Raw genomic sequence first — 101,375 nt, 5'->3', positions numbered from 1 at the left:
CACGAAGAAAAGAGGAGAACGTTTTCCCTCCAGGGCCTGGGATTGCTGGCAGAATTGCTGAGGAACACAGAGGATGGTACTGAGGACCAGAAATGGTGATGACTGAAAGACAGAAATCTAAGAGATGGGGGCTGGCGGGGGTAGAGATACATTTCAAACATGGATTAGTGGCAGGCTGCTGCTACACCAGATGTCCACAAATGTTCTGGTCAGAGCAGTACAAGCAGACACTAACAGATCTCGAGGTGTGTAAGTACACAAAGTGTCTTAGAGGATGAGACCAAGATGTTGGGGGAGGCTGGCTCCTTATAGGCAGCTTTGTGGTGGGGATCCCTCTCCAGGTCTCAGAAGCTGCTGACATTCCTTGGTTCACAGCCCTGCATCACATCACCTTTTCTTGCTTTCTGATATGTCCCTGTGTCCCTCTCATAGGGGGGTCATTGGGACTCCACTGGATCCATCGGATCACCCAGGATAGTCTCTCATCTGATGATTCTCACTTTGACCACATCTACAAAGCCTCTTTTGCCATATAAAGTAACTCAGGTTCCAGGGATTAGGACTTGGACATGGATGGTGGCATTCCTTGGCCTTAACACAGAAGTCATTTAAAAAACCATGAAAGAAGATGGAATTACTCTGGAGTCAGAATGCTGTCTGAAGTTAAGAGAAGAGAACATGTCTTGGACAGAGAGACTTAACAGGAAAGTTAGTCAAGACAAGGACGAAAACTTGTCACTACTTTGCCAATTAAGCTGTTGCAAACACAGTATCCAATGAGCTGGTGGGACAGAATCTAGACTGGTTAAGGAATAAGTGGAAAATAAACCAAGATGGTTACGTAAGGGCACTTGCCACGAGGCCTGATGACCTGAGTTAGATCCTGGAACCCACATGGCAGCAAAGAATGGATTCCCACAAGTCGTCCGATGATCTCCACACACACACATACACACACAAATAAATAAACGTATGAAAAGGAAACAGCTTTGAAAAGACTATAGACAAGTCTCATGTGTTGTACTTCTTCCTGGGACAGGCCTTACTGTGGAACTGCCTGGCCTCAGACTTGAGATCCTCTTCCCTCCTCCTGTTAGGATTGTACGGATGTCCACCACCACAGTGGACATGTGAAGTTTGCTAATAAAATTTCACAAATCCACCATGGTTTAAATCATACTGAAAAAAAAATCTGAAGAAACATTTTTAAAATGTGCGACTTCATCAAAGGAAATAATTAATGGAGGAAGATAAAGGCTACAGAAAGGGAAAATTCTTTGCTAGCCATACTTATGGAAGACAATATCTAGAATATACAAAGATAAAATTTAGGATACAAAAAGCTAAATAGGAACTCATAACAACCCAGTCAATAAATGGGCCAAAGAAATGAAATCTTCTCAAAAGATGAGGTACAAATGGCCCACAAAAGTTTCAAAAAGTGTTCAATCTATCAAAGAAATGCAAATGAAAACTACGTTGAGAAGACTATACTTTCAGGGATCATTTCCATAGTTCCTTGCCAGGGAAGTTTCTCTGACTGTGTAGAGGACCAAATTGCAACAAGGAGGTTGTGATGGCTATTCTAGGTTGTCACTTTAACATCTGGAAGACACTACAAGGCAGAAATGGAGGGCACACCTGTGAGAGATTCTTTTTGCTTGGGTGAATTCATTTCTAGTCTGGACCTTTTAAGTAGGAAGGCACACACCTTTGATCTGAATCCTGAGGTGGGAAGACACACACCTTTGATCTGGGCCACTCCTTCTGCTGGAAACCTATAGAAAGACATGGAAGAAGGAAACTTTTGCTCTTTGCCCATTTTCCCTCATCTTGCTAGCACATCCATTCCTTCACTGGCATTGGAGCCTTCTTTGGAATTCCAGCATGTACTGAAGACCAGCTGAGACATTAGGCTTGTGGACTGAGCAACCACTGGATTCTTGACTTTTCATTCACAGCCAGCCAATGTTGGATTAGCTGGACTGCAGCCTGTAAGTCATTCCAATAAATCCCCTTTAATAATATATTACATATTAATATATTGATATCTTAATAATTGTATATATGGAGGGAGGGTGGGAGGGAAGGAGAGAGAGAGAGATTCATTCTATAAGTTTTGTCACTCTAGAGAACCCTGACAAGTATAGAGGTGTACCTCATTGAGAGAAAGACCTCACTAGATAAAGACAGGCACAGCCCTGTCTGAAGTGTGAGAAATGTGGGAAGACACTGACCTCTGGGGCCACGCCGAGCATGAACCCAAGCCCGACTGTGACTATCCCTAGTCCTCAGGTATGTTCAGGCCCAACTGGGCCTGGTGGAGCTGAAAGCCACATGTTCAAGTAGTCTCAGGTTGTAGAAACCCTCCCTATTTGCTTAGGCACATGCTAGGCCTTGTAATCCTTCATGCCCTTAATAAACCTGAATCTTTGGGGGGGGGGAATAAACTACATTGAGATATCATCTTACCCCAGTCTGAGTAAAATCAGGATTCACACCTTTAGTTCTAGCACTCCTGAGGTAGAAGGCAAGGGGACTTCCATAAGTCTGAAGTACTATACAAGGCCAGTCAGCGCTACATAGTGAGACCATCTTAAAAAAAAATGCTGGCAGGGATGAAGAATGAGTACAAAAAGGAACTCTTATACACTGTGGTGGTAACGCCAACTATGGAAGTTAGTGTGGAGGTTCCTCAAAAAGTTTAAAGTAAAACTAAGTTTTAGATCTCTACAGTCAGGATGTGATTATAGCAAGATGTATATCCAGGGAAAACTCTCAGTTATGTCTTTAACATATGGAAATAAAGCAACTGTTTTGAAGATTAGACCTTAAGGGTTTTGGTAAATCTATAAGGGGATTTTCCACAGAAACAATGTCTTTGGTCCCCAGTAGCACCTTTTACATACACACCCCTGAATGTACTTAAGGATGGCACAGTTGTCAATGTCTGTGGTGTTGTGAAGTTCTTTAAGCCTCCATACCTAAGCAAGGGAACTGTAGGAACTACGAAGACCCTTCCAGTCATTTATAATGTTGGAGACATTGTTTGTTTCCGTGGGTTGAAGATCCAAGTATATAAAAACAAACTTCAGGCAATCAGCACCTATGGTTTTGCATCTTTGACGCTTGAGGGCGCCATAGGGTCTCCTGTCACACTGCGCACTTCAGGCACAAGCTTTAACTTCACTGCTCAGGACTACAGTATGGTAGAAGCCTTGCGGGCTTGGGCATCCACGCACCTTTCAGCATCTTCCACCTTACTGCAGCTTTCTGACGTCCAACCCATGCAGTACTGTGACCTGATCTGTCAGCTCCTGGGCAAAGCAGAAGTAGATGGAGCATCATTTCTTCTAAAGGTATGGGATGGCACCAGGACGAAGTTTCCCTCTTGGAGAGTCTGCATGCAAGACCTTGTTTTCGAAGGTGACTTAAGTCACATTCTGCGGCTACAGAATCTGGTGATAGACGTTGTAGTTTATGATAATCATGTCCAAATGGCAAAATCCCTGAAGATTGGAAGCTTCCTTAGAATCTATAGCCTCCATACCAAACTTCAACCAGTTAATTCAGAGTCCATCACTTCACTGATAAGGCTGGAGTTTCATCTTCATGGAGGGACCAGCTATGGTCGAGGGATCAGGGTCTTACCAGAAAGTAACCCTGATGTAGATCAGCTGAAAAGAGCTTTAGAATCTGTAGATTTGGCAGCCATTCAGCCCTCAGATAATACCTGTCAATCAGAAAATGAGGACAACTGTTTAACACCTTCAAGCTCTGAATCAGACTTGGTCTCACTGTACGAACTAGAAAGATGTCAGCAACTCTGTGCTACAACACTTATAGATCACCATTGTTTAGAGAAGACATCACTGTGTGCCATTTTGAAGCAAAGAGTTCCTCGACAATATCGAATCCTAGCAAAACTGAGATCATATGAACCCAAAAGACTTCTCCAGTCTGTTAAACTTCTTTGTCCTAAATGCCATTCATTGCAAGAAGTTCCATATGAGGAAAATGTGGATAAAATTTTGCAAGATGCTGCAACTAAAGCCCCAGAGAGCAAGCTGCAAGGTACATCGTTGTATGACTCGGAAGTCTGGACCACTGAAGGTCAAGGAGGACGGCAGGTCGCTGTCCATTTTGTGAAAAATGATGGCATTCTCCCTCTCTCAAATGAATGTCTGATTTTGATAGAAGGAGGTCGGCTTTGTGAAATCTCTAAATTGTCAAGCGTGTTTCACAGTGTCATCCCTGTGAGGTCTGGCCCTGAGGACCTGGAGCTCCTAGACCTTGCAGCACCATTCCTCATACGAGGAAAGATGTGTCACTATGGTTGTAAACAGTGTTCAAACTTGAAACCCATACAAAACCTAAGTACTATTTCTAATAAAAGAATATGGATTCCTTCCTCTGTGGCAGAAGTTCTAGGCATTGTTCCTCTGCAGTATGTGTTTGTTATGACTTTCACTTTTGATGATGGGACAGGAGTATTGGATGCTTACCTCAAGGATTCTGAGAAATTTTTCCAGATCCCAGCATCAGAAGTCCTCACTGATAACAACCTTCAGAGGAATCTGGAAAAGATCATGAATGTGATTTGTCCTCCAGGAATAAAAATTGATGCATACCCGTGGCTGGAGTGCCTCATCAAGTCCTACAGTGTCACAAGAGGAACGGAACAGCAAATATGTTACCAGATATTTGACACCATGGTTGCAGAAGACATCATCTAGTGCTGCTGTTCAGTGCAGTGTGTAGGGGATTTTACAGTCTTAGAAAAGGTTATGACTGTGATTCTCAGAACTCACTTTACTGATGTTAAATTAATTACCATTTTCACTATAATTTAAGTTCTTTTGTTCAGAAAGACATTTCTTGTGAATGTTAAAATACCTTTTTGCTCACCATGCCTAGGGTGACTGCTAGAATTACAAAATAAGGTCACACTTGGTGTGAAGGGACCAAATCTTCATTTCTTCTTTCAGTTCTTTGGGGGAGTTGTGTTGTTACTGGACATTTACCACCATGAGACACTTGATTCTATGCTCTCCACCCAACATCCCCTAATTAGTTTTCTTTTCCTGTCCTAAGTTTTATACCAGCAGCAGTTGATGTTAACGTGGGTGTAGATAAGGACACATTCTGTTCTTGAGTCTTTTGGCTTTCCTTGATAAAACAGTGTGGCTACTTGTCTTTCATCCTGTTCCATTTTACTTTATGTACAGAGGAATTGCTTAGCCAGTCCTGGGGAAGGAAGTCTTCCTGTACCTTCACACAGTTATCTGCTTAACTGAGTTTGACTTGAACAAGGGTTTGTCAGAGTGAGCTACAGTGTACTAAAGAGAATATTGTAGGAGGAGTGGCAGAATTGTTTTATTTGGTGCTTATGTTGCCCATTTTAGGATGAGTCTATCACTTTGAACCAGATGGTGTATTTGATTTCCACTTCTCTCTGTAAATATTAGTAGTTATTTCATCCCATATCAGTTAATGGGGTGATGAGGTTTAAGATTTTTCTGGCCGGGCAGTGGTGGCGCACGCCTTTAATCCCAGCACTCGGGAGGCAGAGCCAGGTGGATCTCTGTGAGTTCGAGGCCAGCCTGGGCTACCAAGTGAGTCCCAGGAAAGGTGCAAAGCTACACAGAGAAACCCTGTCTCGAAAAGCCAAAAAAAAAAAAAAAAAAAAAAAAAAAAAAAAAAAGATTTTTCTGCTTCAGCTGTATTATCTCTTTCAATAGCCTTATGTAAAAATGTTCCTACATTGCAATAGAATGGTATGCTTTTTAACTCAATGATGTTTATTGAATTTAAAATAAGTCGTCAGTCACTTTTGCACAAACATGTACATATGTGTATATATGCATTTGTGTATTTGCTAAAGACTGAGGAGTAACAAATCTGTGCAGCTTATAAAATAATAAATAAATAAATGTAAAAAAAAAAAAAAAAAAAAAAAAAAAAAAAAAGTTTAAAGTAGCTTCCAAATGACCGAGCTAACTGAAGGCCTCTAAGTCAATATATCACAGAGACACTTGCATATCAATGTTTATTGCAGCACTATTCATAGTAAGTTAGTCATCAAACCAACCTAGGTGTCTAACTACAGAGGAATGGATAGAGAAAATGTGGCATATACACATAATGGAATTTTTTTTAGCCACGGAGAACAATGTCATTTGCAAGAAAATGAATATAACTAGAGATATTCATATTAAGAGAATTAAGTCAGTCTAGGTAAATATCAGATGTTTCCCCTCATTTATAGGTTCTAGATTTTATATCAATACATAAAACCGTGTGTGTGTGTGTGTGTGTGTGTGTGTGTGTGTGTGTGTGTGTGTAAAACATCTGTCTAAGGAAATACAGGAACTAAAGGGAGAGGGAAGGAAAATATGGGAAGGTGATAGGGTACAGGGAGGTAATATACTCAATGTACCTTATATACTTGCATTAAAATAGCCTTATGAAACTCAGTATCATATAAAATGAACATAGATCAATTAAAATACAGTTTAAAAGCCATATATATTCTAAAATATGCAATCCAGTTAAGAGTCATAGACATTTTCATTATGTAGTTTTTATTTTAGATGAACATTATTGTAAAAAAAAAAAAGTTCACCTGGAATAAAATCCATTTTTTAAAAAAACACAGCATCAGAATCAGTACAGTTAATGAACTGGCTTCAACAGACCAACCACATGACAGGTCCATATTATCCACAGGAGCTTGCCACAGTAAGCCACTGGAGCAAAATAAAGTAAGCACACAAGTAGAAGTCTATGAAAACACTCCCTAGTTCCCATGGGGGCATGATTTGAATCAGACAGTTCATGGCATTTTGCATTAAGGGAGCAGCAGCAGCAGCTGCACACAGTCAAGACAAACCCATCTGTAAGGCCATTGGAATGAACAATCATAAGTTCACTTTTAAAAAAAGGTACAAAGATGAAATACGAAGTTTTGTTAGTTCCTGGCATATGGCACACATTTCAAGATACAAAGTTAAAATCTGGAAAATCCTTAAAACAAATGCTTGCTGGTTTTCATTTCTGTACTCAGTTGTTTAGTTTCTTTTTAATGAACATGACATTCATAAACTTTATGAATCTATCCTGACCTCCTTCTGATTCAAGGGATTTCAGACAGCCCTCTCTGCCACTGGGTGTGATGAGAAAGATAAAGGAAGGTCTTTTTGTTATACTTTATTTCTTAAGTCAAAAAAATTGAACTGAAGAAATTTTGAGATCAGTAAACCAACATAATGAAATGTGGTTTTAAAATTCTAGGCTTAGAATCTCATCTTTAAAGATTAAGATATATTTATAAAAGCATCTAAGTCATACTCCTGAAAAGAAATTCTGCTTAGTTTGTTATTTTACTGCTCACAGGAAGACACTTCATAAACCCTAACAGAGATTCTCAGCATTTGGAGCCTGTAAAATGCAGTAGTAATTTCTTACTCATAAACCTCGGAACAATCCATGTATATTGCACAACTAAGTTCATTAATGGACAGGGCAGTAACATTTTTTTGTATGTTACTGGATATTGACATTCATGCTTTATTTGAAACTAAGGTATCACATTTCTCTTTTCCAAGGATGCCTTCAGTTCAAAACAAGACAAAACAAAACATGCTGTCTAAATTTTGTTGAATGCTTAGAGGCTGGCTCACTGTTTTTCTACCAGGTATTAGAATATTATTAGTTAGCTAAATGAGGTATAATTAAAACAAAAAATGGTCCTTCAGAGTAAAGAGTATAGTCCTCAGGAAATTTATAACAAAGACTGCATAAGCTGTCCACATGAACAATAATTCAGGAAATTTATAACAAAGACTGCATAAGCTGTCCACATGAACATAAGAAGCCCTGCGGCACCTACTGACCAATGCGCTGGGAGATCGCTTCATTAGCATCTGAAGAAAAAGGCTAGAACAGGTTCCCAGTGAAACATTTGACAATCAACTGATTCACATGCTACTTAGTTACAGCACACTCCACTGTCTGGTACCCTCAGACTCTATTTGAAAATTCTGAGCTCAACTGTTGTCAAAAAATTAGTTCAATAATAATAAAGTGCAGCCACTGAATCACTAATACTGCTGCAAAAATCTCTATGTACCCTATCTGTAAGACCACAACAATGTTCACACACACACATTAAAAAAAAAATCTAGATTTCTTCAGTTTCAGCAGGGAACAGACAATTATCTGTCACTAAATTCATCTACAAATAGAAAAAAATAATGCACCATATGTACACTATTAAGCAAAGTAGACTATTTGTTGGGTTGTTTTTACCATGCAGAAAGTGAATTTCCTATGGTCTGAGCTCAAATTATATACAATTTAACAAAGCTAAATGTAAGAAAATAGCAAGAACAATTTATTTCTATATAACAGAGAATATACTCCCAGTTTGCTGCTACTTCAAAGAGCACTTTTAGACTCACCTAACATTTACAGGCTCATTCAAAGAGAAGTTCATGGAGACTAGTTATTAACCACAAAAGACACAAGAAGAGTGAAGAAATCAAAAGCATTAAAAAAAAAAAAAAAAAAAAAAAGCTGACCACAGAACATGTCAGTTTTGGTTTGCAGACAGCCCCTGAGATAGAAACCAAAGTGTTAAGACACCGAACAGTCAGAGGTAAATACTAAGAGAATTACATTCGTATATGGTGTCACAGCTCCTGCTTTTTGGAAAGTACTTTGTTACCATTGTAACTGCTTGGACTTTTTTCCCCCTAGAAAAGTAGTGATAAGATATTTCTAAGAAAATACCGTTTCTTTTCAAAAATGTATTTAATTTGAAGATGTCAGACTTACAATCAATTCTCACTGAAAGAACTACTTACACCTGGACAGTAATGTGTGACTTTAAGTCGACAGGTAAGGAAGGAAAAAGAAGAAAAGGCTTTAGTTTGTCAACAGTAAAGTCAGAGAATCCACCAAAAATAACTCTGGTACACTTGCAGCCACTGGAATGCTTTCGAGTTTTCCAACAGACGGGGAGGCCTGACCGGCCCAAGCATTGAAGCAGAACTCTCTGCGTAACCAGCTATCCGTGTCCATTTCCACTTCCGGTTCTCTGCGGACAGCACAAGACCGGGGAGTGATCGCTACCAGTTCATTTCCCCGTCACCTGTTTTGGTGCCCTCAGTGTTAAGACACTGAAGACTAGAACAACAGCAGTGACATTATGATCTGGATTTGGCACATAAGTTAACACTGAATACCTCCTACCCCCTCTAGTGTGGTGGTTTATCCACAAAAGAAACATCAGAACCAGCATTTGGTGAGAAAGGCAGCAAAGCTTTGGGCCGCCTCTGGCCTGGCTAGCCACCCCACTTCTCCAACTACAAACCTAAACACAAAGGGCTGGGTCCTACACATTCAGCAACGGCTGAAAAGCCCAAACCTGGATCATATGTGCTCTAATGAAAAGACAAGATTTCTGGAGGATGTGCTAGGTCTAATTGCTTTTTTATATTTTTTTAAACCCCAAATAGAACCAAAAGTCACTATTTTCAACATTACTAACAGCTATCTTACACCAACATGTTTAATTTCTCTCCATATAGGTATGTTTTCTACAAACTGAAATCTAAATCTAACCTTTGTTAACTTTCTCACTGACAGGGATTATGGTTAAGAAGTGGGTAATACAAACTAATGGGTAAAATTGAGAAAGAATATATTACATATTCTGGTGTGACAAGACCATAGCCGGATGTGAAAATAAAGCCCTAATGACCATTTCTCTCCCTCTGTGAAATCTCAGCTCATGAAGTTCACTGGTAGACACAGCAGTGATTGCAGATATTAGTGGTTTAGATAAGGAAATAATGACAAGAAGTCAGGCAGGGGGAAGGGCAGCAAATATGACCCTCAGAAGCAGCGAGACTGGAGTGCTTTCTTCTTGCTGTTTCCAGGGAGGAGGTAGTGGCAGCCAACCTAAAAAGGGATACAGCTACTCAGGGATGAGCCAAGCTGATAACCACCTGAAAAGATGAAGATGATGTGGTCTCTTTTACAAGTTTATCAGTAGAACACTGCAAGTCAAAGCCCTCTGATAAATGCTTATGACCATATGACCCAGGCCAACCATCCTTGAATTTTAGTACATCAACCTCTGTTTAATGTTCTGCTGTCTTTAAACATCCCCAGATATGTAAGTCTAGAACTTCCTGCCACTAAAGTGCTCAGTTAGGAGTCTAAGATTATGCTGGACCAGAGAAAGGCTGACACTCGTGTGCAAAGAAAGAAAGCAGCTTCCAGGACAGGCAGTAAAACAAGGAAAAACCAGTTAGGTCCCGCATGTGTCTCCACGTCATGCTTCCATGTCTGAAGAAAGGAGCCTGCTCTTTTGCTAGGCCACGAGGCTGGAATCCACTTGGCGTTCTGTGTTGAGAGGTCTAGAGTTCCGTGGTGCTCTCCGCAGCAGCCGGGTGAGGTGACTCTGAGGCTGGGTAACCTGTGCTTTCAGAGAGGCAGGGAAGGGCCCTCTAGGTATACTGCAGTCTCTCAGAAGTGAAGAGTTCATCAAAGCAACGAACAGCGGAAGAAACTGGTCTTCTTGGACCGGTTTTCGGTTATTTTCACTGGCCCGCCTGCTCCTGATGAATTGCTGTCATTCTGAAAAACAGGATATGAAATTGATTGCTAAGGAAACCAAGATTTCATGGTTTGACCCCAATTACCTCCAGAGTAAAAGCACACCACGTGGGGAATACACTCTGGTACACTCTCTCACCTGTGCTCACTGCCAAGTTCTATCAGAAGGAATTAGTTAGGTCTCAGCACTGTCTTCTTTGCCAGTGGTGGATTAAAAAGACAAAGTAGTCTTAGGCTGGCTAGACTAGCATTTTGTTTTAACCAGGTGTTAGGTAGGACGTACCTATATCTAGTTTAAGGCAATATCAGCCTGTAGTGTCAAGGATAATGATGGGAACAGGGCTAAGGCAGTAGACAATCAAGTTAGAGGTAAGAAGAGTTGGTAATAGAAGGCAGATAGTTTCACGAGGATCCACATTAAACTTTCGGGTGTCCTAAAGATTCATTACTGATGGTTCAAATGGAAGCCAACTTGAGAAACTCCAAGATCATCATTAGATAGATATAAATACGTATTATATGAAAATTGAACTAGATAATTTTATGAAAAAAAGCAATTTCTGCCATTATTATTTTCACTATTCTGATACAAAGTCAATTAACTACCACTTAAGAGCCAGAGGAAAGAGCTGAGACAGCTGTGATGCGGAAACAACCCTGAAGCAATAGAAGTTATAAGCCTGGTGCAATCATCTGAAAGCATCAGGAACAAATAAGTTTAATGTGAGCACATTATAATGCTGTCCAGCCTGTTGAGTGCCAAACTAAAAGGTATCATAAAAATAAAAACTATAAGTGATACAAACCATTTTTCTGTTGAGTTTTGTCATTATATCCCGTGCAAGTGTAAAAAATGCCTAAAGATAAAATAAACAAAGTTATTGTTAAATGTTGTATTTCAAAACAGAAATACAGAATTTTTATTATTTGTGAATATAACACTTCAGAGTTTCTAACTGAAAATAGTATAATTAAAATCCTAGCATGTACATGTTAATGGCTTTTTCAGTTACATCATATTGTCCAATGTTGTCACATTGTCATTCATTCATCAAATATTTTATGCGTGTAATATCTGCCACAAGTTCCTAATATGGCATACACAGTTCCTCAATACACTAAGAACAGGAGAGTTAGGCTCTGTTTAAACCACCCTATTCCTGAAAGGAAAGGTTTCAACCTCTGGCCCAGATGATGCTCGTCTTAGGATTACTATTGCTGTGATGAAACACCATGACCAAAGTAACTTGGGGAGGAGAAGGTTATTCAGATCATTAAGCTTCCACATCACAGTTCATCATCAAAGGAAGTCAGGACGGGAATTTAAGCACAGCAGGAACCTGGAGGCAGGAGCTGATACATAGGCCATGGAAGGTGCTGCTTACTGGCTTGCTCCTCATGGCTTGCTCAGCCTGCTTTCTTATAGAACCCAGAACCACCAACCCAGGGATGGCACCACCCACAATAGGCTCAGCCCTCCTCCACCAATCACTAAGAATTAAGAAAATGCCCTAGAGGTTTGCCTACAACCTAATCTTCTGGAGACATTTTCTTAACTGAGGTCCCTTCCTCTCAGATGACTTTAACTTGACATAAAACTATCCAGTATACACTAAAATCTGTGCAAGAAGTGATTTAAGTACAATTATGGATTAAACTATAGTTCTAAAAGTCCATCTTCACAAAAACCAATACTTTTCTTTCTGACCTCTTTCTTCTGAGGGCATACCTAAGTACACAGAATCTTCCATGCCTTAAAACTTCAAAACTACCAGTTCCTGAAACTCAATTAAACCCCGCCCCACACACACACACAGTGTGGAAATAAATTTAAAAGGAAGCTGAGATAACCCACTTCGCTCACTGGCTCTTTAAAAATAAGCCAGGTGGTAGTGGCACACACCTTTAATCCCAGCACTTGGGAGGCAGAGCCTGGCAGATCTCTGTGAGTTCAAGGTCAGCCTGGTCTACAAAGTGAGATCCAGGACAGGCACCAAAACTACACAGAAAAACCCTGTCTCAAAAAACAACAAAAAACAAAACAAAACAAAAAACAAACAACAACAAATCTGTCATCACTTTTACTTTGTTTCCACAGAGGTGGAATCCATTCTGTGGCCAAGATTAAGGGGTGCCCCTCAGGAGCTGGCATAAGAGCCACTACCCCACCCACCTCACTCCCTGTTGGTAGAAGGAATCTCTCATGGAAGAAGGGAGCTTGCTTTTCTTTTCTTTTTTTTTTGTTTCCTTTTTATCTATGCTTATGAAAATAAATCAGTGGCAATTTCCTGTTTTTCAACACTGAAAAATGAGTGCTGATTATTTTGAAGAAAGAAGTTCTGACAAGTATTCATTGACTACTAAGGCCATGTAAGTCTTGATATTTTAGCCACTGTGTAAGGAAGGAGTGAAGAAGCCAAGCTACTGAAGCTTAGTTGGAACTGTCAGAATCATTAAGCACAGGTACTAACTCTATTACACAGCAGGTAAAGAAACAGACTGAAATCTTTTTAGAGTATGGATTAGCCTATAGAAAAACATCTGCTGTAAATCAAACAGTGAAGGAGAAGATGAATAGGATTCTCACTTATACAACTTAAGTAAAACATAGCTCTCTGAAGGGATGAAGATAGGGTTCTTCTGTATCCCAGAATCTAATCAATATTTATATGTATAATTCAGCTATTATTTGGCTTAAAAGGGCTTATTGGGAAATGTTATCATTTTTACTATTTTCTAAAGAGAAAATGTTTTCTAGTTTCAAATAACGCTGAACTTTTGAATTATAACCTGTTTTTATGTTCAAAAAAAAAATAGAGTTGCTCTGGTCATAGTGTCTCTTCACAACAATAAAACCCTAAGAACCCCCCCCCAAAAAAAAATTAATAAAATAAAATGTTTTGTTAACTTAAGATTTTTCATGACAGTGAGATACATCTGCTCCTGGCAGTACCAATTTACATCAGAGAAGATGATGAGCAAAGAAGAAACTCCTTATGGAGCTTGCTTTCATTGTGGCAAGGTTAGGCACTGGGCAAAGAAACGTTTCTTGCCTTTGACTGCTGACAATGTGCTGTGCAGACTGGACATTCAGGACACACCGGAAAAAGACTGTTAAACTTTGCCAAAACAAGAAGAGACAGTCCTTCAAATCTCCTGCTTCACTGAAATGTTTGCTAGATATTCTGGACCTGTAGGCTGAAGATGGATGCCCCAATGTGGCAGAAGAACTTTGGGTGACTGTCCAGGCAGCCTAAAGTCTCTGTTGTTAGATAGTAATGCATCCTTCTGGGTCTTTGATGGAGTTGAAGACTAGATAGTTATAGCTGCAGTTTTCCTTAGTTGTGATAGAAAGTAAATTATGTGTAAAGCTTTGGAGTCACTAAGATAGATGGATGGTGGAATGCTTTCTCTGAATTTGCTAAATGTAAATGGACTGAATATTGTAAATTAATTCTTACTTGATAACTGTTTTGTTGTGTATAGTTTTACTATGTTAAAGTTAAAACCTTTCTTTTTATTTAGACAAAAAGAGGGAAATGTTGTAGAATATTATTTTAAGGTGTTTAGGTTGCATTTGTTTAACTCTGCGAAGCTGTGTTACTGTGCCTGTCTAAAACACCTGATAGTCTAATAAAGAACTGAACAGCCAAAAAAAAAAAGAAACAGATTATCGAGAGTTTTCTAGAGCAGGTTTTCTTCACAAAGGGTACAAATACTGGTTATATGTGTTAATTTTTTTAAATTGATCATAAAATTATCATTTCCATCTGCTCTTTGAAGACCTTAGATGACCTTTTTAAAAAATTTTTTATTATATTTTATTTGCTTATTGTGTTTGTGTGTAGGGGTATGGCAGTCGGAGGATATGGATCCCAGAGCTCAAACTTGGGTTCCCTGGCAAGCTCCTTCACCCTTGCCAGCCCCCAGATAATTTTCTTGTAACGGCTAACTTAATGGAAATGTATTAAGACTAATCTATAAAAACACTTTCTTCTATCTACTAAATGCCATAGCATTATGTGTCATGCTTAATCTACTTCAAATGCATACACAAGGGAGCCCGTTTAAGAGACAGCACTTTAACTCAAGTGACTCAGCTTGTCTGCTGCAGGCTAGCAGAGGTTGATGACAAATGAGCAGCGGACACTGAGTCTGTGATTGCTAACATCCCAAACAAACGGCTGCACTGAACTTAGAATGAACTTGTATCTCCTCTCTTCCGAGAATCTTAATTGAGCAATCTTAACATAACCATGTGGAGGCTGCATGCTAGAAATCCAGGGAGCAGAGTCTATGTAAAAGTCCAAGATGTAAAAGCTTTTACCAGGTTGAGCTGCTACCCAGTGAGTCACCGTACAGTTCTTACCTCTTCTACATTTGTACTGGATTTTGCACTTGTCTCCAAAAATTTAATCCCATAGTCAATTGCTAACTGAAAGACAAACAGGAAATCAAATTTAGTGAAAGTGGCAGATTGTACATTTTTCAAAGCCCCCAAGAATCTATGCCAGAACTCCTATGGTTTTCTATTTTGTTTTGTTTTTTTTGTACTGTGCTTTAAATTTTATAATTTAACTTAGTCTAAAAATGACACAGCTTCTACTTAAAATGTCATGTTAGAAATTTGTTCTGCTATACTTGGGGGTCTCTAATAAACACACAAGAAAAACTACTAGATGGAGTCTCAGCTTGCCACCTGCTTGGGGATTCATTTACTCCTTTACCTTGTCTCCAGGAGCACAATTCTCCAGGTGTAACTAGCCTGACTTTCCTTTCGGAATGAACTATTCTATTCCACAACAGAATGGCAAATTTGAACTCTTTTCACATTTCCATCTATTTTCAGGGTCCTAACCCATGTAACACTACTCAAATTAAGTGAAGGTTTCCAAGGGCAAGTTGGTACTCAGACTGAAAAACCAAGTGTGTTTGCACCTATCACTGGAGAAAGTCTCTAAGAACTGAGCAAATACCGTAAGTAAATGTGCACAAAAAGTAACCGTTTGCTCTACAGATGTAAGACAGACAGGCACCTGTAAATGTCACCTCCGTAGCTGGTCAGTTACAAGGAGCTTACCGCTCATGAGCTGAAGCTAACTTGTACTAAATGCTTAGGGAAAACAGTGAACTGGAAAGTGATTATGGTTGAAATTTCACTTACCCTAGTATATTTTTTTAGAAACTGAGTTATTATAACTTCAAAGCTGAGGTTTTCACACAAATCTGAAAGAGCCTAAACAAGAGCTGCTGGATCTTAAGAAAGGCCAGTCTGTATCTCCCAGCATTCTGTAGGGCTGAGTCATGACCGGATGGTATAAACGGGGTTGGATTTGAACACTAATTCCTACTATCCAAGTACAGACTACATCTCACTGTTGTTTGACAGCAAGTTCTTAAAGGACCAAAACAGACATCTTAACAATGTAAATCAATACCAAGAGAACGAAGGCTGGCTGGGAGCAGATCCCCCTGTTCCTCTGGGCTGGGAGCAGATCCCCTGTTCCTCTGGGTCAAGCTTACCTTCTCCCCTCTTTCCTTTGACACCTGTCTTCTGTCATTCATATCACACTTGTTCCCCAGGATCATCCTCTCGACATCGGAAGAGGCGTGCTGCAGGGGAACACAGTGCATTGTAAACATGGCCTGTGACAGACACAGAGCGCGGGGGGGAAAACCCCAACCTGTCAGAAACATGGCGGCTTGTTCAGCAACAAAAACATCTTCCATGCATCACAAGCCCAAGTCAGAGAACCGTTTAAAGGGAGAAGGGAGAATTACTTCAGCTTAGAGCCCTCACAGGGCCTGTGCAAACATTTCCCCCAAAAGGCTCACAGACTCATCCTCATAACTCATATACAACAGCTAAACCTTCAACTATTCCAGTCTGAAACAGAAAAAAATTTAAGTACTGAGTTACTGGAAAAAGTAACCTGGGTTCTGAACTATTTAAAAACATCAACTATGTGGGTTCATTTTAATGTGCTAAATTATTTCCTAGTCAGTTTCTTTCTGAAATGCCACAGAGATTTCAAAGAAAACTTAGTACCAACTATCCTGGAACTAACCCAAATTTCAAATATCTACAGAGGAAAAAATGTTAGAAAGGCAAAAAAAAGTTACAGAAATCTTAGCTGTGGCTCTGTCTTCAAGTCTCTATGGACACTGGCAGGTCACTCCTTCCTCTTCTGTTTCCTTAGGTAGACAATGGGGACCCAGATTAGGTTGTGTCTAAGCTCTGGCCTGAGTTTAAACATGAAAATGCTCCTCTGTCTACTATCTATACACAGCTGTTGTCCTGGCACCACTGGGGATCTAGCTTTTTTCCAGTGGGCAGGGTGGGCCTGTCCTGCCCATTCTGCTCCTCAGCAGCAGCCACCTCCAGGAGAAAGCAATAGCCTACCACATGTTCCTAGTAGGCTTCTGTCCAGCATTGGCACTCTCCTTCCATACATACCTCTTCAATGTTTCTTATCCAATTTTTAATATTGTCAAAGGACTTTTCATTGGTAATGTCATAGACCAGCATAATTCCCTATGGGAGGAAACAAAAAGCTTTATGTTATACTTCACACTTACAGCTCACAATGCAGGACATGCCTACCTGCCTCTCTCTTGTCTCTGTTGGTCTTTAAAGAGGGATTCATAATAAATTTGAAAAATACAGAGGCAAAAAAACTAATGAATTATGCTACTGTCTCACAGTCTAAATGAACTGTTAACATCGTCACTGTTAACTTTAATGAATTAGAGATTGTGGGAAATGTGAGCTGCTCTTTCTACCTGACCTCAGGTGATAATGATCGGCACCAACTGGAGCTTCAGGCCAGGCTAAGTAAGACAGGGCCAGTGAATGCTCAGAGGAAGAGGGACGCTTCCAGGGCACGCTTGCTTATTACAAACGGAGATGACTGTTCTTCTCACTCCTCTACTGAGACCAAGACCATACTGTTCTAAATTTGTTCTTTCAATACAGACTTACCTGTATTGAATACAGGCTTTCAGTATAGGCTCACAATGTTACCATTTGTCTTAACACTAATAACTCATATGAAAACGTAATGCATTTATTACATGGGTTAGCTAAAGCACTGTCATCATATTTTTCAAGATTCCCCTGCTAGGTAAAATCTAAAAGACTTACCTTCCAAATCATTCAAATAACACCTCTATCCTAAGTGCCCAGACCATTCTTCAGTACTGTGAATACTGTGTGAGCTGGTCACATATGCCCTTACATTCAGTACTGTGAGTACTATGGAAGCTGGTCATGTGTGCCCTTACATTCAGTACTGTGAGTACTATGGAAGCTGGTCATGTGTGCCCTGTAGCTGGAGTTTTCTCTAGTCCTGTCCAGCCCACTGCCATTCAGACCCAAATAAACACACAGACGCTTATATTAATTAAAATTGTTTGGCCTAATGGCTCAGGCTTCTTGCTAGCTAGATCTTACATCTTAAATTAACCCATGTCTATAAATCTATACCCTGCCATGTGGCTTGTGGCTTACCGGTATCTTTACATCTTGCTTCCTCTGTGTCTGGCTGGTGACTCCTGACTCAGCTTTCCTGTTCCCAGCATTCTCCTCTCTCTTTGTCCTACCTATGCTTCCTGCCTGGCTACTGGCCAATCAGCACTTTATTATTAACCAATCAGAGCAACACATTCACAGCATACCGAGTGATAACCACAGTGGTGCCATTACAGAAAAGAGACTGGAATAGGTTAAGCATGGAAGCAGGGAGACAGTAAAAGACCAGGACAACAGCTCCAGAAAAGGCTAACTGAGGAGAATCTAATAAGTTAACACATGAGGAGGTCAGGCTCTGAAAATATGGAGTCATGGGATCTCCAGGACCATTCTTCAGTACTGTGAGTACTAGGTACCATATGCACTTAAATATCAATCCATTCAACAATATGAAATGGGCTGGTAGTTCAGTGGTAGAGTGCTTGCCTTGCATGGGTAAGCACTTCAGGCTTGATGTCCAGCACTTAAGAGAGTAGATAGAGAGACAGAGATACTGATTCTGTGGCTGACCCTGACATGTTTGAAATCCTAACACTCAGAAGGCAGAGAAAACTTCAGACCTGCCTAGGCTACATAGTAAAACTTTATCTACAATATTCTCATACTCTCTCTCTCTCTCTCTCTCTCTCTCTCTCTCTCTCTCTCTCTCTCTCTCTCTCTCTCTCTCTCTCACACACACACACACACACACACCACTAAAAAACCCTTCCAATTCTCCAGAATAATAAGTACCTACTATGTGCCAAATACTCTACTTACACTAGGTACTCTGAGCAGTGGACAGGATAACCAAGGTCCCTTCTTCTCATGAATGGCTAACAAAGGAAACAGACCAATGCACAATGAACTAGAATTCTGACACTTGCTACAAAGAAGCATGGGAAGCTTTGAACTAAAACAACAGGAACATAATCTTATCTGGAGAAGTGGCTCAAGTGGCCAGGACAGTTTCTCTGAGAAAATGAGTAAAGTCAAGGCATGAAGCCTGAGTAGAGTTAAGTTGTTAACTTGACAAAAGGGCTGGGACTGATGAAGAAGCAAGCCCATGGTACCTGCCACATAGCCAAAAAAAAAAAAAAAAAAAAAAAAAGCAATAGCATTCTGTCATTGAAGGTCAAAGAAAGCTTAATAAGACGCACAGATCTATTGGGAGGAGGGACAGGATGTGTCCAAGAAGACAGACAAGGCAAGATGTCCTTTAGGGAACACTGTGTAGACACCAGCTGTTAGGTATCTCCTATAGTCACCATACATTCTTGTAAGCAAAATAGATTGTGAGTCCCTTCCAAGTCTTCTGCTCTCCCTGTACTATCACATGGTGAAGGGCAATAAAACCCCAGCAGCTGTGGAAACACCTGGTTCTTTCCCTCATAGCCAGTCCCTAGGTCCTGGAGATCCTATGATTCAGTATCTTCAGAGCCTGACTGCCTCCACTCATGTACTGATTCTTAGATTCTCCTCAGTCAGTCTTTCCTGGAACTTCAACCCAGTCTTCAGCTGTCTCCTGCTCTCACTCTGACCTCTTCTAGTCTTTTCTGAAAGGACACCCATGATCAACTCAATGCTCAGACATTCGCAGCACCCTCCAACTGTTCTCAGAATTAAGTTCCACAGCATGGCAGGCAAAGTCCTGCACAGGCTGGCTTCCAACTCTGTCAGTAAATATAAATGTAAGCAGAGACAAATCACATTAGACAAAAAAAGACAGAAAACAAAAAAATATTAAGAGTTTTTTCTCATGGAGGTAGGAGATTTGGGATGATTTCTTGGAATTCTTAAAGCTTTTTATACCACTTAGGTAGATCCACTTTTAACAGCAAGAGAAAAAGTATTGTATGTGTTTGTTTGTTTGAGACAGAGTCTCACTATGTATTCCTGGCTGACCTGGAACTTGCTATATAAACCAGGCTAGCCTTGAACTCATAGAGATCTGCCTGCCTCTACCTCTTGAGTGCTGGGAGAAAAGGCATGCAATTATTTAAATGATAAGCAATATTCTCCTCTACCCCACCCCTCCTTACCTCAAATGCACATTTCACTTCAGCTATACACTTTGTAAATGAGTTTAAAAAAAAAAAGTGAAAAAGTGCACTTTTAAAATGAAAAATTACTGAAGTTTTATGCTACATATAGTTCACCACAGTAAGAAAAAACAAACAACAATAATTACTGATGCAGAATATTTAGCTATCTACAGTTAAAATTAACCAAGTAACTACTATAGTGCTATTATCCTTTGAGCTAAATGATGAAGCAATATCATTCATGTGCCCTGTCTACCTCAAATGCCCCTTCCTTTGGTGAGCACAGAAATTGAACAGTGTGGTGCGAGGGGTAGAGGCTTTCAAGCTAGATGCTTCTAGCTTAGGTGCCATCATGTATTTAACAGGGAGACCCTGGGGGACAGTATTTTAGCTTTCTCAGTTGCCAACGTGAGATTCTTCTGAGGATCTCCTAGGATATTATTTGTAAACTACTTAACCCAGAATTCAGGACATAACTTGGCCTCAACAAACAGCAGATATTTATTACTAACTTACTTCTTTAATTTCAACAGCAAAAGTCATTACACTATTTCCTATGGTTGTATGGTAACTGATATTAATATGGACCTGCTAGAACTATAAATTATTAAGTATGCCAGGTAAACTTTATAGATCTAATATAGTCTACAATGAGCATTGTTGCAAGTTGCTGGTCTTTGAGAAGTAACAATGATGTAATGATATGGCCCTTCTTCCCCTTACAGCCTAATTGTCCAATCAAGGTTTACTGTAAAGCCTGTAAAGTTGCCGACATGTTTAAAACAAAACTAAGAAATCTACATAGTGGCAGACTCCAGAAGAATGTTGCGTGCCTGATCCAACCAACCAACGCTTGCCATGACTACCAACAGCCCTACAGCTCACAGGAACAAGCAGCCTGAGAGACCAAGACTTCAACAGAAGAGCATTTTCTGGAGAGTCTTCCACTGATTCACATTGTCAGCAAGTATTTACTGAGCATCTACTGTGTCAGGAACCAGCACCGTACACAGCAAAACAAAAGAGAAAAGTAAAGCAAGATACCTACCTTCACAATGAAAAGTCAGTATTAATCAGAATAGCAATGGTCTGTGATTATGTGAAGTAACAGGAAGAAAGATGAGGCAATAGAAACATGAGAAATCCAGACACACCTTGAGTCTAAAATAACTAACACATGCCACTGGCCTCTTTCTTCACATCATGTACTAGAGCTAAATATCCAAGTGAGACACTCACTCCACAAGGTAGTGTTCCTGCCTATTCTCAAGGGAAAGGGAACATAGAAATGGTGGGACCACCTGGCCCCAGAATGTGAAACACTGGCCAACACAAACACTAGTGTGTCTAAGATGCTTCTAATCAAGTTACCTGTGAACTATACCAAACCTTCCCTGTTAAAATGTTCTCTTTTATCTTCTCCAGAGAAACAAATACCAGCAAATGTAGCCCTGGCACACACAGGAAGTCTCTTCCCTCTGATTCCAATCTCAGCAAAATAAAAAAGCAGCAATAACTCTCTTTATGATAATAAAACTCCTTACAATCTTAAAGTATCTGTTCTGGCTAGGGTTTTTTTTTTATTTTTTTATTTTTTTGCCAATTTGACATATGCTAGAGTCATGTGAGATGAGGGAATCTCCATTGAGAAAATGCCTCCATAAGATCAGCCTATAGGGAAAGCATGTGGAGCATTTTCTTATTGATGATTGATGTGAGAAGGTTCAGCCCACTGAGGAGTACTGAGCTATATAAGAAAGCAAATTGAGCATGCCATGAGGAACAAGCCAGGAACCAGCACTTCTTCATGGCCTTAGCATCAGTTCCTGCCTTTAGGTTCCTGCCTGGAGTTCCTGCCCCAGCTTTCCTGGATGATAGGACTATAAGTTATAAGATGAAATAAACCCTTTCTTCCCAGTTGACTTGGGTCACAGTGTTTTATCCTAACAATAGAAACCCTAACTAAGACAGTAGCACAGAACCAAGTGTGGAGAACACATTAAATGGCTAGTGGGATGCTACAGCGTGAAAAGGACCCTCAAACTTGTGGTAGAGATGAGTTACTAATACTCAAATAATGGTGGACAAGGGGAAGTAGAGGAAGAAGGGATGACAGTACTGTAGTGGAAGGACCTGTGGATCCAGGGCATATCCTCCTGGATGCAAAGGAGAGCCATCACCTCTGCAGCTCTGTCACCTTCTGTCATTCCCAGGAGAATAGGAGTCTCAGTGCTGTACCTACAACCTATCAGGTGGGCTCCATGGACTTAAAGGTTTAACTTTCAAAGACTGTCTGAGCATATCATCAAAATTCAAGGCTCAAACTTGGGCTTGGCTTACGCCTTCTTAATTTATTTGGTTTCTGGTGCTAGAGAGTTAACATCAGGCATGTTAAACTCATGTTCTACCACTGAGCCACAGCCCCTAACTCAGGCCTAAAGCAAGTGATGAAGCTCTACCCTGGGCCTGACATCCCAGGTACAGCCCACACACCTCTGATTCCAAGTAGCTTATCCACCATTGATTTTCCGGCACCACACAGGACCAGCTCAGAGACAACAGACACTCTAAATGCATTAAATAGAGAGGCATGTGAGGGCAGAAAACAACCAGATGATGGAACTATGACAATAAGGACATGCCCGGGAGTAGCCAAGAAGGTCCTGGCAGCCAAGGTCCTCTAGAGCTATGAATCATTCAGCCACTTCCTAGCCAGGCAAGAAGCCATAAGCAAGGCCAGGTTGCAGGGGTTGAGAGAGACACAGGGTGATATGGCCATAGGGCTGAGAGACAAAAGAGTACAAGAAAGGAACACTTAGTCACAGGGTTTGTGGTTTGCTAAGACTGCCATCAAGTACTAACAAAAAGAAAAAAGATAACAAAAATGTATAAGTACTTCAGCAGAATGTAGAGGAGTTCTAGAATATCTAAGCTAATGGCTTGATTACTTATTATAAAGACTAACCACAAAATAAAGCTATTAAAAATCAAATACAATTTTTTTAAAACCCCTAAAATCTTGTTTTCGAATTTAAAAATTTGTTTTCCTTCACTTTGCTGTGTAGGGAGGCGAGGAAACTCTTAGTGAATTTGTGAGAGAACAGAGTCCGGACTGATAAGGACTCATGGGGATGAGCAAAGGTTACCCTGGGTCAGGCTCAGGAACCAGCAAAGCCTTCCTCTGCTCTATGTGTACATGCTGACAGTGTACAGGAAGCCTTCCTCTGCTCTATGTGTACATGCTGACAGTGTACAGGAAGCCTTCCTCTGCTCTATGTGTACATGCTGACAGTGTACAGGAAGCCTTCCTCTGCTCTATGTGTACATGCTGACAGTGTACAGGAAGCCTTCCTCTGCTCTATGTGTACATGCTGACAGTGTACAGGAAGCCTTCCTCTGCTCTATGTGTACATGCTGACAGTGTACAGGAAGCCTTCCTCTGCTCTATGTGTACATGCTGACAGTGTACAGGAAGCCTTCCTCTGCTCTATGTGTACATGCTGACAGTGTACAGGAAGCCTTCCTCTTCTCCATGTGTACATGCTGACAGTATACAGGAAGCCTTCCTCTGCTCTATGTGTACATGCTGACAGTGTACAGGAAGCCTTCCTCTGCTCTATGTGTACATGCTGACAGTGTACAGGAAGCCTTCCTCTGCTCTATGTGTACATGCTGACAGTGTACAGAAGCATCCATGGAGACTGCAGTTTCCTCCTTCAGATGTCTAATGCCTGAACTGCACCCCACTGAGACCTCCTATGGAGACAGACTGGCTCCTCTTCCTTTTCTGTACGTAATCAATGCTCTGAGATGTTGTGTGTACATGCTGCTCCATCAGAGTGAGCGCAGGCCACCCGATCCCAGCTCATCTGTGTTTGTGTCTGTGTCTGTTCTTTCCTCATTCCTTCGTTTGCTCCAGTCCAGACCAAGCTGGTCTTGCTGAATAAGGTGGTTCTAGACTCTAGCTTCGTAACTATACATAGGCATGAATACCCCTATTTATTTTCACCTGAAGGGTTAGAAACCCCAAAACTCACTCACCATGGCTCCTCTATAGTATGCTGTTGTAATTGTTCGAAATCTTTCCTGGCCCGCCGTGTCCCTAAAATTGGAAACACAGAAAGGAAAGAGTGACTTTAAGTTACCAGCAACACAGGCGAGCCCCAAGTTCTAGATCCTATCTGCGGGCTCTCAGTGCAGTGGAGGCGACAGCACACTGTGCCTGGAGAGGGGGACGCAGTGGTGTCCACAGGCACTGCTAGAACCCACAGTGACTTGGATGAAAAACCGGGACTTGCTGGTAAAAGCAGCAACAGGAAAATAAACAAACAGGTCCCACTGGAACTGGCGTGAGGGGGGCGACAGAATAGCTCTGGATTCTTGGCTCCCAGAGGCAGCGACGGCCCTTTCTCTGAGCACTACATGACTAAGGCACTGTGCTTTCTTGACTGCATGTGTGATTTTGTACAAAGCAAACTACTGAACCGGACTTACTACTGTGTACATTCTGCTCAGCAGAGCAGAACAAAACACGTCTCCTCCAGAACACCTTCAGAGCACAGCCTGCAGTTAATTCCACAGGAACCTGGAGTCCAACATCATTCTCCAAGTTCCCAAAGACTAAACATAAACATCTCAAAATTACATAATCTTTCACCTATTCTTTCTTTTGAGTTGATCACATACCACTAAAATATATATTACAGGATGGGAATGTAGCCTGCCAAGGTCTCAAATTCCATCTCTAGCAGCAAACCAGGGCTGTGTGAGCAGGAGCACAGACCACACCACACTACACACACACACACACACACACACACACACACACACACACACATACACACACACACACACACACACAAAAAAAAAAAAAAAAACCACACTCTTTCTCACTCTCCAAGAAATGTGGACATTTCTAATTAAATTTACAACCTAAATCCTACAAAAGAAGCCAAATTTTCTTAATATTTAAGGGAAAATCACTGTTTTTAAATTTGCCATTTATAGTCAGAATTAATTCACTTCCTGTGGTACTAAAATAAACTACATTATACAATTTAATTGCAAAGAAAAGAGAGAGGTATTTGTAGAAATATATTGAAAATCTAATACATACTAAACCCTACCAAGGAATGAAGGTTCAAAGGAAATAGTCAATTAAAGCAGTAAATACCTTAATATTTATATCTACTTTACAAAATACTTCCACACAGTGTTCACGTGATGCCCACTGCACCCAGCATGAGGTGGGGTGATGTTATCATCTTAATTCTGCAAGATAGGCTCAGGAGAGTTATGGTCCCGTTTCTGCCACTAAACAGCTCACAGCCTTGAATGAGACTCAAGTATTGCAAGTCTCAGTGGCTGAGCACCGGATGGGATGCACACCAAACATGTATCTTGGTATTCTCTTCCCCACCAGCACTAGGAAAGTGAGGAACTTATTCTGTGCTTAGCAAACAAGGAGAACACAGAAGCCAAGTGCCTTTGAGTGGATTAATCACATTTCCTTGACACAAATACACTACTAATTTGGAACTAGCATGCATGCTCACATGCACGCACACACACATACACACACACACACACACACACACACACACACACACACACAGAAAAAAATTTTAAGGGTGAATGTGTTTCTCCGAGATCTGTGATGGAACAAGGGGTGTATGCGTATGGAAGTAATAGGTGACAAACTTAACTGCTTATGAGTGGCATCGGCAGTACAGGGCAGACTGTGGGATTGTGCCCTCAAACTATGGTATCTGATGCTGTCTCTAGGTGGACAGTGCCAGAATTAAGTTAAAGAACACTCATGTGGTATCCTTTGGAGAACTGCTTGGGCAGGGGTGTAGAGGGGAACCCCATATACATTTGGTATCAAAAGTGTTTAAAATTTTTAATTTGTTTTTTAAATTCACAGTGGCCTGAAATAAGACAAGACATTACTTATATTCTTCCTTATTTCTCAGGCTCTACTTACTAAATTATAAAATATCAGGGCTATAGAGAACCTCTACTCATATCAAACCAACTTATTTACAGGTGAGAAGAAGCAGGGCCTGAGAAGGCACAATGGTTTGGAGAAGTTTCCCCCAACAACAACATCTAAAAGGCTTGGGGTGGTGATACTAGGAGGTGGTGACATCTTTGGGGAACAGGGCTTAGGGAAAAGTCCTTAGATCACCAGGAGCACTTTCCAGTGGACTGGAGGGCCCTGGACCTTCCTAGCCCACAAAGCAAGCAGTCTGCTCTGCCATGCATTCCCTGGCACTGCTATTCGACCTCATCAGAGACCCAAACCAATGCTCCCACAGTGGTTCCGCCTAACCTAGGACTAACTGGACCAAAGAACCAGTGGCTCAAGGTTTTTTTTTTTGGTTTGGTTTTTTTTTTTTTTTTTTTTGGTTTTTTGAGACTGGGTTGTGTAGTCCTGGCTGTCCTGAAACTCACTCTGTAGATCAGACTGGCCTCGAACTCAAGATCTCTGCCTGCCTCTGCCTCTTGAGTGTTGGGATTAAAGATGTGTGCCACCAGTGCCCTCCAAGTATTCTTAGGGATGGACAAAAAGCAAGAACTTTCCCTGAAGTCCTAAATTTAGAATACTGTGACTAGAAGTCCATGGTCTGGGACACTCGGCCATTTTATTGCATCTTGAGTCACAGCTGCAACTATACTGGAGAAGTAGTTTCTGCTTTTAAGAATTTGTTTCTTCTGTTATAGAGCTTTGGAAGAATGGGCTCTGGACCTCTTCTGGATCAGTTTCTGCTCCTCACCTCCCCACTCTGCCACAGAAGGATGTGCAGTGCTTACTCCCCTTGCTGTTTACAAAGGGAAGGTCTGAGGGTGTCTTTAACACCCCGATTGCCTTCATTTTTTTACTTACCATATCTGAAGTTTAATTTTCTTTCCATCGAGCTCTATCGTTCTGATTTTAAAATCAATTCCTGCCAGAAAACAAAGAAGGATATGCTAAGTTCCTCAAATTCAATCCAAGTCTTATTAGGGAGGGAACAAAGATTTCTATTGAAAAAAAAAAAAAAAAGTTCTCCAACGCACTGGAAAATGTGAGCGCACAGAGGGTGTGAATGGCATGTTTCCTCTGAATACAGGCTGGAGAAAGGAATGCTAATCACTCTGCAAAGCATTCCCACACATGTGAAATGCAGGATTACAGGCCTCATTATTTGGGCACAAATGGACCACATCCTGCAAAGTTATATAATTCAGAAGGACTGAGAACATAACATATTTTCTCCTTCCTGAAATACATATACACAGTGCTTTCAGTCTTCATGCCCAGACCTTTCCCTGCAGAAGGCCATGGAGCCTCTTTAAAACAATCGTCTTCCCCTCTCTTCATTTTAGTTAGAACCTGCAAACTTAAGGAAAAAAAATGAGACTCCGCCCAGCTGCCTGCAAGGGAGGGAAGGCTTATTCTATTTATACAATTAGCAGGGACTTCATATGCTTCTTAATAAATGTCCCGATGGTTACTGTCTGCAACTGAATAGCAGCATGGTTTTTAGCCCTGGCCACACTTCAGAATTCCAGAGAGAAAACACAAGGACAACAAAGAACTCCCTTGACTAGGCCTGCCTCCTCCAACATCTGACATGCATTTAACCAGTCATAAGCTGTTCTCCAAACTACCAGTGTAATATGAACCCGAGGCCAAAGCACACCAGGCCTGAAGGGTGACACAGGAAAGTCCTTTGGGACTCTGTCACTTCAGAAGTTCAACATCTCCTCCCCTATCCGCACCCCATGACAGCTCGAAACTTCACAACTTACTGAGGACTTATTCTACAAAGGAGCACAAAACCCTTGCCTTATCAGCATGCTTTAACATTTGTCAGGAATAAAGCTGCTTTTTTTTAAAAAAAAAAAAAATAGGGCCTCATTAGCTCAGGCTGGCCTCAAATCACTATGTAGCTGAGGATGACCCTGGATTGACCTTCCTGCTTCTCTACTTTCCAGGTGGTGGAATTGCCCACATGCACACCACTCCACCCCATACCACCAGCTTAGGAAGTGCTGGGTAATCTAGGGCTTTCAACAGGCTGGGTAAGCACTCTCCCAACTGAGCTACAGCTCCAACCCCAGGAATAAGGGCTCTGTGGGAATCAGAGACTAATATAATACAGCTGGACAGCATTCTGCTAATCCTCCTCATCTGGCCACTCAGCTGTGTTTAGTTTTTCCCATTCTTTCACCTTTTAACACACTGAACTCAGTCTCCCATACTCTTCAAGAACACATATAAACTGTGTGTCCTATAAATAGTCTTCAACAGTAACCGCGGCATTTGGAGCGTGGAGGGGTATCCTGCAGCCATGTATAATACCTCTTCATAGGGAGGTGGAAAGCACCCAAAAAGCCTGCTTCCCAGCTCCAGCTTTCAGTAATGCATATGCATAAACCAACTGGATCGCACCCTCTCCTCCGGGTGGTACTTTTCCATGGAGCCTTTGGAGCTTTCCACGTGTGGAAACAGACAAAAATGCCACCCAGGCTGATCTATCAAACTGGCCTCTTCATCGTTCTCCTCTCTCACTAAGGCCCTGGACTGTGAGCAAATACAATCTGATCCCAGTGTTCCCAGGTTACACGGCTCACATTTCTTCTACAGCGGTTGGCAGTGCAGGGGCAGCTGGTAATGTAAGCAAAACTTAGCACCGAAGCATGACTATCAGTGTCTGCCCTCCCTTGTTCCAGATGTAGACACTAGCTTTTATTGTGACCTGAGTTTTCAAAAGACCTCCAAATCCGGTGTAACAATGACCCTGTAGAGATCCTCTTTTGAACAGGCAAAGTAGCTAATGGGTAAGAGAACTTGTCAATCCAAGTTCAATGCTGGATCACACAGTGGAAGGAGAGAACTAATTCCTTCAAGTTGTCCTTTGACTTCCATCCATGGGAGTGGCAGGTTGTGTGGCCACCCTCCACAGCAGACACACACAAAACTCAAGTGCAAACAAATGACAACACAAACTTGCTTCTACCCTGTATCTCTTTTTGGCCTCCACATCAAGAACAAGCCTAACACCCAGTAGGCATTCAATAAACGTCTCTTGAAACTAACATTCAAAATTTTTAATTATTTCTAATTATGTGCATATATTTGTGTGGGTATATGTGTGTGTAGAGGCTGAGGGTGTTGAATCCCCTGGACTGGAGTTACAGGTGGTTGTGAGTCACCTAATATGGATACAGGGACTTGAACCTGGTGGCGCACGCCTTTAATCCCAGCATTCGGGAAGCAGAGGCAGATGGAGCTCTGTGAGTTTGAGGCCAGCCTGGTCTACAGAGTGAGTTCCAAGAGAGCCAGGGCCATGTAGAGCCTGTCTCAAAAACAAAACAAACAAACAAAAACCCCAACAGCCTGGGTCCTCTGGAAGAGTATGTGCACTAAACTGATGAGCCACCTCTCCAACCCAGAAATTAACATTAAAAAACTCAAGCCTTTCCAGATCAGAGAAATAAAGGCAGGAGAAGGGGCAAAGGGGACTAGAGGGTAAGAAGTGGGGCTTCAGATCTGCAAGTTCTGAAGAGTGCCTCACAGTCAGGAAGACAGTACCCACCACGGAGCTGTACACTTCAAAACGGGAAGGCAGTGGATTTGTGCAGCGTGTCTTACCACATGAACCCAAACCAAAGTTGGCTTGAGGAAGCCTCCATTCTCAAGTGCTCTAATAGATGGAAAAACACAGCCTAACTCGGCACTAAGCTAAGTCGGTGGTTTGCTTTGTAAGGAATAATGGTCTCAGGTAATCCCATCAGCCAAGCTTTAGCCAAACCAGGTTCAAAATAAGGCAAATGCCAAGTTCTAGTCAACGAGCTGTCTCTGCACCCCACTTCCTTTTCTGTAGCTGTTACCCAGCCATGTGGCAGGCAGTCCTAGAGTATCACTGGACCTGCCCTGTTCTAGGGGCCAACTGATTTATGAATCCTTCTGGGCTCATGAAATGTAGTTTGTTTAAACTTGCTTTTCTTTCTTTTCTCATTGTCATCATATGGGGGAGAAAGAACTCTAGTGTGCACCACAGCAGAGTGTGGAGGTCAGAGAACGACTTCCTTGTGAACAGTGGTATTTGGCATTGGTTCAGCTGTAGAGAACGGAGGATTAGCCAATCAGGACCTTTCACTAGCCATGGAGGGTATTAATATTACTGCTAGGAACTGAACTGGGAAGTGAAAGACCTAGACAGGAGGCCTAACGGCTCTGGACTGCTGTATCCTCAACTACCAAAAAACCAACCCAAACAAAGCTGGGGAGCAGGATGCTGGGGAGCTGGCCCACAGCTGGAGAGCTTGCACTGCTCTTGCAGGACTCTCGTTCAGTCCCCAGCACTCACGCTGGGTGGTTCAAAGCTGTCTGAAACTCCAGCTCTAGGGAATCTGACACCTGCTTCAAGACTGTGGCCACCTGTACTCATGTGTACACATACACACACACACACACACACACACACACACATCATTTTTGAAAAGAAATAAAAATATGGTTTGGTTTTGGTTTTTGGGGGGAGAGCTGGGAGGGAGGGAGGGCAGGTGACTCTGCTCAGTGGGTCAACTGCTTGTCTTGGGAGCATGAGGACTAACTTCCAGCCAGGCTGGGTGGCTTGGACTTGTGTCCCTAGTGCTGGGGGTGGAGACAGCCAGGCAGGTCCCTAGGCTCACTGCAGCCAGCCTAGCCTTACTTGATGAGTCCAGGCCAGTGAGACATCCTGTCTCCAAAAACTATATGGATGACACCTGATGAACAACATCCACACTTGACCTCTGGCCTCCACATTCAAGTGCACACACATGTGTATGCCCCCCAAACACACACACACACACACACACACACACACACACACACACACACACACACGAATGCATGTACTCATAATAGTTACAATATGAGAAATCTCTCCCTTAAAACTAAAGATATTTATAATTAATTTGACAATAATATCAATAGAAAAGTAGTGGATCAACATTCTCTTTAACATTTAAAGAAAAGATACGTTTCTGAGACTACTCCAGGGGTTAAAAGAATAACCAATAAAATTGGATCAGTTAGGATATTTTCAATGGAAGGTAACAGACTTCAAGTCAAGCTAGTTTAATGTAATCTGTTAACTCACACAGTAAGCCCAGAGGTGGCTGAGGTTCAGGGAAGGCTAGGTCTAGAGGTTCCAGCTCATTTCTCTGCACCTCCCTCAGCTCAGTCCTTCTGAGGATCAGGTTTATCCTCGGACTGTTGGCAGCTCCTGACAACAAAGCAAGAAGAAAACAGACCACTTCCTGTCCTCTCTTCCAACACACGCGCCTTCACGACTCATTTTCCTCTTCTCCTCCTTACATCTTCTCTCACTCTTCGCTTTTTTTTGAGCATTTGTATTCATGTGTGGAATGCGTTCACACACACACACACACACACACACACACACACACACACACGTGCGCGTGAGCGCGTGCTCTCATATGTGAAAAGATCAGATCCCCTGGCACAGTCCATGTATCTATTTCCTGGAGGTAGGGTGTGTCCCAGGGGGGTCTGAAAACAACTTGTGGGAATCTGGTCTCTCTGTCCACCGAGTGAGTCCCGAGGCTGAACTCAGGGTGAGAGGCTTTGCAGTGTTCGACCCATCTCACCCCTCACCATCTTCTCCCCCGCCCCCTTTTCTCTCTCTCTCTCTCTCTCTCTCTTTCTCTCTCTCTCTCTCTCTCTCATCAGAAGCTCAAAACACAGGGTGGGTTGGTTGGTGGGTTGGTTGGTTGGTTGGTTTTAAACATACGATTGAACTCGGGTCCTTCAGGTCCTTTGTGTTATGCTTGGAAACTCCCCAACTAAGCTCCCTGTCCAGCCCCTCATGTCTCACTTCTCAAGGGCTTGTCACTGGGATGTCATGTTCTGGTGGGCTAAGGCCAAATTTCTGCAGTAATCACTGCCCTGGGACTTACCAAGACCGAACTAATCTAAATTCATCCAAGATTCAGATCAAGGCCCATCCTTGAGTTTACTGACACTGAGTACTTCCCCAGTACACAGGGCTACTAGAGACAGCTCAGAGCAGAAAGCCTGCTTGGCATGAGTCATGTCTTTTTAGAATATTCAAATGTATCTCATTAATGAAATGTCATGTTTGTGTCTATGTGAAATGGGCAACCCATAGCCTGTGTCACCACCCCGTCAAGACCATGCCTCCGTTACTGTCAGCTGCTGCAGGTCTCTGAGGGTAACCTCACCTGGTGTTCAGTCACCGACCAGAAATCAAAAAGGCAAGATGGTGAGCAATCCTCCAAGAATCCGACACATCCTCTGCTAACTGTGATGGTCACAGCCAGGACCGTCCTGCAGCTCTCCTGGCTTGTTCCAATTCCCCAGTGACTAGAAGCTGAAAGGGGAGGAGCTGGCACAAAGCCAGCGCCAACAGTCACAGTGCAGGCCTCTGGGGGTGCTTGAACATACAGCCAGGCAAAATGCCCTTACACACAGATAAAATAAAAATCTTGTAAATAATAAAATTGAAGAGAACAATACATCTCTAAAAACAGCTTCCTGAAGCACTATATTTAGGGTCGAAAGCCTCTTCCCGTTTCAATAGACTTTTAAAGAGCATCAGGTTTTGGCAGCAAAAAATACAATAATTTGTGTTCAAAATGACAGCTCTGTGTCACCCTGACTCACGAGCACTCCATGACCCACCCACAGGCTACGTGAATGTGCCTCACTCAGCTGGCATCCACCTCAGGAGACCAGATTCCAGAGTTGAGTCTACAGTGCACAAATATACCCAACAGGATTTTTTTTTTTTTGATGGTTTTAAAAGACTTAGCTTCCCCATTGATATTTATCTATTCAAATAACACAGGAAACATTGTAAGAAAATATTCTCAAGGGATTCAAGGTCATTTTCATTTTGACAATTTTTTTCTGAATTGATTCTTTATGCTAAATGGCTGCTTACAACTGATCATGTTATTCACTATAAGGAGGCAGAAGAGGGTTGAGAGGACCACAGAATCACAGGCCTGGAAAGAATCTTGGACATTAACATCACAGGTTTGCTTTTATGGCTAAGAAAATGAACCCAGACAGATGTAGGAATTTAACCAGTCATAAAGACCAATACAAATGGTGGATTAAAAATTAAATTTTGTGTGCTCGCTTCTGCAGCACATACACTAAAATTGGAACGACACAAAGAAGATTAGCATGGCCCCTGAGCAAGAATGACATCCAAATTCGTGAAGCAGTCCATATTTTTTATCCATTTGGCACTTCATCTTGAAGTACTGCCTTCTAAAGGAATTATTAGAGATGCCAGGTAATGTAACAACAATGAGATTTATTTTTTAAAAAACATTTCTGGTGTGTGCGTGCATGTGTGTGTTTTGTGTGTGTGTGTGTGTGTGTGTGTGTGTGTGTGTGTGTGTGTGTGTGTGTGTGATGTGATTGTGTGCTTTCAGGCCATGACAGACATGTGGAGACTGGAAGACACTTTGTGGGCTCTACTTCTGTCCATCTTTATATGGTGATCAAGGCCAGGCTGCCGGCCTTGCACACCAGACACTTCCCCCAGCCGTCTCACTGATGCTCACGTAAGATTAGCTGACACATTACCCCAATAAACCACTGTTTTCTCCTCAGACTGCAGACCTACTGTCAGCTGACAGTGGAGGAAAACAAGAGAGGATGTCAGGAAAGCATTCTGTGTGGGTGGGGGACTGGATTAGATAAAGGAGTCCTGGCTCTCCATTCAATGAGAGAAGGAAGGAGACCCCCACTCCTTCCCTCATGGGGTAAGACAACAGGCCTCTGCTAGCATCTCTAAGAAGAAAGCATTTTCTGGGGATACCCACAGGACACAGGGCTTCAAGGCACTAGGGAGGTGTGACGTGCGTGGAGTGCATGCTCATTCACAGTACTGCTTATAATACAATTCTCAGAAACCAGGGAGGCAGCTGAAGCCAGCTGGAAAGATGAGTTTCACCAGAACTGGGGAGGAAACATGGAGCCTAGCCCAGCCCACAGTAGACAGACTTCACAGGGAAAGGAATCTGGGTGAACAAGAATGGGCCACCTTTCAACCGGCAAGTTAGAAATCATTTAACACTGAGAAGGAAGGAAGAGACTATTCCAAACTATGTTACACTGAAGTCAGACTAGTTGACAGATGAGCATAAACTAACCACCTCCCCCAGAGCAGAGAGGCTGCCCTGGATTAATGGCTGGGGAAAGGATGCCTGCCACTGGCTGAGTGTGGGAAGGACTGCTTTCCGGCTGGCCTTGAGAACTCTCCTGGGGAGTAGCAGGCCAGCCCTCCTGACCTTCAGCATGAGCTATGACTTGATGCATTCTGTGCTGTGGGTGCTAGAGTTCAGAACTACACTCAGTCCTCTCCAGTCTGGAGATTCCTGGAACACTTGGGGGGTAGAGGGGAGGGGGACCTGCTGCCTGAATCATTAAAATGGGGTGTGCAGATATGTGAGAGGTCTTCAACCTGACTTTCCCTACCTGTTCCTACTGAAGTTTAGGGTTTTGTTGTGGTTTAGGATCTGAGCTTTTGGCTGCAGGCTCTAGAACCATGGTGGGAAAGTACATTATCTGGATCACTCAGCCTTTCCATAAATGATAGCAAAGCACAAATTCAAGGCTAGGTTTACTAAAAGCACTGAACATTTTTCTACATGGATTGTCCATTCCCTTTGATGTATTTAAAAGGCAGAAATTTAACATCATGTTTTTCAAATTAAAAAGGGAAAGATTTACTTTGGTTTAAAAGCACACTTGAAAACAGCTGGAACCCCAGGCTGTCTGCATACGGGTTATGTGGTTTGTCTATTTACATTTCTGAGCTATTTCAGAAATAAGGGGAGGCTTCCCAAATATTGAAATCTACTTTAGAGACATCTACATAGACTCTCTTAATTTAAAATGTTGGTTATTTTTTATTTTTATTTTACATAAATGGGTACCCTCAGAGGCAGGTCAGATCCCCTGAAATTGTAGGTACAGATGGCTGTGAGCCATCATGAGTGCTGGGAATCACACCCAGGTCCTCCGGAATAGCAGCAAGTGCTCTTTACTGATGAACCGTCTCTCCAACCCCCTTGTTTTCGGTTTATGAGTCAAGAGTCTTGCTATTTGGCCTAGGCTGGCCTCAAACTCAGAATCTTCCAACCCAGCCTCCCAAGTGGTGGGGTTACAAAGATTTTTATTATTAGCAATTTAGACAAAGCACAGGCAGTTCATGCCAGCCACATTTGGCCTGTGCTTATGTGTACTTCCAAACATGGAGAATAATGGAATTTTAGAACTGGCTTCTAGGTGATTATTTAAAATCTAATTAGTGAGCTAGGAAAAAGTGAGCCACAGACTGAAGCTTTAAAATACTTTTTAAAAGGAAAAGGGAAAAACCTGGAGAAAAACGTATAAAAGTATATAAATGTATAAAAGAATTACAATAAAGAATGCTACTTAGATTTTAAACATTCTGTGAGTTTTCAATCTATTGTCACCATATAGTCAGAGCTACTTACTTTTGTATCCTTATATTAAAATTTACTCTTTGTCTTCCAGCTTGAAAATTTTAAAGTCTAATATTTAAGAGGCAAACATTTAGATAAGACTTTGGATGACCACTGAAAGCCAAGCATCTTTACATTGGCTCAGTTAAGTCCATCCAAAGAGTAGATTTTTAAAGGTGAACTAACTAACAAGTAGTCAGAAAACACAACTTATCATTTACAAAGACACCTGACATCATAAAAAATGCAGTAGAACTTTTCATATTTCTTCAGTTCTTCTACTCTATGAATAGGAAGTGGCAAACTAAGTCTCATTTGTGGTAGAAACTAACCATGACACAAATCACCACTTCCTGCTTGAAAAAGCTGCACAGTTTTGCACTGTTTTAGAATTTTCTACTTATAACTAAATTAAATTAATTCAACGTGGCCTTCTTCATACGACAGTTGTACCCATTTGATCTGATCAGACTAACAAATGACAAATCAGGAGCTAGTTCTACAAACTGGGGAAGAACCCTCAGGTTTTCTTTAGGCCACAAATGTATATGACAGAATAAAAACACGACGGTTAAGCACAGATGAATTTGTTTGGCAGTGCTGGGGAGAGAATCCCAAGCTTCGGAAATACTAAGTGAGTTCTGGCCCACTGAACCAGGTCCTGAACCCGCACGTGTACTTTTATTTAAGAACTTACGTGTATGTGCTTGTGTCTAAATTTCTGTGACAGCCCTGACTGTCCTGGGTTTTTTGGAGGACTATGGAAGACTAGAAAAGCAATTGAACCCTGTGAATGTGGTTAAGACGCCATCCCAGTTGGAGCTTTCTGACAGCAGAGCTGAAAGCCACGTAGGACCCTGGCTCAAGGTTTTCCCAGGAGAACAATGGTAGCAACAGGCCAGAGACAACTCTTGTGATAGATACTCTGGCTGCTTTCTGCCCCTGTCCTAAGAACCTGCCTGAGGCTAAAGTGAAGCGTTCTGTACTAACTTTGTTGGCAGAGGTGATTTCAAGACAGCCTAATACTGACTCCATCATGTGGTTATGAGTGGTCACTTATGCAGGTTTCCAACGAAAAAGAACAGACAGGGCAAAAAGAAATAAAAATGTACACTTTGAGGAGAAAAAGGACATCAGGAAATGTCATGTTGGAGCCAAGTCTTATGCTTAAAGGCACAAGAAGTTTAAAGAAAGTCCTGATGTTAAATGAAATAGAGAGTGGTGCATTCAAGGCAAGACCCCACTCCTAGTACCAACTTCCTTCTTAGTTAGTTTTCTACTGCTGTGAAGAACACCATGACCAAGGCAACTGAAGAGAAGAGTTAATTTGGAGCTCACAGTTTAGAATGTATGTAATCATCATGGAGGCGAGCACGGCAGCAGGCAGGCATGACCCTAGAGCAGTAGCTCAGAGCTTAATCCTGATCCCCAAGCACAAGGCAGAGAGAGCTAACTGGAAATGGCATGGGTTTTTGAAACCTTGTACCAGCACACACACATGCACCTCACACACATGCATACGCTCACAAGTACTTATACACACACAGGACATGTGTCTCAAGTGTTAGTCTAGAAGTGACAGTGAGTCTGACTTTTATCAAGAGGGGAGTTCAAGATTCTCTGTGAGCAGATGTTTTGTCTTCAATCAAACCTCTGTTTACAAAGAGATTTGTGAACTACTCTTTCTAGCTCCAAGATTTCCATTTTCTTCCCATCATTAATTCATGATCACTTCAAGAACCAAACTGCTGGAAAACGAAAGCAGCTGTATCTCCCCTGCTCCAACCACGGTTGCCAAGAAAGCCATCTCTGCAGCAGGAAAAGCCCTGTAGTGTGAGTCACCAGGCTCTCTAAGCCTGGAACTGCCTTGTCTGCGCTTCAACAATCCAGTCAGGCCTTTCCACTTAGAGGGAAGGGAAAACTGCAGTCACTGAAGAAAAATGATCTCAAAACAAACAGCAAATCCCTCACTTTACACATTACTGCAATGGGGGAAAAACAGATGCCAATCACTGGAGTTAATTCTGGGAAAAATGACAACTGCATTCCAATGATGTTGGGAAAAAACATGCATCAAGACATGGGGTGAATCTCTTGGATCTGCACAAGTACTGAACATTATCATACTATCCATTCATTTACAAGTAAGAAGCTGAAAAGACTAGAGGCCAGGGGTGGTGGTGCACGCCTTTAATCCCAGCGCTCAGGAGGCAGAGGTGGATCTCTGTGAGTTCAAGGCCAGTCTGGTTTACACAGCAAGTTCCAGGACAGCCAGAACTACATAGTCAGACCCGGTCTTGAAAAAACGAGAGAGAGAGAGAGAGAGAGAGAGAGAGAGAGAGAGAGAGAGAGAGAGAAGACTAGACATAACAGAATTAAATCACAATATGACAGTGCAAAAACTGAAAACAAAGGATAGCCTGGTTCTCTCCCAGACTTAGTTCTTTAAACAGGAACTATAAAAAAAGAATGTTATTCATGACATAGGGCTGAAATAACCTTAGAAATAATTTGATCATTTTCTAGGAAAATTCTGAGTCATTTTATTTAGAAGAATTTTAGGCTATATAGTGTAAAATGAAAAAACTTAGAAATTCACCTCACCCAGTTAATACCAATCAACAAATCTGGAGTGAGGAGCAGGGGAGGAAGGCCTGTACCAAATAGAGGCTGGAGAGGAATCTAAAGGCACACTCCTCCTGCAAGCCCATGTGGCTTCCTCCCAGCTACCTTCTCTGCAGAAACACGCAGTACCTAGAGGCTATGAAATCAACCCAAGAGAAAACCCAGCGCTCTGAATCTAGTGGGCAAAGCCTTTTCTTCATCAAACCAATGCCAAAGCTGCAGAAGTATAATAAAGTCAATCACTGCAGCTCGGACAACAGGTGGAAAATTAGAACAAGCCACGGATAACAAGTAATGTTAAAACAAAAAGGTGGGGTATATGACAGTAAATAAGACAAAATCACCAGAAATAACACAGTAGAACACTATTTTTCTAATAAAAATGGAAAACTACTAATTACATCATTCTGATTTGTAAGCACACTCCCCTGTGATACAATCATTTAAAGCTCAGAGCAGTGAATGTCATGTTTGGAATCTGAACTGTCCCTCCCAAGTTCATGTTCTGAACACTCAGTCTTGGGCCTGTGGGTGGAAGGCTCAAGGCTGTGGCTCCTTTAGAAGGTGGGACCCAGCTACTGGAAGCAGTTCACTAGGAAGGTCAAACTCACTTGGAATCCATGGTTGGCCACAACATGAGACATAGGAGGCTCAGGAAAGCAGCCACGACAGACTGAAATCCTCTGAAACTGTGAGCCCAAGTCAATCTTTTAAGCTATCAAGGATCTGCTCACAACCACGAAAAAGTAATCAATACACTTTATAACCTCCATATCCCCAATGATGCCTGTCTATGTATGGAGTCAGTTCCCACCTTAAGATGGTTAACAGTTTTTACGACTTTATAGGTGCTAAAGGAGTCTGTAAAATTTCTTCCCTGGTTTAGACTATAAAGCAAAAAAAAAAAAAAAAAAAAAAAAAAAAAGAAGAAGAAGAAAAAAGAAGGAGAAGAAGGAGGAGGAGAAGGAGGAGGAGGAGGAGGAGGAGGAGGAGGAGGAGGAGGAGGAGGAGAAGAAGAAGAAGAAGAAGAAGAAGAAGAAGAAGAAGAAGAAGAAGAAGAAGAAGAAGAAAGGAAAAAAAGTTTTTAATCAAGCAATTGGCTTGATAAATCTAAGATCTTTCATCTACGTTCCAGACCCAGAGATCCAATCTGGTCTGGCCAGTGATGGAAATGAACACACATGTTTTCTTTAGTCTCTTTTGTTCACCCAGCTAACTGCCTCCTTAAGCTTTAAGAACACAAAGAATGAGGAACAACTATATTTAAGGTATAAAATGTGGGAGGTGTCACCACATGCTACAGCAGATTTCGAGTTTAATCCGTATTTTCTTATTCCTCTGCTGCAAGATTCCAGTATTCAAACGAGAGAGAGCGGGAAAGGAGGAGAAATCCTGCAACACGTTCATGAGAGACGTTTTACAAACTCGGTCTGACACCATGATGTTCAGAGAATCGTTCAGTACCACACTTTATAAATGTTCCTAAGAGCCGGGCGGTGGTGGCGCACGCCTTTAATCCCAGCACTTGGGAGGCAGAGGCAGGCGGATCTCTGTGAGTTCGAGGCCAGCCTGGGCTACCAAGTGAGTTCCAGGAAAAGCGCAAAGCTACACAGAGAAACCCTGTCTCGAAAAAACCAAAAAAAAAAAAAACAAAAAAAAAAATAAAAAAATAAAAAAAATAAATGTTCCTAAGAGACCAAAGATATATTTCAAATTATTTTTCTGCTTTTAAAAAATAAAACCGAATTTAAAGTAGGAGATTGAGATCAAGGCCCTTCTACCCCTCCGGTAGCTAAGAAGGGGCCACCCACACTATCTGTCAATGGGGCAAAGGGCAGAGGAAGTGTGGAACACTGACACAATGCAATTTTTCTTGCAGAAAGAAGGAAGTTACGCTGTTGGCAGGAAGATGGGGGCAGCTGGCAATAATCACAGTAGGTCAATGAAGGCAGTCTCAGAAAGATAGTCAGCCTACACGCTTTTGTGGCTCCTAGACTTTAGAGATCATAAAATCATATGTGTATATATGACATGAAAGCAGAAGTAAAGCTATTGAGGGGGGCAGTGGGGGCTGATAGGAGAGAGGGGAAGACATGAGGACAACAGAGGAAGCTCAACATACATTTTGTACGAAAACTTTAATATATATATGTATATATATAATAAAATTATTTAAATGCACAGGTATTTCCACTGACTCATCCCCAGTCTTGGGTAGGAAAATTATTCAACTTATGTTCCCTTTTCTCATTCTTTCAAAACTGACAGTTCTTTCTAGATCTTGGAAATGTATGTTAACCCAGTGTCCATTGGCACCAGCTTTCCTCAGGCCCACATTTCAATTTACAAAATATATGCTTTTTAGACATGTGTCATCCCCAGGCAATTAGCTGCCCCAACTGACAGGCATGTGAAATACAAAAGACTCATTTGGAGATCTCTAACCTGAGATTTGGGCACAGAAAGAAACGGCCTTAATTCTTACAATAGCTGGAGGTGAACAACTTTCTTGAAAATGGCTTTGTGTGTCTGTCCCACCCTACCCATACTCCTCCTTGTCACAGCAACCACTGAGGACTTTGTGCTTTATTCACCATGGAACAAGGCTTTGAAGCTGTTAAAAGTGATCTTTGGCAAGGAGGTGGTGGCGCATGACTTTAATCCCAGCACTCAGGAGGCAGAGCCAGGCAGATCTCTGTGAGTTCGAGGCCAGCCTGGTCTACAGATCGAGATCCAGGACCAGCACCAAAACCACACAGAGAAACCCTGTCTTGAGAAAGCAAGAAAAAAAAAAAAAAAAACAGTGATCTTTGAACATCATCAAAATTACATAGAAACTTCTCTAAGTATTTGTTATAACATTACAAAAGTAGCAAAATTTAAAATGTATTATGTAGAAAATGTATGTTTTCTACAGTCATGTAGAAAACAGGAGCTATGCAAAGTAACATGCACTGCAGTCGAGTAGTTGACATTAGGACAGTGTGTCTACATGGGAGGATTTTCAAAATCAGGAAGTTGAAATGGGTGCTTACTCTTACATTATTCTTGCATTAAGTAATCTTGAGGAAAATATACTGTAACTAAAACAGCACTCAGTATGACTATTCTTCAAATTCTGGACAAGAGCAGCTCTAGGTGGCTGCCCCTGCAAAGATTTCAACATCAAATATGTTGTTTATATGGGGGAATAAAGAGGCATACCAAACAACTAGCTCACTCGCTCCGTGTGGTGAGAAGATTGCAATATGAGGAGTCGTTAGTTCTTTATTTGTTAGTACTTTTGTTGTTATCTAGATTCCTTGGGGAAGTGAGTTGGCCAGAAGCATAGCTAATAAAAGAGAACTGGGAAAGAAATAGAATGAATCATGCCAGTTTCGCTGTCAGAAGTTACTCTAACACTGAGAAGTAACAAGGTAGTAGCTATTCCGGGAAGTATGCCAGCTGGGGGAGCGACAATCTCTACCTACCAAATTGCCCAAATTTGTCCCCTGCTCCCTAATCCTGTACTTCCAGTTATCTGATGCCACCTGCAAGTGTGTGTGTGTGTGTGTGTGTGTGTGTGTGTGTGTACACAAAAGAAAAAGATAAACACCAACTCTGATTACGTTCTGTGTTTTGTGACATCTGTGCAAACAGGCATCCTCTGTAGATGTCATTTGTCCATTGTGTCCCTATCTCTAGTTAGCTCAGATAATTCCGAGTTTGTCATACTATAATTTATCCAATTAATCTAATCAGCTATGAAACAGAAGAGGGCAACAGTGCAATCTTTGATAAAGTGACTTCACTGGGTTTTAAAAGCTGTTCAGTTGAGGATCATAGTTAACTTCCACACAAAGGGCAAAAGTAACTTCGGTGAATACTCTGTCTTATTTTGAGATGGGGACAAGGAGTTGAGGTTGGACGGTCTTAAACTCAAATTCACGATCCTCATACCTCAGTCTCCTGAGTGTTGGAATTACAGTCATTTGCAACCACGCCTGACTTACTTTGTATATTTTTAGCTCATCTTTCTATTCATAAGATCCCACATAACAATGGGATGTTAAACCTAAAAACAAAACAAAACCAAAAACAGGCACATATATTATTTTAAAATAAATTCTCAGGTACAGAGGATGGAGAGTTCTAAGTTTTTACATGTCTGGGAAGAAACCCAGAATGACTTCATATATACAACAGTTAAGGCTTTTGTTTGTTTGTTTGTTTCAAAGCAAAAAAAGAAAACATCATTTGAAAATGTTTCCACTGTAATCTAAAAGTTGATTTACAATGTTAAGCTCATTTTCCTAGTTTGTGACAGATCCAAACTGTTTTGGTGGTATTGTAACACAAAGTTACTAACACAGAAAACAAAAACCGAACTATGCGCTCATGACCATTTCACAGATGTCCTCAGGCAAGCCTGGGGCAGAATCTCCATCTCTAGTGGCCACAGTTTCTTTCCATGCTCCCAGTTTGGCCCAGTGCAGTCACTAGGTCGGGCACTGCACACGACAGTGATGCAAAGAGTTGAGAAACACAGCACAATGACTGAGGTTTTAGCCCCAAACGGTCTGCAAGGACAATGAGAACATGAAGGAAAATGCTGCTGGCCACGGGGAAATGGGAGCGATCACTACCATAGGACAGCAGTGCCTTGTAGGAATTTATGATGTGACAGAAGAGGGGGGAAGGGGGGCACGACAGCACGACACAGGACTACATTCTGAAAAGCTGATATTTAATCTACTTTGGATAAGTAATATACATTTCCTGGCCTCCAGGCTAAAGGCTGAAATGGGTGTTTGGAAGCTGAGTAGTGGCAGGCTTGGCCCTTTTCAGAGTTTGCAGCCTCGGTGGGAAAGAGTCGCAGTCCAGTTTCAGCACACAGAACAGGAAATGCACCGAGGCTGCTTCATAGGATGGCTTTGCTGATGCAAATATAAAAGCCACACTTTTGTGACTAATGAAAAGACAAATGTCAGTATATTATTTTACACAGCCTGAGGCACCTCCAGAGCCCGATGCTGAACCAGGCCCACTCAAAGAAGAAGAGTGGTGGGTTCTGAGGACCTCCAGGGAGAGCACCAGAATGTCAGCATGTGCAGAGCCTGCTCCACACTTGAGTCTCTTCAGAAGCAGGAACTAACACAGATGAACCCAAGACATCTAACTGCCTGCTTTAATGTTGTTTCTACCAGTTAGTGAATGATTATTTCCCCAGAGGTGTCACCTGCCTATCGCAAATGGAAAATATAACAAGGGAAAAGCTTTTCTTCTTATTTATAAGCAAATTTGACTTAAAATTTAAGACAATGTAGTATTCATTATACTATCCCCTTCATGTCACATCTCAGCAGCCCAGCAAATCAACTACATTCTGGGTGAAGTTTGAAATTCTCACTAAATCCTAAGGGTTTTGATGACTAGCTGAAATTGAAAATTATCAGACATAATTATATACAATGATAATATCAGCCAAGCATGATGGGACATGTTTGTAATCCCTAGCATCCAGAAGGCTGAAGCCAGAGAACAGTGAGTTCGAGGCCAGTCTGGTCTACAGAGCGAGATCCAGGACAGGCACCAAAACTACAGAGAAACCCTATCTCAGGAAAAAAAAAATTGAAAAGAAGAAAAAGAAAGATGTAGCATTAAAAACAAAACAAAAAACAACAACAAAACCTATTGGTTTGATTTACAGTAGGATGGCCTATAGAGAATATTGAACTCCTGACTCCAAACTCCCTCATCTGATAAGCACAGTGACATAAAAGATGTTTCTACATTTATTGTGTGCTCTCAAGGGCCATCCTTTTCCCTGTTTCAGCAATAAAGAACCTGAGGCTCCAAGAGGTTAAGTAGCCTGACTAAGATGCCATAGTAGTAGTACAGCCTTTACCCATGATGAATACATTCCAAGTCCAGTAGATGCCTGAAAACTCTGACAGTACCAAACCCTATCTACAGACGGTCCCTGACCATCAATAGTGTTAGAGAAATGTGTACCCAGTAGAAGTGGTATTTTGAATTTTGATCTTTTCCTGTCTTGTATTCAGAATGATGCCCACCCCCCTTTTGATTCCTGGCAGCAGCAGCACTGGGTAACAAGATGCACCTCCCTGTCAGTTAAGCTGCTGTGAGAATGAACAGCTAACACTCCCAGTACACTATGTTGCTGATGGTTTTAGATAGAGACACGCAATAAACTATAGGAGACAGTCAGCTCTTACTATGATGTAGGTGTTCAGCTGGAACCTCCAGCTCACTCCTGCTGGATCCAGAAAGCCCCATTCCTGTCTCTCCAAGTCCCGCCCTCTCAGAGAGTCTCCAACAGAGAAAAGGCAGCAAAAAGCCCAGTGCCGCATTCCTGGCGGCTACAGCAGCTCCTCCTCCCCTGAAGCTGCCAGTAGCCCAAGACCCCACCTAAAGCGGTCAGCCTTTGACCATACTTGGGCACAAACCCATCTTGTGAAGGACACACTATCACCCCTCACCTACAGGTGTGTGTATAAGCTCCCTGATTTAGTTCGGCCACCTGACTTCTCTGGCTTCGATCTCTGGGGCTGGAGGACTCACCCGGGGGTTGCTTTGTTCAAATATACCTATTCTTTTACTTTTTCAATTTGGCTTCATCTGGCTTACAATGTTGGGGGGGATCTATTATCGAGATACAGAAAACCTATAAACAGGCATGTGTGTCATCTGATATGCCCACATTTTAAACAGGCTAGGCCATGGGACTCTTGAGAAGCTTGTACTTACTCTTGGGCATACACTGTCCTTTTCCTAAGCACCTCTGTCTCACCTGTCTGTTGCTTAAATCTCTACTAAAATGGTTTCTTAATAAACTTCAACTCTGCTTCATTAAACAAAACTATGGGCTGAGCTAAACCATGATGTTTGCTGGGTCAGCTGATATTAAAAACCATTTTTAACTTGTAACAAGCTTATCAGGATGGAATGCTACAAGTCCAGAAGTATCTCTTTTTTTCCAATACATAAACATGAAAAGTTTCACTTATGAATTGGGCATAGTAAAATATTAATTAATAAAAGAAAATAATTATACTGTAATAAAAGTAATTTAAGTCAGGCAATGGTGGTGCATGCCTTTAATTCCAGTACTCAGGAAGCAGAGGCAGGAGGATCTCTATGAGTTCAAGGCCAGCCTAGTCTGCAGAGCAAGTTCCAGGACAGCCAAGACTACATAAAGAAATCCTGTCTCAACTGTTTATTTCTATAATTTTTCACATACCATTTTTGAGCAATGGTTAATTGCCATGTTAAAACTGTGGGTAGGTGACACTGGGGTAAATAAAGGCACGGTAATGGGGGACTGGTGACTTTAAAAAGTGGAGCTGAGGTTTCAACTCATACCTGCCAAGCTCCACACCTGAGCTCCCTTCCTTGCACAAAGGATGAGAATTCTGTCTCAAGTTACACTGCCGGAATTCCCTCTCAGACTCCATCCTGGATGTACTAATTCAAATCATAAAGAATTTGGAAAGAAACAGTTGACCCTAGCTCTAGGTCACTTCTAGGTCACAAAAGCAAAATGGGTCAACTCTCGGTTGGCCTGAATACGCTGTATTACTAGAGTAGCTTAGTATGGCCAATTTAATCTTTAAAAATCTTATTTCTAGGGCTGGTGAGATGGCTCCATGGGTAAAGACACCTGATGCCAAGCCTAACAACCTGAGTTCAATTCTAGGACCTAATAGTGGAAAGAGAACCAATTTCCCCAGTTGTCCTCTGATCTCTGTCTACCTGCTGTGCATGTATGTACATGTATATCTGCACATACACACAGACATACACAATTGATTGGCAGATGTATTTTGAAACATAGTTCTAGAAGAACCAAAAATGACCTGATCATCCTTTTTTTTTTTTTTTTTTTTTTTTGTGTGTGTGTGTGTGTGTGTGTGTGTGTGTGTGTGTGTGTGTGTCAATATTGAGGCTCTAACTGAGCTAAATCCATAGCCTGACCATGGCATCCTTTGAACTGGAAAGGATTCTATCAATAAAGATCTACTTGCAGTTAAGAGTGAATCTCTCCCTTATAGCAAGATTCAAATGAAAGGTTGGGAAGTGGGCAGAGGCAATTTTCTGCTCATATGATTGAAGTACTTCATGCAAGCCTACTGGGATTGTGGCATACTGCCTGCAGGGGAAAAGCCTGATTCTGCAGTGAGGCTGGAAAGAACCAGAAATTGGGTATTAGCTGTGGTCAAATTGTTCTTGGCATTTAGACCTATCTCTTAAATATATGTAAATATCTTCTAAAATGAGATGGATGCTTGGTATAATTTTGTATAACTGCTGTATCTTCCAATTCTGAGTTTATAATGAGAAAGTAACTATACTACAAATAACAAATGTCCACAAGAATTAAAAATAACAGCCTGCAACCTGGTTCTGTGACATCACTTTTGTGCCACCTGAATAAACTGATAGTTTACAATGCATATCTTTGTTTTGATCATCACAGACGACCTGCAGATGGAGGAAGAGATAATGGAAATTTATTTCCACACAGAGACACTGAGGCCAAAACCACTGTGTAAAAAGTGACAGAGCTAGGATTCTAACCTGGGTCCAGGGACTCCAAACCAAGTACTGTCCCCATTCTATCACGCTGCTTCATTAGGAGACATCTGAGTGGGAGAATAGGAACAGCTGTTTTTACACTTGTTTCTGAGGCTGGGGAAAAAAGATGGCAGGCAAAAGAAAATTTTCTTCTTTAAATAATTGTCTCTTGGTCAGGGTCTAACAAATCATTTCAAGAATTCATAATAGAAGGAATTTATTATATACTAACAAGGCATCAGCATGCAGACTTTATTTTAAAATAGGCCTGTTTATTTTATGGTGCTAGCAATGGAACCCAGATCTTTGCAAATGCTAGACAAATGCTCCCCACTGAGCTCCTCAGCCCACAGCAGAAAGAATTTATGAGATGGAATTGGTTATACAAGCCATGATGTTGGTGAGAGCCAAACTGGTAGAAGGGTTAGCATTAACAGGGAGCACACAACCCCTAGGCCAGAGACAGAGGAAGAGATGGTGTTATTGGAGCTGAAGGCCTGGGGTCTCTTAAAGGAACATGGAAGTAAGGTGGATCTGTCCAGTGGGAAGCAGGACCACAGAAACCATCTCTGCAGAAGAAGCCACCTCAGGGAAAAAGGAAGAAAAACTCTCTGGCTTCTCTTTCTTTTTACATAACCTCTCACCCAGTCTCTATGCAACTGAGTCCTGTCTGAGGCCAGCTGCCCAGGAGCCTGGACACCAGAGGAGGGACTAAGAGATCTAAGGAGGAACATGGACTACAGTCAACTGGCCGCTATCACAATCAGATGCGTGGTCCTGTGTAAGCCACTGAGGTTTTGGGTTATTAAGCCCCAGCAGAAGTTAACAGAAACAGATCTCCACAATAATGAATAGGTAAAATAAATAAACGGAGAAAAATGAAATAGAGACTCGAAAGTAAAATAGTGACAACAATTACCTCCCATAATTTCTTTGAGGAAAACATTTCCACTATTCCCCTGTGAGTCAAAGATGAAGAACGAGTACACAGACTGCCCTTCACCCGTGGCCTGGTGCAAAGGACAGGCACAGGCAACTGACTAAGAAGCGGTGGGATTCCAGCTAGAAGTGAAAGGCAGGCCAGGTCATGACTGTCGAAGCTTTACCATCTACTGGGCAGTTCGGGACAGGCTGACCCAATGACCTGAGAGTGTCATATGCTGTCAAGTCAGGAACCAAGCCTTCTAAAAAGGAAGTCTGTCCCTGAGTCAGCACTGTGGGCAAGCAGTACTAATATAGCTCGTGGGCAGCCAATGACATGGCTGGTGACTCCAAGCTCTTTGGTTATACCACTTCTATCCAAACACAGTACAGTCCTGTTAGTAACTTACACTTCCTTCCCCCAACGTAGAGAGAAGCACGGCTGGATATGAGCAGCCTTTTTAGCTCATGTAATTACCCACCTTAAAATATAAAGCCGCACCCAACGTACCCAATCCTATTTTTCACAATTCCTTAGGACAACCACCTCCGAAGTGCCTCCTTTATCATTTGTGTGGTATTCCCTGACTCTAAGGGGTAGGACTCCACTGTGTGAGGTAGTATTCATCCTGCCTGAATCCTGACAGTGCCTCAATCCTCAGCAACTCCACCATGCCACTCTCTAATCTAGGTCCCCACAGGATCTAGACCGGGTACGGTTAGACTGCACCCGCTCACTCTGTTGTTGTTCTGCATGGTAAAGTTTTACCTTCCCAACTGGACTTGAGCAGCAGACCCAGCGCTGTGAGTAGCTGGGTGAGATGGCTCCTGATAGCTGCTTGAATGAGTGAAAGGAGAGCCTTTAAAAGTGAGAGCCTAATCTTTTACTTTCAGCTCTTCATTTGCAGTCTCAGTTCTGTTTGCCAAGTGAGTACCAGGCACTCAGTAAATACTTACGGACATTGATTAATTACTTTGGAATACAGTCAGGCTCACACGGCTCTAAACTGATCCTACTGGGATGCATCTTAATGTTGCTCTGAACTCAAGTTAGGTATTTGGACAGCTTTAGTGTATAAACATACAAAAGTGAACAGGCCCAAAAGCCATTTGAGACATTTAAATTATTAGAAAATGTACAAATGAGAGTACAATAATTAGCAGACATAAAATAGACGTCTTCGTTCAATGGAGAGGAGACAGCAGCGAGGTCCTGAACCAAACGAAGGGAGTGAAGAGTCCCTACCATTCCCGTTCTCACCTCTTAAATCGTCTTCGTCGTTTAAATAGGCTTGGGGCTTTTGGTTTTTTAATTCCACATACAACAAAACAAATACCCACAGTGAGATAAACCCCAACTGTGCAATTATATTAGGTAGATTAATACACAAGCATTACCACCAGCAAAGTAACAAGAACTGACGATTTCCTGTTGGCTGGGAAAGTATCACTTTTCTCAGAAGCCACCTTTTCTGACAACTTGGAAAACAGTCACGGAACTGCAGGCTGCAGAAGTCTGTGTGCTGTGTGGGAATGCCTGCCACTGCTCCAGCCACCAGAAGGGCTTCCGGGGTCCGCGGAGAAAGACCAAAAAGCAGGAAGCCCAAACCAAGAGAGACAATAGGCTTATTACCCAAGAGACCTTAACAAAACCACAGCCAGTCAAGCCAGCAGCCAAAGCTCTGTCAATAGAGCCTTGACAGTGAAAAGAGCCAGTTTCTTTCATAGAAAACGGGATCTGTCCAGTCAAATGCAGCCTCTGTAGGAAAGACTTGTTTTAAAGATGACCTGAATCTTTAGGGGCAAATCAAAGGACAGTAATGACCCACGGGGTAGAAATACTTATGCCATTCTCTCTCTCTCTCTCTCTCTCTCTCTCTCTCTCTCTCTCTCTCTCTCTCTCTCTCTCTCTCTCTCTCACACACACACACACACACACTCTCTCTCTCTCTCTCTCTCTCTCTCTCTCTCTCTCTCTCTCTCACACACACACACAGAGACAGAGAGAGAGAGACAGAGAGAGAGACAGAGAGAGAGCAAAGTTTGATAAGATTGTACCTGACTTATACTTTTTTCCCACACTGTCTTACTATGTAGCCTTGGTTGACTTAAAACTCCTTATGTAGACCAAGCTGGCTTCAGACCTGAAGCACCTTCCTATCTCTGTCTCCTGAGTGCTGGACTCAAAGCGTGAGCCATCATGCCTGGCTGACCTTGTACATGAAGTGGACTCTCTGTATTCTATTCTTACATTCTGGACTATTTTTTCCCTTCTATTAAAAAACAAAAAGTTGTTATGGACACACTAAATTGACTTCATGACCCAATAATTATAATTCACACCAAAAAAAAAAAAATTTGGCTTATAGAACATTCTGGAAGTTAGCCAAAGGTCACATACTCTTTCTTTTGTTGTTTAAAATCTATTGCTGGTAAGGAAAGGCCACTCTTGGATGGAGGGAGGGAGAGTGAAACAGTAACTTCAAGACCTTAAGTGTGGTTGAAACTGCAGTGTATTACACTAAGAGGACAATCATTTAGCGCTTTCTCTGTGATTTGTAGGGAAAGGAGCACAAATAGGACTGGGAGATCAGACATAAGGAGAATTCCAACAGGAGAAATACTGCTCCGGCAGGTGCCCGCCCAAGTTCTCCACCTCCACCTGAGATGCTCTCAACTGCCCGCTTTACTAGCGGAGTAAGAACTATCACAAGCCGGGTGGTAGTGGCGCACGCCTTTAATCCCAGCACTGGGGAGGCAGAGCCAGGCGGATTCTGTGAGTTCGAGGCCAGCCTGGGCTACGGAGTGAGTTCCAGGACAGGCTCCAAAGCTACACAGAGAAACCCTGTCTGGGAAAAACAAAAAACAAAAAACAAAAAAAACTATCACAAATTTGCCAGAACTTGGTAACTGACCTTGCTGTAAATGAACGGAATGGAAACACATTCTTTACATGAAGGAGCAATTTCCTGCAAAACCACAGGCTCCCGTTAAATCAGTTTAGAATGGTTAGAGCACATATTGTACAAAGAATAGAGAGAGTCTCAGGTTAGATGACCCTGCATAATGGAATCAAATAATATCCCTTGACTGTCTCCTGAGACTTCCCCACCTCATCAGATAAAGATGTTGACAGCCATAGCACAGGCTATCATAATTAACAGTCACTAGGGCTTGCTGGGGGAAAAGTCTAAACAGTCTTATCCAGCTGTGAACACTAAGCTACAATAATAACTGTCCTGGCAAGATATGCCCATTGGTACAGTAGTGGTATGGATGTTATGAGGTAACCAGCCTATTTCTGATTGAATTTAAGGCCTACTCCACAGGAGAGAACTTATGCCTGGTACTGTAAATCTGACCAAGAACCCATGGGTATCTATAGGTCCTAAAAGAGAAACTTCTATTATTTTGCTAATAATATAGTCTAGTATCCAACTGCCTTCTAAGTGCTTATCTTTATATCCATATGTCTCAGAGTTTCTATGCTGTGATGAACACCATGCCCAAAAAGTAGTTGGGGAGGAAAGAGTTTATTTGGCTTATACTCCCACATTGTAGTCCATCACTGAAAGAAGCCAAGACAGGAACTCAGAAAGGGCAGGAACCTGGAGGCAGGACCTGATGCAGAGGCAATGGAGGGGAGCTGTTTACTGGTTTGCTCATCATGGCTTATTCAACCTGCTTTCTTATAGAACCCAGGACTACCAGCCCAAGGATGGCACTACCCACAATGGGCAGGGTCCTCCCCGCAGTGATCACTAATTAAGAAAATGCCCTACAGCGGGATCTTATGAGACATTTTCCCAATTGAGGCTCCTCTTCGCCAGTGACTCTAGCTTGTGTCCACTGAAATAAAACTACACCATGCAACCTTCATCAGAGAAGCTTCTTTTTGCAGTGGACAGTGGTTAATACACAGACGCCTGATCAGTTCAGAGAGTAAGTGGCTCTGGAGTACTTAGCCCTAAACGAGACCTCTGTACCATACCCACTTTCCCAAGGCGCAGCCAGAGGAGGCACACAGATTTTAGAGTCAGAGGTTGGGAACAAATGCTAAGAAAGTGTCCTGTGACGTGACAGGGCCATTGCACTCAAACTCACAGTAGTTATGGCTGCCTGCACAAACCAAGGCACTCAACAATTCAGCTTGGATAGGAAAGGGCCCACCCCTTAGCTGAGCAGCTCCTGGAAACTGATGGCTGCTGGGGAGAGGGAGAGACAGTTTTCCTCAGGGGTAAATCCTCTGGCAGGCTGCCCATGCGCTAGTGAACCCATGTGCAAATAAGTAGCACTAATTTGACTCTGTGGTTTATAAAAAACAAATTAAAGAAAAGGTCATGAAGTTGAGAAAAGAACAGGATGAGAAGGGAGGATGAGATGAGATGGAGGAGAGGAGGGGCAGAGATATGATCAAAATATACTATATTTGTATATGAAATTCTCAAAGAAAAATTGTAAATGTATAAAAATCACTAGTACTTCTTCGTAGCTCCAAGTGCCAGGTAGTCAATGTATTAAACACTTAATCAACTTACCGTTTCTCAAACCAACCAACCAACTAACCAACCTGCACCAGGGATGTTATCTACATTTTAGACAGAGAAAAGGAGGATTCACACAAGTACCTTTCTTAAAATCATAAACTAAAAGTGAGAGGGCTGGCCGGCTCAACGAACTCAACTATGTCAATTTGAATTCTCATGTCTATTTTGACAGCAGTCATTACCATGTGAGCTCTCAACTGTCTATCTAGAGTAGCGGTTCTCAACCTCTGGGTCATGGCCCCTTTGGGGGTCAAAGGACCCTTTCACATGGGATCGAATATCAAATCTCTTGCATATCAGATATTTACATTATGATTCATAACAGTAGCAAAATTACAGTTATGAAGTAGCAACAAAAGTAATTTTATGGTTGGGGGTCACCACAACATGAGGAACTGTACTAAAGTGTTGAAGCATTAGGAAGGTTGAGAACCACTGATCTAGAGAAAAGAACGTTGGCATTAAGATGAATTTCAAAATGAGTTTGCTTTTGACATGAATGTTGGCTATTGATACAAAGATGCACAAATATAATAATATAACCCTCCCTCTTCTGAAGAAGAAAAAACTTGTCTATCAGATTTTACTTTACATTACTTTTCAATTAAAAAAAGCTGAAGTAAAGGAAATTACATTAGTGTAATCAATAACTTAATCATCCACTGGAGAAAACAGTTACTCACACAAGGAGCACTTTCATGATGAAAGCCTTCTCCAGCTTTTGGGGTTCACACAGAGGTATCCAAAACCACTAGGCCTTTCTTCTCCCCCTTGCTTTTGAACAACCACACATGACTCTCCAAACCTGGCTAAGGATCTAGACTTGTTAGGCTCAGTGCTACCATACAACGTACTCAGATGCGGGCTCCTGGGTGATCTAAAAGCACCATACAATCCACAGGAAACTAAACGTTATCTTAAACCCCCCAAACAGCTTTAGAATAAATAGCAGGGAAGATTAGAAAGTTCCAGAGGAAACTGGATGTGGTGATGAGTACCCATAATCCCAGCACTAGCAAGTCACAAGAGGACTGGGAGTTTGGGGCTAGCCTGGGCTATGTACCAAAACTGTGGGAAGGAAGGGAGAAAGGAAGGGAAGGAGAAAAAGAGAGGGAAAGAAACAAATTTCTGACGGAAAACCCCTATACCCTATTCAGTTGTTCTGAACATAAAGAACCTGTTTTGTTACAACTTTGGCATAGCAGGAAAAGAATCATCCAGAACTACCTCACTCTCATCGTGCTGAGCCCTCCGATCAGGCCCACTCCTACCATCTCTTCGCCAGTCTCCTGGCAGCACATCTGTGTTCCTCTACCCGACTAATTATATGTACTCTCCTTGATGAGGTGTCTGAGTATTCCTTCTTTAAATGAAAGAAGCTACTGTGAACATAGATAATAGAAAATCAGGCCCAGTGACACCAAGAGAAACACAGATGTAATCAACCCTCGTAGAACCAGTCAGAGCCCTACTTCCATGGGAAAACATGCTCCACCGAGGCAGCAGTCAGGCCAACTGCTCTGATGCCATCTTTTGGCTAAAGAAGGATGCGGATGCATAACTGAGAAGTCAAAACTTTCAGTCAGGAATCAGTATTTAGAACCACACTGAAACATTTATATGTACATTCAAGAAGGGAAAAGCCAGAACAGATAACATACATGAGAAATCACAGAGAAGAAAAACACATGGTGTTGCCTTTTGTATGGACTCTTGGGTAATACAAATCTCTAAGAGTAAGTATAATATGGTTCCTTTTTCCTCTGCATCTTCTCACCAGTTTTAAGTAAAAATGCAGGGTTATGAAAACAAGACCACTGTTAACTAGAGACAGTTCTTAATATATCCGAAACTCAAACAGTTTGGTGAAGAATTCCAAGACCACTTCTAGAACACCTTAATCAACAGAAACAAAGTACAAAAATCTATTTTAAAATAAAATCTGTACATCAGTGAATTAGATTTCCCATTAAGCGTATCTCACAATGAGGCTCCATGTGAGCTTAACTCTGAGAGTGGAAGAGGGTGGGCATGGGCTCTAGGAGTCACCACAAGTGATGTCTTCAACAGCTAGATTCCCAGGGTCACAGCTGGTGAGCTGGGGTAAATAGGTAACTGGTCTCATAGCAACAGCAGGTATCTCTTTGTCCGGCATGGGGAAGGTCATCGGAATGATTATGTCCTCCTGGACCTAATGATAATGTGACAGGAGGCATGAGGACAGAAGAGCTCTATGTATGCTGTTCAACTTTGAAGATCTACTTAACAAACAAGAGAAATAAAAAGAAATACCATACTCATAATCCATAGAAAATACCTTTCCTTGTTTCTTTGGGATCAGAGTAGGATGACATGCAATTTTTAAGTTAGAAGGGGAAAGTAAGAAACACGAACTCTCAAAAGCAGAAACTCACATCTCAAAGTTACATAAGAGAAATAGAACACCTAAGACTGGAGGCAGGAGAACCGCCCTGGCCACGCCCCTGGCCACGCCCCTGGCCACGCCCACCACCAGAAGCAGAGGCTTTGCAGGACCTGGCACTTCGCACACCCATCTTCAAGGAAGCTCTGCTGTGAGATTCTTTTCCAGCTGAAATCAAGCTCTCATAACTGCATGATACTCTGCCTTCAGGAACTGCTACAATTTACAAGTTGATCTCAAGAACAAGGCCATTTCTGTTTTGTTCTTGAGAACAGACAGGAGAAACAGAATAAAACAAAAATGTAGACAATTACTTGAGAAACAGAATTTACTCACTTTAAGTTCCAACACAATATAAATAAACAGTTGGAGAGACCTATGGATGAATTCTCCATGGCTAGAAAAAAGACTAGTTCTGTGTGCATGTGCATATGTATATCTATCTGTCTGTGTTCTCCATACTATAAGTTAAACTTACAACTTCCCTTTTATTATTTTTACAAACACACACTAACTCGTCTATAGCTATAAATAGCCTACTAGATTTATAAAAGGCACACATTCCAGTTTATAGAGATATGGACTCGATTTGAACAAGAAAGTCTTCAGGCAGCACAGTGGACTGTCTGAGCATTCAGCCCTATACAGAGAACTGTGGTGTATCGAGCAGCAGCCAACTGACCTAAAGCATATTATGGCAGGACCTTCCCGAGTCATCACCCAGTGTCCCACGTGTCTGGGTAATGAAAAGGGGCCTAGGAGACATACACACTTCCAAGAACTTATTTGAAGGAAGAAGTAAGAATCATGTAGTACAATCTCAGGTACTACCTGAGAAGTACATAAATGAAAATGAATCTAGGTACAGGCTAGAAATAGCCAGTTTGGAAGAAGAATAGGGTTTGGGAGGGAGCTCAGTAGACAAAGTGTGTCAGTGTGAAGACCGGAGTTGAGGACCCCAAATCCACAGAAAAGCCAGATGTACTTGGTAGTGTGCATCCCAGCATGCCTCCACCCCAGCATGCCTCCACAAGATGGACAGGGAAGGCAGGAGTCCCCAGAAGCCTGTGGGCCAGCTAGCCTGACATTCAGCATGAACAAGAGACCATGCCTCAACAACTAACCCCCATGCATGTGCCTATGTTCACATACGCAAACACTCGTGTACACATGAACATGCATATACACACATCATATACACACATTTTCAAAAAAGGGAAACTGTCAGGACCTAGAGAACCCCTTTTCACTCCAAAGAGGAGGGAGGAAAGAAAAAAGGAGTAAAGGAAAAGATAAAAGAAAGGAGGGAATAAGGGACAGAGAAAGGAAGGGAGGGGTGGCCTAAGACACTAGCACACGCTTTAGGTTTCTGCCAAAGTCTTATACAAACCTCAGTGTTCACTGATAATCGCATGTGCTTTTACTTATATTCTGGAACTGTGCGAGCAAGCCAGGCAAAACCACATCATGGCTCTCACTTGGACGTTATCATCCCCTCCCCAGGGAATGTATAAGCACAGGCATCGGTGGAGGATTGTATGTGGACTGCCTTCCACAACTAGGTTTAGTTGTCGCAGTGTCTTTCTACTCAGACATCAATCGTGAATCAGTCCTCTGGGACTGTTTAGTGAAAAGGAAAACATCTGGGGAAGTCCAGAAGCTACCCTCCCCCGACCATATATGGAAATTGTAGAATTCCCTTGCCCCCCCCCCATATTTTTCTACAGTAAATCTCAGAGGTGGCGTTTCCTTTCCTTTGTCTCGTTATAAAAACCACTGAGTATCCTACAACACTCTATGAGGATTCTGTTATTTTTTCCTTGAGTCAAAAGTGGCATTAGCTCATCACCACTATCTTTTCTGATTCTCAATCAGAATCCCCCTACTCTAGCTGAAAGATAACATTTTTCTAATACAAAAATAAAATAATTTATTTTAAATTCACTCAAAATTGGGTTGAACTAGCTGGGCCTGGTGATAAATGCCTTTAATCCCAGTACTCAGGAGAGAGGCAGGCGGATCTCTGTGAGTTCAAGGCCAGCCAGGTCTACAAGGAGAGTTCCAGGACAGCCAGGGCTACACGGAGAAACCCTATAAAAAAAAAAAAAAAAAAAGCAGGGGAAGGGGGAGTCAAACTAGAAAAAAATACGAGTCACAGCTAAACATGAACTGAAACAGAAAATGTACTGGCAAAGCCCTCCTTTGACGACTCAATCTTACAACCCAATCTTCAAACCTTAAACACCTAACCAAGGGCAGCCGGGGTGCCCACTGTTACTATTTGTTTTCTGCTGTGGATGGTTTAGCATGCATTGCTAGCTACACACCAAGGACACTGCTACACTAACCCATCGAAGTGACTGTCAACACACTGGGCAGGAAGGGCACTTCTGAAGGAGGCAGAATGATCAACCAGGAGCTTTTAGATGGCCAGTCGGTATGGCACTATCAAGGAAAATGTGATGCAAGGGGAAAAAAAGACCCACCAAAACTATCTATGGACTTCACGGAGGTTCATTTTGAACTCTAGACATACACTCTTACTTTCAACATTTTTACATTTAGAAGGAGGTGTTTGGTAAATATAGTACCAAGAAGCTTTGTGAGGACAATTTCAAACAATTTCAAACTACGGCTCTCGCTAAAGTCCTGCTTCAGCATTCTTTCCTGTCCAAATGTCCAGGTCAAAGACACAGCAGGTTAAATAAGCCTGTCATTCAGAGGTCTGCTGAGTGTGCATCCCGGGGTGGGACACAGCTCTAACCTCGCTACCTCTCCCAGACACATCAAGAGAAGAATATACCCAACCCGCTGCGGCCACAGGGCATCTCTGTGATGTCTCCCTTTGTGATCTGCAGAGGACAGTCTACCATTTGTTCTCTTGTCACACGAAGAAACATTAGGTAGGCCAGAGAAGCCAAAGGAGAGCGTCCCACAAAGCACTCGCTTAAGCTAACAGAAAGCAGGCTGAGCCTTCTGTTTGATTCGGGCTTTGGCAGCAAAGACACATATCTCAAACTAACCATGGAATCCTCTCCTTGCCTCTTTTTCTGCTCTTATCTTTCAATATCAAAAAGGCCGTGGTGGGACACATGTATGGTGGTACCTAGTGGCAGAAGAGGTCGGTCACCTGTGGTCGAGCTGAGCACTGGCTCTTCAAAGCTATCAGGAGGTAGCTTTGAACTCCCACACAGGAGAGTGAGCATGCTGCTTGAAAACACTGGGGATGGGAGGGTAAGCCTTCATTCTCTCCAATCTCTCATCTTTTATTTGCCTGTCACTCAACACAAACCAGCCCACAGCTTAGTAAAGGAAGGCCAAACACTGGTCCACTGGTCACTGTCCACAGGTGCAGCCACCACCTGAGCCATCCACGCTTCCTGCCCACACCCGACCCTCTCAGGAGACTAGACAGAGGAGGCGGTGACATGATGATCTCCTGACTCCCTTCAGTGTCTTCCGTGACAGAAATCCTGACGTTGTTTTCCCCAAATCTAAAGTAGTCTCTCAGGGCTAGAGTCTTAGCTCAATGCTGTTTAGCATATACCCCCACCTACTCACTCCCAAAATCCACAGGCCTACAATCCCAGCATTTGGGAGGTAAAGACAGGAAAATCAGAAGTTCAAAGACAGCCTGGGCCACATGAGATCTTGTCTCAAAACACAAGGCCTGGGGATGTGGCTGAGTGGTAGAACACTTACCTATCAGGTGTGAGGCCCTGGATTTGATCCCCAGCACTGAGAAAAAAACATAATCTCGGTCTCAAAAAAAAAAGTCTCTGCAGAAGGCATTTGGACATCAAATGTTGCCTTGAGAATAGGCCTAACTGTATCACTGCCCACCTCATATCCAGGTTGGTTTTTACACAATTCAAATCAGTAACAAAGGATTTCCGCATGCCAAGCATGATGGTGCACACATATCACTTCAACACTGGAGGCTGAGGCAGGAGGATCAAAAGTTTCAAGTTAGCCTATAAACCATGGTAGACCATGTTTTTTTAAAAACGGAAAGGTCCAGGGATGGAGCTCAATAACAGAATGTTTGTCTAGCATGTGTAAGACCTGGGGTTCCCCAGTGGTGCAAACAAACATCTTGAGGAGGGAGGATTAAGCAGGAAGAAAAAAATGAATTCAAGAATACAAGCAACAGGCCTGTGAATATTGCACACATGTGCGCATGAGCGCATGCAGGGTAACAGGTCTGTGAAGAGTACATACAAAGTCTTTCTTACAAGCATAGAAACGCCCCATCTAGATCAGGCCAAAGCTAAGAGTACTGACAGCGCTAGGAAAGGCTGCAGGCCGAGAAAGTGTAGCCTCTCGCTTGAGAAAGATTTCAGGGCCTCTTCTGTAAGCTACACTCAAAAACAGCTTCAGCAAAAGTTTCACAGAAGTCTGCCAGATGAAATAAGTAATTTCTCAGTTAAACCACCCAAACCACAGTAACCCTGAACCTAGGACTATTCATCTTCAAAAGGTAAGTGGAGACTCACTCCTGACATGTTTCAGTAAGCAACTGTAATTCAGAATCATTAGAAAACTACTCCAAGGTAGCTAGAGATAGGCCTTTAGTGGTAGAGTGCTCACCTAGCATACATGGAACCCTGGGTTTCAATCCCAGCACTACAAACTTCCCCTTTCCACGAAGATGAGAAGTTCACTTCATCAAGTTATTTCCCCAGAGTTTCTCTGAAATCTCAGTTGAATGGCATTTTTTGAGCACCAATGACATAATCAAGTACAGTAGTTGGTAATACCAAGAACCTAAAGATAAACCAAATTTCTGTCCCAAAGACATTTCCCACAAGAATGGGGAGCTGGGGCGGAGAAAAGGAAGGCAGGTCTCCTTGTAACACAGAAAGAACACGGTGTGCACTACATGCTACAGTGTTCAAATTCCACTGAGGAAGGAGAAAACATCCTCAGGATGGCGAGGGACGGGGAGGGTGGAGAGGGGAATGGAGACTCTGAAACTGTCATGATGAATATGACATAAAAAGAGCATCATGAAAGACAAGATCTTAACTGGCAGAAATAGTGTATTCAGCATAGCCATCATTGAAAACTGCATGAAATTACGCAAACATTAAAAATAGGGAGTCCTTATCTAGCATGTTTGGCCTTGGATTCAATACCCAATACCATATATGTGCGTGTGTATATAGACATATACACATATATACATATATATGTATATATATATATATATATGTCATATGAGCTACCAACCTCAGTATGTCAACACTGCCATATTACTGCAGTATTTTAAAGTGAGATAAAAATATATTTATTTATCTTGTATAACGTATTTAGAAGTATATACACTGTACAATGACTAAACCTAGCTAAGTAACATTTGTTGCCTCATATAGTTTCGATTTTTGGGGTAAGATATGAAATTAACCTACACGTCCATGAAAGAATGAACGGATAAAGGAAATTTGATAAATATATGCCTGTGCGTGTACATGTGTGTGAAAGACTTCTACCTTTGGCCCAACACAAGTGAACAGGGCATGGATGGGTGGGAACTAAACAAGGATGGGGCGGGATACTGACAGAAGGATACAAACTTTCAGTTAGACAGCAGGAGCAAGTCCAAGAGACCTTCTCTGCAACATGGTAACTACAGTTAATAATATCCTGGAGTCTGACAAATCCCCTAAGTTACAAAGTCTTCTTATCACAAAAGGTGTAACTGTGTGAGGAAACACCTACGAATTAGCTGGATTTAGTAACTGCACAACTTCAAAAGAGCATGTTGTACACAGTAAAGACATAGTTTTTCTCTCTCTCATTCTATCAGTTAAAAAATAAAAATGAGAAATTTTTCATGGAGCTACCTCCTTATGAGTATAACTTTTAAATTATTTAATTAACAAGACCCTCCTCCTCCCCCAAAAAAGTGGTTCTGGAAAGAATGAAGAAATTGAAAGCAGGTCAGCCTAGTCTACCTAGTGAGTTCAGGACAATGGCTATACAGAGACCCTGTCTCAAAAACAAAAACAAAAATGAGGAGGGCAGAAGAGAGAAAGAAAGGGAGAGACACAGAGACAGAGAGAGACAGAGAAAGCTAGCAACTTTTGCTTAGAAAAAAAATAAGTGATCTGTCTCTGTGAGTTCGAGGCCAGCTTTAGTCTACAGAGCGAGATCCAGGACAGGCACCAAAAGTACACAGAGAAATCCTGTCTTGAAAAAAAAGAAAGAAAAGAAAAGAAAAAATATTAAGTGTTCTGGAACTGGTCTCCTCTCTCAAATAAAACAGCAAGAATGCCATTGGAATATTTTTCTTGATTGTTTAGTTTTCAAATGACAAGCAGATAAATAATGACCATGTATTATCATCATCATTTTGTAAGTAAAGAAGCATTTTTAATTCTAAAAACTTGAAAATGGCATTCCTGTCTTAGTTACTTTTCTATTGCTGTGACAAAATATCATGACCATGGCAAATTATAAAATAAATCATTTGATTGGGCTTATGGTTTCAGAAGTGTTCGTGATGGGGTATCAAAGGCATGGTGGCAGGAACAGTTGAGAGCTCACATCTTGATCAGCATGTAGAAGGCATGAGAATGGAGTGGACTTTTAAAACCTAGCCCTCAAAGCCCACTCCTAGTGACATACCTCCTCTAACAAGGCCCCACCTCCTAATCCTTCCCAAACATTTCCACCAGTTGAGGACCAAATATTCAAACATATGAGCCCATGAGAGCCAGTTTCATCCAAACCACTACAGAGCCACCTGTCAGGTGAAAGGGGGCTACAGTCCCACCCATCAAGGACCCTGGGATATAGGACTCCTCTTAAAAACAGGAGGTACAGCTAACACCACACTATGGGGAGTTCACAAGGACAGACCAAGGATGATGTGTCTAATCAAGCAAAGTAGAAAATGTGATTTTTTTAAAATAAGGAATTGCCAGGAAGTGGTGGTACATGCCTTTAGTACCAGCACTCGGGAGACAGATCTCTGTGAGTTCGAGGCCAGCCTGGGCTACAGAGTAAGTTCCAGGAAAGGTGCCAAAGCTACACAAAGAAACCCTGTCTCGAAGGAAAAAAAAAAGGGGGGGGGGATAAATGGCCAATGAGAGCTATGTTCTAAAGTTAACAAGCTTAGTGTTGGACAGAACTAGGGACAGGCAGATGTTGCCCAAGTGAAACTGAAAGTGCTCAGGCCACTTAAAAGGACACTGTAGTGTCTAGATGAGTGCTGCTGAAGGCCTAAACCAGGGCAGGTAGCAGACTAGAGAGAGACAAAGATGATGTCCAGGTTCTGAGTCCGTTACAGAAAAGAACAAACGGCGGTGCTGTTAGATGGGTAACAGTCACTAACGGGCAGCGAGTTCCTTACATCAGAGGCTGAACAAAGAGGAACTTGGAAGAGGACAGGAATACAAGGTGGAAAGCTGGGGAATCACAAGTAATGAGGAAAAGGCGCCTCAACCACAAGGGACTTTTTAATTTGTTATATTTTATTTATTCATTTGCATGTGTATGCACACACATAGGCCACAGCACATGAGAGTTGGTTCTTTCCTTCCACCATGGGTGTCCTAGAGATCAAACTCAGGTCATGAGGCTTGGCAGTAAGTGCTTTTACCTGCCGAACTATCTTGCCACCCCAATAAAGGGTTTCGGAACATTTACAACCTGCCAAGCCCTGGACCGACTGTTAAAGATCCAACAAAGAATCCTGCACTCATTCAGTTGGCAAGCTCGCAGGAGGGACAGGCATTAACGCAAGAATCATACACATGAGCATGATTACAAATTGTATTAAAGTGTGTCTAATTTCCAAAAGAGAAAAATCGCTTGGAAAACAGCTTTAATTACACAGCAAAATGAAACCACCAATGGCAACAGAAGGCGCAGTTAGGAGAGGGGAAGCCTGCTGGAGCTGACAATTCTGGAAGCTGATGGGGTGGGCAATAAAGGGTGCCAAGCACTGATGAGATGCCTCAGGGCACAAGTACTGAGCAAGCCACTGGCTGTGACAGGCCATAATGGCCTGAGTTCTGAAGAAAATGGCACCGGACTTAATGAATGGAGTGAGGTGACAAGAAGTCTTTCAGAAGATAAACAATGAAGGAATGAAGATGATTTCAGTGGGGTTGAAAGCAGAGCCAAACGAACCAGATGAGACAGAAGAAGGAGAGTGGGGAGGTCTTGTACCAAGAACAAGAGTCAGCAAAGGCTCTTGAGAGAGAGAAGTGAAGGAGCCAGGGAAGGGGAAAGCAGTGGTAAGGATGCCGAAGCTGTGCTTGATGTCGCTGGACAGTCCCTCAACAAACATCTCCTGGAGACTTTCTAAACCCTGGGAATGGCATGTGTGTAGGGTCACCAGTGCAGTCAGCAGACATTTACTACTTCACTGCACATCAACACTCTGAGTAAAAAAACAAAAACAGGTTGATTGTATCTAGAGAATGGCTCTAAGCAATAATGTGATAATTACATAGCCTTTGAAGTATATGTATTGCCACGAAGGAGAAGCACTACTACTAAACCCAAGAGCCATACCTGGGAAGGCAATTATACACAGTGCTGACGCATTTAGTCCAGTGCTGTGGGATGGTCTTTTCTGTACACTGTGAAGATGTGTGGCTACCATTGGTTAATAAAGAAGCTGCTATGGCCTATGGCAAGGCAGAATAGAACCAGGTGGGGAATCCAAGCAGAGAGACAAGGAGAAGAAGGCAGAGTCAGAGGAGGCACTGAGCGCTGCCAGGGGAGCAAGATGTAATGGAACACAGGTAACAGCACGAAGCCACGTGGCAATGCATAGATTAATAGAAATGAGTTGAATTAAGTTGTAAGAGCTAGGTGATGATAAGTCTGAGCCATAGGCCAAACAGTTTGTAATTAATATAAGCCTCTGTGTGTTTACTTGGACCGAGTGGCTGCGGGACACAGGAAAACTTCCGGCTATAGTCCAGGAAGAGATCTGTGTGCCTGAGCACCAGATAAAAGGTTCTGAAGATGCAGGTCATGGTTCCTGTCCTCCTAAGAGCTGCTGTTCTCACCCTTTGAGGCACATTTATTTCACTGTTCAGTACTGAGCAATAGTCAAACCCACCATCACAAACCTTCACTTTGTTCAAAAGCAAAACTCTGACCATCTGAACATTTTCCTGCACATGAATCTGAGCAGTGTGTGCATGTGCAGAGGCCAGAGGTAGACATCTGGTGTCTTTCTCAATTGCTCTCCATTTTACTTACAAAAGCAGAGTCTCTCATCGAACCCAGCCTATCCAGCTTGCTCTGAAGATCCCTGGCTCCGCCTCCAGAGCAGGGGTTATAGGCAGGTATCCACAGCCCTTCAGCTTTTAAGTGAGTGCTGGGAACCTGAAATCTGGTCCCACAGCAGCACTGAGTCATCTCTCCAGCCCAAACATCTTAACAAACACTTTTCTAGATGCATCACAATTCTGGGAAATGAACGGAAACCAAGAGGTCCGTGGCATGTTTTTGCTTTTAGTGCTTTTGAACCCCAAAAATGAACTCTTAAAACCAACGCAGTCTTTGAAATTGTAAGTCAAATGTAATACAAATTTGAGTATAACCCTTTCAACTATAGTCAAAATTAAATCTATCCTCTTAAATTGTCCCTAAGCTCCTCATGACCCCATCCCTACCACCTATTATCTGTCTGTCTGTCTGTCTGTCTGTCCACCTACCCACCCACCCATCCATCCTCCCATCATCATCCAGCCCAGCTGGCCTGGAACTCACTATGTAATTGAGGCTGGCCTACAACTTAAGATCCTCCTGCCTCAGCCTCCTGAGTACCAAGATTATAGGTCACTGGGATTAAAGTCGAGTATACCATTTCAAGCTATCTTTTTTTTAATGTTCTTCTTAACTCTTTGAGAATTTCACATAATGTATTTTTAACATATCTGTGCTCTTCCCCAACTCCTCCCATATCCTGCCCTACCAGCTATCTTTAATGCTTAAAAACATTTTTAAGTTCTCATCTCAGCTTCTTGGTCCAAAACAAGTTCTATATAAAAATGAAAACAATTATGGCTTTATGCCTGCCCTATACATATAATCATCATCTACTAAATACCCTAAGAGAGAAAACATTCAGGGGGAATCATACTTTATGCTTATGCTGACACATTTATTTCCCTAATTTTCCTAATAAGACAGCTTAATGATTACAAAGAAATTAATAGCATGTATTGATGCTATAAAAGCATGATTAATGACTTTTTTAAAATTAAAGTATTATCATCTTGATTATTAGATAAAGAAAAAAACCTATTAACTAGCTTTCAAATTGGATAATTTACTCCATTAAAATCAGCTACACTGTTTCCAGATTTAATGTATTGTTCAAATTCATGTATGCAAACAAATTCATTACAATTTGGGAGATTTCACTCTGAAACTCACTGCACTTAAAATCCAGAGCCCTAACAGAGGCCATGGAGCTAGAATATTTAAACTGAAATATTGGTCCCTTCTGGACAGAGTATTCCACACTGTTTTTTTGTTTGTGTTTTCAGCCCATTCACACTCCACTGGGAGCACACAGTAGCTGGAAGCCTGAGAAATTGTACCTTACACTGACATGTTGTACAGAGGCCAGGGCTACTCTTGGGTCTCCTTATGCCAGGTGAGGTGGGGACCAATCACCTTCAGTCTACAGAGGAGTCTAGACAATATTTCTAATAATAGCTTTGTAAAAAATATACATAGTCCTACACTTTCTAGACTAATTTTCTAGAACACTGATGTATACCCCATTAAAATAAGCAAAATCTTCCTGTCCATATTTTTATAGAATCCATCTTAATAGGTGCCTCTTAAGTTCCTTGATAAGTCAAAAAGACCTCAGCATTTACTGAGCCTCCTACTGTGTGTCAGGCCATGAAAAGCACTTTCCTGGATTATGTCATGAGAGGGTCTCTGCTGAGAAGAGGAGATGGAGACCAAGCAGGTTGAAGAACTTGGAGAAGACACACAGTAGGGGAAAAAAGCAGAGTTATACAGTTTATCTTATGCTGCACTGCCTCCTTTAAAGATAGCAACTTTAAAAACAATCTGCTGGGGCAGCTTTAAAGACATATCAAATATAAAAACTCCAGGGCCAGATGGCCTGAATTTAAATCCGCCTGGGTTCTACCAGTTCTCAGCCTACGTGACCTGAAAAGTTACTCAACTAATGTGCTTCAATTATGTCATTTGGAAAGTGGGGACAATAACAGAACACAAAGAAGATGCTGTAATAATTCAATAGGTCAACCCATAAAAAAATGTTCATGTCCAAAATAGCACTTGATATACAGTAAGCACTTTATAAATGTTACTTCCTGTGAAAATCAAATGCTATTCAATTAAGTCCCCAGGGATTTCCAAGGTTCTTTTGGCTGTCTGTCTAGACTTACACATGGTCAACTGGAACTGACTTGATTTACACAGTTCCCACATAAATCTGTGTGTGTGTGTGTGTGTGTGTGTGTGTGTGTGTGTGTGTGTGAGAGAGAGAGAGAGAGAGAGAGAGAGAGAGAGACTAGCTTTAAAGCTATGCTACACACAATAATCATCTTTTTCTCAAAACAAAAGTCCTAACAAGAAGTTAACTGCTTCCTTTATTAATTAAGAAAATGTTAAAATAATTTACCATAGGATCTCAAACAGGAAGTGTTAAAATCAGAAGCTGAACTTGGGGGTTTCCAGGTCAAAAGCCCAAGTTCTTTTACATAAACTTTGGGTTTTTCTGTCTACTCTCCCACTTTGTCATTGGTTATAACTTGGATCAGAGCTCTGAAAAAGACTCTAGACTCTTCTAGCACAAGATCCCCTTCTGCACAGGAAGAAACAAACACCCAGAAGGTTCGCTGGCTTGCCTGAAGCTTTGTAATGACTGTCTTTCCCACAGTACAATAATGCCGCTGTACACTCTCAGACATCACAGGAGCCAACCTGCACCAACATGCACCATATAAACTGAGAGTGTGGTGGCTGAGCGTGCCCAGGTGCAAGTTCATGCGACAGAGTAAATGGGCTTGTCACATCAAGTATAGCTGCTCACGCTCTTCTTTGTCCCGGCTAACAGTGGTGTGCTGGAGGCTCAAAGTTAGCAAACAAGCCAGATGTAGGTCTACTTTACAATACCACTAAGGAAAACTTTGCCAAACAGGGTTCTTGAAACAAAGCCAGAGTTAGACAGAATTTCGCCCTCAAAAAAGGACAGGCTAACAGGAAGATAAACCTGACTTGAAGAAGGAAGGAAGCTCACAATTAAGGTAGCTGTTCCTAGCAAATTACAGCCTATATAAGGCCAAGCCCACATAAATAAAACAAGCCAACGGAGAGACAACGCAGAGATTTCTGATATAATTAGTTCCCTTTTCACCAGAGTAGGGTTCATAATTAAACCCTGGCCCCTCCTGCCCCCATTCTGCTATGCACATATTTGATTGCCTCCTAAAGGATTAGGTTAGTGGCTAAGAGACGTCTTGAAACCACAAGTCCACTGATTTCCCAAGCCAACAGGCAACATACGCACATCTGCATTAGCTGCTGCTGGGACCTGTTAAAAGGGGATTGTTCGTGTTCCTGCTCAGCACACTTAAGGTTTTGTGGGTTCATTACACAGTTCTTCCAGACCACTGAAAGGAGCTGTTCCTAGGCCTAAATGCTCAGACATGGAAACTCATAGAAAATTCCAGCAGCCACTTTAAGAGATTCAGCTTGCCATGGACAAAGGGCCCAGAACTGGTGTGAGCCTCAGCTTTGGGCTCCATTACCTACTTACAGGACTGACAGTCATTCTCCTCCAAGAGCCGTGCATTCCTCACCTAGGACATGGCAATCATCATCGCTTCACATCTTCTGGGGCAACGCTGAGGGTTATATACAGGAACAGGAGTGGAAACACTCTGCCAATAGTAAAGTCCACGTGGGGGAAGACGTACCTGGGATTGCTAACCCTAACTGGCTTCTCTGGGTGACACCCTTCTATGGCTCCCTGCTGCCCTCAGGCTCAGGCCCAAACTCTTGACTAACGAGGCTAAAAAGTTTCTCCCATTCTGCTCTAGCACCCTGTACCTTTACCTCTGGTCACATCCTCTCCCACCGGCTCCGGTGCCGGAGTTCCTCCAGGAAGCTTTGCTGGCCATGCAGGCAGTAGCCCCTTGCCCAGAAAGTCATCCCTCCTTCCTCTCTCCCATTCCACTAACTCACCCCTCCTTCGGACTCTGATGAGTCTGCGTGCGATTTTCTCCTGTAAGCTCTTCTCAACCTCTCTCTGGTGCGTTCATAACACCATTTATATACCCTGCTGCAGCCTTTCCTATTGGTCTTTCCTATTAAAATGACCTGGATACTCTTCATATTTTCCATTCTCAAAGTTTTTCAGACCCAAACCAAAAGTGACTGTGGCTGGCAAGATGGCTCACAGTAAAGTGTTTGCCATGCAAGTACCTGAGTTTGACCCCCAGAGTCCACATAAAAACCTGGGCATCATGGCATGTGTTTATAATCCCAGAACTGGGCAGGCAGGGGCAGAGGCAGAGACAGGAAGATCCCTGGTCCTTGCTGGCTAGCCAGCTTAGCTGAATCAGCAAGTCTCAGGTTTAATGAGAGACTCTGTCTCAAAATCAAGGTTGAGGGGCTGGGGATTTAGCTCAGTGGTAGAGGCAAGTGCAAGGCCCTGGGTTTGGTCCTCAGCTCTGGGGGTGGGAAAAAAATCAAGGTTGACAGCAACTGATGAACAACTGAGGCTGACCCCTGGCCTCTACATATGAGCACACTCACATGCACACCCACAAATGTGGATGATGGAACAAATAGAGAGAAAATGCTGCACTTGACCCAAGTAGCTGACTAGCTACTAAATTCGCTACACAACTTCATAAGCAATGAGACCTAGTTCAACCCTAACCCAAGCTGCTCCTTTTTAAAACCCAAAAGTAAACAGAAAATCATATGTCCTGGAGTCCAGACCTCTGACTTTAACCCCTTCTTTTTTCTTCTACAAAATGGTTAACCACATCCAAACTGCATGCTAAACCATTAGTTTCTGTTTAAAGTAAAAGAACTGAAGGCAGATGAGGTGTGAGAGAAAGAGCCACGAAATCAGAAAGTCCATGCTCATGACAGGCTTAAAAACGCCACACAATCTCTTCAGAGCTAGAAACCTTTAGCCACCCTACAAGAGCAACACGAGGCTCCTGCTCCTTCCTTCTGCCTTCTGACGTGTCGAACACTAGTGCCCACTGGTGAGAAGAAAGCACAATCATTAGCTGCAGGATGCAAAGGGAAGTTTATTTTTTCTCTGATTTAATATACTAGCAAAATGCTGCTGCCAGGGGGACTCTGAAGACAGGGAAGCTAGCAATCTTTACTGCTAAGGAAGCGGCCAGCCTAAGGTCCTTGAGAGGAGTTTGTGCAATAACGGATGGAGGACTGAATTTATAAGCAATCAACAAATAACAGTACAGTCAGTCATCACTCTTTCCTCGTGTGTGTGTGTGTGTGTGTGTGTGTGTGTGTGTGTGTGTGTGATTAAGGGGATGAGTATTTTATGATATCTCTTCCAGACAAACATAAGAAAAAAGCTAACAAGTCGATTTGGAAGCAGTGGAGGGGCGAGAGAGCTGGCTCAGTGGTTAAGATCATTTCTGCTCTTGCAGAGGACCTAGTTTCAATTCCCAGCAAGTTCCCAGCTTCCAATTCCAGCTCCAGGGGATCTGACTCTCTCTGACCTCCTCAGGCATCTGAACTCATGTGTGCATATAAAACTCACACAGGCACACATAAACAAAAAATAAATTAATCTTTAAGAAGCTCACCCTGTACGTGATCATCATTTTGGGGGATTGCCCTTCCATTTTACACTTGGCAAAATGCCTATAACTGGAAGGAAGCATGTAGCCACTGTATTGCACAATATTACAGGCTGTATTTACAGTAACTAAGACCATTTAAACAAATAAAACAAACAAACAAAAAAGTGCTAAATTAAAGGAGAGCAAAACCTAAATTTACAATGTAATGGTATTTATCAAGGCTGAAGACTGAGACACCAAGACGGTATATTGATGGTAATATACATACAGGTTTTATATTTTAATTTACAGTGGAATTTTATATATAGGAAATTAGTTAATTTGAAATTTTCCATAAAATTTTCATACTGTGGGACTAGAATATTTTAAAACTCCAGGTGGTGGTGGTGCACTCCTTTAATCCCAGCACTCGGGAGGCAGAGCCAGGCAGATCTCTGTGAGTTCGAGGCCAGCCTGGTCTACAGAGCGAGATCCAGGACAGGAACCAAAACTACACAGAGAAACTCTGTCTCAAAAAAAAAAACATAAAACAAAACAACAAAAAAAAACAATGTAAGTAAACAAAATAGGAAATGCACCAACTTAAATATTCTGGGTAACAGCCTCATTCCCATGTCATTGCTCAGTGCTGCTGGAACTGAGACAAACACTGTTTTTCTACCATCCAGCTCTAAACAATATGGAAGGGTAATAGCAAGCAAAGGTCACTACTGATTCTCAGCTGCTAGGCCGGAGTTTCCAAGTCCTCACCCAGTGGTTAACTTCGGCTGCCAACAGCAAGCAAGACACCGAAGAAGGAACCACAGAGACTAGTAGAAGGGCACAGAGAATGGTCTTCAGTCTTTTCCTCTTCCAAGCCACGCCCTTCTCCCCAAGCACAGTAGGAGTGGGGTGCTAACAATGGTCAGTGAAATGAGAAAGTAACCCACATCACTTCAAAAATGGAACGAAGAACTCTCAACAAAGAGGTGTTTTCTAGCTGTATCAAAGATTTTATCAGGGTACTTTAGAAGAGAAAAAGGTAGACTTCCTTGTTGAAAACCATACAAAGCAACCCACCCCCATCCAGATTCATAAACAACAAACAAGCAGGGTACAGCTGGCCACTGGTATCTCACAATGCAAACTTTTCACCTTTCTAATGGTCTTTATGTAGCTACATGTGTTTAGGGAGATAATGAATATTTCGTAACACCTAGTCCAGATAAGCATTGCATCATGTCATAGAAAATAAATGTATAATTCAGCTTTGAATTAGTTTACCCTATATTTCAAAACAGAACTTGATCAATCTCTAAGATTGTCCTTCGACTTTATACATCAGGAAAAATATCTGTGATTTATTAAAATAAGTACTGCCTAGTTCTTCAACAAAACAGCAAAATGAAATATGATGTGAGAAGCCCTGCCAGTCCAAACTCCAGCAGCCAGAAGCTTTGGAACTTTACATAGTACCTAACCTCTCTGTGGTTGGTTTTTATCAGGATGAGGTGGGAGTCCACACCTAACTCTGCTTCTGCAAAGTACCTGGAAATTGTGCCATGCTGCCACAAGCTGCCAAATGCCACTGTGGTCTATGTCAGTAACCACACACCTAAATTTGATGAACATGATACCATGAAGAGCGTTAGCATTTACTCTGGGAGCCAAGAAATAAAATTCTGGACTGAGGAGGGAAAGAGCTCCCTGGGAAACATCCAAAGGTTCAGCAACAGGTAAATACCAAAGTGCCTAATTAAGCCGGGCTAGGCCCTACAGGTAAGGCAGCGAGAAGGCAGCTTGCGAGCTACTGAGAAAGCTTCCCAAAGGAGACTCTGAGCAACCAAGCATCAAAAAACACATAATCAGTTCTTTCTCAAAGAAGCCATTCCTTTCAGGTTCTTATTCGTTCAATTGAAAATTTAAAAAAAAATCCCCTAACTTCAAAATTGAGCATAGAAACCATTTGTAACTCCAATTCCAAAGATGTGACACCCTCTACAGGTACCTGTAATCACACGTGAATATATACTCAAACAAACACACAAATAAGAAAAATAAATAAATCTTTTAAAAGAAAAAGGGCACAACATTCCATACAACAAATCTAATAATTACTGTCTAATGTTTGTTAGTACTGAAATTTAGTCATAACATGTCGCACGGCCAACAGCTCCTTGGTCATGTTAGAAGATAGCATATGTGTAGGAAGGTGCCACCCTTACTTCCCCATGACAGACAGATGTTAGGACTCCATCATCATCCTCTGTCTTGCTGGGCTCAGCCAGGACCTCAGCTCTCCACAGAACACAGCATTCCAGCAAGCCAGAGCAATCCACCACCATCAGTGGCATTTCCCTCCCAGCGCTGTGTGCTCCTCACTCTGTTCTGCTGAAGCCTCCCAGCCCAGCTGCGTACCCCTCAACACACTATGCCAAAGGACTGCACTGAGTCTTTAAAGAAAGTTACCTCATGAAAATTTCACCTCAAGAAATGCCACAAAATGGCAATTTCACTGACACCATAAAATAGTAATTTCTTTCCTTTAAGAACGACAGAAAATATAACTGCACACATTAGTTTTCCTCTAGATATAGGCTATCCCAGTGTATATAATCGGTCCTTTATAAGCACATACAAAAATCAATGTTTTAAAATAGAATTTGGTTGTACTTGGCCCAAGAGCCCAGCCCATTCCTAATCCACTCACTACCCTGTGACTCAAACAAGCGCTGTGCAGAACACAGACACAAACACAGCTCCATCTGCTAATTAAAAATGGGCACGAAACTGTTAACAGGCATCTGTTGCATTGTTTGAAGCTAATGGGCAGAGACAAAGCTGAAATGGCTCTTCTAATGCAAACCCAGTGATTTCACTCATTTTCTGTTTGGTATTTATGAGAGTGGGGGGTTGGAAGCAGAGTGTTAAAATGGCTTATTATGTACACCAAGAGATAAGCGAAATTGCTTTCATATTCTAAAACTGATTACAGGGAAGCAAACAGCATTTTACACTAGAGAAGATAGCATTTCTATATTAACAAGTCAAATAGAACATTTTTATCTTAATTCAGATATAATCTAGTCATGTCGAACACTATGAAAGAACAACAAATTCAGGCAATGCTGTCTTTACAGTCTGTAACCGCTTTCACAATTCATCCATCTACCCATTCATTCACTGCACAGTCCTACAGAATAGGCCTTCGAGATTTACTAAGTGATTCTGACTTGCTTCTTGCCTTGGAAAACTCAAAGACCCTGAAAAACACACACAGATGATCACACTCCATCACTGATGATTCAACTAAGGCCTAGAACAACCTACTCATGCTAGGCCATGAATCTAGGAAGAGGATGCAAACCTATCTGACTTGGGACCTGCTGCACCTCTGAATTCATCATACCATCTCCTTGCCACTACAGATGAACCATTCTGCTTCACCGACCTAGGAACTGAAAATTTTACTCACGAAAACACAGTCCTGATGAAGGATCCATTTTCAAATACTGTGACCACCAAACATCCCTGACCACCATGCCTGGTTTGTAAGGAGGTGGTTCACAAGCCTTATCTACCCAGATATGTCTATTTTACCTGAACCACAACACTGGTTAATTACCTTTGAACTACCCATAGGTTTGTGTTTTTCTAAGAAAAAGTTCAGCCTATCTTGAGGGCAAGATTTTCCACCATGGCAATGATAACAATGCAGCTGAGCCACACACATTCCCTTGGCCCAGCAGGCCAAGGTCCACACCACCCTCTACCACCTCCCCTTCAGGCCCTTATTCGAGGCTCCTACCTGGCCTCTTTGAGCTTGCACCCTGACCCAGGCAGGAGCAGTAGATAATCTCACTATGTACTTCTCGAGTCATCTTTCCATAGCTACATATACCTCATACTCCACAATCTGACTCACTACCTAGCATCTACTCCTCCATCTGGAACCCTCTTCTCATCCTGCTATGAGAACCCTTGCCTGAAAAATGTTCCAGGTGCCGGTTATGACACACAGGAGTGCTGATCTGCAGCACGGAGCTGCAGGCAGGTGGGCAGCTCGTGACCCTGAGGCAGTCCCAGGCCAGGCCTGCCTGCAACTTCCGACTATCCTCATTCCAGCTCCATCCTTCCTTTCAGATTCACTTCAGCAATGAACCACTAAGTTTCTCCCGGTCTTCAAGACTAAACTACTTTGCTCTAAACAATATCCAAGCTGGTCCCCTCTAGCTTTTTTCAGTAGATACAGACAATGTTCCTGTGGTTGCCAAGTAAACCCGACCCCTACTCACTGCCTGCAGAAGGGTGGCTGATGCTCTTTAGTAAAGAACACTTAGGACAGATCCACATTCATACCCAACACTCAGTTTCCCCGTGCCTGCATTTCTAGAAAGGTTTCCTCATCACAGAGAGGAGTGTAACCCTTTATCATCCACTACTAAGTTCTACTTCTGCCTAACATTGCTATCAACACTAGCACTGAGATGGGAAGCCTACCCAAGAGCTCTGGAAGAGCATAATGACATTAAAATAAGGCTTTATGCACAAAATGTTCAATCTGAACTTGCATGTTCTTTGGTATTTTGGCTTGAGAAGTTGAAACCAAGGAAAACAACTCTGAAAATTAAAATCAACTTCCTCTATGTATCTGGCTTATGCTCAGCCAGATGTTGATATCATCTTGGATAAGAATGTAAATATGACAGTTTGTTTTTCAGTCAGTAAGTCTTGATAAAAGTTTTGAAATGAGAACAATCAAAAGCAGGGGTCAACACACTTGCTCTACAAAGGACCAGTCAGTAAATAACTTTGTGGGTCACATATCATCTTTGTTGTATATTCTTCGCTGTTTTCATCTTTAAAAACTTCTTTTAAAAGGTAAAAAAAACAAAACAAAAACCCCATTTGGCCCATGGGCTACCCTGCGTTAACTAAATCAAAGGCAAATGATCCCCAGACAAGAATACAATGTTACAGAACACAAGGCCTAAAAGGGTTCTGCTGGCATTTATCCCAACGATCACCAGTGTGGGGCTACAAAAATGATTTCATGAGTTCTTTCACACATGGAAGGAATGTTGATGGCGGGGTGCACTATGATCTCTTGACCTGAAACTCCAGGCCTGGAAGAAAGGGCAAAGGCTGTGTGCCAAGTTATTATCCCCATATAGAGTCTCCCAGAACTGTTTCCCTTAACAGAATGCTAATGGAAGTGGAAACACCTTACCTCCCCCCACCACACACACATAATCTAATTACTCTCTGGAAAATGTGGCTTTACAGACAGGATCACACTCGTCTGCAATAATGAGAGGGATAAAGACTTGGGTTTGAAGCTTCACCAATGGTTCTGCTGAAGAGTTTAGCATTTGTAAGGCTGGGCCAGGGCGTAAAGTAGATAATTTCTACAACTCTCTGATGTCAAACAATGACTATACTAAATAATGAAACCACTCAGGAAATACCTAACAGGAAGAAGGGGGCGGGGAGGAGGAGAGACCTAGAAGGGAATTGGCTTAGAAGGCCCCATTACAGGGCAGAGTTGGGTTCTCTCTCTGCTCTACCAGCACCTTGTTCAATACCAGGCCATTTCAAGATGTCAGGGTAACTTCGTGTCAATATTAAAATCACCCACATCCCACAGGAAACAATATATAGTGAACAGTATCACCAGTTCTAACTGTCTTAATATTCTATTTAAAGGTATTTATCTGAGTGTTAATTATGATTATGTAAGGGATGGGGCTGAAGCCAATAAAAACCTTTTCAATTTTCCAACATATAAGCTAAAAAGCTAGTGAGTTGGTCTGGGGCATTACACCCATAATTTCAAGTGACTTAAAGCATCCTTACTCCACCATTAGCAGGTATTATCTGACTGATAGACTAAAAGATTCCGAGTAAGTCACGTGAAAGAAAATCTACCTTTTATCATGCCAAAGAACAGAAAGCATTCAAAGTGCCAAACCTTAGAGAAAGAAAAAGAAAGTATAGGAGACAATTCTACCTAGAATCAAAATGACTGTCTCCTCTTTCATGCTGACCAAACCCCCATCCAAACAGTCGAAAGATGGAAGATTCCCGTTTTAACAAACACTTAAACACTGGCGAGACACAACTAAAATGAAAGCATTATCTTCATAGTAAAAAGCAGACACGGGACGTATCTGCCAAATACACACACACACACACACACACACACACACACACACACACACACACACACCAGGACTTCAGAGGGGATCCTTCCTGGGGCGTGGCACTTATCAAGTCTGTCAGCAATGTTACAAGAAGACCTTGGCAAGCCCAGGAGTTTACACAAATGGACACTTAAATTACGATGGGGAAGGACGGGTTACCAACTGTCACCTCAACAACTTCAGATCACCTGGAGATGCATCTGGGGCTTGGCGGGGAGTGACATGGTTGTTAGAGATGTGACTACTTCAAGTCTGGGTTTGTGGTCAATGAGGAGTCTGTGGAACTTCTCACAAGAGTGGGCCAACTTCACCCTACTGTTCAAGAGTAACTGCAACCGCCAAGCATCTCAGCTGCCGGTATGTAGGTTCTCTGGCTGTCTCCTACCACATCCTGTTGGAGCTCTGGGGCTAAGCAAGAGCCTGGGATTTCCCCCTCCTCCCTAGCAACTGAAGAACAGCTCGAAGCTTCTTTTTCACCACATTCTCCACACAGAAAGTACAAAGATCAAGAGTTCCCATGAGATTCACCATGCAATATCTATCTCCTAATCTAAGCAGTTATTAATGTTTTCATAATTCCAACCCTCCAAATATGCTCATTTCAATCATTAAAAACAATCCACTCAAAAAAAAAAAGATTCTAATCCTTCACTGTGAAATGTAATATACTACACACACACACACACACACACACACACACACACACACATACACACACACACATCAGGAGGAGGGCTAGGGATTAAATCCTGGGCCTCACCCATGTTAAGCATATACTATACCACTGAGTTAAACCCTCCCAGAAAAGTGATTTTTAAAAAATACTATGGGGTTGGGGATTTATAGCTCAGTGGTAGAGCACTTGCCTAGCAAGTGCAAGGCCCTGGGTTCGGTCCTCAGCTCCGTGGGGGTGGGGGGGGTGGTAAAAAAAAAAAGAGAGAGAGAAAAATACTATGTTCAGAGGTAGTAAATAGCCTTACAGAAAATGTGGCACAGAGTGTGGGGGAGGTGGACTGACTAGCAAATCTATTTGGGGGAATACAAAGAATTTAACAAACTGTATCAGTGAGATTTATTCACTTTCTTTTTATTTTTTCCTTTAAAAAGGTTTATGGGTATGTGTGTGCACCTGTGTTTGAGATGTATACACGTGAGTGCAGCTGTCCAGAGAGGCCAGAAGAGGCATCTGTTCCCCTGCAGTTGGAGTTCCAGGCCAATAGGTATTTGTGACCCACCTGATGTGGGTGCTGGGAACTGAACTTGCGTCCTCTCGGAGAGCAGCCAGCACTTTGCCCTGCTGAGCCACCTCTCCTGCCCCAGTGTCACTCACTTTCAAGGCAGGAGCAAAGTTCTGAGAGTCACACACAGAGTAACCAAGGCCTCCCCACTCAACTCGTTAGAAACCGTCCTTTCCCATCTGCACTGCAGTACGCAGTCAGCACTCAACAGGAGTTATTTGGAGTTTTGAAATTGATACCAAAAATGAATGTCCTTTAGTAGCTGTACCAGCTTCCACCAAGCCTCTTACAAATACACTTGCGAGATGCGAGATGACATTTAAAATCTGCTTCCTCAGAAAAGAAAAGTCCCACTCAAGACTAACTGCCAAGAACTTGCAACTCAAACTTCCTTAAGCCAGACGTCACAACACCCAGATTTCCATTCAGTCTGTATGAAAGAAACCAAGACTATACCTACTTAAAAGAATATACAAATATTTAAACACAGATGTTGTTTAGTTTTTTTAAATTCAAGTATATGAGTGTTTTTTTTTTCCTGCACACATGTATGTGCACCATGTAAATGTCTGGTCCCCACAGAGGCCAGAAGAGGGTGTTGGATCCCATGGAACTGGAGTTACTGGCAGTTGTGAGGTGCCAGATGGGTGCTGTGGACAAAACCTGGGTCCTCTGTAAGAGCAGCAAATCACTGAGGCAACTTTCCAGCCACTTAAACATCCTTATTACCAACACACTAATTCTCCATTGCTTGTGGATCACTTTGAAAACCATTTGAAAAACACCTAAATAAGCTAGTATTAGAGGCTGGAAAAATCACCCACACAATCAAAAAGTTGATTCTTAGGGTACTTAATTGACTGCAGCAATTTAACAAGAAAAATGTTAAGGTTATTCTACAGAAAGTTTAAAACCAGTTTTGATTTGCTCTTCAGTTTATAAGTTAAAGACTCTGTTACCTGAACACAATGTCTTTTACTAGAAATATAAGAAGGATAGCTCCCAGAGAGAGCGGTAATTTTTTTTTTCTTGAATCAATTAGAAGTAATTGGGAAATATATAGTATGTTGTGATTCACCTAAAAAGTAATTAGAATCAAAGGAAACGATACAGGGGGGCAGGAGAAATTTGTATTTAATCACGTGTCTTAGACATTACTAAATACTCAAGCTCAAGAATTTAAAAAGTTGAGACACACTGCTTCCCAAGACACGGAGTGAAGGGGTGAACTTATATTTCTGACCACATCATCCCCAAAAGTCGCCAGCCCCCTTAATACCTATTAATACACAGAAGAATTTAACACTCCATAGACATTACTCCATCATTAGTCACTTTTAAAATCCTGATTCAGAGAAGTCAAGAGAAAATGGAAACCAGCGTTCCTAGTAACTGGGGAAAGTCCTGCGCCCCATGTTTTCCATTTCCTCTCTTCTCTGCTCAACCCCTGCACTACATCCTCTGTTTCCGCTTCTCCTTTCTAGCTAACACCCAGCTCTCCTTTACTTTCTCCGCCAAGCAGCCTCATGCTGCCCTCTGGTCCCCCTGAGCCCTTCTCCCACCTACAATTTTCTTCTGCATTTTCTCTTGGCATCTCTGTGCACACCTTTATAGCCCATGTCGCTTCATCCCTCGCCTCCTGAACATTCATTCATTCCCCCTCAATTCCCTTCTGACCGCCTAGTCTCACTTCTCTTGTCCCTGGTGTCCACTGTCCCTTTACTTCATGTGAAGCCCCTCAAGTCCTCAACCCTTCATTTCCCCCTCCACATTTCCTTCCTCTTTCCTTCTTTCCAATCCATGTTCGTATCCACTCTCCCCTTTCTCTCTTTCTGTACAATTTCCTGTGTTCCCCCGACTCTGTTCCTCTGGGACTCCTCCGCCGACGCCCCGGAGCCCCCTCGTGTCTCCAACACCCCTGGTTCCCGATTGCTCCGGTTCCCCTTCCTCGGCCCCGCAGCCCCGCGTCCCGCCCGCCCCTCTCGCCCTGGCCCTGCCGGCTCGCACTGCCCTCTCGGCGGACCCCGGGGTCTCCCTCCCGGGGCGTCAAAGCCCTCGCGTGCCCTCTCCCAGGCCCCCGGGCACCCGCCCCCCGCGTCTCAGCTCCAGTCCCGGGCCGCGGCCGCTCCCTCACCGATGGTGGAGATGAAGGTGGTGTTGAAGGCGTCCTCTGAGAAGCGGAACAGGAGGCAGGTTTTGCCGACGCCGGAGTCGCCGATGAGCAGCAGCTTGAACAGATAATCGTACGTCTTCGCCATCTTCTCGCTCCGGCCCTCTCTGACCGCGGAGAGCAAGGAGGCGGTGGAAAGAGGCGCCGAGGGGGCCTCGGGCGAGGGGGCGTGTCCGCCGAGCCGCCCGCGCCCCGCCCCGCCCCTAGCCCCTCCCCTTGGGAGAGACCGGCGCGCCCTCCCCCGCCTTGGCCAATCCGCCGGCGCTTTGTCATCACCTTCCGCGCCGCGAGGTTTTATGGGATTTGTAGTACTCTGGGAAAGCCTCGGGCGTGCCTGGCCGGGGCTGTCCAAGCAACCCCCGTGGATAACAAATCTGAGTGATGTGGGGCGGTATGCTAGGAGTTTCCACCCATACTGGGAAAAGACGCTTCGTTTCGAACTCCTCTTCTCTCGCCACGGGAACTTGACTTTGTTGTTTCTTTGTTTGTGGGCATCTTTCAAATCCAAGACTTCGGAATTTTAGTCCTGCAGTTCGCGCATCTAATTGCCTGGACCCGGAACAGCGAAGCTTTTCTTAGAGATGCCGTGGTCCTCGAAGTCTCCGGATTATCTGTAGAGTATTATCCAGCTTCTCCAGTTCCTGTCCGGTTCCTAGGTCCCCTTCCACAATTCTTCAATCATAGAGCTCAAAGAGTGATGTTACCCGGCTAACTTCATCTCCACTCGTGTCCTCTGAACTATAGGCCACAGCCAAATATGATGATCATTTTAGAGGATCTGCTTCACAGACAGCGCCCCGCTATCCACTGGAGGATGGATTTCTTTTTTTCATTTTTAAGAAGGAGCAAGAGAATGTGGGAGGGCTTGTGCTACAGCTCTGCATCTTGTAAAATAGCATCACCTGAGGCGGGAACTTTGGCCATGGAGATGGAGAGAATGAGATTTGGATTAAGTCTTGGCTAAAGCTACTTCACCCCTGCGTGAAATCTCGCAGGCTTGGCACATCTCAGTTTTCTCATCTGTAAAACTGATGTAAGACAAATTACTTCATAGGGTTGTAGTGAAAATTAAATACTGGATGTGAAAGCACTTTGAAAGTGTAGGTGTTAGCTGTGTTTAAATTTATCACTCCTCGGGAGGCTTTCAATTAATGGGTGGCAAAAGGAAGGGAGGAAACAGCACTTTGATGTATACAATTCAGTCCTTCATTTTATTACCCTAGACTAATTCTTTATTGTTCAGTCCTCTTTTATCTGCAGGTGGCAGAAACCCAGCCAGATCAAGCTCCCGTGAGAGTAGGGTTTACCGTCCCAGTCGTGTGGAAGGAGTGAGTAAGAGAACCAGGAGCTTTATCGTGGCAGAAGTCTCTGTCCAGTCTCTGCTTCATTTTCCGTTTTAATTTAAAAAGTCAAATACCAACAGCCAACACAGCCCCAACACACACACACACACACACACACACACACACACACACACACACACACTTACATTAGCAAAAGTCTTTGGATTCCTCAATAATTTTTAAGAGAATTAAGGAGGCCCTGCCGGACACCAAACTATCTGGGAATAACTAGGACAAATACTTACCTTAGAGGCAAGGAAATACCTTCTAGCAGAGGTTGTTACAGGAAGCAGTGGACTTAATCATTAGTTCAGGAAAAAGGAAAAAATAACTTGGATAGTTACTTGAACGAGTCAGCAAACTCCTCTAAGATGTATGTTGGATGCCTGTGACTCCATGTACAATATCAATGATGTTGTATGTCTGGTCCTATTGTGGCAGAAAATTTAGTTGGTCCTAATATTGACCTTCCCTTTCTATGTGGAGAGCAGATGAAAGGCATCATTCACACATACTTATTGACCACACAGTACCCAGAGGGCAGCAGCTGCTTCTGCTAACTTAGTATCTAATGTCTAGAGCATGCCTTAGGAAGAACTGAACTCCCTTTGGAGAAGGAACTCCTTCCCTCTGGCAAAGACATAACTCCTTTGCCCAAGCCAAGTTCTGAAGCATGCCTCTGAACTTGGCTTCACCCAGGGTCTGAGTAATTGTGGGTGGCTCAGTTCCATTCCATTGGTCCTCGTTCATGGAATAGAAGGAAGAAAGTCTTCAAAGATCACTGGAATCTTCTTAATTTATCTCTTTTAATTTAAATTTTTATGTTTATTTTCATTGTATGGGGGGGGGGCTTGTGTCATGGCCTATGTGTAGAAATCAGAGGGGTGGGAAATGTGTAGTTGGAATCTCTCCTTCCATGTTTACTTAGGTTTGGGGGATCAAACTCAGGTCATCAGACTTGCATGCTGAGCCACCTCACTGACCCTCTTCTTTCCTTTTAGGGGTTTGTGTCTATTGAAATACTTTGGAGGGAGGGGAGCTGGAAAGAAGGCTCAGTGGAGAAGAACACACTGGCTGCTCCCAGAGGATCCTGGCTGGGTTCCCAACACCCATGGGACACAACCATCCTTAACTCCAGTCCCAGGGAATCCAATACTCTCTTCTGGCCTCTGTGGGCACTGCACACATGTGGCACTGTGCACACACATACATGTAGCCAAAACACGCATACATATAAACAAAAATTTAAGGAAATAACTTTTGGTTCCAGTAACTTTCGACATAGTGGGATATGTCAGCTATTTTTTCTGTGGAAGGGCGCATACTTATACTTACATAGTAAAGAGCTAAGTTCAGAAGAGAAGTGAGAACTAAGAAATTCAAAGTCCCTAAATTTCCTTAGGGGAATTTTGTTAATTCTTGGGAATTTTTTTAAAAAATAATAATTCTGTCATATTTTCAGTTATTTGGCTTTTTTTCTACTACCAACTATGTATAATATTGGGACTTTCTAATCCTACATTTGTACACCAATGGTGAAGCATTCAGGCATTTTGATATATTGACATTATTTTAAAAATCAGATTTTTCCTTTCATTATGCATTATTGATCCTCAGATTTTGTACACTGGCATATTAGAGACCAGATTCATGGTAATAGTAACTGGGTACCATTGATTCTAAGGAGCTTGCTCAAAGGTCTCATCCTAAGTATTTATAGAGTTAGGGAGTAGCAGACAACAGATTCTGTGTTGACATTATTTTTCAATTTGATGATATTCTGCTCTAAAATGTCCCATTATAGTGATCCAAGGAAGACAGATATATCCATGCTTTTTGCCATTTGCTCATTCCTGTCATCACTGTAGAGAGCATGGACCAGCATGTTCAACTTAAGAAAATGCTGGCTAAAGCCTTTTGTGCTATAAGTATTGTAGATGAAAACTAAATACAGACATCTCAGGAATTTGCTTTGTGTGTATTTCATGACCTGAACAGACTCTCTTCCTAATTCTAGAAATCTCTTCTTTCCCCACTGGTGACTGAATCATGGTACTGACTCTTAGCCACAGAGAAGGCACCTGATCCAGACCGGGTCAAGTCTGAGTTCCTCTATGTGGACTTTTTTTTTTTTTTTTTTTTTTTTTTTTTTTTTTTTTTGGTTTTTTGAGACAGGGTTTTTCTGTGTAGCTTGGCGCCTTTCCTGGATCTCGCTCTTTAGACCGGGCTGGCCTCGAACTCACAAAGATCTACCTGGCTCTGCCTCCCAAGTGCTGGGATTAAAGGCGTGCGCCACCACTGCCCGGCTCCGTGTGGACTTTCTAATGAAGCAGATAACAATACCGAAAGGGTCTGGTGTGAGTCTGCAGCTTTGATGAGGGCTTGAGTTCATTTTTTGCATGCTCTTTTTCCTGGCCAGCTAGCTTTGCTCATGATAGTAAACATGATTGCCATGTTGTACACATTCAAGTATTACTATCTCCTTAGATGGCAAGGCCTCCCTACAAAAAACAACTATGACATTCTTGAGAGACACTGTATTCTCTGTGCAAAATTTTAGTATAAATTAAAAATTTGTTTTGAACCTGGCAGTGGTGGCGCACACCTTTAATCTCAACACTTAGGAGGCAGAGGCAGGTGGAACTCTGAGTTCAAGGCCAGCCTGGTTGGTGTACAGAGTGAGTTCCAGGACAGCCATGGTTACACAGAGAAACCTTGTCTTGAAAAAACTAAAAGCAAAAAGAATTTGTTTCAAAATGTGTTTATGTACATTGTGTGTATGTGTGTGCACGTTTGTGTGTATGTTGGGGGGCAGTGCATGCTACAGTGTGTATGTGGAGGTCAGAGGACAACCTCGGGTGTCAGTCCTTGCCTTCCATTTTGTTGAGGCAGGGTCTCTAATTGTTCACTTCTGCACATACCAGGGACGTGAGCTTCTAGGGATTCTTATGCCTCCACTTGTCATAGGTACACATTGAGATTACAGCTGCCCACTACTGATGCTGATTCCAGCTTTATCTGGGGATCCAAACTCTAGTCTTCAGACTTGCATGGAATGTACGTTATCCACTCAGCCATCTCCCCAGCTCAAGAATGTTGATTTGTTGATCCATGACACTTGAGTATGAGAAATGTTATCTTAAGGGAAACTAAATGTGGGTGAGACCTCTACTTGGCAAAGTAGAAATTAGCCACTATGAGGATTTTCTTCGCCTTGGCTGTATTCTAGAAGAACCCAGGTGCTTATGTGAGCCTAGTGTATTAAGGGTGAGTAGCCTCTGGGTGATGAGATTGCACCTTCTATGCTGATGCTTCTACCCAGCTACTCTTGGGTGCTGGTCCTCTGCCACTGGTTGAACACAGCTGTCCCAGTGGGCTACAAAGATGCCCTTCTTGGTCACTATCCTCACTGATGACTCAGCTGTGGCATAAGTCCTCTCTGTGTAATGGAAGAATTTGTATACTTCTTTGTCTTCTTGCTTCAGTCTTGGAACTCTTCTAGGAAAGAAATCTCACTAACTTCTTGGATCCCCAAGATACCCTGCTGGACACTTTATACACAATAGGTACTTGGGTAAGTTATTGAATGAATGAATGAATGAATGGACACTTTATACACAATAGGTACTTGGGTAAGTTATTGAATGAATGAATGAATGAATGAATGAATGAATGAACGAACGAACGAACGGTCAGTCAGTCAGTCATGCCAACCAATATGGCTAACTTTAAAAAAACAAAAGCCTTGGGAGAATTTGGGTTTTTACTGGCTAAAAGGCCTACATCCTTTGAGTCTCATCGGTATCTTTCTATTTATACTCTACTTTGTATTTGTTATTTGTTCTGTAATTACACTATTCATTGTTGTGTTTAAGAAATCAGTTTGATTATATGTTCTTCTTCTAGTTTGTCAAGATCTCACTGAAAGATAAGCCCTTAAAAATACCAATTCTCTTATCACCTGTGTGTCATCTAAAAACATTCCATTTGTTTAGTGATAGTCTGCTGGTATAATTCTATAATTATCCTCATCAGAGAGGGACAAGCTGTACTCTTCCACCCACTGATATTTCCTGAGCAATCACCAGGTTAATAACGTCTACTCAAACAAATATTCATTACGCTCACATTATAAAGCCAGCTCAGCAAGGCCACCTGGAGGTCACAGAAAAACCTGTCCTGTGGTCCCTGGCCTCAGTTTGTTCTCAGCTAGTGGAGGAGTGAGCAAACAAGTGAAAAGTTGAGTGACAAATGTGAGCAGACATTTTGCTGGTACATGTTGCGTGGGTCAAGGGACCATTCTGGTTGATTGCTTGGTTTTTAATTTCCATCAAATGCACCCGTTCTCATTGACTGGTGTCTGGTTTTAATATCTGAGCATCCATTCTGATTATTCAATCTTCTACCCTGATTAGCCAAATAGTAATGCCAAACCATGGCATATTTTCAATATTGCCACTTGATGCAAATGTTAAGTGAAATCAGATACTATTTTAAGAACTGATAAATGAAACTATTGTATCTGCTTGCCTAATGAGTCTCTCTACAAAGCTAGCCTCCTGTAACAAAGCCAGTATCTAAGGGATGGGAGGATATTCTGCATTCCTTAGAGCTGGGCTGATAACCATACTGAGGGAGGCTCTCTATGGAAAAGGCCCCTAGAATATTGGCAAGGGCCAAGGCCAATGTTCAGTTAAAGGCAAAACTTTTCTTGGGGGCTAATGGCAGAACCTTAGTCATCTACAATAAAGAAGGCATCCAAGTTGCAATATTCTGGATGTCTCTTTCTGAGTAGAAAATAGGTCTCAGGAAGGGGAGGGAAGGCTTAGCATGCCTAAAGCATAGCGCTACTCCAAGAGCATCGTGGAAGAAACCCATTCTAATTCCTGATAAATTATTTCTTTCTATAGTAACAAAGTTTCTAACAATAAAACGTTAGGGAGTTTCAGTCCTTTAATTAACCTAAGTATTGATTGCTACATTACAGGATTTTTGTGTCAGAGAAGGTGGAGGTCAGCAGCCAACTCTCTGGAGTCTGTTCTCCACTTCTACTGTATGTGTTACAGGAATTGAACTCAGTCCATCATGCTTACAGTATAAGCACTTTTACCTGCTGAGCCATCCCACTGGCCCCTTGTCATTTTTTTTTTCTTGCAGGGGTAGGTCTTAAATCCAGGGCTTCATGCTTGCTGCACAAGTATTCTACCGCTGAGCCTGTCCTACCCCAGCCTAAGAAAGTCATTTGGGTCAAATTTAAATAGACTTTGATCCAATAGCAAAGCACAGCTGTGTACCCTAACAGGTACTGAGATGCTACAGTGGGTAACTAAAACATTTTTAGGTCTTGAATCAGATATAGATGTAGTGACAAGAGAGGTTTAATCCACCAGCTCAGATGACATGCCTGGGTCCTAGCTCCTCCCTCTTGGTTTCATAATGCATATAATATGGTTACAATATGTTTTCATGAAACCTCTGGTCTCCTAACTTCTATATTGAATCAGAGAAGAATATAAACAACCTCTTCTCCAAGACTTTGAATTCATGCTCTGAAACTGAGTTCTACAGGTATTGATTGCCCTGCCCTAACATAATCAAAGAGAATAGCCTAAGTTGACTGGCTGAAGCTACTAGAATCGAGAGTGGGCTCAATCTCACCCTACACACAGAATTCTGTTAGATATAAAGAAGACCAGAGAAGCCACAAGTGAACATTAACACTTGGGTTTCAGCTGGACACAAAGGGACATTTGTGTCTGGTTCTGCCAAGTAGAGGAAGCACAGGGCTGAACTCAAGACCATTCCCACTCGTCATTCTCTTAAGCAGAATGACTGATGTTTAACTCGGAAGAAGGAAGCATGGCCTCCCTGAGGAGAGGGTGGATGGTCCAAAGCTGGGGTTAACCAGTTGGACAGTTGGGCCTGTTCCTACTCTACTTCAGCAGGCAGCTAAGGTTAAGATTAGGTTAAATAAATACTTGACAGTCTCGAATCTATCTGTCTGGCTCTGACAAGGCTGTCCTGTGACTTCGTCATCGGGTGACCTGGTTTCTGATCACAGCTCTGTCACTACCTTGGTGACCTTCAGAAGCACAACATTCCATCTCCTCGTCTGTGAGAGGAGGTGGAGGGAGGAACTGCATTATCCCTTTCCATCTGCTCAATCCTTTCTGCTCTTAGATTAATGTTCTTTTAACATTAGGGCTGAAGATCTGGACCTACAGACACTGGTCTCCTGGGCCACCCAAACACCCTGATTGAATCGAGTGGCCTCAGAGGTCTTCTGGGTCCATATAGTCTGTGGTGCCAGGAAAGTAGCTCATCACACCCAGTTCCTTGTTCTAAGTAATGTTCTATTTACTCTATGACTCAGTTATAAGTACTTCTCTCTTTACAAGGAGTTCAGAGTTCCAGTACTTTCTGAGGTGGCAATGGCTTATTAGGTTACCAACGATTGATTGGATTGTGAACTATGGGGTTAAAGAGAACAATTAAATTTGGTGCTGTAGATATGGCTCAGCCATTAAGAGCACTTGCTACTCTTTCAGAGGACCCAGATTCAATACCTGACCCATGCTGGGCAGCTCATAACTGCCTAAAACTTCAGCTTTAGGAGATCCACCATCCTCTTCTGGCCTCTGTGAGTACCTACACACAAGTGGCAGACACAAAGCACCCCACCCCCATTCTATTTTATATTTTGAGTCAAATCTAATCAAAGTCCTTCCTCCAGTTTGACTTAGCATGGATAATGGTTGCCTGAAAAGAAAAATATAAGCTTTTATCCCCCTAATTAAATAACAGCAAGGACTTGTAATCAGAGAACATGGTGGATTATTCCAGAACCTATGATAAAATGTCCTCTCTTTTTCTGAAATTCCTTTTCTCCCTGTTCAGACAGAACTGAAGGGTTAATGTAAAAATCAAGCCAAATTCTTTTACAATCAGAAAAATGATATCGGCAACCGAGTAGACTGCAAAAGAAATAAAGGGGACTAGGTAATTCTTGGGAGCCATCAGGAACACTCGGTGGAGAAAAAGTGCTAATGAAATCCCAATCACACCATGATTCCCACCTATTGTGTTCTGTGACCCAAGAAGCTGTACGGCCTAATGAGGCTTGTTGAGGGGATTATCATGTCTTATTTCTGCAGTGACTAGCTTAATATTCATTGAGGCTTTTATGAAACAGAGAGGTTTCCATATGTCTCTAGAGCAAAACATTTGTGTGTGCCATCTGCTCCTCAAGAGCGGTTTTGGAGAAAAAGAATGCAAATTGCTTAGTTCTTTAATTACTTTGTGGGTGAGCGACACTATAGTTGGGCCTCTGGAGAGAACACTGTTATTTCCTTAGTCACCAACCCCAAGAATTTTTGCTACAAGAAAACAACATGGAAAGATATAGAAGCCTAAAATTATTTGTATTGTTGTGTGTGTGTGTGTGTGCACATGTTCATGTGTGGGCTATGTATGTGTGAACGTGGAGACCAGAGGTGGATACCAGGTGTTTTCCTCGGTTATTTCCATTTTATTTTTTGAAACAGGGTCTCCCATGTGGCTCAGAACTCACCTGTTTGGGGAAGCTAGCCGGGCAGTAAGTCCCAGGAATCTGCCTTCTGCTGTGCCTGGTGTTTTCACATGGGTGCCGGGAATCGAACTCTTATCCTCATACTTGGGCAGCCAGCACTTTTTTTGACTGAGCCATCTCCCCAGGCCCTGTGTCCTTTTAAATCCTGGCAAAGATCACGTGAAATGACGTGCAAGGCATCTTCAAGCTGGTGTAAAGATGTCTGGGGGTCGGAGAGATGCCACGGAGGCTGGAGGGCCTGCGGCATAAGCTCGAGGTAAAGGACCTTAGTTTGGAACCCCAGCATGCATGTAAAAGTGGGCAGCATGTGTCTGCCATGCAGCATGTGTCTGCCATGCAGCATGGGGGAGGAGGGCCTGTTTGGGGTGGAGGCCTGGAGACAAGGGATCTGAATTTAAGCATGGATTAGTGGCCAGCACCCTTACCCACTGAGGCATCTCTCTGGACCATCTTCCCTTCCTCTCATTAGCTTCTTGGGTTGTGGATAATGGTTTAGTAATACAGCCATTAGTTAAAAGCTAGATACCATTAGAAAACACATTTCCGGGGCTAGGGATGTAGCTCAGTGGTAGAGTGCTTGCCTAGCTCGTGAAGTCCTGGGTTCAGTTCCTAGTACTGAGAAAAATTATATATTTACCATAAGTTTTCTATTCATCAGTCACTTCAACCACCAGAGTTTAGGGATGATGGTTAATTTTGATAGTCAACTTGACAGGCTCTAGAGTCACTTAAGGGGCAAACGTCTGAGCGTGTCTGTAAGAGAGTTTCCAGACTGGATAAACTGTGGAGAAGTGTGTCCTTACTTTGGGCAATACCACTTCAGGGACCAGGGTTCCAGATTTAAAAGAGGGGCAAAGAGGCAGAGTGAGCTGAGCAACAGCATTTCTCTGTCTCTGTCTGTCTCTCTCTCTGCTTCCTCACTATGGATACAATGTGACCAGCTGCCTCCTGCCCCACTACCACACCTTCCCGGCAGTGATAGACTGTAACCTCGGCCTGTGAACCAAAGTAAACTCCTCTTCAGGTTGTAATTGTCAAGTCTCTTGTAGCTGCAACAAGAAAAATAAAGAATACTTTAACCAAAAGTAGAAATTCCTGAGCTCGTCTTCAGGTTTCAATTCCTGTTGCCTTTCCTGTTTCCTGACAAGTGTTTCCCCTCATCAGTTGTCATAATACAGAATGTAAGAAACTGACAAGTAGAAGTGGTCAGGTGTGGCCGTTGACTGAGACTCCTGGCGGGCCACCTGTCCTCAGGGGACCACAGAGCTCTCAGCCAGTCTTCTGCTTCAGACATGATCGTTAGCAGTTTATTGCAGTGTTGGTCAAAGTGTGCACCTAAGCCACTGAGTGAATCAGCAGATGTTAGCCTGGGATAAGAAAAAGGGTTTCATGGTCAAAGCCTTTTGAGAAATGGTGCTATGGTAGTGTTCTGTCGGACCAGACCCTCGGAGCCTTTGCTACACTGAGGTTCACGGAGACTGTCCACAGCAGGGTGTGGCATACTGCACCCTTTTGATCATCTGGGACCTGTGTTCTACAGAATATAGGTTGGGAAACTGGTTTCATCTAAACCCTTCATTTGAGATACCGCGATACCAGACTGTGAAATCCTAATGTCAAAGATAAGGATCATGATGTTTACAGGAAACTGTCAGGAAGATGGGCAGAAGTCCTGACCAAAGACTCAGAACCCCCGCCCCTGCCTCCTGGGTTCTGCTGAGTCCCAGGGTGGCTCTGCCTGCTGTAACCTCTACCACCAGCACACCCACACAGAGGTCAGCCAAGGGGCCAAGGTCCCCAGCTACTAAAATAAAATTAAAATCACCATATATAGAAGCATATGTACCCAACATTCCAACAGTGAAAAACAACTCAACTCTTGTTTGCATATGTTTGTGTGTTATGAATGTACATGTGTTTGCACACATGTCAAAGATAGAGGCTGACGTCATCTATCTTCCTGAATCACTCTCCGCCTTACATACTGAGGCAGGGTCTCCCACTTGACTGAAAAACTCACCTATGGGCTATACTAGCTATCAGCTAGCCATGAAGATCCCATTTCCACTTTCTGCTCACTGTGTTAGAGGCAGGCCACTAGACCCACCTGAGATTTGCATGGGTGTTGAGGAGCCAAATTCCAGTCCTCACAATTACAGGGAGACATCCCTAACCCTGGCTGTTCAATGAGCATTTGGTTTGCTATGCTTTTGAGAAAAAAGCTGATGCCAAGTAATTAAGGTATTTCTGCTTTTTTTCTTTCTCTGTCTTTTGGATGAGTTATAAGGTATGTCAGCGGGTCCTATCCTACCCAGGTTAATTTCCTATACTGGCATTTAAAATGCTGTAAAATGATATGCCTGATGAAATATTGTTAGAGATGAATTATTTAAATCTCTTGATTAGGTGAATTAGATTCATATAGTATCTTTAATGATTAAGATGGGGTGTGACGTATATTAGGCATGCAAACCTAAAAAAATTATATTAATTAGAAATTATAATCTTTTAGCCGGGCAGTGGTGGCGCACCCCTTTAATCCCAGCACTCGGGAGGCAGAGCCAGGTGGATCTCTGTGAGTTCGAGGCCAGCCTGGGCTACCAAGTGAGTTCCAGGAAAAGGCGCAAAGCTACACAGAGAAACCCTGTCTCGAAAAAAAACAAAAAAAACAAAAAAAAAGAAAAAAGAAAGAAAAGAAAGGAAAAGAAAAGAAAAATTATAATCTTTTGATTGGGTTTTATTAACAAATTTAAATTATGGTACTGATACACAGCAATACTAATAGTATATGTACTACCTTATCAAAAATATCTCAAAGACAGAGTCCTTGATCTATTTGAGGTGGAGGAACATGAATTCTAGTTAATGCCTAAAAACTCAGGCATTTGGACACTCTTTATTTCAGACACTTGTCCCATAATGTAGAGTTTCTATATGTAATGATACACAAGTTCATTTCTAGATCTGACGTTTAGACACACAGGTTTAGAACAGAAGTGAGTTTGTAGATGTCAGGTCCTATCTTTCAGTTACTACTGGATTCCTCTTTCAACCATTCAATCTGCACTTAACCATCCCCCAAAGCCAGCATACATAATAATCCTGGAGAAATGTGTGATCCTGGAGGAACTTCTGGGTCATCAAAGAAAGATTAAGGCATGAGATTAAACTATTGCTGTGGAATATTAGTTTAAAATGTGTTACATTCATTTATGCTGTGGAACATTTATTTAATGATGCAAAGATGTGTTGCATTCTTTTATGTTGCATTTGTTGAACTCTGTGAAGCTGTGTTAACTTTGCCTGTCTAAAACATCTGATTGGTGTAGTAAAGAGCTGAATGGCCAATAGCAAGGCAGAAGAGAGATAGGCAGGGCTTGAGGCAGACAGAATAAATAGAAGGAGAAAAAGCAGAAAGGGAGGAATGAAAAAAGGAGGAGAGGAGGGCTCCAGGGGCCAGCCACCCAGCCAGTCATGGAATAAGAAGGAAAGAAAAGATATACAGAAATAGAGAAAGGGGAAAACCCAGAGACAAAAGGTAGATGGGATAATTTAAGTTAAGAAAATCTGGCTAGAAATAAGCCAGGCAAAGGCTGGGCATCTATAAGTAATATAAATGTCTTATGTCTCTGTGTGTTTATTTGGGAGCTGGGTAGTGGACCCCCAAAGAACAAAGAGTAAAGAATAAAAAACAAACAAACAAATAAAACCCTGCAAACTATAGTGTTTTTAGATTTTCTTTTTTGACATATGAAAAGTTATATTTGCTGCTTGTGTATACATGTATGTGGGTGCACCTGTGTGTGCGTGTGCATATGGAGGTCCTCAGGGGCCCTCCACATTTTGTTTTGAGACAGGGGTTCTCTTTGGCCTGGAACTTTGCCAAGTAGGTTAGACTGGCTGGCCAGTGGGCTCCAGGGATCTATCTGTCTCTGACTCCCACCTCTCCATCTCTAGGATCCCAAGCATGCACGACGGTGTCCACAGATCAAACCCGGGTTCTCACACTTGCAAGGCAAGTGCTTTGCCCGCTGAGCCGTCTCCCCAGCCTGCAGTTCTCTGTGTTCACACGTTTATTGAAACTTGTTTTCAGATATTTGATTTTGAGAATATAGTCATTTCCCTACATATGAGACAAGGTCCCACTTAGTCCAGGCTGGCCTTGAACTCTCTATGTAACTGAGCCTTGAGCTCCTACATGTCCTGTCTCCACCTTCCAAGTGCTAGGATTACAAACATAATCCTGGTTTATGTGGTGCTGGGGACTGAATGAAGCCATGGCTTTGTGCATACTAGCCAAGCACTCTAACAACTGAGCTGTGTTCCCAGCCCCTAAGTCTGAGCATCTTAGTATAGAGTCATCCCTCAGGGTCTGTGGGGAAATCAGTTCCTGGATCCCTTTCAGATGCCAAAAACTACGGATGCTCAAGTCTCTCATGGTCAATGGCACAGAATTTCCATGTCACTGTCTCTTGTATACATTCAGTCATCTCTATAAGACTTATTAGGCCTACAATCATGTAAGGAACAGGTCAATTTTGTTATATTCTATTGTTAAAGAGCAATGACAAGAAAAAAAGTCTGTACATGTTCAGTATAGGCACAGTTTTCCCCAAGTATTTTATAGTTGAATCTGCAGCTGTGAACCCCACAGACACAGCAAGGCAACTGACTATAAAGGATCTAGTAACGGTATTAAGGTGTGGGTAGATGGCAGACCACTTTGTCATCGGGTCCTCACATCCTGCTCCTGTTCCAACAGGAGAAACTTGGGGGATTATGCATTTATAATTCACTGAGAACCACAGTAATAGCACACGGCTGTCTTCAAGCAGTTCAAAGTCCACACTGATGCTCTGGGCTGCGCCGCTGCTGCAGCTACCCTGCCAAGCTCCTCTTCCCAGCTGACTTCCTTAAGCTGCTTGGAGTTAAGCACTGAGCGCTCTGAAGGCCTCTTCCAGGCAAATAAGAATGAATGAGAGAAGGAATGGTGCCAGGCTTCCTGGATTGAACCCCACTTCATTTCAGCAAATCCCTAAGCCTTTCTATCTGCTTTGTCAGCTGTGAAATGAGCAGACCAATTCAGCCCTGCTTCAGAGGGCAGTGAGTGGCAGGTTTAATTAATGATGATTGGGATGGGCTTTGTAATGTAAAGTTGTCCATAAATGAAAAGGGGCATTAGTGCTATTTCACCCCAAGTCGGCTACATTTGGAGTGCATCCTGCTTATGGCTGCCACAGCTAAGCCTTCAAAAATCCTGTTGGTAGGGGTGCGTTTCCCAGATAGAAAGCAGGGCTTGGTAATAGAGAGGCACAAACATGAAACCAGTGCACGTCTCGGATGTCTGGTTGGCAAGCAGCACCGAGGTCCACTGGGTCCAGCGAGTGGCAAGTGATAGGCTGGGTTTTTTTGTTTTGTTTTGTTTTGTTTTAACCCAAAAGAACAGTGTGCATCCATCTATACCCCAGACTATTCTAGAAAGATCCTGAAGATCTAAAGTATCACATTGGTGGAGAAAGTGATCTCCAAAGATCTCCTTTGCAGTAGTTCCTACCTTTCTGGCTGACAGCTCACGTTGACAGTAATTTTTTCTGTTTTTTGTTTGTTTGTTTTTCGGTCAGGGACAATTGTGTACTGAGAACATGCAACAAGGATCAGGGCCTTCTGGGATCCACTCCTTTAAAGCCTGTGTCTTACTTTTAAGGATCTCATTCAGTGGACCGCATAAGGACAGAGTTATCTGGTTTACCAGAAGTCATGCTGTTCCAGTTGAGTCACATTGGGAATTGCTCATCCCTTGCAACACAATGGGAATGCTACCTCTCTCACATAAATTCATCTAACAAAATGCATTTGCAGTAAACTGTGACTTCCATATATTTATTGGATTTTCCGGTTGGGAAATTAAATATCTTCAGAGGCTCATGTGCTGTGGGTTGGGTCCCAGTTGGAGATGCAACTGCGAGGTGAATGGATCATGTGAGCACTAACTTCATCAATGGATCCATCCATTGATAAGTTCATAGATAAATGGGCTGATAGGGGGTGGGGCCTTGTTGGAGTAAGTGGGTCACTGAGTGTGGTTGCCTGCTCTATAGTTCCTTTAATGCTGTCTTATAAACCTGGAGCAGGAATCCATTTGGATCAGTACTGCTTCCTACCCCCAATTTCAGACTTTATTATTTGGCTCCTGGGAGTATGATTGAACCAATTCTCATTTATACATAATAGCCCTGTGTTAAAATGCTCTTTGCAAATGAATTACTTATATATTATATATAGTCATTTTCTCGGTTGTAAAACATACTGTTGGGCACATGTAGATCTTGTCAACTGAGTTCTTGGTGTATCTTTCATTTAAACAGTTTCTTCCCTCCATACTTGATCTCCAGATTTGGTTATTCTACATGAATACAACTTTTTTTCTGTAGACATTTATCACCAGTTAACTGAAGTTATGGAGAAAATGTTTTCTATAAGAAACTATAACCACTGGGCGTGATGGTGCAAGCCTTCGACCCCAGGCAGAAGCAGATGGATCTCTTATGAGTTCGAGGCCAGCCTAGTCTATATAGTGAGTTCTGAGCCAGCCAAAACTGCACAGTGAGACACTGTCTCTAAATAAATAAATAAATGCACAAAATAGACTATATTCAATTAACATTCTGTGTTTCATGGAGAAGGCAGAGCATCGTTGAGATAGCTGAAGAGGACTTAGGCCACCAGCTTCTGACCCCAGGCAACAGTGAGAAAGGTTAGGAAGGAGTAGTGCCTTGTAGAGCTCTCTTTGGTCAATGCCTCCTTTCCCCAAGCCCCTCCACCAGCACTACCCCCACCTCCAATGCCCTGCTGCCCCGGCTACCGATGGTTGGGGCAGACACTCTAGACCCACACTGAGACAATGATCCTCTCTCCAGCACATTTGGAATTGGGGCAGAGAACTCTGGTCAGTCACAGTTGGCCTCAGAACTAGGACAGCATATAAAGGGAGCAGGTGAGGCCTTATTCAGCATGTATACAGGGAAGCAGAGGAAAGTGGGCTATGGAGAGAAGAGACCAAAGACGTATCGGGGAGGAGAGATGAGAAATTAGGTTGCCCTGAGAGGGAAGAGGAGGCGGCGAGAGTACAGCCGTCTCCATTCCCAGTGGCCCCTCAGGACTTTGTTCCTGCTCCCATGGGGCCTGGCCCTGGCACATGACCAATTGGCTCATTTCAGCTCAGACCAGTGTGAGAGGTCTCTTTGACTTGAAACTCAACAACCAAGGTTAAGCCAGTAGTCAGGCAAGAAGAGGGGCCAAGCCAGGGATCTGCTAGCTGATGCCTACCCTGGTATCTTCATCACGCAGGCCTCTTAGTGACAGTCACGTGGGTAAGTTCCACTGGTAAAATTAGAGGTGACAAATTCATGGTTATCCTGGAACAATGCTCTCTCTCCATCTAGCCATGTCCTATTACATCCGCTTGTGAAGTAGGGAAGTGAGTGGCCTTATGAAGCTATAGCCAGGGTTTTGTCTTGTCTGGAATTTTCCTACAGGGTGATCTGCACCTCCAGATGACTAGTCATGTATGTTCCAGAAACAAACAAACAAAAAAAAATCAACCAACATCATAATTCAAATCCTCTCCAGCTTCCCCAAGAATGGATCAGGCCCAAGGTCAGGGGCTCTGACTTTGATTTGTAGGTATGGCCCTGCCCCAGATTCAAAGGCAAATCCTGTGTCTAGCTACAGACTCTGAAGAACCCTATTACAGGAGTTCAGGGGACATTGGCTACCACATAGATTGTTCTGTTCTAATAAAAAATGTGGGTTTTGACTTCTGGGTTTCTGCTTTCACGATGAGAGTGAGTCTCAATTCCAATTCCCTGTCACAGCGCCTGAGTCTTTGATGACTAGGCCTTCATCCCCTGCCTGTGTGCAACCCAACCAGGGTCCTGTACCCTTCCTAATCAGTACTCTAGGGCAGGAGGGATGGCCTTACCAATTAAGAGCACTTGATGCTCTTCACATTTAGGCCCCATTCTTCATGTAGAGAGATTTTTGTGCAAGAGGAATTTGGAATTTAAGTACTTTTAATTCAGTTAACTAGTTACAGATGAATGGAATATTCAGGAGAAAATATTGGGGGCAAATTAGACTCATGATCAATTGTCTTCTACACCATATAACTTCTTTAGGAAAACTCATGGTAGCCATTGACTGTGCTTAAGAAAATCATTTACACAGCTATGTGTAGAATCATCATCACAGATCAGGAAGAACACCTGTGCCAGGAAGGCTCCTGAAACAATGACCGACTTCTCTCTCCTGGCCTGCACACGTAGGACAAGTAGCTCCTTGCGCCACCTACTGGAATTTGAAAGAACAATCGATTTTCTTTTGATTAAAGGTAATGGACTGCTGTGAGTTCTTTGTACAAATGGAAAATATTCACAACATTCCTTAAGGTGGAGCTAATGTAAAGACGTTGCATTTTTCAGTCTTTATGAGGTAGCTCATCAACAGTATAAGATGTAGAAACCTAAATCATTTCTTCTTTTTTTGTTTTAGTACTGGACTGAACCTAGGGCTTCATGCACACTAGACAGGGACTATATCACAAAGTATATACCCAGTCTCGAAAAAGAAAAATAAATGTAATATGATAGAATCTCTGGTCACTCAGGCTGGCCTTGAATTCACTCTGTAGCCCAGGTTAGGCCTTAGTCTTCCAAGTAGCTAAGAGTATAGGCCTATACCACTGGGAGGTCCAGTTGAAACTAGTTTTTTAAACTTATTTTTATTTATTATTATTAACAGTGTGTGCGTGTGCATGCTCAGGCGTGCACACACACACAGGCACGCATGCACACCATACAGGCATGCAGGCAGAGGCCAGAGGACAACTTTGCGGAGTTGCTTCTCTCCTCCCACCTTTACGTAGGTTCCAGACATTAAACTCGGGCTTTCGGCACAAATACTTTTACCTGTTGGGCCATCTTTCCAGTTCCCCAAATGATTTTTTAAAAACCGTCAACAAGCATGCTGTGTGTGGTGGCGCACGCCTTTAACCCCAGCACTCAGTAGGCAGAGACAACAGGATCTCTGTGAGTTTAGGGCTAGCTTAGTCTATATAGTGAGTTCTAGGACAGCCAGGACCAGCTTAGTCTATATAGTGAGTTCTAGGACAGCCAGGGCCAGCTTAGTCTGTATAGTGAGTTCTAGGACAGCCAGGGCCAGCTTAGTCTGTATAGTGAGTTCTAGGACAGCCAGGGCCAGCTTAGTCTATATAGTGAGTTCTAGGACAGCCAGGGCTAGCTTAGTCTATATAGTGAGTTCTAGGACAGCCAGGGATATGCAGAGAGACCCTGCCCTACACCCCCCCCCAAAAAAAAGGTCAACAAGTACAGTAGATTGTAGTTGGCATTTATTGAGTGTCTTAGTTAGGCTTCTTTTTTTTTTTTTTTTTTTGGTTTTTTGAGACAGGGTTTCTCTGTGTAGCTTTGCGCTTTCTGGACTCACTTGGTAGCCAGGCTGGCTCGAACTCATAGAGATCCGCTGCTCTGCTCCGAGTGCTGGATTAAAGGCATGCACCACAACCGCCCAGCTTAGTTAGGCTTCTTTTGCTGTGAGGAGACGCTATAACCACGGCAACTTTTATAAAGGAAAACATTTAATTGAGGTGGCAGCTTACACTTTCAGAGGTTCAGGCGTGCAGGCAGACATGGTGCTGGAGGAGGAGCTGAGAGTCCTACATCTTGCAGGCAACAGGAAGTCAACTGAGACACTGGGCAGTATCCTGAGCATATATGAGACCTCAAAGCCCACCCCTGCAGTGACACACTTCCTCCAATAAGGCCACACCCACTCGAACAAAACCAGACCTCCTAATAGGGTCACTTCCTATGAGATTAGGGGGGGTCAATTATAGTCAAACTACCACAATGAGTACTTATACTTTACGCTGTTTCACTTTATGAAACACTTCATGAAATTATTTTCATTTTAGGGGACTGAGGTGATAGTGGGTAAAGTTCTTGTCATGTAAGCACAAAGGACCTGGATTTGATCTCTAGCACCCACATAAAAAGCCAATCCAATAAAAAGACACTGTTTCAAAAAACTAGATGGACAGCTCCTGAAGAATTTATACAGAGTTGACCTCTGGCTTGTACACACATGCACACATATGTGCTTCCACACACATATGCATACCTGTATACACCCACACACATGCAAAGCTATTTTTATTTTAGAATCAAGAAAACAGCTTGACACACCTTTAATCTGTGTCACACCTTCTGTTGGAAGCCTGTACAAGGACAATGGAAAAGGAAGGGATTGTGTTCACCCTTCGCCTGCTTGTCTTTGCCTTGCTACTTCTTCAGGACTCCAACATATACAGAAGACCAGCTGGGATACCCAGCCTTGCAAGACTGAGGCTGAGCAACTACCAGATTCTTGGACTTTCCCATTCATAGCTAGCCATTGTTGGACTGCAGCCTGTAAGACATTCATTGATTCATTCTATAAGTTCTGTGAATCTAGAGAACCCTGACTAATACATGAGGGAAGGGCATTTTGTCAGAGGACATTAAAAAAGAATGCATATATATGTGTGTGTGTGTGTGTGTGTGTGTGTGTGTGTGTGTGTGTGTGTGTGTGTATGAATAAACGAAGAGTTCACAGTGAAAAAAAAAAAACAGCTTGAGAGGCAAGTGGCTTTCAGTTAGGTTTCTGTGCTCCTGGGAGAGAGGTTTGTATCGTCTTCTGCTCTGTCTATTGCAGACATTCCATCAATAGTTGAGTATTATAATAGGGGGAGAGGAGGGAGGGGGAAGTGCAGTCAGGATGTAAAATAAAGGAATTAATTTAAATAATAAAAAAGCTGAGTAAATTTTTCATTGTAAATAACGAAAGCACCGTCCTTCTTACTGCTTTGAGCCCTTCAACTACAGTCTTGAATCAGTTTTTAGCTAAGGGGGAAATGAAAGAATTCCACTGATTTTGCTTGTGTGCCCTTCCCAAAACAAGCACAGAGTAGTGTTGCACGAATCCTAATTGGTCTTACAATAAAAACCTGGAGCCAGATATTGGGGTAAATGCTGAAAGATCCAAGAGACAAAGGAATAAATAAGCCACTAGAGAAACTTCTCACCACTACTCTCTTCTAAATCCTCAGGCCAAAAGGGAGGCAAGATCCTGTCTCCATGAATCCTCAGACTGAATGCTCCTGAGTCTTCAGCGAAAAGGGCTGAGTTCCTGTCTCCACCTGCCTTATATGACTTTCTCCATCCAGACATATCATGTCCTGTCTCAACCTTACTAGTACTGGGATTAAAGGCCTGTGACTCCCAAGTACTGGGATTAAAGGTGCGTGCCATCACTACCTGGCTCTGTTTCTCTTTTAGACTAGATTAATCTAGTGTAATCCAGGGTGACCTTGAACTCACAGAGATCCAGATCTCTGAGTAGTCCTGGCTGTCCTGGAATTCACTCTGTAGAGCAGGCTGGTCTCGAACTCAAAGAGCCTCACACCTCTGCCTCTCGAGTGCTGAAATTAAAGGTTTGCGACACCACCACCTGGCTGCAAGTGGACTTTTAAGAGAGAAAATACAGACATGGGGAACATTTAGCTTAAGAGTGCAGACGCACAGAGAAGAAAGCTTGCATGGGACATCAGTGGTTATTGAGAAGTGATTAATGTAGCCAATAAGAGCTTGCAAAAGGAAGAGGTTCTATTTGCATTCATTTATGCTGACCTCAAGATCTACATAAAACATATTTTTTCTTGGGTTGCAGGATCACTCATAAGCTTTGAGAGAGTACCTTGGTACGGTTCAAAATAAGTAACTCGATTTCTTCCCTGGTGGCTTGGGCAGACAGTGAGAAGGTTTTTATATAAACTTACAAAAAAAGGACCACTCACTGTTCGTGAGGTTGGCAGGTCCAACATCAAGGTACTAGTCTCCTAAGAGGGCCGGCTTGCTGTGCCTGCCGCCCCCAGCCTCGTGTGTGTGTGTGTGTGTGTGTGTGTGTGTGTGTGTGTGTGTGTGTGTGTGCAGTGGTAGTCTGTAGTTCTTTCTGGATTTTGCTTTATGGAAAACCTGAGCTTTCCTGAAAACTCACAGCAGTGGCTCTCAACCCTAGCTGCACACATAAAGCCTCAGAGAGGTGTTTAAAAACAGTCACGTGGGGCTCTCTCTAAATCCCTCTAACTTAATTGACCTGTGCCGCTGCTTTGACACTTAATGTTCAGTTACTGCGAGTATCCTATGCTAGGGGAGGGCTTGACTCACTGGCATGAGAAGCAGATGCCCCTTGCAGGGGAAGATGGATGATTCCTTACTCCAGTCAAGAGAAATATTCTTGACCCTGGAGTAGCAAGAATCTGACATCTGCACAGAAAGGTAAAAAGACTCCAGAAAGTGTTGGTGTGGGGCCGGTGGTGCAGTTCACAGAGCATGTGCTTAGCATGTACAGCATCCTGAGTTACACCCCCAGTGCCACACACAGAGCAAAGAACGCAGTTAGTCTAGGCCAGGGCTTCTTAGAAGGGGATGTTTACACATGTCACTGGAAAATGATAAAATTCAGATTCTGGCTCTGAAGATCTCGGAAATGGCTGTAGATTATTTCCAAAAGGTTACTGAGTGATGGGATACTGCTGGTCTACAGAGTGGCAAAGACCTACATGGCTAGGTCCTACCACTGTGTAACATCCTCATGGACATTTCAAGCACAGAACAGGAGGAGCCTCAAGCCTGTCAAACTCTGGGGTTCCAGGGGCAGGGATGACATTGTTAGCTGACTAGATGAAGATGGGCAAGGCCTGAGGAAATGCATCTTTGTGTCTGTGGGAGCATTTCCACAGAGGACTGCCATGTGGATACTGACTGGACATAGGGTGCTTGTTCTGCCCTTAATAGTACCTTCCAATGGGGCCTAGCTTGTATAAAAAGAGAAGCCAGAGGCAGGCTGTGGCTCTAAGCCACTTTCCTTCTGAGTGAGCATGTCCATGCTGCCGTCATTGTCTGACAGACTTGAGATTCTTCAGCCTTGAAAGTGAGACTTAATACCTGGGACTCTGAAGGGAACTTCCAAGACTTTCGGTTTCCAGATTGGGAGTGTTGAGGCATCCAGCTTCCTGAAGTGGGAACTCACTGGGTTCTCTGCTTCTCTAGCATGCAGTCGGCCATTGCTGGACTACCCAACCACTAAATCGTCTCCCTCCCCTCTTTCCCCTCCCTTCCCTTTTCCTCTT

General features: G+C 42.7%; 2 protein-coding genes and 1 non-coding gene across 4 annotated transcripts; 2 read left to right on the top strand and 1 right to left on the bottom strand.

Annotated features, from left to right (window-relative positions):
* The first annotated feature begins 2,875 nt into the window (after positions 1-2,875).
* Positions 2,876-5,513, top strand: LOC114691030 (protection of telomeres protein 1-like). Of its 2 annotated transcripts, XM_037207378.1 has the most exons (2): positions 3,341-3,426; positions 3,516-5,513. In XM_037207378.1, exons 1-2 carry the CDS (start codon positions 3,367-3,369, stop codon positions 4,734-4,736), a joined length of 1,281 nt encoding a protein of 426 aa, XP_037063273.1. In that variant the 5' UTR covers positions 3,341-3,366; the 3' UTR covers positions 4,737-5,513. The 2 variants fall into 2 exon arrangements, with proteins under 2 accessions (XP_037063274.1, XP_037063273.1); XM_037207379.1 differs by having other exon boundaries at positions 2,876-5,513.
* Positions 5,514-7,047: 1,534 nt separating this feature from the next.
* Positions 7,048-79,386, bottom strand: Rab8b (RAB8B, member RAS oncogene family). The gene is made up of 8 exons (XM_028866150.2): positions 79,166-79,386; positions 27,071-27,131; positions 24,223-24,283; positions 17,084-17,161; positions 16,150-16,239; positions 14,996-15,061; positions 11,433-11,483; positions 7,048-10,647 (listed from the first exon to the last, which is right to left on the bottom strand). The coding sequence occupies exons 1-8, from the start codon at positions 79,287-79,289 to the stop codon at positions 10,555-10,557; spliced, it is 624 nt and encodes a 207-aa protein (XP_028721983.1). The 5' UTR covers positions 79,290-79,386; the 3' UTR covers positions 7,048-10,554.
* On the top strand, positions 33,340-33,446 carry LOC114692069. Its single transcript, XR_003734329.1, has one exon. It is a non-coding gene; the product is annotated as a U6 spliceosomal RNA (small nuclear RNA).
* Positions 79,387-101,375: the final 21,989 nt, after the last annotated feature.

The sequence above is a fragment of the Peromyscus leucopus genome, chromosome 7, assembly GCF_004664715.2.
Source record: "Peromyscus leucopus breed LL Stock chromosome 7, UCI_PerLeu_2.1, whole genome shotgun sequence".
Classification (NCBI taxonomy): Eukaryota; Metazoa; Chordata; class Mammalia; order Rodentia; family Cricetidae; genus Peromyscus; species Peromyscus leucopus.
This window is presented reverse-complemented; position numbering and strand designations above follow the sequence as displayed.

What these genes read in the sequence shown, in the direction of transcription:
- LOC114691030 (XM_037207379.1), top strand. Translation starts at nt 3,207, where the DNA reads ATGGTAGAAGCCTTGCGGGCTTGGGCATCCACGCACCTTTCAGCATCT.
- Rab8b (XM_028866150.2), bottom strand. Translation starts at nt 79,289, where the DNA reads ATGGCGAAGACGTACGATTATCTGTTCAAGCTGCTGCTCATCGGCGAC. An exon ending in CACCTTCATCTCCACCATCG is followed by an intron (nt 27,132 to 79,165) that starts GTGAGGGAGCGG and finishes GTTTTCTGGCAG; the next exon opens with GAATTGATTTTAAAATCAGA. An exon ending in CATACTATAGAGGAGCCATG is followed by an intron (nt 17,162 to 24,222) that starts GTGAGTGAGTTT and finishes TTCCTCCCATAG; the next exon opens with GGAATTATGCTGGTCTATGA.